We start from the raw sequence: 123228 nt of genomic DNA on the forward strand, positions 1-123228 counted from the left end.
TTACTAGCTGTGTGACCCTGGGCAAGTCATTTAACCCTCATTTGCCCTGCCAAAAAAAGTCTAATTCTTTTTCACAGGATTGATAATGGGTCAGAGGCAATGTCATAAAAAGATATGTTTGAAGAAACTGCCTGGTGCTATTTAACCTGGAGAAAAGATGAACTGATATGATACCTATAATACCTCTCTCAAGTATCTCAGAAAAACATCACATGGAAGAGGGATTTAGATCCATAAATGTCATCAGTAGGTAGGTGGAACACTGGAGGGAGTGCCAGGCTTAGAATCAGGAAGACTCATCTTTGTGAGTTCAAATCTGGCTCAGACACCTACTAGACTCTGGGCAAGTCACTTCATCCTATTTGCTTCTGTTTTAATCATCTGTAAAATGTAATTGCTACAGCCCTCTACCCATTTTTATTATTTTTATCATGCATGACAAAGTAACCTGCATTCAGCCTCTATATCCCAATGGGAGGTGAGCTCTTTGAGAGGATGAACTGGTCCGCTTTTATTTGTACAAGGGCCAGACACCTACTTGGAGATGACTAAGTGTCTGTTGCATGTATGAATGAGTCCCAAACAATTCTCATTTTCTCAGAATTCTCAACTTCCTCATCTCTAAAATAAGGATGAAGAACCTGAATTAGTGCCCACCTAAGCAGGGTCCTCTGGCACTTCAAGAGATTTGTCAAGCTTCTGGCTCTATTGTAAACATCAGCCATTGTTATTCTCAAAAGCACCTTTTTTGTTTCTCAAATTCATTCTGTTGTTAACTTTGTATCAGATTATGTCAAAGGTCTGAGATCATAGACTATGATCCCACCTACAGGCCCCCCTATGAGAGGTAGAAGAAGACCTGGGTTCCAGACCCTACACTGATGCACATGCTATTGCCTCTGTGACTTTGTGAGTGAACAACATCATCTCTCAAAAGCTTGGCTCATAGTAGGCACTACAAAGCTTGTTGACTCAATACAGTGTTGATCTACATTGATAGAAGTTTTTCTCATCAACAGTTTCCTTTATCCAGTGGTATGATGGTAAAATGGTTTATAACTCAGTGGCGAATGACACAATTTAAAATTTAGTTCGGGATTATTAACATTTTCTCTACATTCTCTTCAAACCAGAAAGTCAACGAAACAATAAATCAAACCCTTATTTGTAGCTTCAGCCTCTAAGCTGGTTTGCTTCCAGCTGGCTCTGGCAGAATTCTGCCTATATCAATGAAATCACAGGTGGAGGTTAAAAACAAAGATGAAGAAATGGAAAGCAGCACTGGGTGTTGGGAAAGATGAAGCTCAAAGGGGAAATGGCAAGTTTGGCAGCTGGAGGGAAAGGGCAGATGGAGGGCTCACCTTGGCCAGTAGTTGTCGGATGATTTGGGAGGTAGAGGAAGATGCGGATTGTGCATTCTGGAGAGTCGGGTGTGAAGTGACCTGAACAGGAAGGGAGACTCTCGGTTTTCAGTCATCTCAGGACTGACAACGAATTTGAGAGGGCGGATTCTCCACATTTTTAGGGCAGGAGAGATCCATTGGACTCTCAAGCTCAAATTTCACTTGAATTTCCCTCTGGCCCACTGGGTAAATGGCTCTGTGCCTCAGTGAGTCCACCCCAGAAGTACTCTGCATTCCCTCTCTCATCTCAAGCCTGCTAATCAAGTCAGATTTCAGGAGGATGGACCCAGGAAATCAAAACCCGATCCTCCCTCCACTCGGATTTTTTCTTGCCCCTCGTCTCAGGCTGTCTCCATCAGAATAGAAGCTCTTGGTGAAGAGAGATTGTTGGATTCTTGCATTTCTTTGAACCTTAGTTCTTCACCCCACTGCAGAGTTCTGAGAGAAGCAGGGAGTTGGCCAAAGCCAGAAGTGATGAAGACAAGCAAAGTGCTCAGCTGCTGAAATCCCCACATGGGCTTAGAGCACTCCCAGTCTATTCACCATGTTGCAAAGAAATGGACTTTCAGCAGACTGCTGAGTCAGAACTGGGACAACATTGGAAAAGCATTGACTAGCATTTGCTCTTTTCTGTCTGGTTGGGTTCGAGGGGCCAGGAAAGGAATGCTGCAGATGAGAGATGCCATAAGCCTCCTGGTAAGGGGAGAAGTCTTGAGCCCTTCTCTTTCTCACCAGGCCCCTCCAATAGCTCTAGAGTGCACGAACAGCCTCTAGCTTCTTGCTGGCTTATGCCTGGTCTTTGCTGTTCTCAGATTGGGGAGGATCAAATTAGCCTTTGGCTCTGTGAGGGTCACCAGTGAGCCACTGGAGGTCTGGGAGCTGGAGGCCATGCTGAATTTGGGGGACTGCCAAATGTAGTGAGGATAGAGGTCCTGAGTCACCAGATTGGCACAGTCTAGAAGGAAGATCAAAGGCGACCAAGAGGGAGCAAGCAAGAGGAACTCATTCAGAAGTGACTTGGGGGTGAATGCAATGTAGAAGCTGAGATAAGTGAGAGGCCATAGTCCCCAAGCTCTGAAGCATGTGCAAGATGAGTGTGCCCCTAGGCACTGGGAAGGAAATGGCTAGACTTCTATCCTCCCTATATCTTTTTCTTCTTTTATTTTAGAGAGGCAATTGGGGTTAAGTGACTTGCCCATGGTCACACAGCTAAGTAAGTGTCAAGTGTCTGAGGCCGGATTTGAACTTAGGTCCTCCTGAATCCAAGGCCAGTGCACTATCCATTGTGCCACCTAGCTGCCCCTCCCTATATCTTCTTAATAAGTATCCCTTTGTAAAAGTGAGTCTATGTGAGTTGGTTAAATGAAGCTGGGACACTAATCTCTGGCAATAGATATTGGGGACCAGACTGGAGGCTTGAGCTATTCAATAGTGTAGAGAAACATCACCCCAGGTCTTCAGGAGCTCCCACTAGAAGCCTGAAGGAGTGTTAGAGTCCATTCAGGAACCCAATTCATCTGTGAAACGAGAGGATTTTCAGAATCTATAAAGGTCACATTAATAAAAGCTCATTGATTGATTCTGTGGACAATTTGCTTGAGAGGTGCTGCTCTATCATGGAATCAGAAGTAGACTTAGAGTTCCCTGTGAGGTCCTGGCCACCCAAAGAATCTCAGAGCCAAACAGGCCTTAAGAAAATCTGGTACAAGGGGCCAGCTAGGTGGCACAGTGGATAGAGCACCGGCCCTGGATTCAGGAGGACCTGAGTTCAAATCTGGCCTCAGAAACTTGACACTTACTAGCCGTGTGACCTTGGGCAAGTCACTTAACCTCCATGGCCCCGCAAAAAAAAAAAAAGTGACCAAGAATGGCAGTGTGAGATCAGCCTCTTCCTGAAGAGCCCCAGTGCTGGGGAGCTCATCCTCCCTCAGGGAGGCCCACTTCCCCCTCCCTCTTAGGAAGGTTTCCTTGATTTGCTGTTGTGGTTGTTTACTTGTTTCGCTCATGCCCAACTCTCCAGGACCCCATTTGGTGTTTTCTTGGCAGAGATACTGGAGAGGTTTGATATTTCCTCCTCCAGCTCATTTTTTTTTTTTTTACAGATGAGGAGACTGAGCAGAGTGAAGTGACTTGTCCAGGGCCACCCAGCTAGTAAGTGTCTGAGGCTGGATTTGAATTCAGGTCTTCTGGACTCCAGGCTTGGAGTCCATGGTACCACCCAGCTTCCCTAATCTCACCCCAATCCCTCCAACCAATCCTCTTGCTTCCTAATAAGGCATACCCTGGGTGCCCTCCTCTTGATCTTCTTTGCCTTCTGAAAAATATTCCTAAAATGCAATGCCCCAAAATAAGTTAAGCACACAACTCCCACTGGGCTCTGACCAGGACAATGCCTGGCAGCATTACCACCTCTTTCTTCCTAGAAGCTGGTTTTCTCTTCATGTAACATCAGATCAAATTGTGTTTTCTGGCCGCCATATTACATAGAGGACTCCTATGGAACCTAGGGTCCACTCAGAACCCCCAATCTTTTTTTTTTTTTTTTTTGAGATATTTTATTTTTTCCGTTACATGTAAAGATAGTTCTCAACTTTTGTTTATACATGCTTTACACTTTCAGATTTTTCTCCCTCCCTCCCTCCCCTCCCTCCCCCCCTCCCCTAGACAGCAGGTAATCTGATATAGGTTATATCTATATATATCTATACATATACATATAGATATATATATACACACACATATATATACACATAATAACATTAATCCTATTTCTGCATTAATCCTGTTACAAGAGAAAGAATCAGATCAGTGATGCAAAACCTCAAAATAGAAAAAAAAAACAACAGCACCCAAAACAAAAGAAATAATATGGTTCAATCAGCATCTATACTCCACAGTTCTTTCTTTCTTTTTTTTTCTTGGATTTGGAGATCCTCTTCTATCATGAGTTCCCTGGAACTCTTCTGTACCATTGCATTGGTGAGAAGAATATAGTCCATCACAGTAGGTCAACCACTCAATGTTGATGATACTGTGTACAATGTTCTTCTGGTTCTGCTCATCTCACGCATCATCAGCTCACGTAAGACCCTCCAGGTTCTCTGACTCTTCCTGCTCATCATTTCTTACAGCACAATAGTATTCCATTGTATTCATATACCACAAAACTTGTCCAGCCATTCCCCAATTGATGGGCACCCCCTCAACTTCCAATTCCTTGCTACCACGTAAAGAGCAGCTATAAATATTTTTGTACATGTGGGTCCCTTTCCCCCTTCCATGATTTCTTTGGGCAAAAGACCTAAAAGTGGGATTGCTGGGTCAAAGGGTATGCACAGCTTTATCGCCCTTTGGGCATAATTCCAAATTGCTCTCCAGAATGGTTGGATCAGCTCACAGCTCCACCAACAATGCATTAGTGTTCCAATTTTCCCACAGCCTCTCCAACATTTATTATCTTCCTTTTTTGTCATTTTAGCCAATCTGATAGGTGTCAGGTGGTACCTCAGAGTTGTTTTAATTTGCATCTCTCTAATCATTAGAGATTTAGAGCATTTTTTCATATGGGAATAGATAGCTTTGGTTTCTTCATCAGAAAACTGCCTGTTCATATCCTTTGACCATTTCTCAATTGGGGAATGACTTGGATTCTTATAAATTTGATTTAATTCCCTATATATTTTAGAGATGAGGCCTTTATCAGAAGCACTGGCCTCAAAAATTGTTTCCCAGCTTTCTGCCTCCCTTCTAATTTTGGATGCATTGCTTCTGTTTGTACAAAAATTTTTTAATTTAATATAATCAAAATCATCCACTTTGCATTTTATAATATACTCTATCTCATGTTTGGTCAAAAACTGTTCTCCTTTCCAAAGATCTGATAGGTACACTATTCCTTTCTCTCCTAATTTACCTATGGTATCACCTCTTATGTCTAAATCATGTATCCATTTTGACCTTATTTTAGTATAAGGTGGAACCCCCAATCTTTTACATGTAGATTAAGGTCTAGCTATTTGGTACTCTTTATCATTTCCATGTTGCTTTACATAGTTTCAGGCCCCTGAGAAGAACAAATGTTCAGTAAATGTTTGCTCTACAAAGGTCAGTGACATGTGGTGGTCAAGGCACTGGATTTTGAATCTTAGGCCCTGGGTTGGGATCTTGGTTCTTGTACTTACTCCCTGGGAAACTCTCTTCTGTAAATGTCTTGCTATAGTCTATGTGGCATTCTCCCCCTTCCAGGTCTAGAACCACAAACCATGATTAAATTATCTTTGTCATTGTTCGTGGGTGGGTTGGGTCAATATACTCTCCTATGGCCCTATTTACTACCTGGTAACCTTCTGGACCAGACGCCTCTCCCTGGCCACCATTTCACTACATGTGTTGTTTCCCCATTATAACACAAGATTGATGAGTGTAGGAAATTTCTTTACTTTTGTATTTGTATCCCTGGAGTTTAATGTAATGCTCTGCGCATAGGAAATACTTAATAAGTACTTTTTTACTCCAGCAATTCTCACTTCCACGGCCCTCAGTTTCCTCTTCTCTAAAAAGGGAGAAATTGTTGGCCTCTATGTTCCTCAGTTCTCACTTCCCAAAGTGCTAACCTTCAAAGAAATGAAACAGCGCTCTCTCAGGATATGTACCAAATTTTATTTCATCTCACACCCAAAACTTTTGTACAAAAGGAGAAAGGGTACACCGGGAAGGACAATGATTTCTGCCAAGAGCAAATGTGAACCATGGCCCAGGTGTCACTGGCAAAGAACCCTCCGGTGGGTTTGGCTCTTAAAGAAAAAGGTCCTGGGTACATCACCATCCGATCCATTACAAATTCATCGTGGTCTAGGTCAAGCCATTTTCAAAAAGGAAGTCAGCCTAGAACGAGAATATTTGCTCCACCCCCACCCCCCAAGGAGGGGGAAGATGGTCCTTGCTCAAACATTTCTTTTTTTCCAGGCAGGGACAGGGGAGGGAAGGAGGATGAAATCATTTCTATTCCAATCTTAACCACAAATTCTTCCTTATGAGACTCTGCAAACTACAGATTGCTGTAACCTCGAGGTCATGGCAAAGTCGGCAGTGGATGATGAGGGTAGAGATAGAATATTGGATCAATGTAAATCCAAAAGTTCTTGCCTCAGGACCTGGAAATCCTGTTTCTTAATATCCCATCTCTCTGGTGGTACAGACCACTGGGGTTTGGTAGGGCTATGAGTCTGACTCCCGATCTATTCTTACCAGCTGTGTGATCTTGGGCAAGAACCTTCCCTTCTCTGGGAACTTGGTTTAATCCTCCAGAAAAGGAAGCATTCCATCCCACAGTGGCGATGCTGACAAGTTCTCAGGGTGGGCTTAGCATTTTTGCCCTAGAAAGCATGAGCGTGTCTGGGTCTCTTGACCATCCAAGGACCCGGAGCTGACTCAAGTAGCTTCAAAAACCATCAGGACACAGAGAATGACAAAGGACCCCCCACCACACTGGACATACTTCCCACATCACAGCGCTTGTGACCTTCAGGGATCACAGGGGCTTGTTTCATGTGTCCCACAGCTTCCGAGGTCACAGTTCATCACCCTTATTTTTCATGAATCCAATTGGTGTTCAGACTGTATTGGAGAAAAAGAAGGGCTCAGGTCCCTTCTGCTTCCAAGTACTTCTAGGGGTCATTTGTAAGATGCTTTGGAGTGTGCTCACCTGGACTGCTGTTGCTTTATGCCAATCACTTTTCCCCTATACTGTCTGGCACCTGAGTTCGGCAAAGATATTAGAACTGTTTCTGTTCAATTTGATCATCGTTGACTTTGGGGAAGGCACAGATGGTAGTGGGAAAAGCACGTGGATTTGTAGTCCTTGGGCCTCAGTTCCCTCATCTGTAAAATGGGGGAGGTGGCCTGACTGGACCCCAGATGTATGATGCTATGATCCCAGCCCATCTCCTTACAATCTGTGTAACTCTGGTCATTGATTGGTTTTCACTTATAAAATGATTCTGTGTTTGTAGTGGAGGGCAGAGGTGATGTTATAGTCCTCAAACAGCTCTGTCCCAGCTCTAGATTTGATAACACTTACCAGATTTTCAGATGTCATAAGGAAGGGGAAGCTAACACCCTGAACAAAAGAATCAGGCCCCCCCCCCCCCCCCCCGCTCCAATCTTGACAGGATGAATGATGGCTTGGAGTAAAAACAGAAATTTAATAGGGGACAACTTTAAGTCCTTTCCTTAGGGTTAAAAAACAACAACAAAAAGACTCCCTAGGGTAGAGGGTGGGCCAAGAATCTAGTAGGAACAAAAAGATGGGGGGTGGGAGGTATGGGAATCAATAGAGTCATAGCTCAGTATGACCCAGCCTGAAGGAAGGTCAGCTCAGACCCAGAGCTGAGGTGGCAGGGCCAGCCCAAGCAGTGGTACAGGCATCCAGACCCCAGCTGTCCTTTTGTGATCACTTTGAGCACTGCATTTCAGAAAGAACACTATTAGATAAAAAGTTTCTAGGGAGGGGCTCAACCAGGTTGGATCTCAGATCCAATTACGTCATAGATTTAGAGCTTGAAGGGACCTCCCAGAAAGTCTCACCATAACATCCCCTACGTGGAGCTGGATGGGTCCCCTGCCTCATGTTGTGGACTTGCCCAGGGTCACACCACTACTAGGAAGAATTCAAACTCAGGTCTTCCCCACTCCAGATCCAGTACTCTATCTACTGTGCCACCTAGTTGGCAGTTAAATAGGAGAGCAAAAGGGTTCAGCCCCTGCGGGATGAGGCCAGGGGAAAGAAGTAAGGACGTTGAGCCTGGAGAAGCCACTTCTTCTCTTCAGAGTGCAGGGGGTGGGGGCTGTCTTTGAGCATTGGAAAGGCTGGTCCACGGAGCTGATGTCAGGCTCGCTCAGCTTGGATCCACAGGGAAGCTGGAGCTTGGACAATTTGGAACAGAACGTCTTTCCTTGAGAGGAGCCTCAATGGTTCCCATTTTGGTGGGAACTGGACGAGATCTTGGGTTCCAGTGTGGCCCAGAGATGCCCCCACGGTGCAGCCACTAGGATGGCTGGCAAGCTTGTCTCTTGGGTGTGTTCCCTTCCCTTTGAGCAGGCAGGGCTGAAAGAGCTCATCACTCACACTTTGCCACCAAAGGCATGAATGTCCTGCTCATTCTGAGGACTCAGGCCAAAGAGAATTAACTGGAATTATCCCTTAGGAGAATCTGGCCAATGACCACCAAATAAGCCCGTATCAGGCTTCCGTTCGAGAATGGACCCGTGCGTCCCCCTCTATTTCCTACCATGGTGATGATCTGGAGTCATTTCAATGAAATAAATTACACTAGCTCACATTTCTATGGTGCTTGAAGGTTTGCTGAGTACTTGACAAATAATAGCTCCCTGCTCTTCACCATGACTCTGGGAGGTAGGTGCTCTTATTAGCCCCACTTTACATATGAAGAAAACGAGTCAGAAAGAGGTAAAGTGACTCCCCTGGCCACTATGTGTCTGAGGAGGGGGTGGAATCTGGCTTTTTCCTGCTCCAGACTCAGCACCATGAAACGTGGGCCCATCCCTCAGTGCCTCCAAGTCACATTGATGCCCCTGGGAGCAGTGGGTGGTGAGACACTGGATGGGGACCAGATACCCTCCATACATGCTCTGGTTTGCTGGGAATGACCTCTGTTTGTGCCTCAGTCTCCTGATCAGTAAAACGAGAAGTTGATGAGATGCCATGCGTGTGCCTCTGCTTCCTATAGTCCCTCCTGGATGATGCTCATAGGGCCCTGTGGGATCCTCCATCCTCCAGGAAACCTTGTTCATGAGGCAACAAGGAGGCCTCAGACACTGGGAGAAGAATTCTAGGAACCGATTCCAGAGGAATAGGCCTCTGACAAAACCAGAAAACAGCCTTCGGTTACCCAGAAGCCTTATCTCGCTGCTCCCCTACACCTGTTTTGATGGAGGGTTGTGTATTCCCTGGGGCTCCTCACTGAAGGGTGGTGGAAACCAGGGCCCCTCTCATTGCACAACGTGCTTGATGCCCAGAAGAAGGACCTGGCCCTGAAGAGGAACTTCCTGACTCTTGAGACCCTTCAAAGCAAGATGATCTGGAAGTCCGAGGGCTCAGCTGATGTGTCTGAGAGGGGGGGGAGGGGGGCAGAGGGGCTTGCTCTCCCCACGATCCCCAAGCGATTGTAACTCTGGGTTGCTGCTTGGCTCTGCTGGTGGAGAGAAAAAATCCATCCCGAAGAATGAGAGGAATGCTGATGCCCCGGGGCACCTCCCGAGTGCCAGCCAAGAGATGGACACCACAACGTAGTGTGTTGGGTGGCCTTCCGTGGAAGAAGGAGCCAGTCATAATACTTACCAGCTCCATTGTCTCCACACACAACCTCTTTTACTTTCATTTTTTAAACGTTTGGGGTAAACTGAGTTCCTGTCTCAGGGGAACATCTGCCTTGCTTGAAGCCCAACTGAGACAGGAATGGGCCCTCGCTTGGCTTCTTCCACTCTATTTCTTTCCCAAAGACAGGGCGACAGGGAAGGAAGGGCTACCACAGAGAGGGAGGGATTTCCGACAGCTGAAGGTCCAGTGACAGGATCTCCTGAACAGAAAGCACAAAGCCTCACTTCTCCCAGGCCTGTGGGGCCGTGGGGCTTGTCTGTCTGAAGGTCAAGGGGAGGGCTGGGGAGGAAATTTATGTCTCACTAAGGCCTGCTAGAATCAGTCAGGTTAGGACCGCAGGGCCATACATCTCAATGACAGGAAGGAAATGGTTATGTAAATACACAAGTATTAACATAAATCTGTATTAAATTATGTAAACATCTACATCTTCTGAGGTCAAGGCCCCGGTGGGATCCTCCGGGCAGTGAGGCCTCTACTGGAGCATGGCTCGGATCTGTTTGGAGGTCGACTCATCATTCAGGTGCTTTGTAGTGAACCTGGTGGGGGAAGCAAGCCCGAATTAGACTGAAGCCCAAAGGTCAGAGTCTGATGCTTTCAGACCCAGCTAGGACAGGATCCCAGCATCTCGGGGCTAGACAGGACTTCAGAGACACCTAGTCCAACCCCTTCATTGTACAGAGGAGGAAACTGAGGCTCAGGGAGGTCAAATGACTTGTCCAGGGTCACCTCAGGAGTTAGTATTTGAACCCAGGTCCTGTGACTCCTAGTAGTTCCCCAAGGCAGCACGTTCTACTTGGGACCAAAGCTTCATTTACTCAGCAATTTCACCTAACCCATTGACTTTAATCTGCCTCTTTGCCATTTGCCCCCATTGCTGCTTGTTCTACCCCAGCCTGGGGCTAAGCAGAAGGAAGATAATCCCTCTGCCACCCCTCTCCTGGGGTTCTCATCTTGGACTTGTGATTATATAAGTGTGGGAAGCTCCCCAGTATGGGACTTCATCAGCATTCATCTGCAATGGAGCAAGGGACGGTCCCGAAGAACTGCCTTGTACACTGACGGCTAAGTGACTTGCCCAGGGTCATACAGCCAACACATGTGGGGGGGGGGCTTGACCTTGGGACCCCCTGACTCCAAGGCTGGGTGTCTCTTCACTAGGCTTTGCTGCTTCTTTTCCATGTGAAAGCCCCTCCAAGAATGGGCCTGTATTCAGACCAAGGACTTGATTTCTATTCCAGCAACAGGCCTACGACAGGGCATCCCAGACTTGAGGTCAGAGCGTGACCTCTTGTATGTTAGTTTCCTTCTCTGTGCCTTGGTTTCCTCTTTTGTAAATCGGGGATAGTGAGACCTTTGTATAATGCTCGATTAGCCTTGAGGCCATTTCCAGATAGAAATCCCAGAGTCTTCTGAAGAATGTTCCAGACCTCCTGTCCCCACCACCCAACAAGGGCCTTTCAAGACAGGATCATTAATGCAAGAATTCCTTGGACAGGAAACTCCTACTGAATTATTTAAGAACCCAGGATGTTTTCCCTGTGGGTGCCCTTTCCACCGAGGAAGATGCTCCCCAGCCCCAACCCCCATTCATGAAGACCATGCCCCATTTGACCTCATAGCCAAAGGAAGACCATCCCTCACTGTGAAATGCTGTCTACAACAAGGTCCATCTCCCGGAGGGAGAAAGGGAATGTCTGGACTTGGAAGACAGGCCACGTGACCCCCAGTGTTAGATTGTAGCTGGAGAACAGGGTTCATGTCCCTCCTCTGCTCCCCATGTCATCTTGGATCATTGGCCGATGGGCATTTGTGGGAGGTGTTCTGGGTACGGGACACAGGAGATACAAGGGCAAAGAAAGAAACAATCCCTGCTTTCAGGGGGCTGATCTTCTAACTTGCCTTCCCAGGGTGGGCGTCATCCCTTCCCCTATGGAATGAGGGGTTGGCCTCCAGGGCCTCTGAAGTGCTTTCCAGCTCCGAGTCTGTGATTCTTTGCCTCCTCTCTGGGCCTCTGCTCCCTTCTCTGTACAGAGGGAGCCAGACTGGATGACCTCAGAGGCCCCAGCTCTCCATGGATGATTCTGTGACCTGTGATCTCAGTCACTGGGGTATTCCTTCAGTTGTGGTGAAGAGCCAGAAGACAGACTGGGAACCAGAAGGATCTAGGCCCAGCACCTTGAGGCCCTGCCTTCTGCCCTAGCCAGGGTGTGGTCCACACAAGCTGGTTGAGGTTCTGAGTGATTAGTGTGGCAGAGAGAGGCCCATAAAACCTGGTTCTTCTGCCCCTAGTTTAATGTATCACCTTGGCCAAGTCATTTGCTCCACCTAGGCCTCAAAATTCTGATTTTAGAAAAAGGGAATAGACTAGATTATCCCCAAGCACGTCAGGTCTTTTCCTGACTCCAGGCCTAGCACTTTATATTCTATGGTACCATCTTACTGGCCCTTTTATTATTTTCTACTCTTTGCTAATCAATCTTCACCTTGCTCCCTGGTCTATTGGATGCTTCCCTCTTCTACCCCTACAAATAAGTTTGGTCTCCCCAAATCTCAAACCCCCTGACATGATCCTTCCATCCCCATTGGCTATGACCCCACATCTTTCCTCCCTTTTCTTGTTACAATTCAAAGTGGCCAGCTCCGATTGATGCTTCCACATCCTCTCTTCTCACCTGCTTCTGAGCCCCGTATGATCCGGCTCCTGACCCGTCATTCTCCCATACCACTGTGACTGCTGATCCCCAATCCTCATCCGCCTTGACCTCTCTGCAGCCTTTGGCACTGCTGCCCCCCTGGCTTCTCCTTGATCCTCTCCGGGTCATTTAGAACATGCTCATGACTTCACAGACAAGGAGATGGAGGCCTCCACAAGCTGGCGGGTCCACGGGGCTGGAGGCTGAGCGGCTCTCCGTGTCTTCTGAGGCCGCAGAGGTGGGGCTCCATTCCCCTTTCTTTTCTTTCTTTTTTTTTTTTTTAGTAAGGCAATTGGGGTTAAGTGACTTGCCCAGGGTCACACAGCTAGTAAGTGTTAAGTGTCTGAGGCCGGATTTGAACTCAGGTACTCCTGAATCCAGGGCCGGTGCTCTATCCACTGCGCCATCTAGCTGCCCCAATTCCCCTTTATTTTCAAAGAGGACTCACTGTTGCCAAGGCCTGCTGATTCCGCATCTCTTGTCCCTTCCCAAGTCTGAGGCTATTCCTGCCCTGGCACAGTTGCCCGGCAGCCTGACGATCACCCCAGCCCGGGACTGGCTCCTCGCCTTCAGGTCTCTCCTCACTGAGTTCCCTTCCCCACTCAGTGTCAGGCTGATGCTCCCAATGTTCCCTCTCCAGTAAAGTCCATCGGCCTCCTGCCCCTGCAGGATCGAGCGCAAAATCTTCTCTGGCTTTTTTACAGCCCTTCGGACCTGGGCCCTCCCTCCCCCACCTTCTTACGCCTTACAAGACGTCTCTCTCATGGTCTTCAGTGCTGGTGTCTTTCCTCTGAAATTATCAAAGGCCAAGGTCTCCCCCTGCATCCGGGGCCAGCTCCAGTCACCCTGATCCATAGCTTGTCACTGGACCCAGATGGGTCTGGGGGAGAGAGGGAGGCTGGTGACTTTGCACAGCCTTCCCTCACTTACGTCCAATTCACTGCAAGTCACCAGATCTGTCATGGTCCTCTTCAAGAACGAAGGGCAAACAGCAACAAAGACATCTTCCATTCATCTTCTCTGCATTTTGTTTGTATAGAATTGTTTATCTGTTTTCTCCTCCGTTAGACTTTGAGCTCCCTGGGTTCAGGGACTGTTTTCTGCCTGTCTCTGAATCCCTAGCACTCAGCTGTGTGACCCTGGGCAGGTCCCTTAACCCCAATTGCCTTAAACATCCAGGGCCATCTCCCGTCGTCCTGATGTATGTATCTTGTTGCTGCACCCAGTTGGCTCTGGAGGAAAGAGTGAGGCTGGTGACTTTCACAGCTCTCCCTCACTTAAATCCAATTCACTGTAAGTCATGACATCACTCTGACGTCATGGTCTTTTTCGAGAACAAAGGACAAACAACAGCATTTGACACAATGCCCGGCACATAGTAGGTGCTTAATAAATGCTTGTTGACTTGATTTGAGATGAGCGACCTCCTCACTCTTCTATTTCCAGGGCTCAGCACTGTCTTTGGCACAGAGCAAGCCCTCAATAAATACTTTCATTCTTTCTGTTTTCTCTGACAAAGGTCCCTCCCAGTGCTGACATGCTATGTTCTACCTGCTGATTCTCCTTGGAGCCAGAACGTTGGGTGTCCTCAGTGCCCTTCAGGCTGAGGCATCCTCTCTTTCCTAAGATGCAAGGTTCCCTTCAGTTCTAATGTTCTGCATTCTCAAGTCTCTCCCAAAGTGGTTCTGAACCCCTTCCCAGCTCTGCCCCTTATCTCTGCTTACCTGAGGGCATTCAGGAGGCCTTCCACGCTGTCTGGGGGCTGTTCCTTCAGGACTTTAATGCAACCTTTCATCTGGGAGAAGAAATGCTGGTCAAGCACACTGGGGATTCGGAGGTCAGGAAGACAAACACCACAAGACAGGCCACAGCACAAAAGTCCCCAGGGGACACTGAATCTCATCTCGATGGATACAATCACCTCCTTTAGTTTACACGGAGGTGAAGGGAGCCAAGGAGGGGAAGGGCCTTGGCCAAAGTCACAGAGATGGCCGGGACTCTGGGTCACAGCATCAGAAGCCCAAAGTCTCAGAACCCAGAACTACAGAGGCCATCTGGGTCAGCCAGGACCTAACAAGAGTCCTCTTCATAACAAACCCAAGAGTTGGCCTCCAGCCTTTGCTTAAAGCCATGTAGCTGGAACCCACTGCCTCCTGGCTCAGCCTTCTAACTATGAATGCGGGGCTCCAACCATTATACTGCACTCCCTTTACCTCTGTGGGTTCATGGTGGAAAGAGAGCAGAGTCAGGAGGAAAAGGAGCAGCTGTGGGCAGGGTGGTGGAGAAGAGCTGGCTTCAGGGCCAGATTTCCCAACAAGACCACCCCAGCTTGACCCTCACCAGGCTTTGGACTGAAATCCCATGATTAGAGCGCCATCTGGTGGCAGTAAGCCTGCTTGTTTGAACAACCAATGCCCCATGATGGTTCCTGGACGTACAGTCAATCACACCTTAGAGTGAATTACTTTAATTAGCTTGCTTTCTTCCTAACACCCAGTTGAGACAGGCTATACTAAGGCATGGGATTTGTGGTTAGGGGGATAGAGGAGATAAGAAGGCTAATGGGTGGAAAAGTTTTAGAGGGGAAGAGAATGCTTGTATGCGGTCCCCCTGGGGCCAAGGGAAAAGGAAGGGGCAGGGGAGGGTTTGAAAAGGCAGGTGGGGGCTGATTGTTTGTCCCTTCTGGTGCTAATATTCATGTTGTTTTCTACTTTATGACTATGTGAATCCAGATGAGAAGAACTGAGAACACCTGCATAGTCTAAGTGCTTAATTTGTGAAACATTATCATCTCTTCTCTCTCTCTCTCTCTCTCTCTCTCTCTCTCTCTCTCTCTCTCTCTCTCTCTCTCTCTCTCTCTCTCTCTCTCTCTCTCTCTCTCTCTCGTCTTTCCACTGTCTCTATCACTGTCTGTCTCTATTTCTGTGTCTGTCTCTCCCCCACCTTCTGTCTGTCTGACTCTGTCTCCCTCTGTCTCCTTCTCACTCCTCATCTCTCTCTCCCTCTCTCTCCCACCCTCCATCTCTCCCCTGCTGGGCTAGGACCCCTGTCCATATAGAAGGGTCTTTCCTTGCTGGTCACCAAACATCAGCCATGCCAGCCCAGTGGACTGACCAGGCTCATCTCTAGATTCTCCAGCACTTCTGCTCCATAGGGACATGGCAAGCCTCAAAACCAGAGGTATCTTTCCCATAAAACATTTTGTTAGGTCCTCTCTTAGACTTCTAGAAGAGTGCCCTGACTACCCTGAGAGATCCATTGAAAGGCTGTTGGCTCACAAGGCTGGCCTCCCATGGGTCCTTACATCAATCTTGGACGTCTTGCAGAAAGCCCCCACTGGGTGCACGTGGTCATAGAGGATGATGACGCCGACCATAACTCGCATACAGAACAGTAGCGTTTCTTCACTGGTGAATCTGCTCCGGTACTCTCTGGCACACAGAGGAAATGCCCATGAGCCCAGCTCTGCTTCACCCCCAAGCCCAGTGATCAGAGCATCCCAGTCCTGGCTACCTGATGTCATTCTAGTTCTTGCTTTTGGACATGCCCAGACCCACAGTGAAGGTGATAAGCCACCAGCAAGTCTACCACTGATCACTGGCCAAGAACTGATCCTCTGGCCAGGCAGACCAAGACAGAGCAGATGGGAAATGAGGAGGGAGAGAAATATTCTCCATGCCACCCTGGACAGGGAATTACTGTCTTCCTGCTAATGCCCATTAACTGTAGTTATTTTATAGTGTGTCCCTCCTGCTGCCCAAGATTATTGAGAATAATGACTCTGGGATGGAGGCAAAAGAATCTGGCTTCTGCCAACAGAAGGTCCTCAGCAGGACCTTATCTCCTGGAAACAGGGAGCATGGATCAGGGTGGGGCCAGAGGAAAAGGCAACCAAGCAGCAGCCAGATAGCCTGAGGACACTGCCTGCATTCTGCGTGCTCACTAGGGGTAAGCTGGTGGTCTCCATGCCCCAAGTCAAACAGAGATTGGAGAAAAATCCAGATAATGTTGTTTGGGGTTGGGAAGTAACCACAAAGCAAAACAAACAACTTTTGTATGAAGAGAAAGTTGCAGTGTAAATGGTATTGGGCTGCGTTACCACAGGCAAGTCACTCCTCCTCTTTAGGACTCAGTTTCCCCTTCTGTAAAATGGGTCACTGCCCAACCTCACAGTTTGGTTGTAAGGAAGGCACTTTGCACATCCAGAAGCAGCAAACACTGGCTCTGGAGTCAGGAGACCTGGGTTTGAATCCCTTCTCAGACACTACTGCCCTTCTGGTCTATACAAAGATGCAGTTGACCTCAGTGACTTCCAAGGTCACGTCTGACTTTAGATCCAGGATCTCCTGACCTTTTACATGCTAAAGAAAAAGGAGTTCTTTTTATTAGCATTCTCATAGCTCTCTGTGCCAGAGTTCAAATAAAATGCCTACCCTGTGCTTGGATTTACTTGTCTGCCACACAGTAGCTTGCAATAGGAATGCTAGGAGAAATCCAGAAATCCAGTGAAAAATCCCTTTTCTGGATACAGAGGCAGGCTTGAAATCCTGATTATTTGCACAACTACTGGTAACCAGGAAGTCAAAAGAATGCATAGAAAACCACCCTGTAAGGAAGATACTCTTATTTTACAGATGGGGAAACTGAGGCTCACAGGTCAAGTGGCTAGGCATGACCACATAGCCAGAACCCAGATCCTCCGGACTCCAGGTTCAGGGCTCCTTTTACTATCCCTCAGGGACCCTCATCACCAGTGGGAATCTCCTAGATGAGAGCTCCAAGCTCAGATGGGCCATGGGAAGATGATCCAAGCACCCAACGTCACCTTCCAATAGTGCCCTGGTCCTTTGAGGGGCTTTCTATCCACCTCCCCCACACTCAGTGACAAATGATCCAGCAGACACTCAGCACAGGCCACGAGGCCACTGCCACCCTCCTCTCTCACTTACGGGGTTTCCAGCATGACTTTACACACACTTATCATGGTGCTCAGGCAGTCTGTTGTGTTTTCAATGGGCAGGGTTTTGTTCTAAAATGGAGACACAAGACACAAGAAGAATCCCATGAGTCCTGTCATCTAAGTCCCACCCCCCAACCTCCCTGATCAAGGAGACTCACCTCGGAGACAAAGTATGTTGTGGCATTGCTAAGGGTCTTCAACATCGGTGTGGCCTCTGCATAGAAGAGGGACATTCGGTTGGCCATCTCATTGTTGACTTCATTTTCAATGTCTAGCTGATGGACGGAAGGGGAGAAGAGTGGATTTATAAAAAGGGGCTCCCGGCTGCTGGGCAGTGGGTTGTAGTGGCCTGAGTTCTGTACCTGAGTGCGAGGACCTGATTTTGAGTCTCTTTTGCTGGCTCTAGAGCCCTGACCCTTCATCATCACACCCTCTTTATGTTATAGTGATTTCATCCTGTAAACGTGGAATAGGAGTGACCCTAGGGAAACCCTTTCATTTCACAGATGAGCAAAGTCATGATGCAGTGACTTACCCAAGGCCACACAGGGAGGTACAGCCAGGTGTCTAACCGAGCTCCTAACTCCAAATCCAGACCCCTTCTGATTCATGATGTCATTCTGCCCCAGTTAGACTCTAAGCCAAAACAAGGATTGCGTTGTATCTTTGGATGCATTTATTTATTTTTTACGGATTCACAGAATTAGACCTGGAGGGGACCTCAGAGATCAAGATCATTTTACAGAAAAGGCAGCTGAGGTCAAGAGATGAAAAGTGACTTGCCCAAGGTAACAAAAGCAATAAGGAGGGGAAATAGAATTTGAACTCAGGATCCCTGATTATTGATCCAGCGATTCTCCCACTGCACCACATAGCCTTGTCATTTATCATAATGCCATGCATAGAGCAGGTGCCTAATAAATGTTGGCTGAATTCTATGTCTACCTCACATCAGTGTCTGTTTGTCTATCTACCTCTCCCTCCCCACCCCCATAGCTTCTATACAGATGACTTCCAGATCCAGGGGTCCAGCCCATCCTTCACCCCCAGAAGTCATGTTCCCATCACCAGCTACCTGCACAATATCTCCACCAGGATGTCCCATCACCATTTCAAATTTAACATGGTCAAAACAGACCTGGGAGACCTGTCTCCCTCCTTTGATAAAAGCCTATTTCTGTTGAGGGCACCTTCACAGGGATGGAATCTCATTAAAAATGCATTACATCTTAGAGCTGGAAGATTCTCCAGGCTCCCCCAGTTCCAATTTCAGCTGATTAATTCTTTCTTCTACAACATCCTCAACATCGGATCCTCCAGCCTTGCTTTCAAGGCCTCCTAAGGGAGAACCCACCACCCTTGAGGTGGTTTATTTCACTTGAAAACAATTCTCATTGCTGGTAAGTTCTTCCTGGCATCTAGCCTAAATCTGTCTCTTTGAAGCTTCCCCCAATTGCTTCTGGTTCGGTCCTGGAGGCCAAGCAGAACAAGGCTCATCCCTCTCTCAATGGCCAGCCCTTCAAATACTTGATGACAGCTAATATATCCTCCCCAATTCCCATCACATTCCAAGTCTTTCTACCTGGTTCATGGTAATTCTTGACTCTTTGCTCTATTTCACACAATAACTCAACAAGTCTTGTCAAGTCTTACTCCACAACATCTTCTCCACCCATTCCTTTTCTCCACTTACCTGACTGCCATCTTAATTTAGCCTCATAATTTCTCAATAGACTATTATAATGGACTCCCAACTTATAGTCTCTTCTCTAGCCAGTCCATCCTTTCAAGGATGCCCAAATAATCTTTCTATAATAGAAGTCCAACCATAACACACTTCTGTATAAAAATCGTCAGTAGTTCCCTAGTGCCTATTGGTTAAAAGACAAAATTCTAAGGCTAGTATTTAAGCTATCCCTTCCATACCCACACTACCCCCCAACCTGCATTTGTAGATTTATTTCATACTAGCCCCTTATAAAGCCGGCATTCCAGTCTTACGGGAACCTAATTATTCCATGAGCTTCACCTGCTTTCTCCCACTTGTATATCCATGGATGCCATGTCCAATGACTAAAATGTTCTCCCTCCTCTCATCAGCCTGCTGAAATCCTTCTTGAAGACCAAATTCAGTTTCCACCTTCTCCATGAAGTCTTCTTTATTCTACTCAGCGAGTAGGAATTAATCTTTCCTCACATCTACATGGATCTTTGTCTACACCTCTTTCCCCCCATACCTTGTATGGTAGTTATATATACATACATACATACACACACACACACATATATATATATATATATATATATATATATATATATATATATATATATATATATGTCACATGCCCCCTTCACCAAGAAGAGTGTAAACTCCATGAGGGTAGGAACTATATTCCTCTTACCCCTAACATAGACTCAGATGGGTTGTTGTACACATTAAATCTTTAATAAATATTTTTCAAGGATAACTAATACATTGTTCATGGAATTGTGAATTAACCCATTCTGGAAAGTAATCTAGAATTATGCTGAGAGTTAACAAAATGCCCATACCCTTTGACCTATAGATTCTATTGGTAAGTATAATTCATTGGAAAGAAGTGAAAAAGAAAAGCCTAATATATGCCAAAATATTTACACCAGCACATTTTGTGATAGCAAAGAACTAGAAACAACATAGATGTCCACTGATTAGGGGAAGGTTAAACCAGTTGTGGTACATGAAAATAATGGAATATTACTGTGCTGTAAGAAAAGATATATATGATGGATACCAAGAAGAATGAAAAGAGCTATATGAGCTGATACAAAGTGAAGGAAGTAGGAACAATAATACTAATTCACATAGACCACTGCCAAGTCAATGGAAAGAACAACCACAAAGCAACCTAAGGTCAGTGTTGTGAGATGATTCATTCCAGGGAAGAGAAATGAGAAAGCATTCCCTGGGTGGATAGGTGGGATGTATGGGTGTGATATACAACATAGGATATTGGTTTTTTTTTACAACATTTGTTAGTTTTGCTGAATCTTTTTTTTCTTTCTCACTTTATAATTATGATAAGGGCTAGGTGATTTTTTTCAGGGGTGTATGTAGGTGATGCAAAGATAAAAGACATCCACAACAATTTATTTAAGAAATAGTTTTTAAGTAGGGTGACCACCATTTTTCTTTCTATATCTTTCTCTCAAACCTCTCCCCCAAAGTAGAAAAATGGAAAAAAATAGACTCATGTCATTCCACCACCAAAACCTGCATGCTTACGTGCATATTGTTGATCCGATTGCGGCTTATCGTCCTCCTGTAGTAGCTGAAATCATTTTGTATCGCGGGGTTTCTCATCTGGAAGGAGACAGAGAAGACAAGCATTGGCCGGGCCAGATGGGAAGGGCATGGTGCAGCTGGAGCCCAACCCCTTCATCTTTTGTGTGCTCCTGGAGCCCTTCGGCCACCTGGTGAAGCCAAAGTCTACTGCAGCTTGTTACCAAAGTTCATAATTCAAGGAAATGATGGGTTTCAGTTAAAGGTTAGAACTGAATTCCCATCCACATTTATGAACTTCCTGATACCTATCTCCTGTTGAGACCCTCTGCACCAGAGTGGCTACAAAGATGCCCCGGGGAGCACCAAGGACAGCAGCCCTTGCCTCACCTTCAGTTCATCAAAGCGTAGGGTAAAGTGGAGGATCTCAGCAAATTCCTTGGCCAGAGCCTGTTCTCGCTCTAGGTGCTGGGTGGGGGTGTAGGGTGGGCACGTCAGGCATTCCAGTAGATTCTGCAGAGCTTTCTCTGAAAGGCAAAGCCATGAACACACAACAGGCTCCTTTCCTGAAGGTCAGCCCCGACTCAGGGGAAAGAGAAGTGGGTTTGAAGGTAGAGGGGATGGGCTCCAACATCAAGCCTTGCACCTTCTGCTGTGGAACCTGGAAAAATCTCTGCCCCTCTCTGTGTCCTTCTTTTCAAATGAAGTGATTGGAGCCAGGGGCCTCTAAAGTCCTTCTGAGCTCTCATGCTATGAGCTTCTGTCTCAGAAGTAGCCTGGTTTCTCTTTCTCCCTGTGAGCTTGTGGAAGTAGGGTGAAGGCAGGAAGATTGTGTGTTGGGCTAGGAGGGGGCTAGGAGTTGAGCACTCTCTGTGCCTTGGTTTCCTCCTTTCCAAAAAGGGAACAATAATCATTGTACCATTGACCTTCCAAGGAAGTTTGGCTCCCAAAGAACAATTTCTACAAGTGGGTGGTGCTCCATACATGGGAGTCACCTTCAGAAGAGTATCAAAGCATCAAATTTGAGATTAAATAATAAATAAATAAAATGAAGTCAAAATGAGAACTCACCAAGACGGATAGAAAATTCATAGAACCTCTTCAGCCGGACAACAAGGGGACAGACTGCATTCCAAGCCTTTTCTTGCAGCTGGATGTCATTGGGATTTTGGATTGCCTATAAGGGAGAGGCCATGGAATGTTGTGGATAGAGAAGCAGCCTCTGAGCCAAGAAGGCCTGAGTTCAAGTACTGTCTCTGAAACATAGTGGCTGTGTGACCCTGGGTGAATAACACAATATCTCTGGGCACCTGGACAATGCTCTAAGGTTCAAACCATGGAAAAGATGCCAACATGCTTTGGTAGAGGGATTTTCTTTATGGGGGAGGAGCTCCCTTTGATTTGAAATCTCAGGTTGAGCATCTGTCTCTACCCCTCCAAGACATGAAATTATTAGTGTTATTCATATGATGGAAAAACTTAAATGTGCAGAGAATACTTTCTTACTCTCATATTCTGTGTTCTAAAGTTCTAGGTTCTAAGGAATCTTCAAGTTCTAATATTCTACAAGCTAAGGCTCCTTTTATTTTTTTAGCTTTTAGGATGATTAGATTCCATGTTCTAAGGTCTCTTTAGTTTCTAACTTTGCATATTCCAGACATCTAGGTCCTAAAGTACATCCCAGTTCTAATACTGTATGTTCTAAAGTTAACATTTTATGTTCTAAGGTCACTTCCATTTTAATATTCTATGTTTTAAAGGTCTAAGTCCTAAAATTATTTCATTTCCAATTCTAACATTATTTAGTTGCTAGCCCTAAGACTTTTGGAATACCTTGTATATATTTCAAGATTGTTGTCATCTTTCACATTCTATGTCCCAAGATAATTTCTTGCACAAACACCCTATATCCTGAAGTTCTGTGTTCTCATTCTAACATTCTCTGTTCTAAGTTTCACATTCTAGGTTATAGTTTTGGGGCAAGATAGTAAAATAACAACTCTAGAATTCAATTCTTTTGCCTACAAACACTTCTTAGGATCTGCTATGTGCAAGGCACCAAGATAGAGCCTACATGGCCAATGTCATATTCTGTGACAAGGCGACTGCCTGCGTGATGGTTCATTAGCTCCCCTTGAAGAACCAGACCAGAAATGGACATTCTGAAAACTTCCTCCCTTCCTCCTCCCCTCCACCAGTCTGCTACTAACATGAGCCTGAAGGAGTCTTTCACACCTTTCCTTGCAGGGTTTCAGGGGGAGGTATTCTGAAAGAGCAAATGTAGACCTCCTTCTGGTACAAAGAACACCATGAGTCTTTTGCTCTTGAAAATAATTTCCTTTGAGTGTTGGAAGTGGGGAATTCTGATGGATGGAAGCACCCCGATGGAATGTAAGGTGCTTGATGGCAGAGGCCATTTGACCTCTATACCTGTATGCTGTGCACCCTGCAGTGCCTGGTACCCAACAGATGCAAACTCAGTCCATTTAGCAAGTGCTTACTGTGGGCCAGGCACTGTACTATAAATACTTGTTCAATGAATGAATAAATGAATGAATATTGTGCCAGGCACTGTCCTAGGTATCAAGGATTCAAAGCCAAAACCAAGAAGGCCCTGCCCTCAGTGAACTTTCTAGGAGGCTACAGCATATATACATCAAATAACTCCAATGCTATTTCAGGAGGGAGGAACCACTCACAAATGAGGAAATCAAAGGAACTTCCTGGAGGAGGCAACACCTAAAGACAGCCATCTCTGAAGGCACAGAATGATTCTGAGATACAGGGAGAAGGAAGGGTGCCCTCTCAGAACAGGGGGCAGTCATGCCAATGGCACATTCTGAGAATGGATGGCAGCCTGTGCCAGTGGTACGCTCTCAGAAGTGGGGGGGGAGCCACGTCAATGTAGAGTCTGAAGATGGAAGGCTGAGTTTGGGGAATAGCAAGTAAGGTCACTTTGGCTGGAATACAGAACGTGTGAAGGGAAGTGATCAGGAACAAGGCTGCCAAGGAGGCTGGGCCAGGTTACCGAGGGCCCTGAAGGCCAACCTGAGAAAACTCCCTTTATTTTATACCCACAAAACACTACCATGATAGGAGGGGAATGGGCTGGAGGCGGGGTGGAGGGGTGGGGGCTGGGCAGTCAACAGGAATGGTGGATTTGTATTTAGAAGACCTTGATTGGGATTCAGGCCCTGCCACTTGGTGCCGGGGTAATCTCTGGCCTCACTTTGATCATCCGTAAAACAGGGAGATTGGACGAACTGACACCGACAGTCTCTTTTAGCTCTACATTTGTGGTCCTGGGATGACCTGAAGGGGAAACACCTGGACAGACAGCAGCAGCACCACCTGTGATGTGGGGTTGGCAGTACCAGCCACACTGCCTAGAATGGGAAGGAGTTGCTAGAAACTAGACTTATCATCACGTTTGTTTTCCTTAAAGAGTCGACTGGTTAATGACTCTGGCAAGCCAAGGCTGGAACACTAAATCGTTATGCGAATGGTGGATATTGAACCCGAGTGTGCATGTCGGGATGTGGGGGTAAGGGGTGGATACGACGTCTGGTGGGATGAATTTCCTAAAATAAAAGGGGCCATTCATCCATTGGCTTAAATGCACATTACATCCCCTGTTCTTTCCAGGATTCTAGGAAATACTGCAGCGATGACTTCATTCCCTCCCTCCCTCCCCGCTCCCCGTCCCCCCTTTACCGTTGTCAGGACAATATTATCGTTGGCTTGACCTACTCACATCCCGGATCTCCTGGCCGGCGCCTTTGTAAGCCTGCAGGTCTGTGAGAATGCTCTCTGAATCCTGGAGGACGGCACTGACCTGGTTCCAGATTTCCCTCTCACCCTCCGTGGGCTGAGCATCTAAGCAACATGGAAAACAGGACAGACACACAGACACACAGACATACACAGCGTCAGCTTCCCACAACCTTGCCAGGGAAAGGCCTTTCAAGCCTCCTTAGGGCGATATCCTCAGAGTGAGAACAATGTCTTCTCATGCTTCGGGATCTCGCCTTTTCAAGACTAGACTAAACCACGAGGACCAAAAGTCGGCTGAGAAAATAGGAATTTTCAAGTCTACAAACCTTCTTTAAGTGAGCACTGACTGTGTGCATGGCCCTCTGTTTGGCCCTTTGGGACACAGATGTGAAAACCACCACATGTCCATTTCTATGAGTATACAGTTTAATGGGGTAGACTCAATTAAATTCCAGATGCATGGGCTGAGTGTCTCCCAAGTGTGAGACTTCGATTGAGACAAACTTTCTGCCTAGGATATATACCAACTTTGTGATCATGGCCAAGTCACTGACCCCCTCTCCCAACCCAGGCAACTTTCTGATTAACCAATAAGATTTGCCAAGAGTCTGGAATGCTCCAGGCACTCTGCTGGGATCTGGGGATAGAGACACAAACACAAGAGTGTACAGTTATAGATGATAAATTACAGGAGTTCTGAATTGCACAAATGGATGGGGTTTCCATTTGTAAAATGCCCAACCTGGACACAGACCCTATCTCCTTCAGCTACCAAAAATGGTCACTTGATAAGTGTTTTAAAGCACCTACTACATGCCAGGAACTGTTTTAGCCAATGGAGGTAAAAAGAAAGGCAAACATTAGTTAGTAAATAAACATTGTTAGGTGCCTACTACAAGCCAGGCACTGAACTAGACCCAAGGGCAGTGCCCACTCTCAGTCTGTCTAAAGAGAGAAAAATGAAAATATACATAAATAAGCTATAGACAGGACCAATTGGTGATAATCGCCAGAAGGAAGGCACTAGCAGTAAGGGGGATTGGGAAAGGCTTCCTGTAGAAGGTGGAAGTTTATTTGGAACTTGAAGAAAACCAATGAAGCCAGAAGGTGGCGATAGGGAAGGAAAGAATTCCAGGCCTGGGGGACAGCCAGGGAGAATACCTGGTGTCTGAGCAATAGCAAGGAGGCAGGCCTGTGGCATTGGATGGTAGAGTTGGGGGGACGGGAGTCTAATGTGTAAGAAGACTAGAAAGATTGGGGGAGTGGAAGGTTAATGAAAGGGTTAATGACAGGCTCTGAGTGCAAAACAGGATTTCATATTTGATTCTGGAAGGGATTGGGATGCACTAGAGTTTATTTAACAGGGAAGTGATATTGGTCAGACTCATGTTTTAGGAAGATCACTTTGACAGCTGAGAAGAGGATAGATTGAACTTGGGAGACTCTTGGGGCAGGAAGACACCCCAGCATCTATTGCAATAGTCCAGATATGAGGGGCTAAGGGGCTGCATTAGGGTGGGTGAAGGGGCAGAGGAGAGAAGGGGACATGGGATGTGATGAAGGCAGAAATGATAGGACTTGGTAACTAATTGGTTATGAGGGGAGAGAGTAAGGAGTTGAGAATGACTTCTAGATTGTGCATCTGCGTAACTGGGAAGATGGCAGTGCCTGCAACAGTATCAGGGAGCTAGGGAGAGGAGGTTTTGGGGGGAAGATAATGAGCTCCCTTTTTGACATGTTGAGCTTAAGATGATAGAAGAAAAAGGATGAGGACTGAAAAAGGTCATTAGATTTGGCAATTAAATATGATTGGTAACTTATTTTATTAAAAGGAGTTTGTTATAAGTACATCAAGGTAGCAGTCAGTAACTGGATGAGTCACGGACTTTCAATTAAGAGACTACACGTAACTTTGGAAGCTGCAGTTCCAGCTGAATGGTGAAGTCAGACTGGAGAGAGTTAAGACAATGAGAGACAAAGAAGTGGAAGCTCCTAGTGTAGATGGCCTTCTCAAGTTTAGCCACAAAAGGGAAGAGAGATACAAGGCAACAGCCATTGGAGATGGATGGGAGAGAGATGTTCTTTGAGAGTAGGGAACAACCCAGTAGACAGGGAGAGACTGAAAATAAGTGAGAGAATGGAGATGAGAGGGGGGCAATCTGTTGGAAAAGACAGGATTTGTGGGATTATTGATGTATGCAAGGTTTTGCTTTGGCAAAGAGAAGGGTCACCTCTTCACATGAGACAAGGATGAAGGAAGAACTAGTGTCAAAAGGCATCCTACTAACGTAAGACATGGAGAAGAAGATAAGGCAGAGCTTTCAGTGAATGGTTGCAATGTTCTCAGTGAAATATGAGGCAAGGTTATTAAGTGAGAGGATAGCAGGAGGGGAAGGGCAGATTATGGGAGGTTTGAAGAGGCATGAAAAGGGTTGGAAAAGTCTGTGTTGTGAATGAGGCAGTGACTCACTTAGGGAGATGTAAACGGATTGCTTGGCAATAGTGAGGGCCTAGTTGCAATGGTGTGCCACAAATTTGTGGTGGGCCCAATCACCAGGCTTTGTGATCTTCCCCAGCTGCATTCAGGAGCAAGTAAGCAGGACCATGTAAGGGAGTGTGCAGAATGCTAGAGATACAAAGAAGAGAACAGACTCAGTCCCCAAAACCACCTGAAGATTATGATCTAATTGGAAGTAGGCGAATAATTGGAAGATTTGATTGCAGGGCCATTTTCAGTGATATTTGAAAGAACAGGAAAATTGGGATGGATGCCACAAGATTGAAAAGGGGGCAAACGTTGTTCTTATTTTTAAAAAATGAAGAATAACGTCTGCAAACTTTGGACTAGCATGCTTGACGTCATTGGTGGGGAAATTCTAGAATGGGCCATGGAAGAGATGGTTGGCCAACATTCTGAAAGGGGAGAGATGGTTACAAAGATGATTTTGTTCTTGCCAATCTCTTCTTTATCGATGGCGCTACTAACCCAGTAGGTGAGGGGATGCTGTGGGTGGAGCTGACCCAAATTTTTGGCAAAGTTTTCATTATAATTCCAAAGCTTTTCTTGGGGATAGAAGGAAAGATAAGGATTCACAGCAATGCCATCAGATGAATGGAAAACTTATCAGAGAATTTGGAGGCACTGTCAGTGGTTAGAGTCACTAGCGGAGTGGCCCTGGAATCTAGGTTTGCTCATGGGCTGTTTAACCTTCTTCTTAGTGACTTGTGAAAAGAATGGATGCTGCAAGGAATGCTAACATGGTGGATGACCAAGCGTGGATCCCACAGTATCTGGTGGGCTAGAGTATTGGGGGGTGAATCTGAGGTGAAGTTCACCAAGGATAAACATAAAGTCTTGTAGTCATGTAAAAACCATCTGCATCACTACCCGACATGGGAGGCATCTGTTAGAAAGCAGCAGTTTCGAGAAAGAGAGCTGAGAATTTTAGTAGATGGCAGCAAAAAAGCGAACACAATTTGAGGTTGTATTACCGTGGGCATGGCTTTTGAGAATAGGGAGGTGATAGGCTCACTATTAGCTGACCTCCTCAGACCTCATCTGGAATAAAGTAAAGCAAAGCTCTGGGTGCCATTGTTTAATCGGGGCATTGACAAACTGGGACCAGTCCAGAGGAAGTCAATCAGGGCTTTGAAGGGCCTTGAGCACATGCAAGATGGTGACCAATGAAAAGAGCTGGGGGCATTTCGCTCGAAAAGAAAAGGCTGGGATAGGGATGTGATGGCTGTCATCAAATGTTTGAAAGGCCAGCAGGTGGAGGAGAGAGTCGACTTTTCTGTTTGGCAGAACCCAGAGCAATGGCTACAAGGTGACCTTTCTGCAGCCTGGCAAGCTCACTCAGATCCACTCAGCCCCAGCTCGTATAGAGCAGCAATAGAGAGAACCAGAAGGAGGGTAGAGCTTTGGTGACCACTCTGGTGGTGTTGCCCTGTATTTCTTCTGGTAATGGCCTCTTTCCAGATTCTACCTAATGACGGCCTTCTACAATTCCAGTGATTTCCCATAATTTCAGTGTTGTCCTCAAAGATGGATATGCAAGCCAGGAAACCCTGCTCTCTTAGCAAGGAAGTGCTTAAAGTCCCTATGATTTATACAAGCAATTTCAGAAACCAATACTTTGCACAGGCTGAGGAAGCAGCCCTGCAGTCCCTGCCATGGGGGATGATTTACACACCAGTTCTGCACCCATCAAAGCTGAGTGTGTTACAGCAGCCTCTGCCCTCTGCCCTTCCTGACATACATCTGTTGCTGGATTCAAAGTGCCCAGTGTTTGGAATCCAACATATGCAGGATTTGAGAAGGAAGGAGACTCGGGCCAGATCGATGGAGGTTTTCATCAAAAGGACTTAGCCTCACGGGGAGAATTTTGCCCCCAAGTGATGGGGAATATTGACTGTCAACATGTAGATAAGAGTCCAGCTTCATCTTCCAGCTGGCCCCTGTCATTGGAGAGCAGAGCCCCATCATCCCAGGTGGAATGATGAGCAATCCCCTTGTTGACAGAGCCCAGAAAAGGTGCCACCAGGCCTGGCCAACCAGGAATGCTTTTGTTGGAGAGATCAGTTGCCTGCCTACAAACAGGGGCCTCCAGCAGGGTGGTCATTGCCAAAGAGTGCATCCTTACCATTCCAGACCAGCCATATTTAGCCTCTAAATCAACCATGAGAACAGAGAATTTGTTCCTGGAAATTTGCGGAACCAGCTACGCAGTGTGAGAGGATTTTTTTAAATGCCAAAGATCACAGGTGGCATGCAAGGCACCATTTATTCTGAGGTGTCTCCGGCCCTCTGGGAAGGGTTGCCTTTGGCACCAGAGTCTATGACTCACTCAGGACCCTGAGGGCCACTGCATAAACAGTACTGGGGCAAATGAAGGAAGAGACACACAGCACAGCCTTCCTGGCTCCATCAATCACAGTGGAGCCTTTTTGGTTCTTCTCCAGGATAAACCGAAGGACATGAATTATGATCTATTATTAACATTGGAAGATGTGAAGTGGTAACGATTTATAGGAAGGCATTAACAGCTCAGAAAGGGGTGGGGCATCAGAATGTCCAGATAGGTTTGAAAGCACACGGTTGACTTAACTGTCACAATCATTTCCTCAGGGAAATCCATCAGCCTTCCCCATAGAGCCTCAACCTTCCATAAAGAGAGTCCAGAATACGCTTTCCAAGGTCTGGGAGGCTCACCCTCCAGCCTTTCCCACCTTCCCACGTTCAGACCAGTAACAGTGTGTGAGACAGAAATGGGGAACAGCCCCCTGCCCCCCCATTTGTCTCTCTCTCCCAGTGCCTACCCCACCCAGCTCACTGGCTATTAAAAACAAGGCACCATTGCTACAAATACCAAAAAAAAAGAACCACCTCTGACCTCAGGGAACTTCCATTCTGTGGGCAGGAGACCTGATCTGCCCCTGAGATCTTTGGGATTCAGCTCCGCCCTGCTTTTCAGACCTAATTCCCCTTCACATGTTCTCTCTTAGCCAAGTCCGCTGACCTGCTCTTTCCCAGATTCTCATTTCATGCCCCACCCCTTGCACAGATCCCTTCACACTTTTATCTCTTAAAGCACCTGCCTTCTTTCATGGGATCAGAGATTTAGAGACAGAAGCAGACTAAGAGGTGGTCAGGTTCCATTCTTTTATCTAATATAGGAGAAAACTGAGGCAGACAAAAGTGAAGTGATTCCCTGGAGTCACAAGATTTAAGGTCTGAGGCAGGAATTGAACCTAAGTCTTCCTGATTCCAAGTCCTTTGTTCTGGCCACTTCACCATGCAGACTGGCTTTAAAGGTCCAGCTTAGGTGCCTCCACCTCCAGTCTTTCCCCTTCCCCCATTGGTTAGTGTCCCCCCCCCAAAGTATCTTACATCCCCCGACCCCTACTTTATGCCTCCCAAGTACGATAGACAAAAGTTCTTTGAGAGGCAGGACTTTGTATCAGCACCCCCGAGCCTGGTGCCTTGCATTGGGTAGTTAGCCTCAATTCTCCAACATTCCTGCCCATTTTTTGGCCCCTCATAACCCTGCCCTGGTTCAGACTTCCATCACCTCTTTTCTGGTCTGGCATGAGGGTCTCCTCATTGGTCCCCCAGCCTCTCTCCCTTGGATCCAGCCTCTACTCAGCACCATGGGGGAAGCAACCTCTGTGTCTCCCTATGGCCCCAGGTTCAAACAGAGGCTCTTGAGTCTTCCTCCTTGCACACTCCCTGTGCCCCCACACCACTGGGCTCCCTGTCCCTGGTCCACTGACTGTTGGCCTTGCCTGGCATTCTGTGCCTCTTCACCTCTGCCTCTTGGCATGGCTGGCTTCCTTCAGTTGTGGCTGAAGCATCACAGCTCATGCGGGACCTTGTGTGGTCCTTTGGCCACTGGGGGCGCCCCCACCTGGGCTGAAATGCTTGGTATGTATTTTGTCTTCACTTTTCTGTGTCTGTGCCAGTGGAATAAAACCTCCTTAAGGCCAGGCACTGGCTGCTGCCCCTTTTTGCTCTTTATCATGGCCCCATCACCCAGAGCTCACTGGGTTGGCATGGGAGGCCCTGCCTGGACTTACACTCCCCTGGAGAGCCAGTGATCACCTCCACCCCATAATGGGAGAGTGGAGAGAAGTATTGATGCTAGGCTCTCCCAGTCTGCTCACAGAAGTCTCTGAGATGCCAGCTGGCTGAGGAGTACACACACACAAACCAAAATGGCAGCATATAATGGGTCATTAGCAGAAAGTGGAGCCTTCCTCTTCAAGGTCAAATGACAAGAGCGGGGGAGGGGAGCTCCTTCCCTACAGTTGGAAACTCTTGGCCAACACAGGGAACCTCACTCTAAATGCTTTTACCCAGCTCAATTATACTCCTTCCACTCGGCTCAATTACATTTCACCATTTACTTCAAAAGGAATGTGTGACATTCATGATGTATTTGCGCTTTGAAAAACAAAAGTCCAAGGTGCCAAATCCATGGAAGTGTTCCCTCTACCCTTGGCCCTTCCAGAAACACTGACGGGGCCCAATGAGTGGGAGTCTGGGGGGGGGTCTTCTGTGAATTCTTCCAGCTTTTCTTTCCTCTTAGTTTCCAACATCCCTCAGGGAAAAGCAATTTCCACTGCCAGAAAGCTGAAGTTGGGGCTTTTTCTCAGCTCCCCGACTTCCCCCTTCTTGCTTAAGTACTGGCTCAAACAAGTCTTTTAGCTTGGGGGAGGGGCAATGATTCAACCTGACAGTCCAGATCAGTGACAAACCAGTAGGGCACCAGAGCTGAAGCTTAACAAGTTAGTTTGGCAGAATCCACGTTGGGTGTCAGGTTCATTAGCTCATCAGTCATGGAACCAGAGCTAAAAAGGGCCTCAGAGGCAGCTGCCTGAAGCAGATGAGGAAATTGAGACGCAGGGACTTGCCCTTGGTCACACAGGTAGGAAACGTCAGAGATGGGATTTGAACCTATGTCTTCTCACTCCAGACCTTTCACTACCATTGTCTAAAAGACTTAGAACTGAATGGGATCATGTAGCTCCCACAGTATTTTCATGACCTCTTTTTTCTAGATAAGTAAACTGAGGCTCAGGGAAGTTATATACTCAATGTCATATAGCTACTGTGTGTCTAAGTTGGGATATGAACCCAAGTCTTCTCGATTCCTGGTATTTACTGTCTGTATGAACTTGAGAAAGTCCCTTTATCAATCTGGGGGCCATTTCCCTCCTTTTTAAATAGAGGGGAATAGATAGGATGACCTCCCAAAGTTCTTCTGAAGCCAAGTTCTCTTGCATTCAGAAGTCAAACTTACAAGGAAATAAAGTCTAGATGCCTTTGCATTAAGCACATTATGGTTACATTCAAATGGACTTTGTTTTTATGTTTTTTTTAGTAAAATAAAAGCCAAGCTAGTGTGGAGGAAAGAACTCTATGTTTAGGGTCAAAAGGTTTGAATGCAAGACTTAGGTCTGTTAGTCGTGTGGTCTTGGGCAAGTCACTTCCCTTCCTCTTCCTTTTCATTTCCTTCTCTATAAAATGGGGATAATTATATTCATACTATGGCCTTGCAGGGTGGTTGTGAGGGATGAGATTTATAAATATAAAATTGTGCTAGCAACAGTAGTCATTTTTACTTACTGCCTACTCATTGCCCACAAAACAGAAAAAAACCCACATTACAATACCAATGAAACAACTTTCATATTTAAAAGCCCAAAAGCTGTTGTGTCCTTGTCCCTTAAAAGATTTTGTTTTGTTTTGCATCTATTTTGTGCAGACACAGCACTGTGTAGTGGACAAGGAGCTGGCTTCACAGTCTGGAAGACACGAATTCAAGCTCTGCTTTAGACAGATACTGGCTTTAGGACCCTGGGCAACTCTTTGTAGGACAGGGAGTGGGAGAAAAAATGCTGGCCTCCTCTGGTGAGAGGGAGTTCTTTCACAAGGGGAACGCCTGATCATAGGTCTGGTAAAATAATAACTATCTACCTACCTATTAACACCACCACCACACCATTACTATAACAACAACTACCACTACCACTACAGCTACTACCATCACTACTACTACCACCACAAGTACTACTAAGATTACCACTACCACCACTGCCACTACGTGAGCTAAGTACCATTTATATAGTACTTTACAGTTTACAAAGGGCTTTATTCCCCCTCCTTCCCTCCCTCTCTCTCCCTCCCTCCCCCCCCTCTCTCTATATATATATATGTATATATATATATATATATATATTTGTGGGGCAATGAGGATTAAGTGACTTGCCTAGGGTCACACAGTTAGTAAGTGCCAAGTGTCTGAGGTAGGATTTAAACTCAATTCCTCCTGAATCCAGGGCTGGTGCTCTAACCACTGTGCCACCTAGCTGCCCCTCTTCATCTATATTATTAAATCAGTGGATGAAGATCCCCACCAGTTGTGTTCCCTTTATTTGTTGGGGGGGACGCAGTGACTAGCACTTCAGTTCCATTTACTTAAAAAACATAAAAACATTTTCCTCATTAAAGCCAGGGTAGACTATATTGTCTCTATACCAACTCAGTCTCTGGGGAAGTATACTTCACACTTAGTTCAGTTTCTACATAGTCCTGATCTCACCAAGTTCATGTCCAAAGCTGGTATCTCTGCTGGATCCATCCTCTTTTCAGCTTTTGCTGGTATGAGTCCAGAAGATGACTCCTTGTGGAATCAATGCTGGGACAATCTGACTCCCAGATACCTGTGGCTAGTTCTCCTGACCTTTTGACATGCTCAAGGTCAGCAACTCTACTTCCTTCACCAGCCACCATGAATGAACAGACATCAGAATCCCTCAGAAGCAAATGATACAAAGAGATGACCATAACTGAAGCTGGCAGGTCTCTTTGGGCGCCTCTGCATCCAACTGACATTGTGGCTAGAGGAGCAGAAATAGTTACAAAATGTCCAAGGTTACAGTTTGTATCCAAACCACTTCTCTTACATGTCATTGTGTTTTTCTCAGAAGCAGGCTTCCTAGGATTTCCACATGGAGAGATACCATCCCAAGTGCTCTGCATGTGTTCCAGACCCTTGTGTGTGTGTGTGTGTGTGTGTGTGTGTGTGTGTGTGTCTTTGGCACATCTAAGATATTCCATCAAAAAGGATTGCTTGGGCATACCCTGAGGACCATTACGAATAAGCCAGAGCTGTGTAACATCATGGTAAAGGGGAAGAGAACCCAGCCTAGGGCATCATTTTGCTGTTTTTTAGACTGTTTCAATATCCATGTTTAAAAAGACAGACATGAAGCTATTTTTATTTCAGAATGAAATAAACTATGACTAGAGACCATGGTTACTTAGAAATTGGCAAAGGAGTCAGTAATGACAGGAAGAAACACAGGACAGTTCCTAAAACTAAAAACAAAACAAACAAATCATCTTTATAAGGTATATATTTTCCATAATTTGGAAGTGAAAGAGAATAAAATGAATAAGGACAGGGGAACCAGCTTAATTGGAGAGGCAAAAATGCCATATAAGTGATCTGCTAACAAATAAAGAATAAAGCAAGAATCCAGTATTGGTCCATTGGATGTTGCATCAACCAATAATCTACCATCTTACATAAAATAGAAAAAATATTTTGGAGGAAAGGAATTTATCCTGACAACTGAAATGGAAACATCTACTAGGAACAATATTATCAATAATAATAGTCATAACAGCATACTTGTGTTTTAAGTATTATTATTTATAATGTGTATATAGTTTTTTAAAATTTGAAAAGTACTGAGTGTGTGTATGTGTGTGATCCCATTTGTGATAATATTCAATAAGGCTCTTGGAATGGAAGAGAAATCCAACCATCATCGAAATATGAATCTTTCTATTTCTCTCTTTCCCCCAAATCTTGAAATTGACATTTTGCCAATGAAGGCAGTGTTCCCTGACTGAGGGCTGGCTTTCACTGAACACAGATATGGAGAGGATCCATGACCCTGAGAGAAGGTTGGCAGTCCCTCTCATCTCTGATAGTCTGTGTTTTATGTTCTAAAGAGCCTCCAAGCTCTGATGTTCTAGGTTCAAAGTTCTAAAGCCCCTGTTTTATGTTCTAAATAAGTCAGTGGGCTTATACTGAATTCTTGATTTACTTCCTGAATATGTTTGCAGACCACTCACATGACATTTTTTGTCCAATTAAACTAATTTCCCTTGTCCTTATTCTTTTTATTGCCTTACATTTTTTTTTGCAGGGCAATGAGGGTTAAGTGACTTGCCCAGGGTCACACAGCTAGTAAGTGTCAAGCGTCTGAGGCTGGATTTGAACTCAGGTCCTCCTGAATCCAGGACTGGTGCTTTATCTACTGCACCACCTAGCTGCCCCTTGCCTTGCATTTTCAAGGAAATTTAAACTATATGCATGTTAAAGTATTTTCAACCAGTCTTAGTTCAGTTTCAGTTTATTCTTACTGAAGATTAGATCATTTCTAGCACCACAGACCCCTGGTCTGACCGCAGGTTAGAAAGCAGATGGGGAAGAATCACCCTCATTCTTGTGGAAGACTCAGGGCTAGGCTGGCAGTATGTCTGGAATGCGGAGCTGAAACCTTCTTCTCAGCTGGTTGCAGGGCAAGCAGGGGAAAGGGTCTGTTAGTGTCTAGTCAGTTGTTGAACTTACTTTCAAAATCCAGGAAAAAATGTGGGTAGTTTTCAATTTCCCTGGTTAGGACCTTAAGAAGATTGCCCATTCCAGGAACCCTGGGGGATGCAATAAGAAAAAACAGCAAATGGTTACAAAGGCAAAACTGTACTCACTAACAAAAACTCCCTGATCTTTCTACAGGGCTTCATGGTGAGCAAAGCACGTCGTAGTTTCTCTCATTTGAGCTTCATCAGGACTCTCTGAGGATCCTAATGAGGTAAGGGCTACAGGTATTCTCATACCCTTTGAACAAAGGACAAGCCTCATCACGTGAACACTTAGATGGGTCCCAAGTGTCAGAAAAGGGATCTGAAGTTAAGCCTTCCCGATTCGCAGCCCAGCCCTTAGTTCTCTGGGTTTCCACAGCCTAGGAATCATCATTCAATAGTGAGCTCTTTAGGGTTTGTAAAGCACTTTATTCAAGGTACGGCTTTGTGGTTCAGTCATGTCCAACTCTTCATGGCCCCTTTGCGGTTTTCTTGGCAAAGATAGTGGGTTCCCATTTCCTTCTCCAGATCCTTTTACAGATAAGGAAACTAAGGCTAACAGGGTTAAGTGACTCAACCAGGGTCACACAGATAGTGTCTGAGGTAAAATTTGAACTCAGGGCTTCCTGATTCCAGGCCTGGCACTCTATCTACTGAGCCACCTAGCTGTACTTAACTTCTACTACTCTCCATGAAGCACTTGAGGCTCCAGACAAACAAGACAACTTGGCTTTGCCCATAAGCATCCTATGTGGTTTTCCTTCTGTCCCTTTGCCCCTGTTGGTCCCTATGCCTGGTACTCCCTGCACTTCATCTCTGTCTGTTCATATCCTACCCATCCTCAAAGCCTGTGACAAATGGTATTTCTTTCAGGAAGCCTTTTTTTCTGATATTCTCATGTGAAATTCCCTCCTCCATCTTCTCACCTTCCACAAACATCCCCATCTTATTTGTTATTGAACAAGGTCATATATTATAGGGTGCTTTACAAGCCTCAATGTCTTTATTATTAGAAGTATTAATTTTAATAATAATGATAACTACCAGCACCACTACTCATAAGTCTTATGGTGTGGAGGTGACCCTGGGATCTCAAAGGCTGTGCCAGGGATGTATAAGCCTGAAAGACTTGGAGTATTGTTCCAGCCAGAGACTGAGTCTGCTCACGATCTGAAGCCGAGTGAATTTCAAAGAGGATCAGCATCAGCATCACCAGTAAGCTGGCCACTCAATGAAGAATTCTTTGGCTAGGGACACCCACGAAGGAAAGAAATAGAATGATCAAGTGACCCCCAGTCCTTTGCTGCCCTCTTCTGCTTCTTCAGGGATGGTGGATTAAGGGCGGGAAAGAAGGCTGGGAGTGCTAAGAGTCACAGTGTCTTCAGACTAGCCATAAACTTTGTTTTGTCTATTGGTATTCTAAACGTGAGGTCCCTGGCCAATGGCCAATGAGCGGACATATTACTTTGGAAACTGCAGCCTGTCAAAGGCTTCTGATTTGATGTTTTCCCTTCCCATAGGAAATGGCAAACTCCTAAAAGGTAGGGGCCCCCCATGGCATGAGAGCCAGTTATCATTATTGTTGTTATTATTTAAAAACAATCAGCAGCCTTCCTAATAAGGAAGTGAACAAGCATTTTTCACCTCTATTATTTATTTATATTTATTATTCTATTAATTATTATATTTTTAAAGACCTATTAGGTTCTGTGCCAAAAGCCTCCCCAATATTATCCTAGTTGGTCCTCACAACAAGCTGTGAGATAGGTGCTATTAGTCTCTTTTATAGTTGAGGAAACTTAGACAGACATGCATAAGTGTTTGAGATAGACCTTCCTTACTTCAAATCTTATGCTCTATCTATCCACTTGTGCCCCTTACCTGCTGACTAGCTGGTCTACATTTTGTACTGGTACCTACAGAATCTCAAGAGAGCCAGAGGAAGGACCTCAGGATGATGGGTAAGGCCCTCTGGAAGACTTCCTTGAGGATGAGGTAGGTCAGAGCATAATCATTTTTTTTTGCAGGGCAATGGGGGTTAAGTGACTTGCCCAGGGTCACACAGCTAGTAAGTATCAAGTGTCTGAGGCCAGATTTGAACTCAGGTCCTCCTGAATCCAGGGCCAGTGCTTTATCCACTGCACTATCTAGTTGCCCCAGGGCATAAACATTTTTATGCTGTCCAATATGTGCCAGGCAATGTGCTTGGCACTTTACAAATATTATCTGATATGATCCTCACAGTCTTATGAAGGAGGTGCTATCATAATCCTCCCTTTAGAGTTGAGCAAACTGAGACAGGGAGAGTTAAAGTCACTTGTCCAGGGTCATGGAGCTAGTAAGTGTCTAAGGCCAAAGTTAAACTTAACTCTTCCAGACTGCAGGCTCAGTGCTCTAACCACTGCACCACATAGACTTTTTCTGTGCTAGGGGATTAAAAAATGAGTAACGACAGCCCCTGTCCTAGAGAGGTTTACAGTCTAACTGTTGGGTGAATGGCTTAATGGCAATCCTAATGATAATCTCTTAGGCTTTACAAACAATCTCCCTGCATAGTGTGCAGTGAAAGTATTCTCATTTTTATTCTATATGAAGACACTAAGGTCCAGCCCAGGACCTTGGGCTACTTGTTCCTCGTCCCCCTCAGCTGCTTCATCTATTAAGGGAAGGGATCGGATAAGGCGCTGTCCAAGGTTCTGTCTCTCTTCCCATCAGCATGCCTGGAATGCACTGCCTCCTCACCTCCACTTTGTAAAATCACAGATTTCCTTTAAGCCCTCTTTTCTAGGTAATGTTTTTGCTGTTCCCTCTCCTCTTAATGCCCTTCCTCCCAAAGGACCTTGTATTTAACCATTCTGTATTTCTATTTATTCTCCTTATTCTGTCCTGGATATAATTGAATACAGAGTATCCTTGTCTCCACTGTTAAAATGTAATCTTGGGGCAGCTAGATGGTGCTGTGGATAAAGCACTAGCCCTGGATTCAGGAGGACCTGAGTTCAAATCCGGCCCAGACACTTGACACTTACTAGCTGTGTGACCCTGGGCAAGTCACTTAACCCCCATCGCCCTGCAAAAAGCAAAAAAAAAAAAAATGTAATCTTGCAATTGTTTTACTCTTTGTATTTGTGACCCCAGTGCCTAGTGGAGTGCCTGTCCCATAGAAGGTGGTTAACAAATGCTTGTTAATTGATTGACTGTCCCTCTGCCTCACCAAGAGTCACATGTTCAGAGGCAGCATGGGTTAGTGTTTGGGGTGCTGGCTTTGGAGCATTCTTATCCCACTACATCTATTGTGTGACTATAGTCAAGCCCTGTCAACTTCTCAGGGCCTCAGTGATCCACTCTGTAAAATGGCCACAGTCACAGCCATAGTCCCTACCTCCTATGGTCAGGCTCAAGCAAGGTCATATAGGTAGAGCTGGGCACATGGTACATAACAGCCCATTAGAAATGTCAGTTAATGTTATGAACTACTTTACTTGGTTGTTGTGAGGCTTAAATGAGATCATGAATGTAAAACACTTGGGGACACACAACTATATGAAGAGTTGGAATAACTGGCAGAACAAGTCCTAGAAGGTGGCCTCAGCCCCCTGCATGCCCTCTCCTTGAAGCAGACACCAGGTGCATCTCTGAGAGGGTGGCTTGCAAAGTCTCTGACTCAATAAATCTGCAGCAGGCTGGAATCATCAGAGAACAGGATTCAGAGGGCTTGGGCTAGGGCAGATCTCAGGCATCACCTAGCACGATGCCCTCAATTTCCCAGTAAGGAAAATGAGGTCCAGATGGGGTGGGACTTTTCTACAGTCACAGAAGTTTTGAATATGGGTCTTCTGTTTCCAAATTGAGAGCTCTTGGTACTAGGCTCTCCTGTCTGCTGGTGTGGAATGGCTCTTTGCAAACCTTAAAGTGTGTGTGTGTGTGTGTGTGTGTGTGTGTGTGTGTGTGTGTGTGTGAGGCGTGAGTGTGCTCCAGCATATGCTTGAGAGAGTACTAGTCACTCTCACCATTAGCACCTTCATCATTACGAGCACTGCCCTAACCACTAGTACTACAGCCCTTATTACTATAAATAGTACTATAATACATAATCACTAGCCCTCCTCCCCCCTGAGGCTCCATACCCTTCACATGGGCACTGTGGTATAACAGGTCCCTGCTGAACATTCATGTACCTGTGCCTTGGCTCAGTCGTTAAAGAAATTGAAATCCGGTGGTGGTCTTAGGAAAATGAAAGGCTATCTGAAAGAATTGTCTGTGAAATGGAGGAAGGGGGAAGGAGAGAATAAATAATTATTAAGCACCTACTATGTGTGAGGTTCCGTGCTAAGCACTTCATAAATATTCTCTCATCAGGGCTGGGAAGAGTTTTGTTTTTGAAAGATGGGGAGCTGTTTGGGGAGACTGGTCTTTGGGTTTGGGCCTGTTTTGGAAAAGAAATTTGAGGCAAGAAGTCAATCTGTATTCTCAGAGTCTAAAGTAGCAACAAAATCAGTGAGGAATTGCTTGAAAGCCTTGGCCCTGGAATTTACCTATGGATAAAAAATACTTATTAAAATCGAAGGAAAGGCCAAAGGCGGCACACTGTTGACATATGTGGTACAATTTAGGCCTCCTCCTCTGCAGCTCCCATCCGGACAAAATCATGCAGCCACTAAAACCAACAGAAGTCACAGGGCCTGAAAAGTTCCTTCTCCCTTTGCCTCATGCTATGGACGTCAAGGGATTCATTAGGATGTTGACCAGCCTACAAGTGTGATCATGGTTAGAAGGCTGTGTGGCTTGCCCAGAGGCCAGAAGACCCCTGATTCCTGTCTCTGCTATATAATACCCATGTGACCTTGGAAGGAGCAGCTGGGCAGCCCAGTGGATAGAGCCTAGCGTGGCTGCAGTCATGAAGACCAAAGTGAAAATGAGACGGAGAAGGAAATGACAAACCAACTCCATTATCTTTGTTAATAAAATCTCAAATAGGATCACGAAGAGTCAGACATAACTAAAATGACTGAACAACAAAGGCCTAGAAAATACCCCTATCCTTTCTAGGTCTCAACTGCTTCATCTGTAAAATGGGATGTCTCCAAAGGCAGGTCACTTTCTGTTCCAAATCCATGATCTTAGAGCACCAGCTCATATCTCCAGAGTGAACTACAAAATGTTTTCTTTACTAAAGCTTTGGGAGGCATCATCATCCCCGTTTTCAGAAGAGGAACCTGAGGCTGATGGGATGAGTCTCAGCAATGATCATGTAGCCAATGAGGGTCAGGGGATGGGCACTGACTTTGATCTGGGTTTTCCTGATCCCAGACCTCATGCTCTAACCATTATACCACTCTATCTCGAGATTGAATTTTAATCCATGTTACATTTAAGGCCACGGCTACTCATAGAAATGGAATAATAGTGATAATAAAAGTCATCAATAAATCACTTTGCATGCATCATCTCATGTGAATTTCATTACAATCTGTTAACGCTTTTGTTCTCCCCATTTCACAGATGAGTAAGCAATCTGAGAGAAATACAGTGAATTATACAAAGTCACCTAGTAAGTGTCTGCAGCAGGATTTGAATGCAAGTCTTTCAGACTCTAAGTCCAGGATTGCTTCTCAGATCAGCTCTGAAGGTCTGATGAGGCTTCAGACTCTGTTGAAGGAGGGAGCCCTAACTTGAACAAAGTAGGAATGTTGGGAAGATGAAATCTTGGGAATTCTCTAGGATAACCCTGGCTCTGGCTGCATTCTGCTTTCTGTACTCTCCCCATAAAGCTTAAGGATATGCAGATTACCAGACAGTGGGAGCCGGGCCCATCTCTACTTGGCATCTCCATTGTCTGGGTCCACAGCTGCCTAAAGGGCCGGGGGTGGGGAGATCCAGAGGCATCGCATGGCAGAGTTGGGGGGAAGGAGAGGTTAGAACACAGCACAAATTGGCAGATCTGGGAGGGACCTCAAAGATAATTTAATCTAACTCCATTGTTTTGAGAAGGGAGAAAAATGATCCCAGGCTGAAGGGAATTGAGCTCCCAGTTTCAGAGAAATGGGCTTTAACCTTATTCCTTGGGCATATACCCTTAAAAAGGGGGCAGGTGGAGGGGGGCATTGGGGCAGTAGTGGAACGAGCCACGTGATTGCAGACTACAAGAAGAGAGGAGGGAGGAGGTATCCAACAAGGCCGACTGGTGAGGGTAGAGAGTGCCCTGAAAGAGCGTTGGGAACGACTGAATTCAAAACCAGCCTCAGACACTTACTTGCTGTGTGACCCTGGACAAGTCATTTAGCTTCTGACTGCCTCAGTTTCCTTATCTATAAAATGGGATAATAATAGCACCTACCTCCCAGGGTTGTTGTGAGAATCAACTGAGATAATGTATTCACTGTGCTTTATATACCTGATAGATAAATATATATGTATATATATATACATGTGTATACATGTATATATTTATAGGCATGCATGTTACAAATATGTGTATATGCATATGTATTATATACAAAGACGTTTTGTTGTTAAGGTATATCTGTTTATATACAAATACATATATGTGCAATACACACGCACACATAGATAAATGCATATGTACATATACAAACACACACATGCATGCACAGAAGCAAATGTATTTATATGTATGCATATGTACATGTATACACATGTGTGTGTATATCACTACTGCAATGTAACCAGTATTTCCCCTTGGCTGTGCCCAGGTACTGTTCCACAGCCCTCCACAGATTCATCACAAGGGGAAACCAACCTATCTTCAGTGTGCACCTCATGGCTCACCATGACTTAGACCCATAGGGGTCCTGGGGGAGGAGCCACTCATTCCCACTCCCATTATTCATATCCAGCCCCTTCAGGATGAGCATGGGTCACTTCCTATCCATGACAAGATGCCCAGGGTCCCTCAAGTGCCAGAGCTAGTCTCCAAAGAACCTTACATCCTTCAAGGCCAGAAGGCAGGCCACACCCCTGTCCCCCACCCCCCAGGCACACACACAAGCAGACATTGTCTGCTTGTTTGGACACCCCTCCCCTGCTCCACATTGGATTTCCTGTGCCAGAGACATTTAAAACTCCCAGATCAGCTGGGAGACATTTGTTCATTCAACATGGCTTCACCTAGAAAGGGATTTGCCTGGGAGGACTGAACAGAGAGGCCTCACTGCTGCCAGGTATGACCCTGGGCTACAGCTCCAGCCAGATTCTAAGCATCCTTAACTTGGGACGTGTCCACACTGCTCATGGGAAGGGATGGGGGCAGGGAGGAATGATACCTGCAACATTTCCAAAGGGCAAAGGGTCCCCTAAGCTTCTTTCCACAGCGGCTTCAAGGGGTCTGGAGCTAGATGAGACCATGGGGTTCCAAACTCCTCATTTAGAGAGGGAGAAAATGAGACTCAGATTGGAGAAGGGGCTTGCCCAGGATCCCACCCAAGTACTAAAGGACAGAGACTGGATAAGCAACACAGCCTGCAAGCCTTGAGCTGGGGCAGGAATCATGGGGAAAATAGACTGTCCTTCTATTCAGAGAGTCTGTGGAGGAACTGATCCCAGAGTGGCTCCCACTCTCCTTTGCCCAGGGGCCTAGAAGGGGCTTTGCTCATTAGTCAAGCAGAAAAGTTTCTCTCTTGCCCCTCCCTACCCCATTTCAGATCTGGGAGAAGTCATATAGCCACCAACCCTGGCTGGGTGGGAGGGAGCCTCATTCTGCCAGAGGCTGACCTCTGTGGCACTGGCTGGGCAATCTTGGCTAAATCAGGTCCCCTCTCTGCGACTCAGTGGTTCCATTTGCACAAAGAGGAAGGCTTGACCCCATGAACTCCGAGGTCCAGCTCTGACATGCTTAGGTTCCTGCTAGTACTGATATTCTGCATTCAGAGACTTGCCTGCCCTCTCTCCCAACTCAATCTTGACATTCTGTGGTCTCTAGTCTCTGGTCTTACATAGTTTATGTCCCTCAGAGACATCTCTCCCTATCTGTACTGTGAAATTGCTGACAACAATTAGCTCTATGATACAAAAAGGAATTCCGTTTAAAGTAACTGAAACAATACAAAATGCTTGGGGGTCTAACTGTCAGGACAGGGGGCAGCTAGATGGCACAGTGGATAGAGCACTGGCCCTGGAGTCAGGAGTACCTGAGTTCAAATCCAGCCTCAGACACTTAACACTTACTAGCTGTGTGACCCTGGGCAAGTCACTTAACCCCCATTGCCTCACTAAAAAAATAAAGAAAGAAAATAAAGAAATAACTGTCAGGACAAACCCAGGAACTATATGAACACAATTATAAAACAGTTTTCATACAAATAAAGGCAGATCTAAACAATTGGAAAAATATCAATTGCTCATGGGTAGGACAAGCCAATATAATAAAAATGATAATTCTGCCTAATTTACTTATCCAGTGACATACCAATCAAATTACCAAAAAAGTATTTCCTAGAGCTAGAAAAAATAACAACAAAATTCATCTGGAAGAACAAAAAGTCAAGAATATCAAGGGAATTAATGGAAAAAGGAAGGTGGCCTAGCAATACCAGATCTCAAAGTATATTATAAAGAAGTAATGGTCAAAACAATCTGGTACTGGCTAAGAAATAGAGTTGACGGGTGAGTGGAATAGGTTGGATATACAATGCACAGTAGTAAATGACCATAGTAACCTAGTGTTTGATAAACCCTAAGACCCGAGCATGACAAAGACTGCTGGGAAAACTGGAAAACAATGGGACGTAAACTAGGTATAGACCAACACCTCATACCATATGCCAAGATAAGGTCAAAATGGAGAAATGATTGAGACCTAAAGGGTGACACCATAAGCAAATTAAGAGAAGGAATCATCTACATGTCGGATCTATGGGGAAAGGAAGAATTCATGACCAAACAAGAGACAGAGAGCATTACAAAATGTAAAATAGGTAATTTTGATTATATTAAAATAAAATAAAAATATTTTTCACAAACAAAACTAAAGCAACCAAGATTAGAAGGAAAGCAGAAAATTGGGAAATAGTTTTTACAGCAAGTGTCTCTGATAAAACCTCATTTCTCAAATATATAGAGAACTGAGTCAACTTGATAAAAATACAAGCAATTCCCCAATTGATAAATGGTCAAAGGATACGAACAGGCAACTTTCTGATGAAGAAATCAAAGCTATCTATACAGGCATATGAAACAATGCTCTAAATCACTTTTTTTTGTTTTTTTGTTTTTTGCAGGCAATGGGGGTTAAGTGACTTGCCCAGGGTCACACAGCTAGTAAGTGTCAAGTGTCTGAGGCCGGATTTGAACTCAGGTACTCCTGAATCCAGGGCCGGTGCTTTAACCACTGAGCCATCTAGCTGCCCCTCTAAATCACTTTTGATAAACTAAAACAACTTCGCACCTACCAGATTGGGTAATATGACAGAAAAGGAAAATGATAAATATTGGAGAGGATGTGCGAAAAGTGGGGCATTAATGCACTGTCAGTGGAGTTGTGAACTCATCCAACCATTCTGTAGAACAATTTGGAGCCATGCCCAGAGGGTAACCAAACTTTTTATACCCTTTGATCCAGCAACACCACTACTAGGTCTTAATTCCAAAGAGATCATAAAAAAAGGAAAAAAGGATCCACATGTACAAAAATATTTATAGCAGTTCTCTTTGTGCTGTCAAAGAACTGGAAATTGAGGTGAGGCCCATCAATTGGAGAATGGCTGAACAAGCTGTGGAATGAAGGATGGAAGGAAGGAGGGAAGGGAGTGAGCACACATCATGTGGCGCCAGCCAATAGGGTCCTGAGAAGGGTTAGGGATGGAGATGGCAGAATCTGCGTTGCTTATAGGGAAGAGGTCCATTGTCCCTCCCTCTCCTGAAATGTTGCCCACCTGGGCCAAAGCCCCGTATTCCTCATCCTGGTTACAGCTCAGCTGTCTCCTAGGGATGGGGTCCTACTCAACATCTGGGTTTGGGCAGTCCTGAACGCCGTAACCCTCCAAGTGAATAACCAAAGCTCTGGTTCTCAGGACAAATGCCAGCCAGAGGGAATTGAAGGCAGAGGGGAATTCAAGGGGATTCCCCATGCCTCAGGAAGAAACATTGGCCTGCTGCTCAACAGATGCTGGGTTGGGGGCAGATTTACAGGCTATTCAGTTTAGGCTAGCAGCGTCTGCCCTGGTTCATCTCATCAGCCTCAAAGCAGATGAGACAGAGATGGAAAACTTGTCAGCAGCCACTCAGGAGGAGGGGGCCTAGTGAGGAGAAAAGGGAGCCTGGGCTTAGGGTCAGGAGGCCCTGGGTTCCAAATCCCAGGCAACTATGGGCAGATAATTCACTTCTTCATGTCTCAGGTTCCTCATCTGTAAGATGGGGACAATAATTGCTGTGTTCCTGACCTTGATGCCAGAGAGAATAGATCTGCAGAAGGGTTTGCACCCTCAGAGCCCTATTGGAAGTCGAGCTGCTGCAATTATTCTTTTGAGAAAACAAATTAACTTCTCTCCGCGAATAATGTCCCCACGTCTCTCCATTAGACACTGTGAGTGGCAGGCGGTGGAGGCCTGACCCTGCAGGGAAGACCTGGGAAACCTTGGTCCTCTCTTCAGCGAGGGGAACTCTCCTCTGGGGGTTGTATTTAATACTGAGAAAGGGCCAAGACTCCACTGGGCTGATCTGGGAAATGGGGAGAGGTGGCCTGGACTCCCAGGAAGTTCTTTCTTCCAAAGCAGGGTGGGTGATCACAGAAAGTCCCCACCCTCTGGGCTCTCCTTTCTGCCTATCCGGTGTTCTTCCACCTCAATCACTCTGACCAACTGCCACGTGGAGCCACTGGCCTTCATGCTGCTTCTGCACAGACACTCCAGCTCCTGCCTCCGAGACTTTGCCCTTGGCTGTGACCCCTGCCTGGAAGGCTTTCCTTCCTCAGCACTGCCTCCTGCTTCCCTCCAGTCCCAGCTAAAACCCCACCTTGGACAGGGAAGCCTTCCTTCATCACCTTAATTCTGAGGCCTTTTCCCTCCATTATATCTGGTTTTATTCCATCCCTGGCTTGTTTGAACACAGCTGTCTACATGTTTCCACCCTTTTCATTCTATTGTAAGCTGTCCCTCTGCCTCTTTTTTTTTTGAGGGGCAATGAGGGTTAAGTGACTTGTCCAGGGTCATACAGCTAGTATCAAGTGTCTGAGGCTGGATTTTGAACTCAGGGCCTCCTGAATCCAGGGCCAGTGTTTTATCCACTGTGCCACCTAGCTGGCCCCCCTGCCTCTTTTTCTATCCCTTGCCCTTAGCTCAGTGCCTGGCACATAGTAGGGCTTAATAAATGTTTAATGACATGACCATGCACAGAGCCCAGGTCCTGGGAGAACAGGGCTGAGTTCCAGCTCTGTCGTATGCCAGCCACAGGGTCACTTCTTCTGGTTTTCCTCTGGTCCCTTCCAGTGCAGACAATGCACTGGATGTCCCTCCCCATACTGGGCTAGGTGGGCAGGACACAGACAGAGGAGATGACCCCTGGACCTGGTTTTATAAATGAGCAGAAAGGAATCGGATATTGAGGGGATACCCATCAATTGGGGAATGGCTGAAGAAAGTTGTGGTGTATGAATGTAATGAAATTCTATTGTCTGTAAGAAACGATGAGCAGGCAGATTTCACTGATCGGGCACCCACATCCCGGCTTTACCCATGAATTGGTGGCCAGACCCTCACTTCTACCTCCTTGAGGCTGGTGTCAGGGCAAACTTCTCAGGTTTCAGTGGCTGCAGTTGTGGGGCAGTGTCACGAGGGTCCTCAGTGACCAACATGCCGCAAAGACTGTTCAACAGCTGCAGAGAAAATGGCTCCCTCACCAAGGACCCCCTGGGCTGGATAGAAAGGACTGCTCTCAAAGGCTATCCTGGCCATCTGGACTGCAGATCTTGGGGCCTCCATCCCGCCCGGGGCTCAGGAGGGAGGGTCACCAATTTCCTATGCTAAGTTGATGGATGAAAAGTCGTACTGGAGTCACTGTGCTACCCTCCTCCCCGTTACTCTTATTTCCCCCTTCCTGAGTCTTCGATTTCCCTCTGTGCAAAATGAGGGGGTTGAAGGAGATGCCTCTATGGTCCCTTCAAGCCCTAAATCCTACCGAGCCTAAGAAACTGGGTGACTGGGCAGAAATGCCAAACTGCAGCTGTTTGGAGAATAACCCTAACTATTGTCCTAACAATCTATGTTTCCATAATGCTTTATCAGAAGGCACTTTATACACATTGTCTCATTTGATCCTCACCACAGTCTGATGAGGTGGATGCTGCTATTATGCCCATTAAACAAATACAGACACTGAGGCTGAGAAAGGTTAAGTGACTTGCCCAACCAGTCTTTCAGACTCCCAGTACTCAAGTGACTTCCCCACTCTGGCGTGCAGTCTCTCTCTCTGTAAAAGTGGGGAGTGGGACAGGATGATGTCCAAAGTCAGTCCCAGCTTGGCTTTGTGAGTTCGTTACTGAAACCCCACCTGCCACTTTTCCCAGGGACTTCTGAGAGCCCGTGTCTCAGGCATTCCTGGTAAGTCTCCGTGTCACTAAAGTAAACCAAGATTCTAGATTTCTCCAGAGCCCTGGATCTTACTCCATGGATGGTCAGCATTTCCACAAACAAGCGGAAAGGCAGGCGTGTACAGAGAGCAGACACGTGAGCCGCCCAAGAATTTCTCGGCTCGAGCGATAAGCCAGGCTCACAGTCAGACCAAGCAAACAAAGTGACAAAGTTTATCTAGGCAATTTGGCCAGAGAAAAGCTGTGCTCTCTGAGGACAGGTTCTTGGGCTACACTCCCGGACCCTTCGATTTTCACGCTGCCCTACAGGTGGCCCCCCAGTCCTGAGCCCCCATTATCCTTCCAGAGGTCGAATCTGAGAGTCCCCATAATTCTAGGATTCAATTGGGGATGAATCATCATTCTTTGGGTCTGTCCTTGGAGGAACTAGTCTTGGGAACATTGGGAAAACCCCCCTTGTTCCTTGCTATTTAAAAAAGACATCTATATGTCACACTTACACTTCCTCAGCATTGCTGAGAATTGGGAAACTAGGGGAGATTTCTGCCTAGACCTCAGATCCATGACGTCAGTAGCATGGGGCCATGACTCTATCAACAATAACCTTGGCTACTCTGTAGCTCAGTGCGTAGTCTTGAATCACTGGGGGCGGGGCAAGGGAGAATCCCTCTTGGGTGGGTAACTTCCTAGCTTAGCCGGGATGGTCATTAAACAAGAGGAACCATAGCCCTTGGCTAGCCTATACACAAGCCCTTCTAGCTCAGCAGGCCCCCCACTAGTTTTCACTCCATGGGCAGGGCCTCCAGGGGCCCCCTTACTCCCCAGACTCCTCCCTCAGACCAGTTTCTCGTCTTCCAAATGATGCCAGTGGGCTGCCCTCCTCCAGTCTCTGGAGTGGGCCATAGCTTGGATTCCCCCCTCTGCCTCAACCACTGCATCTGGCTTCTCTACACCAGCCTCCCACAGGCCCCAGAGTCTGTCTTCTCTAATCCATCCCACACACACACTGTCAGCCCCCTTCCTAGTGAAAACTGTGGCTGTGACCTTCCCCTGCTCAGGATCATTCAATGTTCGCAGTCTTCATGGAAACACTTCCATTGCTGCTTGACACACACGGCATTCCAGCCAACCTGCTCTGCTCGCCACTCCCCATATGGTCTTCCATCTTCCCCAGGCTCTTCCCCGTGCCTAGAACGCATCCTCTCGCCACCCTTGCTCATGATTCAGACAAGCCATGATTTTTATTGTTGAGTCTTTTTAGTCAGTCTGACTCTGTGATGGTTTTTTATTGGCAAAGTTACTGGAGTGTTTTGTCATCTCCTTCTCCAGTTTATTTTACAGATGAAGAAAGTGAGGCAAATGGGGGTGAAGTGATTTGCCCAGGAACATGCAGCTAATAAGTGTCTGAGGCTGGATCTGAACTCAGGTTTTCCTGACCCTGGCTCAGCACTCCATCCACAGCTAGCGAATCTATACCTTCTTTCACATCTCAGCTTGGGTGCCACCTCCTGGAGCAGATATTCTTAACCTCCTTTGTCACACAGTCATTGATGTCAATGAGCCCCTTCTCAGAAGAAGGTTTTAAGAAGCACAAAACAGAATAAGGGTCACAGAGGAACCCACTGTTATTAAATATGCTAGAAAATGATTTTTAATTTAAAAAACATTCATGGGCCTCAAGTTAATCATCTCGGTCCCAAAGGAAGACTGTCCTGCTCCTTCTAGATGCTTGGGCTTTCCTTCTAAAAATCACTTTTTCTATATTTTCTTTCATATGGACCTACTGCCCTTGATGGTTTCTCTCTCCCTTCCCCCATTGACTATAAGCCTCCTGAGGGTGAGGGCTATCTGTCTTTATGGCCTAGCACACTCCCTGGCACATAGTAGGTACTTAATAAATGTTGATTGAATTTGAATTAAACTGAAGACCTCCAGTGTGGGATAGCCCTGCACTACTTGAGATAGCCCATTTTCCTTAAGATAGCCCATTCCTCTTTGGGTCAGCTCTAATTGTGGGACAACCCCCCCACTTCTTGAGCTAGCCCATTCTACCTTGGGACAGTTCTAATTTGTAGGAATTAGACATCAAGTCTAAATTTACTTCTTTGAAACCTCTCATCACTGTTCCTGGGCCTGCCCTAGAATCATCTCTGTGCCACCATTTTCCAAAACTTTAAAGCTGAATGAAGAGGACCAACCCTGCACACTGAGCAAGGAGGAAGTCACAAGCAGATGAGCCTGGGCACTGAATAGACTCTGACATTTAAGGCACCTCAGAGTCCAAGCTCCTGGCCATGACACAGAGGACAGCACCATGGACAAGACTCTCCTTAGAGATAGGAGACACTTGACTTTGATCCCACCTCTGACCCTAGTTTTCTGCCTAACTGTTGTGACACTTTTGCTTCCGTCTTTGTAGCCACAGCCCTCAGCATACTGTGTATTGACAGATTAGCTCTGGGCCCCCAGTTTCGATACCCGTAAAATGTGGACACCCATCCTTGTAGCATCGGCCTTTAGGCCTTGCATTTCCTTGGTAAGCCCACGAGTACTATTTAAATATCAATTTCAGTGCCAATTATTATGAGCTTAAGGTACTGAATATGGAGAGCATCTGATATTCGATGGCTTGCTAGTTGTCATCCCAGGTTGCTTGGGGAGATGAGGAGGGGCTGGTCATACCTCACTTGGTCACTTCTTACCTGGAAGTATAATTTCCTATAAGTTACAGTCACCAATCCAGGCTGATGAGAAGCTTCCAGCAGAGTCCCCCAGGCCCAGGACAGGCCCCAGGAGAGCTTGAGCGATGGGCAGAGCCGTCTCTTCTGCCTTTCTTGGGGATCTCTCTGCCTGAAGAAGAAGTATGAGCCTCATGATTCCAAGAATAGAAGGACACCCCCTCTCCTCCTGCCTCCTTCGATTGCCACCCCCAGACAAATGGGAACCGAAAGGCCGATGAAAAAAACTTGGAACAACAAAAAGACTCTTCATCCTGTTAGCAGATGGCAAACACCCTGAAGACAAGGTTAGGGATTTCATAACTATATCCATCAGCATACAGGGCACTGGTCTAGCTGCTGACAAGGGGAGCACACAACTTAGGTTTGCCCGGTGCCATCCTTCATGCCAATGGAGGCCCAAGGGCAGGGCTCTGAACCCCAAGTCCGCCACATGCTGTTCCCCATGACAGGGTGGGAGGTCACTGAGGCCAGGGGCTTTATATTTCTGACTCTGCATCCTCAGAACCTAGCCCAGTGCCTGGCACATAGGAGGTACACAATAAGTCCATGGTGATTGAGGGTGACCATGGGCGAGTCCCTTTCCCTCTTGAGCATCATCAGTGTCCTTCTCTGTAAAATGAGGGGGTGGGCTTGATGACTTCTGGAGCCCACCCAGCTCTCAGTCTGAGATCCTAGGGCCTTGACCTCATGACCCTCAAGTCTAGGAGGGGAACCAGACCTAGGTAGCTACACGACACATGGTTGCACCATTGTACACAGAAGTGGGAGGTGGGAACAAAGTGCTTTGGGGAAGCGGCATCTTGAGGGTCAGGGGCCTTCAGAGGTGGCCTGACAGCAGACCTTTGTCAAAGCTGGGCTTGGGCACAAAGGGCACTGACCAAGGTCACTCAGAGTCAGCAAGGGGGTCAGCATGGGGCTGGTGTTAGCATCCTAGAGGCCGATTGGTCACTGCTCCAGAAGCCCAACAGGACGGGGGCACCTAACTGTGCACAGACTGATAGAGAAGTCAGGAAGGGCAACTATGGAACCCATTTAGAGAGCATCACAAAGAGTGGGGCTTGAAAGAAAGGTGGCAAACAGAGCGAGATTATGGAGCCTGTCACACAATACATGGTAAGGCAGGAGACTAAAGTAGGGCTGCCAGGGTAAGGGATGGAAAGGCATTTTCCTGGCAAATCCAGACCTTGGAGAAAACTCCTGTCCTGCCACAGAACACCCCCAGAATTCACACTATACTTTTTTGCTCCAAAAGGGGGTTTTATGGGCATTATTTCATTGCTTTTGTTGAAAATACTCTGGCTACTTTTATCAACAATGTTGTTGAGTATAGCAAGAATAACATTTCCCTGAATAACAAAAGAAATATAATTATTATATATAACAATTATTGTTTTTAGGGGAGGTAGTATGGCATGGTACGTAGAGAGCTGTTTTGGAGCCAGGAAGACCTGGGTTCAAGTCTGGCCTTTGACAAATATTGGCTGTGTGATCCTGGATAAGTCTAGCTAGTCAGACTAGCAGGAACAGAGAAGGTGCTGCCTTGAATTAGAGTAAAGGGAACTTCCTCACTAGGAGTTCCTTATATCAATGAAACCACAGGCTAAGTCGCTATATTATCCGTAATATCATCATTTTTCTCTGTGAACTAGAATAAATGCCCCCAAAGAAGAGGCTTGAGAAAGTGCCTCGTCTGCTTCTTTGCAGAGGTGGAGAACTATGAGTACAGAATGCGGCATATGATGCCAAGCTTTTTGCTGTATTATGTTGTTATTCTTATTATTTTTTTCTTGTGTTACAGGGGGTAGCGCCTAAGGAACACATTGGGGAAGACGGGTGAAATAAAAACAAATTACATCAGTACAACTGTTTTTGTTGTCACACAGCTAATAAGTGTCAAGTGTCTGAGGCCAGATTTGAACTCAGGTACTCCTGAATCCAGGGCCGGTACTTTAAGCACTGCGCCATCTAGCTGCCCCAGTACAACTTTTTAAAAGAAATACCATAGTAACGGTGAGGAAGAAGAGGAACAAGAAGGTGAAGAGGAGCGTGGAGTGCTGGACAGTAGCTGGTGGGATAACTGGGATAAAGCCTTGCCTCTGCCACTTACTAACCATGTGACCTTGGGCAAGTCATGAAGCCTCCTGGGACCTGGCCAGCTCCCAGAGCCCAGATGTTACCAATGGGCCATCCACCTACATATGTAGAAGGCCTTTCCACACTGGGACCACCTAGAGTCGGCGCTTCAGCTTCTCCTTCTCCCTTCTCTCTCTCGGCAGTCTGGTTTCCAACCTCATCCTCCCTTCGAAATTGTTCTCTCATAGGTCCCAAATGGTCTCTTAATTGACCGATCTCATGCCTCTTCTCAATCCCCACCTTCCCGAGCTTTCTGAAGCCTCGGACACTGTTGATCACCCTCTGCTCCACCATGGTCTCCTCTCTCTAGGTTTCTGGGACACCTCCTCTCCTGGGTCTCCTCCTGCCTTTGTGGCCACTCCTCTGTCTCCTTGGCTGGATTTGGGGCTGTGTGACAGCCAGTAATGGTGGCTATAACCAAGCGCCCTCCGAGGCCCTCCTCTCTCCTCTCTCTCCTCTCTCAGAGTAACCTCATTCTCTCCCGTGGGTATAGTTATCTCTACGATGACTCTCAGACCTACATTCTGAGCCCCATCTCTCTCCCGGGTCCCATTCCCATATCCTCCACTACATATTGGCTATTCCCAAGCAGATGCCCCATAGGACTTCCTTCTTCCCTCTTCTTTTCATCCCTAGCACTTGGCACAGTGCCTGGCACACAATAGGTGCTAAGTAAGTGCTTGTTGATATGATATGACTGGACTGGGCATCTCAAGGTGAGCATGTCCAAGGTAAAGCTCATCTCTCCCACCCCACTCAAAACCTTCTGAACTTTGCTGTTACTGTTGAGGGTGGAGGCTCTTCCTGGTCTCCCAAGTTTGGGACCTCAGAAGAAGCACCGACTCCTCACCCTCACCTATGCTGGAAGGCCATGTGCTTACCACATGTGATGGTGTTTTCCTCTACAACATCTCTTGCATGTATCCCTCTGTGTCCACTCACTCAGGCACCTGGTGTGGACTCACCGCTTGTCTGTCCTGTCATAACAGATACCTGACAGGTCTCCCTGCCGCCTATCCTATTCTTTCTTCCTCTCAGCTGTCAAACCAATATTCTGAAAACATGGCTCTGACCACATTGCCCCCTGCTCAACAAACTGTGGTGGCTCCCTATGGCCTCCAGGAGCAAATGTTCATGCCCATGTGGCATCCAGGGTCCTTCCTGAGCTGGTCCCTGCTGCCTTGCCAGCCTTCTTACCCCTGAGCTCAGGACACCAGCCTCCTGGCTGTTCTGTGCACACCACATCCCTCTTCCCACTTTGGAGCATTTCCCAGCCTCCCCACTACCTACAGCTCATTCCATCTCCGGGCTGCCTCCCCCCTCCACAAGAAGTCTTTCCTAGTCCTCCTTAGTGCTGGTGCCCTCCTTCTGAGACAACTCCAGCTTTAGCCTTTCCATTTCTCTCCCATGAGACTGAGAGACTTGAGAGCAGAGATTATTATTTTTAACCTTTTGTTGTATTCCTAGGGCTGAGCACAGTTCCTGGCACATTTGTTATTGTCGTCGGTGGTGGTGGTGGTGGTGACAATGATGACTCCATTTGGGGATATTTTTTTTCGGGGCAATGAGGGTTAAGTGACTTGCCCAGGGTCACAAAGCTAGTGTGAAGTATCTTAGGCTGAATTTGAACTCAGGTCCTGAATCCAAGGCCAGTGCTTTATTCACTGTGCCACCTAGCTGCCCCCTATTTGGGGATTTCTTAGCAAAGATACTGGAGTGGTTGCCATTCATTCTCCAGCTCATTTTACAGATGAGGAAACTGAAGCAAACAGGGTGAAGTGACTTGCCCAGTGAGTAGGTGTCTGAGGCTTGAACTCATTATGATAAGTTTTTCTGATTCCAAGGCTACCACTCTACCCACTGTGCCATCTAGCTTCCCTTCCTGGAAAATAGTAAGTGCTTAAAAAATGCAGGTTGACTCACCACAGTCGATTCAGTAGATTCGGTCATGGTAGGGTGGTCAAACTTTAAACAGAAGCCATTTTTGTCTTGACATCACTTAGAAGATGTCCAGAGGAGTGAGTGCCCCTAACTAAGGATCTGAGTTTGATCTTGTGGCACGTAGCACTGTTAGCAACGATCTGCACCAAGGCATTGCTAGCATCCCTCTCCAATAGGATCATGCCACTACGCTGAGAAGGTTGTAGGTGACAAGTTTAGAAAGGACATTGATAACATGGAGAGTGCCCATTGTAGCAGAATCAGAAGGGGAAGGCATTTGAGTCCAAGTCATAAGCAGATCAGTTAAAGGAACTGGGGTGTTTAGGCTGAGGAAGCAGGAGGAAAGGAGAGATTGGAGACGATCATTATCTCCACGTACCTGAAGGACTGCAGTGTGTTAGAACAACTAGGCCAGTCAGAAGCACAGAACTTGAGAGCTGAAAGGAACCTTAAAGACCATCTCTAGTCTAACTCACCCACATTTTGTTTGGTTCCAAAGGGCAGGGCCAGGGACAATAGGCTGAAGTTGTAAAGAGACAGATTGAAACTGCATTGAAAGGGAAAATAACTTCCTCATAGAACTCTTCAGAGAGAGGAATGGACTGACTGCCTTGGGAGGCTGTGGGTTCCCCCTCATCAGAGTCTTCTTGCACAGGGGGGATGAACACTTGCTTGTTGGTCATAGAATACTGGGGATTCCTTTTCAAATGGTCTGGACTGGATGGTTGCTGAGATCCCTCCCAACTCGGATATCTAGGGTTTTGTAGTGTTTCTCCACAGTATCTAGAAAAGGATTACAAAGGAGGGTGAAGTCTTGAGCAAGGAAAATGAAGACCTTAGATGTGCAGGTGGCATTTTCATCCTTATTCCAGAACAAAAGAAATGGCTTTGGATGAGTAAGGCAGCTTGTGGAAGCAAGCAGTTGGCTAGAAAGATGGTGTCTGACCATGGGATTTGGATTTCTGGACAGTGTCTTGAAATGTAGGGATGACAGGTTGTTGGCAAGAGGCAGAGCACACAAGACAGGAGCCCGTAAGAATGTGCTGGCTGGTCTTGTGAAAATCCAATCAAAAGGGATTTAAGCTGAAAAAGATGGGGGAGGGAGACAACTGCCTTGGTCCATCCACTAAGCCAAATTTCACAGAGAGGAGCCACACTATAAGGAGAAGAAGAGGAGGAACACTGCTCAGAAATTCCCAAGAAGCAAAATCCAAAAAAAGGAGCAATAAAAACCAGGTCTCAAAATGTCCATAAACAAATGCCTTAAATATGGGTCAGGAACAAGATAAAAGGAAGATGATAATGTAAGGAGACACATCTTTCCTCGGCAGCCTCACTGATTTAAGGTGTGATGAGACACATGACCAGAATAAGGCTTTAGAAGGGATGCCTCACACGAGGACAGGGTAAGTAACATGGGGCAAGCAGAGAATGGAAGCATGCTGGGGGATATTTCAGTGTAGAGAAACAAAGGTAGGAAGAAGAGCGATATTGTTATCAGAATTTCTATAGCCCACCCAGGAAGAGAAGGGAAATAGATGCATCATTTGGGAAATTGATCCCAAAGCCAGGGTGTTAGTATAGTCATGAGGGGAGGCTTAATGTAGCTTGACATCTCCCCCAGCTCTCTCCTCAAAGCCAAGCAGCTAGCTGCTGCTTCTTCTTCTTCTTCTTTTTATTAAACTTGCCCTAATGAGGAACAGACAAGGGGAACTGCTATTTTTGATCTGGTTCTCACCAACAAGAAGAAACCATTTGCCATAGTGGAAATGATGGGAACCTTGAGGGGGAAGTAAGTCCTCCCTCCGAGAGTCTGTGGCAGAGCAACACTGAGCATAATCTGACATTCACTCTAAATTTGAGGAGAGATTTCAAAGGGTGCAAGGAAAAAAGAATTGTCAGCTCTCAAAAAGGAAATGTCAAACAATTAGAAGTCTCCTGAAGAAGAATGGGATGCCTTAAGAGATAGTGGGTTTCCTTCCTAGCCTTGGAGGTCTTCAAGCAGAAGTTGAAGGGCCACCCATCTCATGTGCTATGGTGTGGAATGCTTTAGGTGTGGCTTTCCATGGCATGATCAATGAGATCCCTTCCAACCATGAAATCAAACCCAGTGATTGGGTACAAAGAGGGGACACTGGTGATTCAATTTCTACTTGTTGGGAAGTTGAGGCATCTAGGTAGTAGAGCTTATGTTAGATTCTGAACTTTCTGAAGGGCAGAAAAAAAACAATCTACCTGGAGCACTGGGCTGGAGTCAGGATGATCTGAGGTAACATCTGATTTCAGACACTAGCTGTATGACCCTGAAGAACTCACTCACCCTTTATTTGCCTCAGTTTCCTAACTGTGAAATATGGATAATAATAGCGCCTCCCTCCAGAGTCATTGTGGAGATCCAATGTGACAATATTTGTGTAGTCTCTGGCACGTAATAGATACTATGTTAATGTACCTAGTCTTGTCATTATCAGTGATAACGCTGCTAATCAATCTTCAGTCTCCGACCCCAGGAATCTCTCCCCATCCCTTCCCTTTACTTGACAACAATTTTATCAACACTTGAACAAAGGCACATTTGACACAGTGATCAAATTATCAGCTGACCCCAAACTGAAAGGAAGTTAAAAAACACATTAAAAGACAAGGGGGTCAAGATCTCAGAAATTCTTGACAGGCTGGATCATCACAGCAAATCTAATAAGATAAAATCGAATAGTGACCCCTATAGCATTCTATACTTGCTCAAAAAATCAACTTCACTCCACTCTCTGGGGGAAGACACAGATAGGGGTCAATTCATCTGAAAGGGATCTGGAGATGTTAGTGGACCACAAGCTTCATTTTAGGCAATTGTATCATTGTTGCATGGCCCACAGAGTTACATCAAAGAGTCTGCTAGATTCTGCCTTAGCCCTAAAGGGCAGAGAAACAAAAACAAATAAACCTAGACAAACCAAAATCTATTTTTTTTTTGGCCCCAGTTCTCCACCCAGAGAATTTACTGTGCCATGGGAAGGCTCAACAAGGACATGAGTGTTGACACATTTTCTGTTCTCCTCAAGCCTTCAGATAACAACAGGGGGAACCTGTCAGGAGGAAGAGAAAGTGAAATAGGAGGAGGAAGAAGGAAGAAGGAAGATAACGGGGGGGGGGGGAGGGGGGAGAGGAACGAAATGGAGAAAGGAAGACAGAATCAAAAGCAGCCTTTGTGCAGCTCAGTTGGAAGAGAGATAATGGGAGTATTTCTTCATTTCTCTGGCCTCAGTTTGCACTACACAGAAGGAGGCATCCGGACTATGGGGTTGCAGGGGTTTCTTCTGCCATCTCCGAAACTCTTGAGTTCTGGGTTCCAGGAGTCATAGATGGCCACTTCTCACTCCAGGATTTTAGTCTTCTCTGACGTCTGGTTCTGCATTTGCTACTGATCCCACACAGAAATGGACGCTGTGTACCCTAGGATGCCACGTGACCTTGGGACACGATAGGCAGAGAATTGACTTTGGAGTGGGCAAGGGCCTGATTCATTTCTAGCCTCAGACAATTATTAGCCACCGGCCCACAGACAGACTCTCAACCTCAGTTCCTTCAATTGTAAAACACATGTAATAATGGCCCCTAGACCATTATGAGTACCCTAGGGTACTTGTGAGGATCAACTGAAACATTATATACAAAGTGTATTGGCCCAGTGGAAAGTGGTGGATCCAGAGGCAAAGGTCCTGGGTTAGAATCACACATCTAGCACTTTGTGGTGTTGTGACCTTGCTGGATGGACCTCAGTTTCCTCTTCTGTGCAATGGGGCCAACCTCCTGGAGGGGGTTGAACTACAGAGCCTCTGAGGCCCCTTCCAGCAGATCTAGGATCCTACATACTCTGCATATGAGCTGCTATTATTCCAGAGATCAGAAGCCATGGATCTGAAAGGGGAAGAGAAGAAGCTTAGATTCATGTCATGGCTTCAAGCTGAAAGCACACTAGAATACAGGATCCAGAATGTAGGAGCTGGGAGGGACCTTAGAACCTAGAACTGAGAATATCAGAGCTGAATGAAACATTAGAATGAAGAACATTAGAGCTGGAAGGGACCTTAGAGCATAGAATGTTATAGGTGAGGGAGCTTAGAACATAGAACATGGAATGTCAAAGCTGGAAAGTACCTTAAGATTCAAGGATCTCTGGAAGGGGCCTTAGACCCCACATTTATCCCCTACACAGTAAAGGAAATATCACTGGCCCTGGAGGCCAGAGAGCCCTGGGCTTGGGGAAGCCTCAGTCTTCTCCCCATCACACAGGCATCCTGATGAGCAGGGGAGTTAAGCCACAAGGTGGCTCTGAGCCCCCAGAGTGAATGCTTTGTAATCTATGAAGTGTTTTCATTAATGGTGGCCATTCATATGATTGTCACAGTGTAGATCAGATGGAAGGGATTCCCGAGACCACCCAGGACCACCCTGGCATCGTACTGGAGACCAAGGCTCATTGATCTGCCCAAGACGGCCCCACTGAATTGGGTTTCTGCTTTGGAGCCTACCTTGAGTCTACTCATGATCCTGCCTGCCCTGCCCCAGCAGCATCCTCTCCTTGAGAAAATACACATCGCCAGTTCTTTACTTACGTCTGCAGGGCTGGAGAAGGCTGGGCCTGCCCGAGAGGAAGAGGTTAGATGCTCAACGTGGAGGGTTTCCAACGCAGCACCCAGGTTCCAAAGGACAGCTCACCCCTGAACAGCTGCTTGAGGACCAGTGAGTAGAACAGGAGAACTTGGTTCTGTCAACCAAAGAGAGAACATGACAGGTGAGGTCTTTTTATGTTTTATTTTGTCGGTGGCTGTTTTTAGATATCGCATTCATTGCCTTTTTACTAGACCCTTAAAACAAAGAACAGCGGCTGACATTGCAATTGTACCTGACTGTGTAGGAAACGTTAACTATTCAGAACCCTCCACCTTTCCAAGGCACAAGGAGATGCATTTCCTCTGTCAGATGTGATGAGGATCAGGAACCCCTCCCATCTCCTTCTTATAAAGTCCATTCTCAGATATGAAGAGGAGCTGGGTCTGACCTTCAGCCTTCATTTCCCATCTGTTAAATGGGTGCTTTATGTTCTCTGAGACCCTTTCAGGTTCAGCTGTCTGTGGTTTGGGGATTCCCGTGGAGCAGGACCTTCGGGCTCATAGAGGCAGGGGGCATTGCCAAGCAGGGGCTTGACTAACTATCACTAAGTGCTAGATAGGGTTTTCTCCCCAGAGCTCGAAGGCCAGTCTGTAGCCTCCATCCTCCCCACCCCAGACTTCTCAAAGGAAACTGCTGCTCAGACACACCATGTTTTGCAAAGTTGCCATGACAAACACTTTCCAGATGTGCCATTGCTCATCACCAGGCTCCGCTGGCCCATCCCCTGCTCAGGGAGGTATTACACAGTCAATTGGCCCCCATAATTCATGAGGCCTGATTTATCTTTGTCCTACCACCAATGCCCTGAGCACTGTAGGTATGTCTTATTTGATAAATGAACACAGAGATCTCACCAACATCAAAACCTATCCCAGAAAACAGAGTGTGGAGAGGAGAAGGGGAATGGAAGAGAGATGATGAGAGATGGGATGGACCTTAGAACATGGAATGTCAGAGTTGGGGGGGACCTAGAACAAAGAATATAGAATGTCGGAATTAGGAGGGGACTTGGAGATACCAAATCCAACCTGGTCATTTAGCACGTGGGGGCAGGGGGCTCAGAAAGAGGCGATTGGTTGCATCACCCACCATTGAAGGATCCCACAAGGCCATGACCCGGCAGCTACAACCGCTCCTCCCCTCCCGTCCTTTTCCCTGGCTCTCACACCACCCACCCACCCACCCCAACCATTCTCCCGTGAGTGGCATCCAGCTGTTATGAAAAAACTTCTCATGGTGCACATTGATGAGTCATGCTGAGGCCACACGTTCATTAAGCAGAAAAGCGGCCAAATGGGGAAGAAAGTGGAAAAGTCCCATTCTGGGGGCGGGGGGAGGGGGAAGTCCAACCACAGAAATCCTCACTGCTCTCATGTCCTCAAACTCAGCAGCTGTGGCCACAGTCACTTGTCACCTGGTGATGGTAATGGGCTGGCTGGACTTCCTCAGACCATAGAGTTAACATGCCAGGACTACAGATTCCAAAGCTGACTGGTTGTCAATCAGTCACCAGTGTTATTAAGCACCCATGTGTCAGGCCCTGTGCTGCGTACTAGGGGATAGGAAAAGATGGAATGAACCAAATGTGGGGGTGTGTAGGGGGAGGGGCAGAGGCAGCCAGCCACAGTCTGGGGAACACAGCTCCCCACGCTGCTTTGGATGGGGCTGAGGGAAGAGGAAGGGAAGGGGAGGCTCCTCTGTGCCACAGACAGTCCCAGCTGCCTGCCCGGACCCAGGCAAGGGACATCGAAGAGCTCACTCTGGATAAACATCTCCAGTGGCTGTTTACTGCCACTGGACTGTGTTTACACAGCACCTTTCCGGGGAAGGCCAGGGCAGGCAGGGACATGGGGACGGCAGGACCAGGGCAAGCGGAGGCCTGGGAACTAGCTTCCTGGTCTGCCCACAGAAACCACACTGTTTGGTCCAGAGCTCTGCACAAAAATATGAGCTCACATAGAGAAGAGGGAGAGGGAAAGGGAGGGAGGGAGATGGAGACAGAGCGAGAGACAGAGACAAAGACAGAGACCTCTACATAGATACAGATAGAGACAGAGACAGACAGACAAGAGAGAAAGATAGAGAGACAGAGAGAAAGAGAGAACGAATGGAAACATCTGGAAACAGCGGCTACCCTCCCTGGGCACAAAGTGATGTGAATCCAGGGACAATCTGGGATTTTTCCAGGTCACTGGAGGGGACTCCCAATGTGGGAATTCCCTCTACCATGACTGATGACCCGGCATCTATGAAGACAAGTCTCTAGTTGGGTGTCTGACATACCAGGAGATTCAGGGACTTGCCTGAGGTCAGGCAGACACCGAATGAACTGTCAGAGGCAGGATCTGAACCAGTCTCCCTATGCCATTTAGAATACTCCCCATAATCTCTGCCTCTTAGCCACTGGGGTCAGGTGGGAGATTGAATGGCCTTTCAGAATATCAACAGGAGCGGCATTCCACAACCCGTAAGGTGCATTTATACATCACTGTTTAATAAAAAATGTCCCAGTTGCTGCTTAAACAGAATTACATAATCTCTGACTTGGAAGGTATTTCAGACCCACTCCCACAGAAGCAAGAATCCCCTCTGTAACAGCCCTAACAAGAGGTCAGCCTACCTCTGCCTGTCCACCTCTAGTGACGGGGAGCTCCATACCTCCTAAGGCAGCCCATTCGACCCTGCTGCAACTCTGTCCTTTGGGGCCAAGAAGAAAATGTTGAATCTCTCCTCCATGGGACAGCCATCCCCTCAAATCCTTTAGGACAAAGATCCTGTGAAGCTGGAGTCTTCTCCAGGCTAACCTTAGGGTCTCCTCTTGTCTCAATCCTGCTCCCCTTCCCCTGGACGTTGGCTAGTTTTTCAGTGGCCCCTGGATTTGGAATTAATAAGACCTGATTTCAAATCCAGCCTCAGACACTTACTAGCTGTGTGACCCTGGGCAAGTCATTTAACCTTTACCTACTCAGTTTCCTCATTTGTAAAGTGAGGATAATCACAGTACCTCCCTCTCAGGACTGTTGTGAAAGCCAAATGGGATAGTCTTTGTAAAGTGCTGTATAAATGTTAGTTATTGTTATTCTTATGTAAAGACAAACTCAGATTACTCTGAGACATGACTCTTTGGTCCCAGGCTGGTTGTGGCCAGTCACCTGTGGCTCTCCTGATAGATGAGCAGGGACTCTCAATGTCCCACAAGACCCAGAAATCCACACGATGGGACCCTGGGCTCCTGGGGATCCAGCACGGGGCCTGACCTATTTCTGCTTGGTCCCAGGGGATAGAACCAAGAACTGTGGGGTGAGAAGCTGCCGAGAGGCAGATTGAGGCTCGCTGCAGGGGGCAGGGGAGTGCAGAACAGGGCTTTGGATCCTAGTGCTTCTCTGCTGCTCACCTAGGCCTGCATGGGCTCATCTTTAAATAGCTCTTGCTTGAAAAGCCACCAAATAACTCAGCAGGAACAAATTTCTAAAGCAGCTGGAGTCTCTGGTTTCCTTGACACATTTTCTTCAAAGGAATCGACCTGCTGCTGCCTGGTTGAATCCATCACTGTGGGGGAAAGAATCATCCTGGATGTACAGACTCTAGTTCTGAAGGCAGCAGATATCCAGCCTCTGGCCCTCACAAGTCACAGGGACCAAAGAAAGTCCCTTGCTCTTCCAAGCTGAGCCTTAGTTTCCCCATCTTTCAAATATGGCTGACAGCATCTGCCAGAACTGTCTCATGTGCCTACTGGGGAAACTACACAAACTCCTTCATTCTGCTTTGAAAAAAATCATGACAGGGCAGCTAGGTGGTGCAGTGGATAGAGCACCGGCCCTAGATTCAGGAGGACCTGAGTTCAAATCTGGACTCAGACACTGGACATTTAATGAGCTGTGTGACCCTGGGTTATTCACTTAACCCTCATTTCCCCACAAAAAAACATTAAAAACATCATGAAAATTCCAGGAGCCCCAAGGGGCAATGGAGAAGCCCTTTGCTGAGTGTACAAATAGGCTGGAGTGCCTCATCGTGATCACGTACATACAGAAAGGGGTGTCAAGGCAGCCCCTGGAAAATGTAGGAGGTTGGCCAATTACAGAGTGAGAGGGAGGACTGAGGAGTGTATAGTCAGGGAACCTGGAAAGTCAGGTGCCAGCCATTGTCCTCAAGGCAGGCGTGCAGAGATGGGCTCGAGGGCAAGAAATCCTGGGGGGTGTGTGTGATATGATCACCATGGCAACCTACTGCCTATGTGGAGGGAGAAAGAGTGAGGGACTGGGGATAAGGTTGAGGTCAGCACCACTGGAGGGCTCGTCTACACCTGGGAGATCCCTGATCAGAAACAGCTCCCGTTGTAGTGACTGAGAAAACAATCACGACACAATTCTGTGACAGAGGAGAAGCTGCTTGTGCCTCAGGTTGGGGAAGCCTGACCCTCTCCATGCCCTTCTTCCTCCTATTCCTGTCTCCCCATCCACCATCTTCATCTTGACGTCCCAAGCTTGATACCTCAAACCCAACATTTGGGAAGCAACATGGAAGAGTGGAAGGGGGGTGCTGGACATTCCGTCAGAGGACCTGGGTTCAAATCATGGCTCTGAAGCTTGCTACTGTGACCTTGGGTGGATCACTTAACATCTCTGGGGCTCAGTTTCCTCATTTTTAAAGTGAAGAAGTTGAACTAGATCACCTCTGAGGGTCTTCTATGCTCTAGATCCATGAGCCTATGGAGTGAGTGTCTGAGACAGGATTTGAATCCAGGTCTTTCTGACTCCAAATCCAGGATCTGTCCACTATACCACACTGAGAGTCTAGGATGAGCTTCTGCCCTGTCCTCCATTACCATTCACCTAAACTATCAGTGACCTTCTGTTTGATCATCAATCTATATTTGATGCTAAGAGTCAGGATGCCCCAATTCACATTACTTCCTTGCTCAACATGCATTTTAAAGTGCCTACTATGTGTCAGGCATTGTGACAAGTGCCGAAGATACAAGGAAAGGCAAGAACAGAATCCTGGCCCTCCATGAACTCATGGTTCAAAGAGGGAGACAACAAGAAAAATCTGTGTACAAAGTACGTCTGTACAGTATAGATGGAGGTAACGAATAGAAGAGAGGCCTTAGCATTAAGTGGGACAAGAAAGGCTTCTTGTGGAAGATGGGGCTTTGGGGCTTGATGGAAACCTGGGTTGAAATGAAGACAGAGAGTCCTTCATGCAAGGGAGAGAGTCAACAAAAATCCTCCAAGCCCTCTGCAGAGATGGGTGTCACTAAAGACCTTCGGTAGCTTACAATGGGCTTTGAAGGTCAATGCAAGCTTCTTATCATGCCATTCAAAGCCTCTTATCACCTGGGTCCACAAAGGCATTGGATTAGATCATCACTAAAATTACTCCTCAATGTGTTTTCTATGTTCTAGCTGACCATCCCTAAAAATTGATACCGTCCTCTCACTGTCTCACTCCCCTCCTCCCAGCCCCTATCCTCATTGTCCCGCCACATCTCCAAGTGTTGAAATCTTCCCTTTCCTTCAAGGTTCAGTTCATGTACCATCTTCCTCAGGAAGTCTTGGCTCAGCCCAGCTCATGTGATCCCTTCCAACTTTCCTTAAGTAATCCCTAACCTCTTTGCCCAAAGACACTTGGTTAAAACTCTCTCATTCTGTTCCAGCTGACTTCATGATGATGTTAATGGCATTTCCCCTTGACTCCTCTCACCACATCACTTGACTGTACGCTTCTTGAGAACAGCAACTCAATCATTTTTTTCAGGCATGAACACTATGAGCAACATTATGAAAAATGAAACTAATTCGACTTCATATTTGCTTTATTTACTCTTTATAGTTATTCCACTTATCGATATAGTCTTCCCCAGTAAGATGTAAGCTCCTTGAAGGCAGATAATGGTTTCATTCTGATTTTATGTCCTAAGTACAGTGTATAGCACATAGTAGGCACTTAATGAATACTTGTCGATTGACTGATCTCAACAGATTAGAAACAATTGGTTATTGGCATGAGAAGCAAAGCGTGTTCCCAGCTTCATGGATAGTGAGTACAGGTCTGGGGTGGGGGCAGAAGAGGAAGTACAATGTAATTCAGAAATGGTAATAGGCTAAAAATATGTTAATGTGACAACACTACCCAAATTAATTTATTTATTCAGTGCCATACTATTGAAACTACCAGAGGATTAATTGTTAGAGCTTGAAAAATAATGAAATTCATCCAGAGGGATATAAGATCAAGAATATCAAGGGAGATAATTTTTTTTAAAAAAGGAAGGAAGAGTACCTGCCTAGCTGTAACAGATCTCAAACTATACTGCAAAGCAGAAATCATCAAAATGATTTTTTACTGGTCAAGAAATAGAGAGGTCAACTATTGATACAAATTAGGTCAAATATTGGAAGAGATTAGATATAATATAGAGAAGTGAATGAAGATAATCATTTAGTATTTGATAAATTCAAAGACCCCCCTCCCCAAGTTACTAACTTGCTATTTGACAAAAACTTCTGGGAAAAGAAATCTGGAAAAAACTGGGTATAGACCAACATCGTTCACCCTCGTATACTAAGTTCCAAATAGATACACAACTTCGTCATAGAGGGTGACATCATAAACTAGTTATGAGAATAAAAAATAAATTATGAGTCAAATTTACGAGTAGCCAAAGAGTTCACGACCAAAGAAAATATAATAAAGGGTTATTTTGCACAAACAAAACCACTGCAGCTAAAATTAGAAGAGAAGCAAGTAAATAAGAAAAAAGAACAAGTTTGCATCAACTTTCACTGATCAAGTCTAATCTCTAAGATATGTAGGAAACTCATTTCACTTCATAAGAATAAGAGCCCTTTTCTAATGGATAAATGGTCAAAAGTTTTGAACAGGCAATTTTCAAGGGATGAAATCTAAGTTATAAATAACTATATGAAAAATTGCTCTAAATCACAGATAAATAGACAAATACAAATTAGAACAATTCTGAGGTCCTATCTTATACCCATCAGATGGGCAAAGTTGACATTAAAGGAATATGGCATGGGAGCAGCTAGGTGGTACAGGGGATAAGGCACTGGTCCTGGGTTCAAATCCAGCCTCAGACACTTGACATTTACTAGCTGTGTGACCCTGGGCAAGTCACTTAACCGTCATTGCCCTGCCAAAAAAAAAAAAAAAGGAATATGACAAAAGCTGGAGTTTCTGTGGCAAAATAGATAGGTTAATAACGTTCTGTTGGTGGAGCTGTGAACTAGACTGGTCATTGTGGAAGAAATTTGAAATAATGTCTCCAAATTACTAAACTGTACATACCCTTTGATCTATAATACCCCAAAATGTAGTATGTATCCCCTACCACACCCCCATTAAAGAGAGAAAAAGGAACCATATATACAAATATATTTCTAGGAGCTCTTTTGGTGAAGGCAAAGAATTGAAATTTGAGGGTATTCCTCTTAATTGGGGAATGGCTGAACAAGTTGTGGCAATACTATTGTGCAGTAAGAAATGGCTAAGGGCATGGTTTCAGAGAAACCTGAGAAGACTTATATGGACCAATGTAGAATGAAATGAGCAGATTCAGGAGAATATATACAGTAAAAAATGTGAAGACAACTTAGAAAGATTTCAGAATTCTGATCAATTCGATGACCAACCACAAATCCAGAGGAATTATAACCGAATGTGTGATGGATTGGGGGTTCAGATCTTTCAAACACAGCCAATGTGGAAATTTGTTCTGCTTGGCTGTACACATTTATTACAAGAATTGTTCTTTCTTTTTGAATGGAGGAGGTGGGAGGTGAGAGGAAGAGGGGGTGACTTTGTGTTCATTGAAAGAAATGAACTTTTACAAAAGTACAAATTTAGTCAGCCTGTGGATTTGGGGGAAACTCTGGAGGTGGAACAAGGAGCTGGTCCCTGCATGGAAGACAATGAGTTGGCTTAATTGAATTTGGGAGATAGCTCAGGGCTCCCAGGGAGCCCAAGATGGTCACAGAAACAAAATAACTCCACTGTTCTCCTAGTCAAGAATCGAGTGAAACTAAAATAGGAGTTTTAAGTGGTTGTAAGGCTTTGGCTCCTAAGCCCATGCCCTCCAATGCCATTCAGCTTAGCCTTCCACCGAACGGCAATGTGGGACAGTGGGAAGGGCATCGGACCTGGAACCAGAGGGCCCAGGTTCTAATCCCAGCTCTGCCAATTTCTCTTTGGGGGGTGAATTACTCAGCTCCTCTGGAACTTGATTTAATGTTTGTTGAGAGAGGTGGTGAACAACAGGTACAGAATGCTAAATATGCCATCAGAGGGGGCCAGTATCACAAAACTCCTTTTTCTGGCTGAGAATAATCAAGGGGGTTGTGAATTCTACTGACATCAGTAAAACTTCGCAAAAATAAAATGTCTCTTGGATTCACTTCAAAGAAGGAAACCTCAGACTGGTGGTCATGAGCTGACCTTCCCATAGCTATGTGGCAGGAGAGGGAGGGAGGGAACAGGGGAGGGAACAAGCATTTATTAAGTACCTGCTGTGTGCCTGGAACCGTGCTAAGTGCTTTTCAAACACTATCTCATCTGATCCTCACAACAACCAGTGAGGGAGGTGCTATTATTATCTTCATTTTACTGTAGAGGAAACAGAGGCAAACAGATTAAGTGATCTGTCCAGGGTCACACAACTAGTGACTCAGGTTGGATTTGAATTCAGGTCTCCATGGTGCCTCCTAGCTGCTTCTCTCTGACATCTTCTGATTCCAAGTCTCTCCACACCTTGATGAGCCCTTTCTGAGTGAGTTGGGGTTGTGGCCAATGGCCGCCCAAACAGATTCCCTTCCTCAGGCAACAAAAGAGGTTCCCTCCTGACGGTCTGGACCTTGCTGCCTACACTCCAGCCGTTCTTCTCCTTCTGGAAGATGGACACTGCCCCTGGGCCCTGGGGGCTGAGCCTTTGCTGTCTTTTGCCTGGAATCAAGCCACACTCCCCCCAGGCCATTTCCAAGCCAAGCTGCCGTCCATAGACTCACTGCCCATCTCCTTGCCAGGGAGGGCTCCACGTGACAGCCTGGATCACACACCTAGCACCTGCACCATCTCCTTCCTTCCTCAGCAGGTGGCTGTGAGGGCTGCCAAGCACCACGAAGAGCTAGAGAGAGAAGCTGCTGAGCTCACCCCTGGGCTGCCTCGGGTCACAGTTCCGATCTAGGAGGATTATCCAGTTCAACCTCCTCACCTTACAAAAGGGGAAACTGAGTCCCATGGAGAGGAAGGCACTTGGCTGTTAGGTGGACAACAGGTAGCAAAGCCAACCCTTGAACCCAGGGCCTCTGACTCCAATTGTCCTGCATGTTTCACAGAACCACATGTACTCTGGGGTTCTGGATAGGGGAGGGATTCATCTCCAGAGACCGACCTCTCTGTGGGATTTTCACATGGAATGCCATCCCTCATAATTCCCAGCCACCTGTAGAGAAGCCCTCAAAGCAGGTGGATGATGGAGAGAGAGGAAGAGAGGGAGAAAAGGAGTGAGGCACAGTCCCTGCACGAATGAGGACTTGGTTTGCTCGATGCCTCAGACAACAGGCCCTTCCTGCAGGGTAACGTAAGGTGAGACCATCCAAGGCTGCATTTCAAGTCCTTCTCTGTGAGTGGGATAAGTCAGCTGCCTACAGCCCTGAGCTCTCTGTCCAAGGTGAAGGTGCCTCCCCCAGAGCCAGCCGCAGGAAAAGGGGACCCCCCCCCCAAAATGATGGAGTGGGGCCTTCTCACCTGGCACCTCATGACGCACCTCAGTGGACGATCGAAGCTGAGAAAAGTCTCTGAGACATTCAATTTGAAAACTCACTGATGGGATGGAAGCTCAGCTCCTTGACCGGCTAGCACCGGCTTACAAGAGCAGATGCGGTTCTCCACATAGGACCCACTGGGCATGTGCACACCAACCTCCCCGAACCCATCATCCCCCAGGCTAGAACACCTCCCCTCCCCCGTGGGCTGGAAGAACTCTCCCCCTCTTGGCTCCAAGGTCATGATCCGAGGCCCGCTCTGAGTTGGTCAAATCAAAGCTCATTACCCAAACCAAGATTCAGGAGACTTCTATACACACCCAGGACCCTGTGATCTCTCCCTCCTCCAGACTCCCTTAGGTACCACTCAACTGAGTTAGCATCACACATGGCTCGGCAGAACTACCTTTTCCATTTAGGTTTCATCTGTGGGCGTCAACGCCCCAGTTACACTGACTCAGAGTCTTTAAGACTCTTAGAATAACAGAATGCCAGAGCTGGGAGGGCCTCAGACCAGAGAAACTAGAAATGTCAGCGCCGAGAAGGGACCGAGGAAAAAGGATGTCAGCACGGGAAGGGCCTTCAACCAGAGAATGTGGTGGGTCAGAGATCAGTGGAAACCGAGAACAGAGAAAGTCCGAGCTGGGAGGCCCCTAGAACATAAAATAGATAAGAAAAGCTCTTTGTCGATCACGTTCCCTGTAAATGTTCATGGGGGGGGAGGAGAAGGGAACAAGCCTTTTCATAGCGCCGACCAAGTACTGGCCACTGAGCCAAAGGCTTTACAACATCATCTCCTTTGGGCTTCACCACAACTGGGAGATTGGTGCTATCATTATTCTCATTTTATAGCTGAGGAAACTGAGGCAAGTGGCGTGACTTGCCCAGGGCCTCACAGTTTGCGTCTGAGACCGGATTTGAACTCAGGTCTTGCTGAGTCCAGGCCCAGTGCTCCATGCACTGAAACAGCAGCAGAGTAGAACTGGAGCCAGTTACTCCCACCAATGGACCAAGGCACCCTCTCCATCTTCAGACCCCTTCCCTTAGGTCAGTGACCAGACCGTGTACTCACATACCCTTCTGCATGACAGCCCCTCTTTAGATGATTTACACACATGCACACACACACTTGTACACACCCTCCCCATGTACTTCATAACTGAGACCAACCATTTCCCACCAACTTTTCCCTGTGTTCTCCCACCTCTATACCTCTGTACCGGTCGTGGTGTTGGCCACACCCTACACCCCATGGCCCCTCATTCAGGGGCTTGTATTCACCTCCAAGCCTAGATTCAACAAGCCCTCCTCCAGGAAGCCTCCCCTGATTTGTCCCCCCTCCACCTCCATCTCCCAGAATCCTTTGGAGATGACCCCTCCTTCATGTGCACCCCCACATCCAGCACTTCTTTCCCACGAGAACCCCATTCTAATTTGTCAGTGATTTGTGGGCATCTCTTCACCCTGTACTAGATGGGGAGCTACTTCAGGACAGGGAGTTATTTCTGTCTCTCCAGAGGGCCTAGCCCCAGACCTCAGATGCTTTGGACGTGACCACAGGTTTGTGTGGTGAATAAACTAGGACCTGCCCATGAAGTTCCCTTTTAAGAGGCCTGATGACCAAGGACCTCCCTTTGAACTCATGAGCCAGCTGAGGAGACTGAGGCTGGAGAAGAGGAGTGGCTCTAAGATGCTTCACACCTGGATCCTGAGGCCCCTGACTTCCAAATGCCCTCTTCACTAGGACAAAAACAAACCCCAGCAAGCAGGCCCAGACAGGAGAGTCCTTAGGAAATCAGCGCTTGCTGTACAAAGGATGAAAACGAGGTTGGCTTTGGGGCGAGAGGGAGGTGAGAGAAGGAGCCCATCCTCAGCACCATCCGGGCCTCGAATGCCAAAGTCAGGGGATGTCAGTACCGGCACCCAGAGCCATCTCCTCCTCTCCTCACTGGTTGCTCTGCCCAGACCCACTGGCAGGATAGGCATCTCCCTTGGGTGCGCCTGGATAGCAACCTCTGCCCACAGGGCAACGTCTGAAAGATCCCCCCTGACTGTGGCTTCCCTGAGGCTGAGGGCGTTCCTCAAGGGACATGGCCCTCACCCTGCACTAGATGGGTGAGGACAGAGGGAGGGAGCCGGCCAAGAGCTCTCCAGCCCTTTGGGACTCAAAAGGCTACCCCGCCCCTGCATTTCTGCCTCTGGCTACCGCGGTGCAGGAGACCAGGCACTGCCACTGATCCCTGGATGAACCTCGGCATTATGAGTGCAGTGGGGTCCTCAGGCCAGTCATTGCAGGGGGACAGGCTGTCCGGTAGGAGAGGGATGGTAGGTCACAAGCCCCCGAGGGGGCCAGTCTATGGCTCTTACTGCCATAGCATGAGTCCTGTCTCTTAGACCAGCAGCGGTCAGGGGACTCCACGTAAACTGGCATGGCTCTCTCTGACACGTGTAGCAGAGACTTAAAACTGAGTGGGACCAGAAAGGCCAATCAGTGGCTGTGATTTTTATCCCAGCTCATTGATCTGGTTTCTTCAAAGGCTTTTCAATTTCTTATAATTAGTTATCTATTTCATCTACCCCTTGTTTGGTTACAGATATTCCCCCTCATCATCACTGGGAAAAGAACCTGATCTCTTTTGGTCCTGGGATGCTGTAGCTGCCGCTGCCACTCCTCTTCCTCTTCCTCTTCCTCTTCCCCCTCCTCCCTCCTCCTTCTCCTCTTCCTCCTCCTCCTCTTCTTCCTCCCTCCTCCTCCTTAAAGTTCACTCCATCCTGTCCAGATCCTTATTGTTGTTACCTGTGAGCCTCCTGATCCCTTGCCTGCCTCTCCCAAGAGCTCTGTACGTTCCTTAAAGTTGTCTTCTTTACCCCAACCCTTGACCCTTTCAAACCCTCTGGCCCTTCCAGGCTGAGTCCCAGCCCTGCTATGGCTCCATCCCTCCTCTCGGTGTCCAGTGATGGGAGGCCTCAGGTACCTCATTGGGATCTTTATCTGCCCCTCGAGCAGTCATCTGGGGGTCTTTGTTTCTACTCCTGGAAATGATGAGTCTCATTGTGCTAGTCTCAGATCTGAAGGCAATTTCCATTTGGGGCTTACTGCAGAGGCCGGGGCTGATCTCTGTCTCTCTGTCTCTTTGTCTGTCTCTGTCTCTGTCTCTTTGCCTGTCTCTGTCTCTGTCTCTCTGTCTCTGTCTCACACACACACACACACACACACACACACACACACACATCACAGTCAATTTTGTGCCACCGTTCTTTCCAAGTCATCCTGCTGTAAGGCAGCATCAACGTCCAATTAGTTATTCTGGGTGCAAAGTCTTGTCTAGATTCTCTCCTTGGCCAATGTTCACTTACTGACTGGACCTTTCTTCTCTCTAGATGCTTGTGGGCCCAGTGCAGAACAGATGGCCCTGGAGGAAAAGCAGGCTCCTTCTGCTCCCCGGGAGGCTGCCCTGCCCATCCCTCCATTCACATCCTGAGAAGCCATCTCCTAATGCCTGGTGGAGTTGTTCGGAAAAGCCATTCCGGATGCCCACTGGGTGACAGAGCACAGACTCTCAGAGCAGGAAGTAGCCCCAAAACCTTCTCAGCATCCCAAGGATGTCTCAGTAGGCCTGCTTTAGCCTCCCTTCATCTCCTCGGCTCACATTCTCCTGGCTCCAACCCTTATGTGATGCTCTCCTTGTGTCCACCTCTTCTGTTAGCCCCTGACCTCCACGTTACATTGCGTAGCAGCTTAATCACCATCCTTTGAGCTGAACTAAATTGGGCCGGCTCCGCACTGTCTACAAGGCCTTCTCTGGATGACTGCTCCCATTTGACAAGCAAGGGAATAGGGAAGTGATTTGTCTGTCCTTGAGGGAAAGGGCAGAAAAAGCGGCACTTGGCATCTTGGCCCTAGACTGTGACAGCTTAGGGAACAGGGGGTGTCCCCAGTCTGATATCAGACTCCTAAATTAACATGGGTAGAAACGGCAGGATTAGCGCCAGTGAAGTAAGTGCCCCCTCTCCAGTGGGCCTTGACAGCTGAACTCCCTCCATTCTTATTAAAACCAGTCAGGACTATCTCTGTCCTACCTGGGGCTGGGAAAGAGGTATCCATGGATAAAGGACCTCTCACAGCAGGGACCAGGCTCCATCTGACCATTACCTGCCTTAGCCCAGTGCCCAGTGATCTGGGGCATGAAAATGAGAGACGGAGAAATGCCAGGCTATTGTTGCCCCTGGAAACATGGAGCTGAGAAACCAGAGAGGGGCCTTTGCTCCCAAAGCTGTGACTGAGGCTCCCAATTAAGTAGATCCTATCCTGATTCAGGTGTTGTCCTGGGTCTGGGTGGGGCAGGAGGGGAAGAGATCAGACCATACCTTTCTGGTAGTTTCGGGTTTTGTGGGTCTTGCTAAGGACTGAGGAAACAAAGGAAGACAGACCTGGGGAGGGGGCGGTGGGGGATTCTTAGAACGTGGAACTCCTGGTGTCAGGGCAGGGGGAGGGGGGAATCTTTGAGACTGCTCAAGCTCCAGAGCCTCAGGGATTCTCTGAGCATGGTGTGATGGTGGCTGCAATGGAAACGGCGCAGCATTGCTCTGGGTGTCAGGGACCTCATTCCAAGGGATGGCTCAGACACTTGCTGACATGACCTCTGCTACCATGGTAGGGGTGGGGGAAGGGATGAGCATTTATTAAGCACCTACTGTGTGCCAAGCTCCGTGCTGAGCGCTTTACAAATATCACCTCCTTTGAGATGGGCAGGTGTTGATGCTTTCTGAGCCCCACAGAACTTCCTAAAGCCTAGCCTCTCAGCTACGGGCAGAACTGCCACCTACCGCAATAGCCCAGCTTCCCACACTGATGAAATCACAGATCTTTGATGTACACAGGCACACCTGGAACTTCATCTAGCGAGGGAGGGTCAAATGCAGGGCTTGATCTGGGGTAATTAATGCAATTTCACTCATTCCTGACTTCTGAGAGAGGATCTGTGAGATATCCCCAAATTATCAGATCGATCTAAGTAGATTTATGTAGATTATTATGTAGATTACTAAGTAGATTATGGGCTGTGCCCATAAAATGAGGTATCTGACAAAGGGAGGGGGTGATGAATGGAATAAACTGAAGACAGGGGCCGATAAGAGACCACACAGAAACGTTGCATTTGCCCAGCTTGGGAGAGGAAAGGGAAGAGGAAGGAAGAGAAGAGAATCAGAAACAGACTGCTCTGCATCGAGGCCAGTCCCAACCTGGAGTCTATGTGGGGCTAAGGAGAAATCCAGACTGATATCCCAGCTCCATCACTTAAAAGCAGAGGGACCTTGGGGAAGTCACTTCCCTCTAGGAGGGAGGTTCAGCCTCATGCCATGGAGCAGGAAGGGGTCTCTTCTGCACAATGAATGAGCTTCTTTGCCCCGGGTTTCTGATGCTAGCCTCTGGCTGCTCCGTCCCCAGGCCCGAGGCTGCCTGCCTCACCCCTTTGGTCTTCTCAGTGAAGGTGAGGCATCGAAGCGTACTTTCTGCACCGCAGAGCATCACATGGCAGTTTTCTCCTGAGACAGAAGATAAGACGTGAAGCCAAGACTCATGAAACTGGGCAAGCTGGGGAGAACGTGCCCAGCCGGTGCCAGGGAAGATTCACACTTTCTAATGAGCCCGAGGATCCGCAAAGTCTGCCCAGCCAGGAGCGGCTCTCCTCTCCTTCCTGGGCAGAAGGAGGATCATGGGAGGGTGTGGCCTGAGGTCCCCTCAGCCATGGAAGGAGCAGCCTCCCCCAGAGATAGGCACGGTCCTAGGACAGAGCTGGGAGGGGGTCCAGAGGTCCCCATGTCAGAGAGCTTGTGCAGATTAGGGAGAGGGTAGCACCACACTGGGGGACACATACAGTGAGGCATGAGCTGTGTCCCAAGGCAAGTTCTCCTTCTGCTGTCACATGGTGGATCCAAAGTCAGACAATGGGGCCCCAAATCCCCACCTCTCTAGGCCTCAGTTGGCTTACTGAACAAAGGAGGGGGCCGGATGAGCTCTGACCCTTCTCAGGTTAGGGCTGGGACGGGGCTCAGAGGACACGCAGGTGAGGAGAGAATCCTTTCCCAAGGCCACACAACTCTAAATGGCAGAGCTGCGATTTGCATTCAGGACCTGGTTCCAGGATCAGCCCTCATTCCACAGCCCCACACTGAGAACTGTGGCCATTCCTTCCAGGGCTGAGCAGCTAAGAGCTTCATGTGAAAAAGGAAAGAGCGGAGAAGAGGTAGGTAGCGGCACAGCCATAGAAGTGGAATCCAGTCCGAGCAAGCCCCCTCCCTTCTCTGGGTCTTAGGACTGTCTGCTGCTATGTGAGGGGATACATGAACTACCTCCAAACTTCTTTCCACCTCTGAGAGGCTAAATCGGGAAACCAAGGCACAGAAAAGTGAGAAGCATGGCTCCTTGAGGGGGGGGTCAGCGATGGGAAGAAAACCTGGGTCCCAACGAGGCCCTGCTAGCTACAACCTCTGGGACACTGGGCCAGTGGCCTTCCCTCTCTGGCCCTCAGATTCTTCATTGGTACTGGTGAAGAAACTGAGGCACCCAATGAGGAAGGATCTGAGGAGGGACCTGGACACGGGCCTTCCTCCCTCTGATCCTCAACACCAGGCGCCTCGAGGTACCCTGTGTGCCTCTCTGACACCTGCAGCCAGACAGGGATTCTTAACCTTTTAGGCGTGTCCCGGCCTGCTTTTGGCTGCCGGGGAAGGCTGTGAACCCAGCCCAGAGGAGGGCTTTAAAGGCATAAAGGGAGCAGAGGCAGGAGGCCACAGGGCCAACATAAGACGACAAAAGAAATAATTATGTGGAAATGCAATCATCAAAACTTGTTTTTTAGAATTCCACTAAGTGGTAAGTAATCTCTTTTTTCTGCTTGCAATTCCCCTCCTAAGGCGTGATCGCAGACCCCTACCCTGCACTCAGAAACAGGAGCCAGACAGCTCAGGTTTGGTGGGGACATGGACTGGTGGTGGGAGGAGGCAGGCCATGGGCCCTCTGGGGCTCAGTTTTCCTCATCTGTACAATGGGGGGATAACCTGTGTTTTGTCTACCTCCCAGGGCTCTGGTCAGGATCATGGGAGAGATGGGAAACAAGCCACTTTGGCATCAAAAATGCCACATTGGCCGACGGCGTAGCTGCTGCCCTGGTGCAGGGCCCAGCTGGGAAACTGGAGATAACATGGGAAGGAATGAGCCAGAGCGGCCCCTCGGCATCCTGGGGGAGTCCTTCGAAGCCTAGGTCCTCATCTGTGAAAAGACCTAATCTTGCCCTGGTGCCGATCAGGGCGTGGTAGAGGAGGTGCCATGTCTGAGGAAGCTGTGAAGCTGCCCTGCTCTGGGCTCTGACTTGGGGTGACCATTCCTCCGTCTGGTCAGATAACTGGGTGCACCCCCAGGCCCTCCCAGCAGTCCTGCAGAGGTTTGCCAGAGCTTGGGACAAGTCCAGGACTGTGAGGGGGGCCTCGGAGGGAGGGGTCAAAGAGAGCCCCCTCCTCCCCTCCATCTGCCTGCATGCTAGATAAGCGTCTTCTTCACAGACTGGGGGGGAGGGGAGAATGGGAGCCATTGAGGCTTGCTCTGGGGCTCAGAGAGGAGAAGATAGAAGAGGGAGGCCAGTGCCCCAGAGTGGCACAGACAGGAAGGGGCAGGGACCAAATGGGAGCCCGGGGGCCTTCCGTATGCTCATTGCTCCCACCCCAAGAAGACGGGCTGGGTGGGGGTGGGGAATCGGGCTTTGGCCTTCTCTGTGGCCTGGCCTGGGCTCTCCCCAGACCCAGAGTGAGCTGGGGCAGGGCGAGGGCATTGAAGGGCTCATACAGGCCGGCTGATGCCTCCATCTGGGGCAGGGCTGGGAGCCTCCTCTTTGAGCCGGCTCCCTAGGGCTCCAGAGCAGGGGGGAAGGGATGCAAAAGCACTTCGTGGGCAGTGCTGTGTGCCCAGTTCTGTGCTTGGCACCGGGGAGACCGAGAGTTCCTACCCTCACGGACCTCAGTCTTACTCTACCTTGTTACATGGCCGTGGCCAAGGCAGCCCTTCTGAGCACAGATCAGGACCCAGAAGGCAACACCCACTTATTAAGCGCCAGCTGTATGCTTGGTGCTGGGCTTCCAAAGACAAAAGCAAAGCGGCTGCTCCCACCACGGCAGCTGACGGTGTCAGAGGCCGCCTGCCTCGCCGTGCTCGGGGAAGGCTGGGCTGGGGACAGGAATCCCCGGGCTCCAGTCCCATGGCTGACGTCTCCCTATGAGGTGGGCGCAGCTCACCTGTCAGAGCTGGAGAATGTTAGTCCCCTGAGTCCTGACCTCCTGTGGCTGCTGTGAGCGGCTGGTCATATGTGAATGGAGACTGGGACAGCTCCATTGTTATTACTGTTCTGAGATGTTAGCACTTGTCCCCTCCTCCCCAGACAGCAGGTATGTGGGGGAGGAAGGTCTTTGTTTACAAATCCAGCATTCTTTCTATTATTTGGGGGACCTCATGGAAGGGCCAGACCATGGCTAATGGAAACTGGAGGAGGGGGGGCAGTGGGGAAGGGCCACTACCCTGGATCCAGAACTGACAGGAAAACACGTAGGCCTGGCTTTAGGGGTCTGATCCCCCATTTCTGCATGGGCAAAGACTTTCATTCAGTTTAGTGGAGCGCTGGGCCTGGGCCTTCATTGTGGTTCTCATGCCATCCACTCCTCCTAGCACCTTCTACACCGACAAAGGGGTCTGAACCTGGAGTCACGCAGACCAGGGTCCCAATCTCCCCTCCGACACTTACTAGCTGTATGACCCTGGACAAGTACTTTACCCTTGGAGGCTCAGGCAACCCTCTAACTCCATAAGGGATGATGAGATGGGATCTGCCCCATACAGAAAACCGCAGCTCCTTGACATCTTGATCCTCTTCTCCCCAAATCCCCCCCACCCCAAAGGCAAGGGACGTCCGATGGCTGAGTCTGTGTCCTTGTGCTATAGTCCCAGCCACAGATTTAACATCACAGACTTCAAGGTGGCAACCATTGTGTTCCCTGGGCAGCAAGTTTGGGGACCTTTCTCTGCCTCCTACTTTTAAACCTCTAAGTCCAGATAGGTGGCACAGTGGACAGAGCACTGGAGTCAGGAGGACCTAAGTTCAAATGCAGTCTCAGACACTTGACACTTACTAGCTGTGTGGCCCTGGGCAACTCACTTAACCCCAATTGCCTCACCGAAAAACAAAACAAAACAAAACAAACAAACAAAGCTCTAAGTCCAGGGGGATCCTACTGGTCTATTTATACTTCACAAGGGAGGCACAGCCAAGGACTGTTTCCTGTGTGACCTTGGTCAAGGACCTGTCCCTCTCTGGGCCTTGGCATCATCCTCTAAAAAGAAGTAGGACTGCATGATTTCTGAGGCCCTGTGCAGCATCCAGGCTGAGGTTGACAAGGGTTACTGGGGCATCGCTGGGCTTCCAGATCTGAGAACACTGACAAACACAAGACAAAAATATTCCCCGGTGGGCGTGGATGGGAATGAGGACACCACAAAACTCTGGCCATTTTCAAAGGCTGCCACACAAAGAGTCCTTCCTTCAATATCAGCCACAATTCAGAAATTCTTAGGGGTGATCACCCCAACAACAGCTAACCCCTGCCTGCAGGCCAGCTTACAAAACTCTTTACACACCCGGTCGAAATGGAATTAGGCTTTGCAGGGATCTAGATCGAGAAGGGACCTGGGACGCCGCCTGGTCCAACCTTCTGGTTCGACAGCTGACGAAACCAAGGCCCAACGGGCTGCATGGTTAAAGGGGAAAGGATTTCTTTTTAGTGCTTACCATAGAGCTTGGCCCACAGTAAAGTGTATAAACTAGCCATCCATCCATCCTTCTGCCTACCTTTTTTTCTATGTATGTTTGTATGTATAAATGTAAGCATATATGTATGTATGTATCTCTATCTATCTATCTATCTATCATCCATCTATCAATATCTACCTATCCGTTTACTCATCTTTCTACCTACCTAGATCTTTTATATTGTGTTAGGGGGCCTCTCATGGTATTATGGCCCTAGGCAATAGGTAACCCATGGGTTATTAGCCCATTATGCATGAGAGGACTTTGAGGCTGAGAAAGAGCCCAGGACAAGGCCAACCAGCCAATAAGGGAAGGGCCAGGATTGGAGCCCCGGTGGCCAGGCCCCCACTCCTGCGTTCCTTTGGCTCCGCCTAAACGCTCCACAAGATTTTTTTGTTTCCTCTGACATTTAGGACAACGTCTCAGGTGTCTGGACAACAGGCATCCCCAAAGTCCAAACGAGCCCTGACCACAGACTAGAGCCCCTCTCTTCTCAGATGCTCTGCCCTGGCCTGGGCATCCCTGCACACTCCTATTACTAGGGGGATTCCTTTCTGTCCCCGCCCAGTATAAACACCCTTTGTACCATAAGGACACCTAGGGAGTGGCAGACCGAGTTAGAAACTTTCAAATATCAAGGTTGGCTGGGGCCTGAGAACAGAGTGAGCAGAATATCGGAGCTGAGACAGAACTTAGAATAGAGAAGATCAGAGTTTGGGGCCCGGGGTGGGGCGCTTGTTCCTCCATTTCCTGAAGGGGAGACCTGAAGCCCAGAGAGGGGAAGGACTTCGGGCTCCAGGGCACAGAGAGCCACAGTGAGCCTGCCGCAGGGCACCTGGGCCCGGCCCAGGGCACTCGACACTCCGCTGAGTCCCATAGCAGGTCAGGAAGCTCCACTGTGCTCTGTGATGCCCAACAGGAACGACCTTTTTTCAGGAAATTCAGATTCCAGGCAACCACTGGCCTAGTTCAAGTGGGGCCTGTGCCCAGGGGCCTCTTCCTCAAGAGAAGCTCCCTGACTTGAGCCTGGATATGCCACATAGAGTGGGACAATGGGGGTCATTTTGTCCCCAATAACCGCTGCTCAGGTTTCTCCTCCTCCAAAGTTTCTGTCCTAGCTTAGTGCTGTGTGTGTGTGTGTGTGTGTGTGGTATGTGTGTGCACAATATGTGTGCACATGTGTGTGTAGGGGTGGGTGCATGGTTTCTTTCTTATTTTTTATCCCTGCCTTTCACTTTCCTTTTAAAAACCGAAATGTTTTTTGGACTGGGGCTTGGTGAGTAAACTGAAACATGAACCCCAACAAGTAGCAGCTTTCCCCCCTTTTCCTGGGCTTCCTGGGGAATTCTGACAGCATCCCACGGCAGGCAGACTCCCCACAAATTCCTGAAGTTTCACAGTTGTCCTGGATGGGGCCTGGGATCTGGTGCTTGGTTGTGGAAAATTGCTTTGACAATCTGCCCTGGCGGCCAGAACCCCGGAGGCCTGGAACCCTGGAGGACTGGAACCCCGAGGTTTCAGCCCTGAAACACAGAGTGCCTGGCTGCCTTCCGGGCCCAAGTTCAGATAGGCCTCTCTCTCCACAGGCTCAAAGCTCTGGGGCTGCCCCAGAGGAGAACTGCCCCACAAGCGTCTGTGGGCTATCGTTTAGACTTCCTTTGAAATATCTTGGCCAGGAGGGAGGGGGTGGATGCTGTGAAAGCCCAGCTGCTGGGGACATGAAAGGCTTCTTGTTTGCTCGGGCGCTTGGTTTCTTAAGCACACACACATATATTAAGAGTGGTTTTTCAAAACTACTATTTTTGACTCCAAGTACCTCAGAGCTTGTCTAAAGCCCCAAAAATAAATGCCAAAAGATCGAATCCAAAGAGTGATGTCGTGCTTGCCAAGAGAAACAAAAGATGGTGGAATTTTAAAGCTGAAATGAAGCCTAGAACATGGATTGACTAGGCTGGGAGGGGCCTTAGAACATGGAATGTCAGGGTCAGGAAGGATGCTAGAGTCCCAAACAGAAACTGTCAGAACTGGAAGGGACCTTAGAACCTGGCAAGATTGGGACATATTCTAGGTTCTTTGTTAGAACATAGACTATCAGAAGTAGAAGAGACCTTGGCACCTAGGACAGAGAACATTGGAGCTAAGAGGGACTTTAGAACAGAGAATGTGAGATCTAGGAGCTGATTTAGAAAAGTAGAACCCAGAATGACTAGGGAGGAGCCTCATCGGCTTCAGCTCCTGCTTTTTATGTGGGTCAAAACTGAAAGACAGAGAGGGAGGGAAGGAGGGAGAGACAGGGGGAGGAGAGACAGAGAGAATGAGAGAGACGGGGGGAGGAGAGAGAATGAGAGAGACAGGGGAGGAGAGACAGAGAGAATGAGAGAGATGGGGGAGGAGAGACAGAGAATGAGAGAGACAGGGTTAGGAGAGACAGAGAGAATGAGAGAGACGGGGGAGGAGAGACAGAGAGAATGAGAGAGACAGGGTTAGGAGAGACAGAGAGAATGAGAGAGATGGGGGGAGGAGAGAGAATTAGAGAGACAGGGAAGGAGAGACAGAGAGAATGAGAGAGATGGGGGAGGAGAGACAGAGAATGAGAGACAGGGTTAGGAGAGACAGAGAGAATGAGAGAGACGGGGGAGGAGAGACAGAGAATGAGAGAAATGGGGGAAGAGAGTCAGAGAGAATGAAAAAGACAGGGGGAAGAGAGACAGAGAGAATGAGAGATAGAGAGAGAGAGGTTCACCTGTGTTAGAATTAAGCCCCACTTAGGGGAACTCACAGGGTGGCCCCGTGGGGGAGAGTATGGGGGGGGGAGAACACCCTGACCCTACCCCAGAGGGTCTGGATCTAAATCCCATCTCTGCCCCCCACTCCCCGGGGACCCCGGACAAATGACCTAATCTCTCTGATGCTCAGCTTCCTGACCCACCAAACCAAAGGGCTGAACTAGATTAGGGGCTTTTCATCTTCTCTGAGGCACAGACCATCCAGACTAGGGACCCCACAAAGGCTTTTAAATGCATAAAACACAGATTCCAAAGGAACCCGATTATCTAGGTGTAAAGATGTCATTTTCCTGCCTGGAGGTTCACGGACCCTTTGAAATTTATCCACAGACCCTTTGGGGGAATCTAGGAACCCCAGATTAAGAACCTCAGGTTTTGAAGGCCTCTGAGGGTCCACCCATGGCCACATCTCTAGGAATCAGTGAGCCTGTTTCATGGGCCGATGCCTTTAGGGACAACCAACACTCAGCCATAGCGGGCACAGGAAGCGATGAGGCTGGGAAGATGCGGCTGCCCAGGGAACCCCCCACTACCCCCCTGCTCAGAACAAGGATACAGTGGGATACAAGGGAGCCATTGATGGAGGCAGAGCTTCTGGAATAACGTCCTAGGCCCCACTCAGAGCACCAGCCTTTGCTACTCTGTACTGGGCCTGTCAGTTTAGAAAGAGTTCTGCTAAGTGAGCAGATGTCCAGAGGGTGCAAAGCAGGGTGGGGCAGGGGTCTCGAGTCCACAACCTGTGAACACTGATGGAAGGAGCTGGGCCTGATTAGCCCAGATAAGGGAAGGCTCAGGAGGGCATGAGAGCTGCCACTTGTCAGACTTTTCGGTCCAGGGGCCAAGCCAGGGGTGGAAGTTACAAAGATGAGGTCTCTTAAGGAGAGCCGCTCCTCAGGGGATGGGCCACCTGGTTTGGTGCTGGGCTCCCCCTCTAGCAGAGGCTAGGGGCAGGGGGCCCTGGGCAGGGTGGCCCCCTCTGGGAGCCCTGGGACAGTCTGTGATTCAGTGGCAGCCTGGGGCCAGCCTTTCATTCCCAGCTCTGCTGACTTGGAGCACTAAGAAGCGAGGGGCCCTCTGGGGCTGGCTTTGTCTTTGCGGACCTCTTCAGAGTGAGTGCAGCCTCTCCAGGGCAGAGGAACCACCGACCCCCTTAGCATCTGGAAGGCTCTGGCATCAGGATAGAAATAAATGACTGAGAGAGAGAGAGGAGGAGGAAAGAAGCGGGAGGGGAGAGACGAGGGGGAGGAGGGAGACCAGGAGGAGAGACCACCACACTCCAGCTGAGCTGACAGAGCGCAATGGAAAAGGGCCGTCAGGTGGCCTCCCAGGGGCTCAGAGGGCTCCAGCAGATGCCCCATTTAACAAGTCAAAGCACAGTTAAGTGTCAAAGCATTACAGTCAACCCCAGAAATACAAAGACAGTCAAAAACAGGCAATAGACATTCTGTCCCTCCACCATGTGCTTCCCCCTTAGGCCTTCCTCACCCCAAGCTTGTACAAAGGTGCACCTCATATGTCAGAGCCCTCCCTGGGTTCATAGCTTTATGCTAGTTTGGCTAGTCTGGTGGTGGTTCAGTGGATAGAGCACTGGCCTTGAAGTTGGGAGGACCTGAGTTCAAATCTGACCTGGACACTTACTAGCTGTGTGTCCCTGGGCAAGTCACTTAACCCTCAATGCCTAAAACATCCGGGGCCATCTCCAGGCATCCTGACCTCTATCTTGCCACTAGACCCAGATGGCTCTGGAGGAGAGAGTGAGGCTGGTGACCTTGCACAGCCCTCCCTCACTTAAACCCAATTCAGCGCAAGTCACGACATCACCTCCCGATGTCTTGGTCCTCTCCAAGAAGGAAGGACAAACAAGAAGGTTCATATCTCTCCAATGCACTCAGCATGGCTTGTCAGAGGTCCTGTGTTCAAATCTCGTCTCAGCTACCATAATACCTTGGAAAAGGCAGGACTCAGTTGCCTCATCTATAAAATGGGAGGGGGGGGGCGGGGCTGGATTTAATGACCTCCGAGGTTCCTCAGAACTTTAGATCTGGGATCGTGTTACCTCTTACACTTTCTCTCTGGGTGAGTCACCTCCCAGCTAGACTGTGAACCCCATGAAGCAGGGAAGTTGGCATTTTGTAAGCTTTGCCTCCCTACCCCAACCCAGTGCAGTCCTCTGCACCCAACAGGGAAGCATTTAATAGGCACCTACTGCATGCCAGGTATGGTGCTTAACACTGGGGCAGCAAAGAAAGGCAAGAGCAGTTCCTGCCCTGGAGGGGTTTACAATCCAATGGGGCTTGTAAACTTGTAGAGCTAATTGGGGAAGGAAGGCGTTCCCATTCAAGGGGTCAGGACAGGCTTCTTAGGGAAGGGAAGTTTTAGCCGGAACTCAAGAGAAGCCAGGAAGCAGAGATGAGGCTGGAGAGAATTCCAGGCACAGGTTCAGTCAGTGAAAATGGGGTAAAGGATGCCCTGGCCCGAGTGTGGCCCCAGCGGAGGTGACGCAAGTCCGGTTGGTGAGAGACAGTCAGCAGTTTCAGCCCCATGAGCAGCAGGTGTATAGGAAAGGAGACATCAGATGGTCAGGGTGACCCAAGGCTAGGCTTGGCAGATCAAGACTGATGATGTTACAGGGGCTCCAGGGACTGTGGAGAAAAGGATCGGGTAGCATCGAACTGGGCCCCCAGGGGTCGAGATGGGGAAATGAGGAAAATGGGAGCTAGAGCAGAGGGGGTGCCCCGGGAGAGAGCCGGGTGCAGAAGGACCAGAGGCCACGGGAAGGATTAGGGTTTGCCAAGTAGAAGGCAAGGTGGGATGACAAGAGACGGCTTTGAGGCGGTGTGCTGGGGGGTGTAGCCAGCTCAGTGGATACCTGAAGTGGGGTGTTGGGGTACATGGGGGGGTCGGCATCCATGTGGAAGTGCCTCAGAATGGTATCCAGGCATGGGTCTCACTGAGGAAGGCGAGCGAGTGTCCAGAGACAAAGGGTAATAACTATGGAGAGAATGAGCCAGGAGGAGCAGAGTGATGGAGGCATGGGGGAGCCCTGTAGCCACAATGGGGAGCACAGAGTATTCGAGCTCTCAGCACAACTAGGAACTTGGGAAAGCTGAGAGAAAGGGTGTCCAAGAAGGCGGCCAGCCATCGGGACGGGGCGAGCTCTCAGGGGATCTAAGGAGATGGAGGAAAGGATTAAGGATGAGGGGGAGCTCCTTACCTATGGAGAAGAATCCCAGAGAGGGGCATGACAAGAGTGGACGGAGCTGAGCATGGGGGCATGGTCAGAACCACTGGGATGGAGAGGATGTGATGGAGGGAGCAAGGGAGTCAGTCACTGAGGAAGGAGCTCAGGTGGGCTTTCACTGACTATGGGCGTCAGGCCTCCGGCTGAGCTGTCCCAGGTGTGGGGCAGCTGTGGATAATGGTTGGGGAGGGGGAAAATGATGATGGAGTCGGGAAGTGACTGTCGTAATGGAAGATTGGGTTAATAATGGACGAGATCAGAAAGGGAGGGAGGGAGGGCAGTGCCAGGCTCTGGAGGTCCCAGATGGCAGCCAATCCACTTCACCTGGATGAACTGTCAGGGGAGTCTGGAGGATCTGTGTGGGAATCTTGCTTTAGGCACAGCCCGGCTGTGGAAGCCTGGGCAATAGCCACACTCTTGGGGTGCCGGGCCGCTGGGAACGCATCTCTTGGGTGGAAGGAGCTTCCGAGCAAATTAGGGATTCTAGGATTCCCTGGAATAGCAGAGAGAGTGCTAGGCTTGCAGTCAGGTTCAAATCCTGCCTCTGACATGAAGTGCCTTAACCTTCTGGCCTCAGTTTCTTTATCTGGAAAATGAGGAAAACATCTGTAATCACAACCTCAGGGCCTTTGTTTGTGAGACACAGACAGAGAAATTATTTTGCCAGCTTTAAGGTGCCCTGTCAAGCCATCAGCATCTATGAAGAGCCTACTATGTGTCAGATATTGTGTTCAGGACTGGGGACACACAAGGAGGCAAGGGAGGGTCCTCGTCCTCACGGAGCTTGGATCTAATGAAAATGCAGATAATTCTCATCATTGTTACAGCCAACCTCTGAGGTCCCCCCAACCCCAGCTCTGTCTGTAACTTGATCCTCCCCAACAAACATGGGCAACAAACTGGTTGCTAGGTCTGGTCAAATTAATCAGAAGTGGGAAGAACCCCAGCTCTCAGCCAGTACCGGGGCTCTTAACCTGGAGTCCCTGGGCTGAAGAAAAAAAATACAACTCTATTTCAATCTATTTTGTTTTCTGTGAATTTTATCTTCTGCATTTTAAAGACATTCTCTGAGAAGGGGTCCACAGGCTTCACCAGCCTGCCACAAAAGGGGTCTGTAAAAGGCGAAGAGCCCCCCACCAGAATCACTAGGTTTTGAGGGATCTGCTCCAGGGACATCCAGCCCAACCAGATCATTTTACAGATGAGGAAAATGAGCCTTAGAGGCCAAAAAGGGACTTGCTCAAGCTAACACAGGTAGGATGACAGACTTGGCTACAGTCGTCTAGTCAAACCCTCTGTTTTTACAGTTGGGGAAACTGAGGACAGGGAGGTCCGGTGATTCACCCCAGGGGATAAAGGCAGCAAGTAGAAGAGCCCGACCTTGAACCCAAGCCCTTGGACCCTAAATCCAGAGGCCAGGCCAAGCTAGCCTCCAAGCTAGCTTGGAGCCCTCTGGCTCCAAGCGGGGGTTCCCTCCAGCGCACTGAGCAGCCTCACACACTTAGATCCCTCCATCCAGGAACAGAAAAGCCCATCCTTCTCAGCATGGCCAGGTTTGTGACCGACCTGTGGCTCCCAGCCCCTCCACCATGAGGGTGCAAGGAAGAGCCCAGCCCAGGGCCCGGCTCACTGGGAACCCATTGTGCCTCAGACAAGGGTTTCTGTCACATGCTCCTCAGCTCCCGTAGAAGCAAAGTGGAGCAATCTCCACCCCCAGCCCCAAAGGGGCACTTCCTCGGGCCCTTCAGCTTCCAAAACTGCCTTTGTTTCCATGGCGCTGCTGGTTCCCATTGAAGGAAAGCAGAGTCCACAGGGAAAGCGAAATGCTGGATTCAGTGTCAGTGCTTCGGCCCCACCAGCCCAGTGCATATGATTCTGACACACCAAACACCAGAAGGAGAGACTGAGCCAACTGCGGATGCCCGGTGGTAACTGGAGCTGCCCACTGGCCACCCAGCCACCCTCAGGGCCCAGCGGTGATGAGAGGGACCAGGGATCTCCCATCCCAAACCCTGCCCCAGGCCTGGATCTGACGGCCCCAGCGACTGCCCTTCTGCAGAGGGGACCACAGCTAGGCAGCCTTGCCTTCTCCAGGGCAGGGAAGGGGGAACCAGGCTGAGGACTCTGATCCCGGAATGAGGCCCGGACTCAGCCTGAGGCCCTGGATATGACATCATGGCTCGGAGCCCGTGACTGGGGCAATGTCCTTGCTCTAACAAAAGCAAGGATGGGCCCTGGACCAGCTAGCTGAACTCCTCTGAGTCTCAGTTTCCTCATCTATAAAAGAGGAATGATGACGGCCTCACACCCAGGGCTGGCCGGAGGGTCACGTGTAAACTATAAGGAAACTGAGGCCCAATGACATCACACAGTTTGGAAAGAGCCCAGGCAGAATTTGAACCCGAGGCTTTGGCCCCGCCCCACCCCCCAATCAGGATGCATCTGTAAAATGGAGAGAACACTTGCCCTGCTTCCCTGAAAGAGCAACTATAAGGTCCAAGTGAGAAAACCTGGGGCGGGCCTTTCTCCAGCGCACAGAAATGTGAACAGGCTTGGGATTAGGGAGATCCCCTCTTGTACGGAGAGAAGGCCTCACCACGGTCACTGTATCTCTAGCCTTAGCATAGAGTCGGGCATGCAGTAGGTGCTCAGTATGCATCCAGTAGGTGCTCTTGGTTGATCCATTCACGTTCCTATTCCCTCAATGGCCCCCACACCGTCCGTTGCAGCCCCTATAGATTAAATGTTCCCCAATGCCCGTCTGGAGCAGGGGAGTCAGTGCCAGGTCCCCAGGTTATGGAGGTGACTTAGAAGGGCCCTAAATTCTGATCCCTCTCAAAGCTCAGTTCAGTCATCTCTTCCTTCCTGAGGCCCTAGTTTTCATGTATGTAAACTGAGAGCAGTAGAATAGATGGAGGCCCCTTCCAATGATTCTGTCCTAGCTCTGCCACTGACTCACTGTAGACCTTGAGCTTGATTCATTTTCCATTTCTGAGCCTTGATTTTCTCATCCATAAAATGGGAGTCATTTCTCTGTCTCTGTCTCTGTCTGTCTCTCTTTCACACACACACACACGTGCGCACACACTCTCTTCCGAACTTGTGCACACGATCTCACAGAGTTTGGGGGTATAAAGCTCTTTATAAAGTCCCATCTTCAGACAATTCCAGGCCAGGCGAGGATGGATGGCCCTGGGCTACCCCCAACAAAGCCAAGCCTCAATAAAGCCAGTGAGTTATGGGAGCCGGGGCTGGGTGGGGCCCTGTCCCAGCTGGGGTCTGAGAGCAGACAGCTGAGGCTCATGAATCACCCTCTTTGGTTCCATCCTCTGATGTATGAGGAGGAAAAAAGAAACTCTGGGAGTGACCCTGCATGAGCCACTCACTCTTTTTAGCCACAGAACGCCCAGGAAAGCCTCTTCTCATGGGGCTGAGCAGCCTCTGGACCGGGCACTAGCTGACCTTGGAGGGGGAGGGGTCGTGCCCCGGGCTCCCCAGAGGTGCCCAAATGGGGTCACAGAGTTGGACACCACTGGAAAAAAATGGCTGAATCCAGGCAATTATAATAATAATTATTATGTAAACATTAGCTATTATTACAGAAGAGGGAACTGATGCCCAGAGAGGGGGCGACTTTTCTGGGGCCTCCCAGAATTTGAATCTGGGTCTTCCCGACTCCAGGTCCAGAGCACTATCCACTGAACCACTCTACCAGCTCCTATTTACACTGCGCTTTAGGGTTTAACTAAGCCTATCACAGAAACCTGATTTAATCCTTGGAGGCAGAAGTTATCTTTGTTTTACAGGTAGGGAAACTGAGGCAGGCAGAGGTGACACAATTTGCCCAGGGTCACCCAGCTAGGAAGGGCCTGAGGCAGAAACTAAACACAGATCTTCCTGACTCAAGGCCAACCCTCTACCCATGCTGACACTGAGTTGGCATCGCCCGCCTAGCTCACTCCCTTTGCCAATGCAGGTTTGGACCTACTCTGCAACTTGGGGTCTTGGAGAGGGGTCCAGGGCATTGAAAGGATAAGAGCCATGTCGGTGGTAGAACTTGAACCCAGGTCTTGCTGACAGCTCTCTGTGCAGTAGGCCTTATGGTGCCTTATGGGTCTTATGGATTCAAGGAGGGGCAGACACTGTATTCGGGATCAGTGTCCTCTTCCCTGCTGCGATGGAGATGGTCCTCTCTTTTCCCTCCTCTTCCTCCTCTTCCTCCTCCTCTTCCTCCTCCTCTTCTTCCTCCTCCTCCTCTTCCTCTTCCTCTTCCTCCTCCTCTTCCTCTTCCTCCTCCTCCTCTTCCTCTTCTTCTTCCTCCTCCTCCTCCTCCTCTTCCTCCTCCTCCTCTTCCTCCTCCTCTTCCTCTTCCTCTTCTTCCTCCTCCTCCTCCTCCTCTTCCTCCTCCTCCTCCTCCTCCTCTTCCTCCCCATCACCTTCGAAGCTGCCTGTTTGGGCCCAGCAGCAGGCAGACCTCCCCTTTGCTCTCCCAATGCTTCCCTTTGAAGGCCCTCACCATGACCTTGACCTTGACAGGCCTGTTTGGCTTCACTGAGTGCAGCGATCCTTTGTGTCTCACTCAAGCTGAGGCTGAGAGGGTAAGATTAGTTATGACCCTCTGCTCTCTTTGGAGTCTAAGGACAGGCCTGACTCAGTTTGGGAGAGGCCTTGGACCACAGCACGGAGAACCCACTGTGGCTGGGAAAGGCTCTAGAACACAGAAGCCTAGACCGTAGGTTCTGAAGTGCTGTCCCTTCCCACCCCACATGGCTCGGTTCAGTGGAGGTCGCATGTCCACAGAGGGTCACCGGTGTGTGCCTGGCAAGGTGTCAGGAGAACTGAGTCCTAGCCAGCGATACCCAGCTTGCATCACCTTGGCTGAGAAATCACCTCTCGGCTGGCCTGCTGTAGTCACTTCCTGTCACTGCCACAAGCAGTCATTGGCCCTGAAGCCAACTTAACCTGTCAATAAATCAAATCACTCCCCACATCTTAGCGAGTCCCAATTTCTGGTTAATGCTGCTAACGTGATATTCTCCAGAAATAAGTCTGGCCAGGTCATCTCCAGAAAGGTCATTTGACCAACACTTGAATTTCTCAAAGGGGGAAACTGAGACCCAAAGAGTGGAAGTACCTTGTCCAAGGTCATACAGTAAATAGGAGAAGCAGGATTGGAACCCAGCTACTCCAGTGAAAAATCTAGCATCATTCCAATCAAACCACTTTTCAGTCCATCCAGTGCAAAGAACAGTGATGCAAATACCGCCAGAGGCAATAAAAAGAACACATTCAGGTTTGTCAAGAAATCTATTCCCAAGCCAGAAAGGGGGGTGTTGTTCTTACATCCATTTACAGATGGGGACATCAGCTCTTGAGAGCACTCTCAGGTTTGTAAAGCACTGGACGTCTTCATAACCACCACCCTGGGAGGTAGGTCCTATTATTCCCATTTACAGATGGGGAAACTGAGGCAGGCAGCGATAGAGTGACTAGAAAATGTCTGACTCTAGATTTGAACTCAAGCCTTCCTGACTCCAAGGCCAACATCGTCTCCTTTCCCCTCCTTCTAGACACCTTTTTGTCTGCTTCGTCTCAGAGTCTCTGGGAGCGCCAAGAGGCTCCCCGACTAGCCCAGGGTCAGACAAGCAGGATGTCTCAGAGGCCGACCTTGAGCACAGGTGGGTCTTTCTGGCTTTTGAGGCTGACTCTCTATGAACGCCACCACTCTGGAGGAAACTGAGTCTCAGAGAGGTTTGGTGACTTGCTCGGGGGTTAATCCAGCTATTGTACGTTAGAAGGAAGGGCTTTATGACCCCGAAGCTGGATTTAACAATGTCCCCGTGGTTCCTCTCATTCCCATTTGACAGATTGGGAAGTGGAGGCAGTGAGAGCTCAAGGGATGTGCCCAGTGCTGACTGATCTGGCGTCTGAGATTCAGAACCAGATCTCCCAACTCCAAATCCACAGCTGGAGGCACCCAAAGAAAATGAGTCCAGTGCCGTCCTTTGTTCATTGGTTTAACACCAGCCTGAGAGAAATCCCAACAAAGGTGTGTGGGGGATGGGGGTGGGAAGCGGTCATCCATCTCCAAGCCCCTTTCTGCCCCTTCCCTCCCCAGCCATGCCAGGCTGCCTCAGCTTGGAGGATCAATCATAGGTTTCAGAGCCGTCCATAAAGTCCAGTCCCCTAGTTTTACAGAAGAAGAAACTGAGTCCCAGAGAGAAGCGACTTGTCTAGGGTCACAGAGGTGGCAAGGGGCTGTGCTGGCCCCCAGTTCTTTTGCTTCCAAGCCTTATTGTCTTTCCTCTAGACCTGATGCCTCTGTTTTGGGGGGCTGTGTAAAAGAGAAGGGCTTAGATTTCAGGGAAATGACCAAAGTCTCCCTTTGGTTCCAAATAGTGGTGGTTCAGACTGCTCTGTGACATAGCCCTCCATACTGTGCCATACTCTTCCTGTACCGGCCCCCCCCCCCCCCATGAAGAGAATGCTGTGATGCTTAAGCAGCCTCCTGCGTCCCCTGCTGGGAGGGAGCTTCCCTAATCAAGCTTCTCAATATTTACTCCTCATTCACATGCTAACTAACATCCCCTGGATGCAGTAAGCAATGGCAGCGAGCTAAGCTATTCTGGGTCAGAAGCAGCGTAGCCAGAGGAGCTGCTGACGTGGGCGGCAGCCCAGGGCTGGGATTTGAGGCAGGCACAGTTACCGTGCAGAAGACAGGAGGGAGGAATCCAATGATCGGGCTGGACGCAGGCAGAGCTTTATAAACACCCAGCAGTCTATTTATAGGGCAAGGCAAGCTGGAGGTGGGCTGGAGGTTTAGAGACTGCAGGGTTGTGGGCAGCATCATCCCAGCTGTGGCTCTGACTGTGGGTGGAGCAGAGTGTGTCCCCACAGGACTCGGACTCGAGACCCCTCCAGATCCTGGAGGGCCCCTCTGCACATTCCTCAGTTCATCAGTGTCCTTCCCAAACAAACTGTGGCACCCAGGACTGAGCAGAGCCCTGTGGAGGAGGGTCTTCGAGGACAGAGCCCAATGGGATTCTTGCCTCCCCTTCCCAGGAGCCGTGCTCTTCTTAGTGAGTCCCAAGATTGAATTAGATTTTTCTGACTCATATCAGACTTCTGACTCACACTGAGCTTGCAGTCCACTAAAACCACCAGCTCTTTTTCAGACAAAGAACTGTTTAAGCATGGGTGTCCTCCCACGTCTTGTCAGTTCTTGAACCCAAGGGGTTGGCTTCAAAAATGTACCCCTATTAACTTTCATCTGATTTGATCCCCCACAATGTTCTAGCCAGCTAAGGTCATAACATAGTCCAAGAATTTATTGACTTTTTTTGTCTCTCACCTCAAAAGGCACATTCTTTTTTGAGCTCAGAGTCCACTGGAATCACCAGCTCTTTTTCGGACAAACTACTGTTTTACTATGCCTCCCCCATCTTGTGCTAATGGAGTTGGATTTTTTTTTTAGCCCAGTGAAAGACCTCGCTTATGCCCGTTGAATTTCATCTTCTTACATTTTAGCCCAATGCCTGTCACTCAGTGGATCCATCTCTGTCAGTGGATACCCATAACTCCCACCTCTACCTCCATCAGAGTCATTGATGAAAGCGTTTTGCTACACGGTGGTAGGCACAGATACCAGGCATTCCACTGGTCCTGCTCTCTGATTCCATCGTCCACAAGAAGCAGATGAGATCCTTCCGTCTGGGAGGCCACCACTTTGGGATTCCTTTCAATACTTCCGGGTTCTGTGATTCCTGACAACACAGGTGCTCTGCTCCTCATGGGAAATCAGCCCATCTGCACTTTGGGACAAGGTTTTCCTGATCTACTGTGGCTGAAAAATTTACCAGCCTTGTGGCCAGCCCAGGAGTGGGTCAGACCAGAGCAAGGAACGGTGGAAAGGATACTGGCTGTAGAATCTGAAAACCTGGGTTCCAATCCTGCATCAGATATTTACTGGCTGTTTGGCTCCGGACGGCTCTGAAACCTTGCTGTGTGCCACGGTTTCTTAACCTTTCAGATGAGGGAGCTGGCCCTCTAAGCTCTAGGTGTGTTGCTGAGCTCTCCTATGGAAAAGGGGCACGTGCTGCCTGGGTACTCCCTGTAATTAGAAGCGATCGAGGTGACTGCCCCTCACCCAGGGGCAGTGGGCTGACAGGACCCACAACTTCCTAGAAAGCAGCTCTCCCAGGGCAGCATGCTTGCCCAGCCCCTCCCCCTCCTGCTCAGAGACGAATCCAGCCTTGGCCCAGCTCCAGACCACTGGGAGACACCACAGACTGTCTACCATGCAATCACATAACCAGGAGCATATGCAGTCCCCACCACTCTCCGGAGCACAGAGCGGAGAACTTCTTCACACGGCTATCCAGTGATCTCCTGGGCCAGAATTAGCCCAGGGGGCCTGTGGCTGCGGCTTGGGAGGGCACTGGGGCCAGGCAGCCAAACTGAGGGAGCTTCCCCCTAAGGTCAACATTTCTGGAGCTAGAAAGTGCCCCAGAAGAGGACCCGGCCACTCCCTAGTTCTCAACAGGGTGGGTTCTCCCTATGACAGACAGGGGAAGGGGGCTCTTTAAGTGCCCCATCCCTTTTTGCCTGGGCCTTATGGGGATGAAACAGAGCTGGACCTTAGAAGGAAGCAGAGAGTGCAGGCTGTGAAGGAGCTGAAGAACCAAGGAGCTAGGGCATGGACAGTGGGCACGTCCCAGGCAGGGAAGACCTGCCCCCTGCCACAGTCCTGGGCTCATCGCTGCCAGGGAAACATGCCACCTCCAGGGGGTCTAGCAGCCAGGCTTCAGCTGAGGGTGGAGGGAAGAGACAGATGCACCATCACCAGCAGAACTAGCCTACTGGCGGGCCATGGGGCTCAAGGGAGATGAAACATGGCTCCTATCAGTAACAGTAAAAGCAGCGCTCGTCCCCATAGTTTGCGAAGTTCTTTGAAGACCTTGTCGTATTTAAGCCTCATGCCTTCCCCATGAAGAGAGAACTCTTATTATCCCAATTAGAAAACTGAGGCAGGTGATTTCACTTGCAATAACTAATGCCTAACGTTTGGTTCTAGTCAATTAGCTCCTTGTCTCTGAAGGGGAAATTCAAACCCATTTCATCCTGACCCCAAGTCTAGCATATTGGCCACTTGCTACCAAGCACATTGTGAACTTCACAGCCCAGTGAGCTAGTGCTGTGAGTGGTGAGCTACTGCCATGAGGGGGTGAGCTAGTGCTGTGAGGGGTGAGCTAGTGATGTGAGGAGTGAGCTAGTGCTGTGAGGGGTGAGCTAGTGCTGTGAGGGGTGAGCTAGTGCTGTGAGGGGTAAGCTAGAGTGGAAGCTGGGTGGAGCAGGGCCAGAGAGCACCTTGGGCCTGGCCACCACCCAGCTTCCCATCCCCTGGCTGACACAGTATAGCTGGGGAACCCTGAGCACTCAGTACCAGGAGACCTCCTACGCTGACGCAGGAGAGCTGCAGATTGGACCAATCTCCTCACTGGGAACCAGCCTAGGTCACCACATATCTGGACCCCAAAGCACGCAACCCAGCAACACCACCATGACCCTCATTGGCTCGGATCTTTGATAAAGTTACTTCTCTGCAGTTTTCTCTTTTATAAAGTGGACAAGACTCGTCAATTCTGGGGTATTTTTTCTTCTGTTTTACTTTTTTTTTTTTTAGGTGAGGCGGCATGAGATCTCCATTGTGGGCGCACAATGCCCCAAAGTGCTGACTCCCTCTGAACCCTTCTCTGTCGTCCCTGGATAGCCTGGGGTCCTGTCCACATCTCTCCTGAAGCATCCGGTTGCATTGACTCCCTGAAGGGCATGTTCCAGCAAACTACTGGTGAGCAGCAAAAACAGGAAGTCACAGGCAGCTCCCGCTCTCACTCTTGACTTCTGTTCCCATCCGACTGACCGGCTGGCTGACTGTTGGCGTCCAGGGCTCACAAACTCGAGGATTGCACAAGTCTTCCTAGTTTTGCTGTCAGCTGCCACATTCTTGTAACTGCCAGCCCCGAGAGGGGCTCTGTTTGGGAAATCCTGGCTGAGAAACTTGAAGGACCCATGGCTTTGGGGTGTGTCCAGTGGGCGAATACTAGGAGAGGAAGCACCACCCCCTTCCACCCCACCCCCAGGACTAGGGGTACTGCTGTCTCCTCCCGTGGGCTCAGCCACAGGGCTCCCCATCTTCCCCAAACCAGGGGCAGCTGAGAGAGGCAGAGAAGACTCCCCGATGCCCATCCGGCCAGGCTGCCCCGGGGGGGGGGGGGCAGACCTGCTAAGCTATCAGTCTGAGGCTTTAAGTCCTCATCTTTCTGCTCAGTCTGGCCCAGCCCAGCTCCCTGTTTGTGACTGTTTATCTCCCAGGGAGGCAGAAAGGAGAAATTAGAGCCATAAAAGACAGGACAACAGACCAATAAAAACGGGCTCCCGGAAGAATCAGGAGAGCTGAACGAGCAAAGTGGTCGCTATAGCAACACCAGGCACTGAGAAACATGCGGGGAAAACAGCCCTGGCTGGCGGCTGCCCTCCCCTAATGACAAAACCTGCCAGCCACAGTGGGGACCAGAGGGCTCCAAGCCCCCAGATTCCACAAGCCCCTTGGGGGCTCCACCACGAGAGGCAGGCCCCGAGCCTGCCCTGGGATCCCTCCCAGCACTTTGGGGAAGGAGTCCCACACGCCTGAAGCCAGAAAGGGGAACTGTAAATAAAGGATGGAAAGTTTCCGGAAGGGAAATGAGAGGGTGAAATGGACTAAAGGGGGAGGGGGACTGCACATGCGACCTGGCCCAGATCCCTCAGAGCAGGGATATTAAGCCGGGCCCCTGAACCCCACAGGGGAGTCCAGAGGTGCAGTGACAGACCCATCCTAAGAAGAATAGATAACACTCTCCCCAAGGAGAGGCTGAACCGCCCCCCCCCCCCCAGCTTAGAATGGCAGCACGTGAAGGGACCATTCGGCCCAACCCTTTCATCTTACATTTGGGGAAACTGACCCCCAGAAAACGCGACTAGATCAAAGCCAGCGAATAAGGACTAGAAGAAGCCGGGTGTCCGGACCCGGGTTCAGTGTTTGTTCCAATGAATCAATCAACAAGCAATAGATAGGCTCCTACCAAGCCCTGGGCTCCGGGCTGAGGGCGGGGTATACAAAGAAAGGCACCGGGAGCCCTCCCCCAATCGGGCGGCAGCCCCCCGCCCACACAGGGCCAGCCGGCCTGGGGCATCTTTCATGGAGCTGTGGGCATGTCGGAGGCCGCGAAGGGCATCGAGCGGCGACTAGAGGGGCCGTGCCTCAGATTCCTCTTCTGTCAAACGAGGGAGAGGTTTGGCCCCAGAGATCTCTAAGCTCGCTTCCACAAGGAATCCTCCGATCTCAGGATCCGGGGCTAACAGTAAAGGGCGCAGGGGGTGGGATGGGGTAGGAGCTGATCCCCCAGAGCAGGGGAGGGCAGAAGTGGGCAGGTGGAGGGGGAGGGAAAGGACAGGTGGGGGTCGTCGGGTCCTGCCACCCATTTGTGGCTGGGCTGAGGCGCAGGAGATGCTCTGCAGGAGGAGAGGCTCACCTTGGGGCTGGGGGCCTCTGCTCTCTTTCTAGAGGGGGTGGGGCATCTTCGGGACCGGGGAGGGGGACCGGAGGCAGCGGCCCAGGGCTGGGCTGGGCAGGGCGCGGGGAACGAGGGGCTGCCGGGGCCTCGCTTTCGGAAGGGCTAGAGACGGGGAAAGGGAGAGAGGGTCAAGTTCGTCCAGCGCCCCGACCAGGTCGAGAGGAGGCTGGAGCCCGGGAAGCCTGGAGCCCCTGCGGCGGCGCTGCGCACTGAGCGCCCCGACCCCATCCCGAGCCCCTGGCACTGAGCCCCGACCTCCGAGCTCCTAGCCCCGAACCCCGAGCCCAGAGCGCCGAGCCCCGGGCCCCGAGCCCAGAGCCCCGAGCCCAGAGCGCCCGCCGTGCGCACTCACCGGGAGCTGGAGCTGAAGCCCGAGACGCCGCCGCTGTCGCTGCAGCCGCTCCCCACGCCTGCCCGCCCGCAGCTGTGGCTGCTCCGGCTGCTCTCGAGCGGCACCACCCCGGAGCTCCGCCTCCACCTCCGCCCAGTCCGCCTCCGTCCCGCCTCCCGCCCTCAGCCGAGGGCCGCCCACCCGGGCAGACCCGAGCAGGGCATGGGCTGGGCCTGAGCCCCTGGTACCAAACGTTTTGAGCCCCTGGGAGGCTGAAGGAAAGCTCATCCCTGAGCCCCTCCCCTCACTATATGAATGGGGAAACTGAGGGCGAAATTGCGGAAGGGAACCACGAGAGGGTGGAGGATTTGGGACTCGAACCCAAGGCCAGAAACTAGGGCCCCCGGAGGCGGAGACCAGCTTTACTAAGTTTTAGCCTGTGACTTTGGCCCAGGCCCTTTTCCTTTCAGACTGGGGAGGAGTTCTAGGGGTAGAGACTACTAGAAGGTCTCTGTGCCCATTCCAACTCCCTGCACTTTGCAGGGTCCAAACACCTCGCGCCTCCCAACCCCAGATCCTGCTGCCTTCTCCCTCCCGGTCAGACTCTGACTGTCTGTCTGTCCGTCTGGTGATCTCATCATTTCTCATAGAGTCGCAAGTCTATTTATCCTACCCTAACCTCTATCCTCACTTGTAATCTTGAATCTTCAACTCCCTATTGGGCATCTAGGAATCTAGGAGGCGTCTTAAACCAACACTCCCAACTGAACTCATCGTCTTTTCCACCAAACCCTCCTCCCTTCTATTACTGTCAAGAACAGCGCCCTCCCCCCAATCTCCTCTCTCCTGGAGACTTCATCTTCACAGCATCTCTTGAATTTGCCCCGTTCTCTCCTCTGAAACGGTTACACTCTGGTGCAGACCCTCATCACCTCATGCCTAGATAATTGCAATAGCGGCTGGGGGGTCTGTCTTTCGATTGAGTCTCTCTCCCATCCCTTCTTCACTAAGCTATCAGCGATCTTCCTAAAGCTCACGTCTAACCATCTCGCCCCCACCCAATAAATTCCTTTGGTTCCCTATCACCCCCAAGATCAAATATAAAATCCGGTTTGGCTTTTAAAGCCTGGTCATTGCTACCTTTCCAGTCTTCTTACCCCTTGTTGCCCCAGGATATTCTTCAATCCAGGGATACTGGTCTCGTGGCTGCTTCTTGCAGAAGACTTTCCATCTTCTGACTCCAGGCATTTTCTCTGGCTGTCCCCCAGATTTGGAATGCTGCCTTTCCCCATTTCCAACTCTTGGCTTCCCCTGTTTCCTTTAAGCCCCACCTAAAACCCCACATTTAAAAAAAAGTGTTTAACGGTATTTTTTCTGATTACATGTAAAGACAATTTTAGATTTTCATTTTTATGACTCCCCTCCCCCCTTCCTAAGCAAACTGACATAGGTTTTGCATGGGCAATCATGTAAAATATATTTCCACATTAGTCATGTTGTGAAAGAAGAAACAGAACAAAAAGGAAAACCCACAAAAAGAAAGTGAAAATAGTATGTTTCGATCTGCATTCAGACTCCATAAGTTTTTTTTTGTTTGTTTGTTTGTTTTTTCTGAATGTGGACAACATTTTCCATCATGAGTCTTTTGGAATTGTCTTGGATCATTGCACTGCTGAGAAGAGCCAAGTCTATCACAGTTGATCATCACACAATGTTGCTGTTACTTTGTATAATGCTCTCCTGGTTCTGCTCACTTCATTCAGCATCAGTTCATATAAGTCTTTCCTGATTTTTCTGAAATCCACCTGCTCATCATTTCTTATAGCACAATAGTATTCCATTACATTCACATATGATAACTTGTTCAGCCATCCCCCAATTGATGGGTATCCCCTCAATGTCCAATTCTTAGCCACCACAAAAAGAGCTGCTATAAATATTTTTGTACAAATAGGTCCTTTTCCCTTTTTTGGGCTGTCTTTGGGATACAGACCTAGAAATGGTATTTCTGGACCAAAGGGTATGAAATTCTGTAGCCTTTTGGACATAGTTCCAAATTACTCTCCAGAATGGTTGGATCAGTTTTCAACTCCACCAACAGTACATTAGTGTACCAATTTTCCCATATCCACTCCCACATGTATCATAAAACCCCACCTTTTACTGGAAACCTTTCCTTATCCCCCTCAATTCTTCTGCCTTCCCTTTGTTGTTCATCTTCAATCTATCCTGCCTATAGCTTGTTTGTACATTGTTGTTTGCATGTCCCCTCCCCCAATAGACTGGGAGCTCCTTTAGAGCAGGGCTATTGGATTTTTGTTTGTTTTAGCCTTCTTTAATCCCTACTGGTTGAAACAGTACCTGTATGGGCTTATTGACTGTTTCTGTCATTTGTACTTGCATGTCTGTCTTGTCTTCCATCCCCCTCCATCATGTGTTTTCTCCTGCAGTTTGGGGCCTCATCTCCCAGCCTTCAGGAACCCAAAGCAGAGCTGGTGGGAGGACAGGATCCCCTCCCAAGGCAGCATGCTGCCCAACCTCAGTGGGAACCAGCCTGACTAGATCATCCATGCAGTCTTCCTTCCCAAGCCCAGGCTCCTGAGGAAATCAACCATCCTGCTGGCCTCTCATCATCCCTGAGACTGCAGACATTGAGCCAAGATACTGTACAGAGAGAACCTGCCCCATCCATTCAGGAAGGATTGTCTCAGTCATCTTTCTTACTGGCCTCAAAGGTCCCCAAAGGCAATCCTGGAGAGAGATAGTGTCTTATTTCTAATGCTACCCGGGCTCTGCTTGTGTGGAACTCACACTCTAGTCAAGGTCGAAGCCTTGAACCACAAGCAGATCCACCACCAGAAAAACAGAGCTGGGGCACATTTCCAGGCTTCCCAGTCCAGACCGTTCATTTGATAGAGAAAGAAGCTGAGGCCCCGGCAGGGCCTCACCAGTCCCAGGTCACCCAGGTAGGAAGGGGCAGGGGTAAGACGTCAGCTCATGTTGTCCCACTCTAGAGCTTTCTTCTTCTGCCTCCCCATCACAAGTGCATTGGAAAGGGGGCAGAGTCAGGGCTCTGGGAGAGCCAAGGAGCAAGGACAAAAGCTGGTGTGGCTCAGGGAGGACATCTTGGAGAAGGTAGCCTTTGACTTGGTCTTGGCAACACGTTATAAGAAGAATTCAGGAAAGGGAGCAGCATGAGCCAAGATTGGCCAAGTTGGGCGGCCCTAGGTTTGGAAGGGTCTCGAGAGCCAGGTGGAGCAATAGAGAGCTACTGAAGATCATACAGCAGAGGAGTCATCTGGATTATGGAAGATTCGTGTGGCTACGAGATGAAATATGGATTGAAGGGTGAAGGCAGGAAGACCAATGAGGAGGACATTAGAAATGGGCTCCCCTCCCAACTTTCCTGCCTTGGAAGCCATTTTCCCAGTCAGACAGGCTTGGCAAGGAGGCCACTAACAAAAGATATAGCCAAGTGAATCTGGGCCCACACTTGCCATTCTTGGCCCCATACCCCACCCTGTGCATCCATTCCTTTGTCCACTGTGCCCACGCTTCTTTTAAGACAAAGCTCAGATCCCATCTTTTGCTGGAGGCCTGTCCTGGTGCCCGAGCTGCTCATGTCTTCACTCTGGGCTCCCCTTCCATCTGCTCAGTATCCATCCTGTCGATGCTTCCTTCTGGACAAGGTATAGCCCACCCTATGCTTCTGCCTTGGTTTGGATTCCCAGAACTTAGCAGAGTTGCTGGCCCATGGTAGGGACTTAATGACTGTGGTGCCGACTTGATTTGGAGAAGATACTGTACTCGAGGGACCAGAGGTTCCCCATCACCCACAGAAGCAACTCCAGCCTCCTCAGCCCTGCTCGGGGCCCTCCACACTTGGCTCCGTCCAAACTTTCCTGATTCCATTGTTCCCCTTCATCCATCTAGACTGCAGCCAGACTGCACTATTAGCTGTTTCCTGAACCCTGCAGTCTCCCCTCTCCTCGCCTTTGTCCAGGCCGCCTGTCATATCCAGAATGGCCTAAGCAGCCTCTCTCCTGAGAATGCCTGGCCTCCTTCCAAGTCCAGTCCAGGTTAGTCCACTGCCAGCCCTCTAGATGGGCGGAGTCCCCATAACTGGGAGTGTTGACTCCCTCCTGAACTTAAGCTGCATCTCCTCACTTGGGTGAGAGTTCCACGCCCTCCAGAAAAGATCCAGCCCTCAAAGAAAGGGCCTGTACTGCTGGCACTGAGAGGTTGTTCTACTTCTGGACAAGACTTCAGCACGGCGGCTTGGGGGATGGGGACTGGGCCCGTCTGAGCTCCAACCACCCATAAGTTTCTGCGGGGCAGGGACCATCCCTGGGACTGCTTTGGAAATGGTGCCTGACAGCATCAGTCTCAGCAACAGGGTGGTACCCGGATCTCTCTGTCCAGAGTAAAAGCATCTCTCCATAGGCCCATGTATGTATGGATGTGTATGTACACACATGTCCATCAGCTTTGCTCAGAATTCTGAGGAAACAACCCTTCCCAATCATCAGGACTGCTGCAGGGCTACAGCTGTGGAGATCAATAATGCCAATGACAGGAGGATTTAGCCTTTAATTTCTTCATCCTGTTCATTGAGATTGGATTTTTAATTGATTTTCACCCTTAAAATAATTTGTTTGCTCAAATAGGCTCTAAAGCCTTAATTAAATGTAGACTGATTTGCTTTCCTAATTAGGGCACTGGGGCAGAGAGGAAGCATGGACTGGGAGCTGGGAGGCCTGGCTTGTAATCCCAGCCCGGCCACTGACAAATCCTGTGACCTTAGGAGGCTCTCTGACCTTCTAAGCTTCCTCATGGCTGGTGAACCAAGTGTTGGAATCAGAGACAAGGGAGACCAGAGTGCGGCTGGAGTCCAGCTTCAGACATTTACTCAATGGAGAAGTCATCCTCTCTGAGTCTCAGTTTTGTCACCTGTGAAGTGGGGATAATAATGCTTTGTAGCTTCCACACCGGGCTGCTCCCATGAGATAAGTAGGGGATAATGCCAAGGCTGTAGGGCTCAGGAGTGATGCAGAGTGGAACTCAGAGACTGGCAGGGGCCTAATACACTTATGCAGAGAGGGCAAGACCAGTCGGGTGTGTGACAGGTGCACACCCAAGGTCACAGGACCATGGTAAAGGAGACAACCCTCTAAACCCCGATGGGGTCAGAGACCCAGATTATTACAACTCCTACCTTTTACAGTTAAGGGAGCTGAAGCCTAGAAAAGCTTAATGACTTACCTGGCATCCTCACACAAGGAACAATTGGCCAGGTCAGGATTTGAACTCAGGTCCTCAGACCTGCATTGAAGGGCAGCTAGGTGGTACAGTGGGTAAAGAACTGGGCCTGGAGTCAGAAAACCTGAGTGAAAATCTGGCCTCAGACACTTCCTGGCTGCGTGACCCTGGACAGGTGGCTTCACCTCTGCTTGCCTCAGCTTCGTCATCTGTAAAATGAGCTGGAGAAGGACACGGCCAATCACTGCAGTGATGGGGCCACAGAGAATTAGATAGGACTGAACCACAACCAGCTCGGACCTGCATTCATTCCACTAATAGCACCACGCTGCTCTTCATCCCAGGCAAACCCAGCCTTCTGCCAGAAGCCTTGCCCAGCCCTGCCTTTGCTCTATGGATTATGTCTACTTTATCCGGTCAGTACCATCCAAGTCCATAGTTCTTTGCAAGTTTCAGACTTGAGGAGTCTGTGGGCTGCCTTTTGTCCTTCTTTGTATCCACAGGGCTTAGCACAGTGCCTGACACATAGTAAGCCCTTAATACCTGCTAGTTGGCTGACTGACTCTGTGATTCCACAAACACGACTTTGGGTGAAACAACATTACTCGGGGAGCTTTGTTTCCCAGGTACTGAACTCAGCTGAACAGAACAGACACAGAGATGCTCTGGCCTGGAGGAACCGGAGAGAGCCTTCGACACCGAGACAAATAATGCTACTGCGGCTGTTGTTCCAGGAATGGTATGCTCACAGGTACAGAAACAGAGGAGATGTGATTCAAAGAGGAGCCAGCAGAAGGGTCACAGAAAGTCCTAAGGGGATGCTGGTCACTTCCTGGGGGAGGCGACATTTGAACCAAATTCAAATGGGGAGGATTCCAAAAGGTGAAGAAGGGGGAGTAGAATTCTAGGCATGGGGAGTGGGGGGTGTCCATAGGACATAGGAAACAGAACCATTTTCCTGGAGTAGAGACTATGTGGAGGGAAGTATTCTGAAGTACGTCTGGAAAGGTGGCTTAGCAATAGGGAGAAGGCAGAGCTGCCCACTGGTGCTTCTGTTTACCCTGCCAGGGAGAATCATGCCTGCAGTAACACATCAGAGTAAATATGGTTGGCTGGGAGCTGATGCCCAAGAATGGTTAGGAGTCAGGAAAGAGACCCTTGAGCCCTCAGGGAATCCAGTTCCTGTGACCCAAATGAATGACATCCTCAGTCTGAACGAATGGGCAGATGTGATGGCTGAGTCCCAACCGAAATATCCAAAAGATCATGGAAAATGGGGGAGGAACCCCAGGCTTCTCCATGATTGGAGGGTGTGTCCCAAAGAGAGAGAAGCCAAAGTCTGCAAACTCAGGCCAGTGAGCTTGACTGAAATTCCTGGGGAGATCCTAGGCTCAATCATTAAAGAGACAGTTGGTAAAGTCAGGATTACAAAAGGCTGGCATGGCTCCAGCAAGGATAGGGCACGTCAAAATACTTATTTCCTTTGTTTACAGCATTACTAGACTGGTAGATGAGGGAAAGCCTATGGATATGGTTGACCTAGATTTCAATATCTCATATTATTCTCATGAGTGAGGAGAGTGAGAGAGTGAGAGAGAGAGAGAGAGAGAGAGAGAGAGAGAGAGAGAGAGAGGAAAAAAGGGAGATAGATAAAGAGGGAGACAGAGAAGAGAGAGAGGAGAGAGAGGTAAAGGGGGGAAGAGATAGGCAGAGACAGTGATAGACAGAGAGATAGGGGAGAGAGAGAGGAGGAAGAAGAGAAGGAGGAGGAGGAGGAGGAGGAGAAGGAGGAGGAGGAGGACTGGGAAATACTACATTGGTTGAATTCAGAAATGAGTAAATGGTCAGACTCAAAGAGGATTTGTTAGTGGTTCAATATCAAACAGGTAAGAGTTTGCAAATGGAGTGTCTCTGGAATCTGTACTCAGTTATACACACATGTGTGTATATATGTGCGTGTGTTTTAATATTTTTTATCAGTGACTTAGATAATAGCATGCATAGAATGCTTGTCACATTTACAGATGGTGTCAAGCTAGGAGGCATGGTTACCTCCAGTGGATGACACTTGACCAGCTGAGGCATTGGAATGAATCTAGTAAGATGGAATCCAATAGGGGACAGACATAAAATTATATTCTTGGGTTCTAGGAATCAGCTTTATAAGTACAAGTTGGGAGAGGCATAATGGGATAGTTGTCCAAAAGAAGACAAAAGGAAAGGGAAATAATAGAGGAGAAGAGAAGAGAAGAGAAGAGAAGAGAAGAGAAGAGAAGAGAAGAGAAGAGAAGAGAAGAGAATGGGAGAAAGGAAACATGGTCAGTTTAGAAAGCAATAAGCTCCATTGGAGTCTACAATGTGGTTCGGAAGGAACCTCAGAAGGCCAGTGCAGTGGAGAGGGGTGGAGCTTTCAGGATAGAGGGGTGATGGTCCCAGCAGCTTCTGCCTGGGTCTGACTCCATTTGAAGGATTTCAGTTCTGGGCAGCACAATGTAGGAAGTCCATTGTTTATCTCCAGTGGCCAGAGGAAGACAACTAAGATGGTGGAAAATTCTGAGTCTAAGTCATCTAAGGAGAACAAGAACTGAAGATATTTGGCCTGGGAGTGGAAAGAAGGCTGGGCTGGGGAGTGGCAATGATCTGAGGGGGAGTATAGATCAGTCACTACACTGGAATCCCAAAGACCCGAATTCAGATCCCACCTGAAACACATATGGCTGAATGACCCTGGACAAGTGAATTACTCTTTCTGGGCTTCAGTTTCTTCAACCATAAAATGTTGGGGTTGGACTGTTGTCCTCCAAGGTTCCTTTCATCTCTAAACTCCTCTTCTAGTGTTTGCAGGGCTGCCCCGTGGTGTAAGGATTGGACCTGCTCTGTCTGGCTCCAAATGGCAGAATGAGAGCAAAAGGAGGGAGTTATCAAGAGGCCAAATTAGACTCGATGTCAAGAAAACCTTCCTCGAATGGAGAACTGTCCCAGAGTGCAATGGAGCTTCCTTGGGAATGAACCAGGAAGACCTGGGTTCAAATCTTGCCACAGATATTTGCTAGCTACGTCATCTTGGGCAGCTCAGTGGCACAGTGGGTAGAGCACTGATCTTGGTGTCAGGAAGGCCTGAGTTCAAATAAAACCTCAAACATGTGCTCGCTGTGGGACCCAAGCCAGGTTATTAGTTCTCTCTGTTTGCCTTAGATTTCTCATTTGCAAAACTGCGATAACAACACCTACTTCCTGGGGTTCTTGTGAAGATCAACTGAGATAATAATCATAAAGAGCATAGCACAGTGCCTGGTACATAGTAAGCACTAGATAAATATTGGCTATCATTATTCTTGTTTTTTTAATCCTCTATATTTGCCTCAGTTTCCTCATCTGTAAAATGAGCTGGAGAAGGCAAACAGCTTCAGTCTCTTTGCCAAGAAAGCCCTGAATGGGGTTGGGAAGAGTGGGACATGACCAAAAGGACTGCACAGCAAACATTTATGAAACCGGACACTGTGCTAAGCTCTGGGGATGCCAAAGAGAAGCCCTGCCCTCAAAGAGTTTACAATCCACTGGAGATGAAAGTGAAAGAGTGCCTGCTTTCATGGAGAGTGTAGTGGATCACAGATGTATCAGAATATGGAGGTGAGGAAGGATTAGTGGCTGGGGGAGGGGCATCAGAAAAAGCCCTTGTCAAAGGTGGAACTTTACCTCATGCTGTGAAAGAAACTAGGGATTCCAAGAGGCAGAAGTGAAGAGGGAGGGCATATCAGGCACAGGGTACGGCCTGTGCAAATGTGTGGGGATGGGAGTTGGGGTGTTGTGAGACGGAGAGGGCAATAAGGCTCATCTGGTGGGATTAGGGAACGATGTATAACAGTATTGGAAAGGTAGGTTGGGACTGGCTTGGACAGGGTTCCCAATAGCAAACCAAGAACTTTTATTTGATCCTGGAGGTGATATGGGAACTCCTTGGACTTTACTGAGCAGGGAGGGCTGTGAGGAGTTCTGTTCTTTAGGAAAATCATTCAAACAAATATGTGCAGAATGATGTGGAATGAGAAGAGACTGGAGGCAGGGAGACCAATTGGGAGGCTATTGTAAGAGTCCAAGTGAGAAGTGATGAGGCATGAGCTAGAGGTGGCTGTGTGAGTGAGGAAGAGAGGACGAATGAAAGAACTATGAAAGAATAAACACTATTTGGTAGGAGATTGAATATGGAGGCTGACGGAAAGAGAGGAATTAAGGATGATTCTGGAATTAGGGACCTGAGTGGTTGGTCAGAAGGATGTTGGTGCCCATGATAGAATGGGGAGGTTCAAAAGAGGGGTGGATTTGGGGGAAGGATAGTGAGTTATGTTTTGGACTGGCTGAGTGAGAGATAGATGTGTGTGGGACTTTCAGTCTGAAGTGACCGTTGGGAGAAAGAGAAAAACAAATAACCAAGAAAGATTGCTGTTGCTATCAAGGGTCTGGGATCTTACAAACTGAAAACAAAGAAAAGGCAGGACTGCCCAAGTCCAGGAGATTCTTCTTTTTCCTAGAAAGGTCAGAAGAAAATGTCTGACATAGAGTGAAAGCCCAGCCTAAGGAGGTTGAGAGTCAGGGGGCTCAGACACTTCCATTTCAAGTCTCCTGGCCTAAGTGAACTACATCTCAGGGTCCTGGTAGAGTTGACAGATGTGATTGAGGAGCCACTGTCATGGGCCATGAACAGATTCCGAGAATGGATGAGATTCTGTAGGGCTGGAAAAAGCCAACGCCTTAACCGTGAAAAAATGGTAGCAGGTAAAGCCTTAGAGGGATGGATCTTGCGAATTCCCTGAAGACAACTTTGGAGGAGCTATCCAGGGCCCAGAAGACTTCCCACCAGATATTTTTAAAAACTCATTTTATGTGCTTTGTTTCCATAGATGTTTCCCCTCACTATTCCGTGTTAATGGACATTTATTAGCTACGTGACCAGCTCAGTTCACCTCTGTCTGCCTCAGTTTCCTCATGCCCAAAATGAGGATACAGCACTTAAACCTGAGAGTTATTGTGAGGGTCACAATATGTTTTGTGGACATTTTTGCAGGCCTTAAAATGTGGTATGAGTGCTAGCATCTATTGCTATTACTATCATTATAATAACGAACAAAGGAGGAGACATGCAGTTTGACCAAAGCAGTCAGCATAGTGAACAATTCTGTTGGTGTTTGCCTTTCCTCACACCCACAGTCCCCACTTTGCAAAGAAATGGAGGCAGTTCCTTCTTGTGTCTCTTCTTTGGGGCCAAGCTGGATCATTATATTTCACAGCATCCAGGTTTAACCTTCCAGGTCTTCTGAATATTTCATTAAATACAACACGCAAGCGAACCATCTGTTCTTTGATCTGGCTGCGTGACTAGCCAGTCTCCTTCCCTGAGCGTATTCAGCTTTACAATGTGCTTGATACTCTTCTTGCATAGAAGACTTCGTGAGGAATGTGCTGTGCACCACTCACCCCCACCGTGAGGGTTGTTGGTTTTCTTTTTAATTGCTCTTGTGATTACCTGAAACTAGAAATCTTCAGAAACGGTGGATTTCATGATTCATAGCCATATGTCTTCACTGGGAGGGAATCGGTGTCCAAAAGATGGGCAGGCAGCACTGTGAGGTCTTTGTAATTTCCTTAGTGCATATAATTTCCACTTTGTAATTTCCTTATTGCAATCCAGCCCATTCTTTTACCTCCAACCAATTCTGAGTCTAGCTCGTTTTCCATTGGCAGGATATGTGCAAGAAAGAAGTAGTGATGGCCCGGGTCAAGGGGCTGCGCATCCCATTCCTTGTCATCATTTGGGCCATGTGAATTTTTCAACCATTTAGTTTTTCAAGTATGGATGGCTAGACCTAGAACTTTGCGTGGCTCCTGGTTAACTTACTGAGGGGCAGGCCCCTTTAATGTGCTGTGGCTTGATATAACCAGAACAAAGTCCTATGGAAAATGTCACCATTTAGAGAGGACACTTTTCTCTTTGTATTCTTCAGGATCTGCCCTTACATTCATGGTGGATGCCCAGAGCAAGGGGAAATGATAGAGGTGAGTATAATGGCTAATAGAAACAGTCTAAGGGGGAGACAGCCTGAAAACAATGATGTACAAACTGGAGCCAGAGAAGGTAAGTTGGGGTTAGTCTCTGAAGGGGGAAGGAGAAGGGCTTCCTGAAGAAGCTGAGACTTGAAGGGAGCCAGGAAAGCTTAGAGAAGGAGATGAGAAAGGGAGAGTTCCAGGCATGAGGTATAGCGAGTGAACATGATCAGAGAAAGGAGACTGGGGTGGGGGGTGTTGTGGGAGGAACAACAGGGAGGCCAGGGGCATGGGATGACAGAACACATGTGGAGGGAGGGTAAGGTGTAAGGAGGCTGGGAAGGGGGGAGGAGGATGCCTGGCTATGAAGGGCTTTGAGGAGTCAAAGATAGGAGTTTACATTGCTAAGAAGTCAAAGTGCAGTGGGAAGCTAGTTGGCATAATGGACAGAGTGCTGGGCCTGGGGTCAGGAAGACTTGAGTTCAAATCTTGCCTCAGATACTTCTAGGTCACTGTGTGACCTTGGATAAATCACTTAGCTTCTGTCTGTCTCAGTTTCCTCAGCTGTAAAATGGAGTTAAGAATAGCACCTACTGAAAAGGACCTACATGTACAAACATTTATAGTAGTTCTTTGTGGTGACAAAGAATTGGAAATTGAGGGAATGCCCATCAATAGGGGAATGGCTGAACAAGCTGTGGTATATGAATGTCATGGAATACTATTGTGCTGTAAGAAATGATGAGCAGGAGGAGTTCAGAGAAACCTGAAAGGACTTACATGAACTGATGCTGACTGAGAGGAGCAGAACCAGGAAAACATTGTACACAATAACAGCAAGATTGTGTGATGATCAACTGTGATAGACTTGGCTCTTCTCAGCAGTGCAATGATCCAAAACGATTCCAAAGAACTTATGCTAGAAAATGTTCTCCACACCCAGAAAAAAAGAACTGTGGATTCTGAATGCAGATTGAACCATACTCTTTCTACTTTTTGGTTGTTTTTTTTCTTTTTTGATATTTTCCCCTTGGGTTCTGATTCTTCTTTCACAATATGACTAATGCAGAAATATGTTTAATGTGATTGTATATATATAATCTATATCAGATTGCTTGTTGTCTTGAGGAGGGGGAGGGAGGGAGAAAATTTTTGAAATAAAAATCTTATGAAAATAAATGTTGAAAACTATCTTTACATGAACTGGAAAATAATAAAATACTTTTATGATTAATAATAAAAAGAATAGTACCTATCCCTTGGGTTGTTGTGAGTATCATTGAAAAGATCTTTGTGTAGTGCCTATAGAATTTCTAGCTGTTATTAGTATTATTGGAATGGTCCACTTCGGGATGGAGGAGCTAGCTGCTCTTTCTCTGGAGATTTTCAACATGGATTGTGTTGTTACCTCTCCACTGGTGTCATAGGGTGTCGGGGTCAGGTTTTGAGGTGAAAGGGTCTTTGGAGATCATGGAATTCCACCTTTTATATCAGGGAGACATAAAAAAGAGAGGAGCCAAATGAAAATTTTGGCATGGTTTTATCCATTACCCATGGCTAAGAAATGCCTAAGTATGACAAGAAACAGTAGCCCTTGCCATGATCTGGGGCTTCTGCTGGGCCTGCTGCCAGGTTCCCACAGGTCCCGTGCTGGCAAGGCTGAGCTACTGCAGGTGAAACTCAGTCAGCCTTGGTGGACAGTGACTGGGGTCCTGGCTTCAGCCCAGGTGGAGGGTGGGGGAGGGAAGGGATGGGCAGACCAGGCCTTTGATTACTATCAGAAGCTCCTCCTGCGCCAGAGGAGATACAAGAAATGTGGCCCTTTACCTTGACCAAGACCTGAACTTTGCTTGTGGAAGTGGATGTAGGAAGCTTGCAGCTTGTGAATTATCCTGGAGTGGGGCAGTTTTCTGCATTCAATCACTATTTTTCCTGGTCAAACTCCCTCATAAACAAACACCAAACTCCTAACGTATCAATTGTGTTGGAACAAATTTAAGTTTTCAAAACAACTCTTGTAGCAGAATCAGCTATATTACTCCAGAGGCAGAGAACTTGATTTCAAATGCCGGTTTTGATAGTTAAAAAAATATGCCTTTCATTTTTTTTTTACTACTTAGTCTCTTAAGGGCATAGCTACCCTTCCCTGTCCCCCCACCCCTTCCTCCACCTAGGGAAACTTTCATCATAACAAAGAAAATGATTGAGTGAAGGCTTCTGACACTGGACAACTCTCCCTAACCACAGTCCACCACTTCTCCAATGAAGGAGGTTGGGGGGGGATGCATTCATTCTCTTATCTTCTCTCTAGGGTCAAGAAGGGTCAATGAAATTGCATCGAATTTGGCTGTGTTTGCATTCTTTGACTTTAAATGGAAATGACACACAGGGTGTTTACTCTTCGGATTCTGCTTACTTCCACAAAGGATTTTAGACCTTTTATAGCTCTGAATAATTTGTACTGTGATTTGGTCTAATTTTATAATGTAACTGCTTGGGAGTTTGATTGGTACAGAGCTAAATCTATAAATTAAGACATGCAGGTGGTATGATCATTTTTATAATATTGCTAAGTCCGGTTGTGATCAATAAATATCCTTTCCAATTGTCTGACTTTGTTTTTAGAATATCTATAAAACAATGTTTTGTGCTTGTATTCATGCATTTTGACAGCCACATATTTTATACATCATCTCCACATTTACATTGGGAATTCTCTGCCCTTAGTCTTGGGCTTGATCTCTTTGAGTCTCAGTTTCTCCATCTCAAAAATTAGGAGGGAAAATCTTAAACTGGATGCTCTCAGGCTGCAAAACTCCTGAGCCGGTCCAGGATCGAGAAGTAATTGGGAAATGTTTAACAAAAGAAAAAAATGCAATGCAACTTAGATAATGTGAAATTGTGGTTTTCTAAGTCTGTATGTTCCCACAGGGATCTGTTTCTATTTAATTTTGATACCATTGGACCAGATGATCTCCAAACCCCACTCCAGGTCTCAATCTCATCATCTTGGGGTCTCACTACTTGGGGTCTGACTACTCTTTTAATAATAATTAACATTTACATGACACTATAAATTTACAAACACTTTACCATTCTCGAAAACACTTTGGAATTATGATACCAAAAAAATGACTAAAATATCTGTACCCTTTGACCCAGGGAGCCCACTTCTCAGTCATTTAACTTCAGCCCCACAACAATCCTGTGAGGTAGATAGTGTTCATTTCCCCAATTTAAAGAGAAGGAAACTGAGGCTCAGAGAGTTTGAGTGACTTTCCCAGGGTCACGTGTTTGGTGTCAGAGACAGTGTTTACCTCTAGGTCTTCCTGACTCCAAGTGCTCCATTCTTGGCCTCATGCCACGTTGATGTCATTGATACTCATCTGCTTTGCCAGGGAGGCACAGGAATCGTCGACTCCATCAGTCTTTTCTATACCTGAGACAAGAATGAGTCAGCGCCTCCAGGGGAATTACCCAGACCTGGAGCTTGTGAAGTTCAGGGTGGCTCCGGGAGAGTCCAAAGCCTAGTAATAACAGCTTTCTTTTCCAGGTCTCTTGTTTGACGAGTTCCTAGTGATTTATGGGCTCTGTCCCATTCCTCACCAGCCCATCGCCAGCTGAGCGGCCAGGGTCACATCTGGCCAGTCCTGTTTCACAGTGTGGAAGCCTAGGGCTCGTCAGCACCTCTTCAGGACCACCCCCAGAGTCACTGCGATGCCCTAAGGGAAAACCCAGGCGTCCAGAGTTTCAGGGTTAGGGGCCAAACAGCCTGAAATATGTCCTTTAGTCATAGGTGTCCCTAAGCCTTCTGTCCTGGATCCTCTTCTCCTCTCCCTCTAGTCTACCCCATCTGGGATCTCTCATGGATTTAATGACCATCTCTATGCTGATAATTCTCAAAACAACCTTTCCTGCCTCAAATTCTCTGCTGACCTCCAATCTTCCATCTCATTACCTTCCCCCCAAAACACAGCCTCTCTTCCTACCTACCCTATTACTGTCTCTCAGTGCCTCAGCCTCTCCACCTAGGAATCATCCCAGACTCCTCCCTCTCTCTCCTTCCCCAGAACCAATATGGCACCAAGACCTGTTGATTTCACCCTTGCACCCACTCTTGTCCATTTTACCTCTGTTGCATCTCTCAATTATGCCCCTTTTTCTCCTCTGACACTGCTCCCAGCCTGGTACGGAGTCTTCATCCTCCTACATTTGGACTATTGCTATAGCTGCTGAGTGGTCTGCTTGCCCCAGATTCCTCTCCACTGTCAGCTATCCTCCACTTAGCCATCAAAGTGATTTTCCTAAAGGACAGGTACTATCATGTCACCCCCCCATTCAGTAAACTCTAGTGACTCCCTAGTGCCTCCAGGATCAAATGCAAGCTGCTCTAGTTGACAAAGTCCTTCATAATCTGCCTCCTTCCCACCTTTCCAGTATTCTTACATCTCACTATCCCTACACTTTTCATCCAGGGACACTGGCCTCCTGACTCTTCAACCAAGACACTCCATCTCCCAACTCTAGGCATTTTCTCTGTCTGTCCCATCTTGACTGGAACTCTCTCCCTCCTCATTACTGAGTACTGGCTTCCCTGGCTTCCTTGAAGTCCCAACTAACCCCCCCCCCACTTTTATGGAGGGACTTATTATTCTTTATTTTATTATTATTTTTATTTAGTATTTTATTTTCCCCCAATTTCATGTAAAAACAATTTTCAAGACTCGTTTTTTAAAACTGAGTCGCAAATTCTCTTACTTCCTCCCCAATCCACTCATTGAGAGGTTATGGAATTTGATATAGGTTATACATGTGTGGTCACACGAAACATTTCCATATTAGTCATGTTATAAAAGAAAACAGACCAAAATCAACCCCCAAGAAAAAAAAGTTTTAAAAAGTATGCTTTGATCTATATTCAAACCCTCTATTTCTTTTCTTCTTTTCCTTTTTTTTTTTTTTTTTTTGGAGACAATTGGGGTTAAGTGACTTCCCAGGGTCACACAGCTACTTAGGTTCAAGTTTCTGAGGCCAGAATTGAACTCAGGTCCTCCTGACTCCAGGGCCAGTGCTCTATCCACTGCACTACCTAGCTGCCCCCCTTCCAACTCTTTAATTTTTTTTATTCTTTCTCTGGGGATGGGTAGCATTTTAAAATAAGTCCTTCTAAGTTGTCTTGATTCATTTTATTGCTGAGAATAGTTAAGTCATTTACAAATGATTATTGTACAATATTGCTGTTACTGGATACAATGTTTTCCTGGTTCTAACTCATTTAATTTTGTATCAATTCATGTAAGTCACATCAATCCTACTCATATTAGCAGGATGGCTTCTAAAATTGTCTTGTCTATATCTCCCCTCAGGGTTGTAGTGATAGTACTGAGAGGTTATGTTTTCTAATACAGTCGCTTACACAAGCCCCCATCCATTGTGTTCCCCAGTATCTATCAGTCAGCTGCCATCAATTCACTTTCATACAAAGAGAAGGGGATAAATATTTAAATAGCATCTGCTATGTGTTGGGTACTATGTTAAGTACTTTATAAATACTATTTCATTTGATTCTCAAAACAACTCTATAAGGTAGGTGAGAAGGTTTTTACTAGTAATATAAATACAGTAAATAAGAAGGCATTTATTGAGAAGTTATAGCAAGGAGAGGAGTTACAAAATAATATCCCCAAACTAGAAGGCACACTCACCCCTTACACACACACACACACACACACACACACACACACACACACACACACACACACACACACACACACACACACAGATCTTCAGGAGAGGGATCTGATTGATATAAGGGTAGAGAAGCACACATGATGAGAATACATTGGGGTGGAGAAGTACTGCGAGACTTCTAGTCCTGGGAATCCTTTTCTCCCTTTGCAGAGTTCCCACCAACTTTGCCCATTAGGGTGCCTCCTATTAGGGTCTTGGCTGATGTTTCAGTCCACTGCTGGGCTATCAGCCTGGGTCTATTATTGGTAGAGTTTTTTCTGAACTTAAAAAAAAGTGTTTTACTCTTTAAAATTTTTTGTTATAAGGGAAGAGTCACTGCCAGGGGAGTGGAAAGATGATGAATATAAAAACTCTGATATATAAATAAAACATAAAAAAGAGAATTTTTCCAAGAAGAGGCAGCATAATAAAGTAGAGGCCATGGGAATGGGCATCAGAAGACTACAAGCTCAAGAAAGGTATGGCATCTTTAGCCTTGGGTGAAAGCCAATGAGGTCTGCCAGCTAATTATTGTTAATTGGAAGCACATTGGTAAAGCTGGAGTGTGAGAAGTGTTAGAAGTAGCACCCCACAGGGCTTTTCCCAAAATGTGAAAGTGGTTGTCCCTCTCGGATCCAAACCCATGAAGATGTCGGAGGAGTGACTCAGAGGGATTGTAATATTATGATTCAATAATTCAGCTATTTCCATCCATTCCTAGAGCCACTCTTCCACCTTGGAAGGTAGTAGGTTGGACTCAACACAGTGAATTTCTATAAAGAATCAAATCTTCAGGTCTTGGGGAGAAAAGGGGTCAAGGTTGGAGGGATAAAGGAATCTTTGGCAAGTCTAGCACTAGGCTCTGGCTGGCAGTTAGGAGCAGAGAGGGTTAAATGGAAGAGCATCTATATGCATGAGACCTGTGTAAACCTGACTGCATTTACCTGAGTCCTTTTGTTGGAGTTCTGTTTGTTTTTACCTAGGCTGGGCCCCACTAGGATCAAGGAAGAAGGGTTTTTACCCACATTCTGGCCTGGAGATCTGGGGAATGCCAGGACTATGGTGGTTGGGGGAGACTCTAGACAACAGAAGTCCAGTACCTGAAGGGTGGTGCACACCTCCTTCCTGTTGAAGGGACCCCAGTCTTTCCAGTGAATTCATTCCTAACCTTGGCCTCATCTTCAATGCCCCCTTCTCTCTAACAGCCCCTCCCCTATGACACACGCACACAAGCACACACAGACATACAGAGATACACATACACGCACACATTCAAAAGAGGCCAAATCTTGTCAATTCTGTTTGTTTAATCTCCCTCTTCTTTTCCTGATTCTAACTCCGTGGTAGTGAGGTGGATTTTATGCAGGAAGTGCTGGACACGGAGTCAAGAAGAACTGAGTTCAAAACCAGCTTCAAATACTTCTAGATGTATGACCCTAGGCCAGTCACCTACACTCTGCCTCAGTTTCCTCATCTGTAAAATGGGGATTGATAGCCATGGTCAAAGAGCTCATGTTTGTAAAGTTCTGTGTCAATGCCATTGTTGTTTTTTCAAGCTGTCTTTCTCATTTCTTTGAACAACTTAGCTTCCTGGTTGTACTCTTTTCTTCATGTCTTTCCCAGCTCCACGTCATCCTGCCTGTGAATGCTAAAATCATGCCTGACCATCCTCTGTGGTCTAGTGTCTCATGAATATGGAGCAGTGGGAAGAAGCCTGGGTTTGCAGCCAGAAGGTCTGCCCTCAAAGCCCACTTCCTTGTGACCTGTGTGACTGCAGGTCAGCCCTCAATCTCCCCTCCTGTAAGATAAGAAGGTGGCAGAAGGAAGGAAGGAAGGCAGGAAGGCAGGCCTGGTGTGTGCCAAGTACTGTGCTGGGGACTGAGGACACAAGCACACCGGAGGGAAAGCAGGGCCTGCCTTCAGGGAGCTTCCATTCCACGGCTACCCCAGGGCCGAGGTTCTGCGATTCTGGGAGGGAAGATGGACAGTGTCGCAGACACTTTATTTCTCTGGTAGGGTTTGGCTGGTGTGAGGATGGTCAGGATGGCAGTACCATCGGTGGCGCCAGTACTGCCAGCTGCTTCCCTCGATAGACCTTCACTGAGGTGGATCTGGGGCAGAATTTCCGCTCTGCCCCTGGAGTCACACAGTTACTTTTAATTAAGTCTTTAAAAAGGCATCGGGAGGAGGTCTCAAGAGTAGTTCGTTCTGGGCCTGGGCTCTCTCGGGAGGGGATTAAAGCCTGAAAATTGCAGAGGGAGCAGGGAGGGCGAGGATGCCTTTGTCAGCGAGAGATCCCGACTGGGGAATTACAGCGACGATGAGCGGTCCATGGAGCCCATCACCACACCTGGCTCCGGAGAGGTGGCACAGCAGGGGGCAGGAAGCGGGTGTCGGAGCGGGCTCAGATCGAGGAACTGGCGCTTTGGGTTGTTTCAGTCTTTCCGTAGCTACATTCAATGGGGATCAGATAGAAATGTTCCTGGGCCAAGTGGCTATCCTGCTAGTCTTCTTCCAGGGTTAGTATTTAGTGAGTTATTGGGGAGGAAGGAAAGAAAAAAAAGGAGGAGGGAGGGAGGGAGAAAGGAAGGAAGGAAGGAAGGAAGGAAGGAAGGAAGGAAGGAAGGAAGGAAGGAAGGAAGGAAGGAAGGAAGGAAGGAAGGAAGGAAGGAAGGAAGGAAGGAAGGAAGGAAGGAAGGAAGGGAGGGAGGGAGGGAGGGAGGGAGGAAGGAAGGAAGGAAGGAAGGAAGGGAGGGAAGGAGGGAAGGACATGAAGGAGGGAAGAAAGGAGGGAAGGGAAGAAGGAAGGAAGGAAGGGAAGTGGGAAAGAAGGAGGGAAGGAATGAGGGAAGGAAGGAAAGAGACTGATTTATGGCACCTATGAGATGTCAGATAGTGTGCTAAGTGCTTAACAAATATTAATCTCATTTGATCCTCGCAACAACCCTAGGGGGCAAGTGCTATGATTATCCCCCATTTTAAAGCTGAAGATCAGGTGCACTGAGTCAAGTCAGGAAGACTTATCTTTCTGAGTTCAAATATGGCCTCAGACATTTACTATCTCTATTACTCTGGGCAAGTTCCTTAACCCTGGTTGCCCCAATTGTAAAATGAGCTGGAGAAGGGGGTGGCTAGGTGGTGCAGTGGATAAAGCACCGGCCCTGGATTCAGGAGTACCTGGGTTCAAATCTGGCCTCAGACACTTGACACTTACTAGCTGTGTGACCCTGGGCAAGTCACTTAACCCCCATTGCCCCGCAAAAAAAAAAAAAATGAGCTGGAGAAGAAAATGGCAAACCACTCCAGGATCTCTGCCAAGAAACCCCCAAGTGGGGTCATGAGGAGTTGGACACAACTGAAAATGACTAAATAAACACTGAGGAAACTGAGGAAAAACAGAAATTAAGGGACTTGGCCACAGTCATACAAGTAGTTAGTGTATAAGGTTATATTTGAACTCAGGTTTTCTTGAGTCCCTGTCCAACTCTCTATTACACCAATTATCTGCCTTTAGAAGGTAGATAAAATGATTCGTTTTTGTAACTAAATTAGTGTTTTGGACACAGTGACTATAAGAATATAAGTGGAAGGGCAGCTAGATGGCACAGTGGATAAAGCACTGACCCTGGCTTCAGGAGGACCTGAGTTCAAATCCAGCCTCGGACACTTGACACTTACTAGCTGTGTGACCCTCGGCAAGTCACTTAACCCTCATTGCCCTGCCAAAAAAAAAAAAAGAAAAAAAAGAAAAAGAAAAAAAAGAACATAAGTGGAAAGAATCATGACAAAACACTGAAACTCTAACTTCTGGATGTCTCAAGACTAACCTTGTCCTCAAAAAAGAAATATGAGAAGAGCCTTACCCTGCTTCTTTACAGAGGTGTGTGTATGTGTGTGTGTGTGTGTGTGTGTGTGTGTGTGTGTGTGTGTGTGTGTGTGTGTGTAAAACACTGCCTATGATGACAGAGGTTGGTTGGCTAAACTGTTTCCCCCCCTCCTCTTTTTACTTGTTAGAAGAGATTGCTTGTTGGGGGCAAGAGAGGAGAGGCAAGATACCTTACATTTCTGTAGGTTAAACAGTCCTGGGAGGTGAGCTTAGCTCCTTCAGACTCCCTGCAGACAAAGCTCTTGGGGACATCTCCTGTAGGGAAAGGCTCACAGGGATGACATGCACCTCATCCTGTTCCCACATAATCGTGCTTTCCTCCACTGGTTTTCTATAATTTGAAATCTTTTCCTTCCTTGGAGCTTGGAGATGCTGAATGTTTGAGATGGGTGGTGGTTGTTTTTGTTCAGTCATTTTTCAGTCATGTCAACATATTCGTGACCCCATTTGGGATTTTCTTGGCAGAGATGCTGGAATGGTTTACCATTTCCTTCTCCAGCTCATTTTACAGATGAAGAAACTGAGGCAAACAGGTTTAAGTGACTTGGCCAGGGTGATCCAGCTAGTAAGTGTCTGAGGTCTAATTTGAATTTAGGTTCCCCTAACTCCAGGGTCAGTACTCTATCCACTAAGAGACCTAGTTGTCCTATGAGATGGAGGCATCTGCTCAAAATGTTCTTAAGTTTTTATGGAGTAATGTGTCCAGGTGACACTGGGTAGTAATTTAGTCTGGGAAAATGGTGCTCTTTTAGTGTGGTTTATTGACAAAGCTCTCCAAAACATTTAGAGATATTTGTATTTAGAATATGCGGTATGCCATATCCTACCCATTCTCATGACACTTGTGAGAAAATAATGGGTTTTGGGACACCAAGTAGCCCAGCTCTAGAGGATAATTTTGGCATTGATTGAACTGAATTTGCTGATTAACTCACTTAAAGTCGACTTGATCAAAACCATACTTCCCTGAGAGCCTGGCCCGAGGGGGGGGGGTGTTTTCTGAACTCTGACCTTGGGAACATTCTTCTCATGGACCACCCTCAAGTCTAGTGAACCAATGGATTTGGGTGATGCTGGTCATTAAGCTGAAGCAGTGTGGAAGGACTGCCTCTTATTGGGACCTGCAGGAAGCTTCTGGTCCCACAGGGAGAGAGACTTCCTTTTTTGGCTTAAGACTCGTTGGTGAAGGAGTCTGGTTCTCTCTTCTGCCCTAGATCCCAGTAAGGCTTTCCTAACTTTCAGGACAATATGCTCTATCTTTACTAATACTTAATATGCTTTAATAGATGCTCAATGCCCCCAGATTGGTACTAAAGCTTCTAATTTATAAGTAGCAATAGATTAGAAACCCCAGCTAATTTTCCCTACACTTGAGACAGAAATAGGGCAACCACGTATAGTTTTACTCTCTATACACTGAACCCCTAGCCACCATTGTTCAGACCCTGTTTTGTGCCTCCCATGACCTGTTCCCTTATTCCTTCCATCTCAAACCACCCCCACCCTGCAATGTCCCACTAGAAAGTTCCCCAGCCTTCCCACAGTGCTCCATGGGCAACCATCTGCATTTAATTTTAAGTCTTCTTGCTCACTCCTTTTTCTGATGCTCCCTAATTCCAGTAGTCTGCACATTCTCTAATATCTCTCCCCCAAAGGGAATTTGCATCAATGGTGTGCACAGATGCACCCTGTTCATGGACTGGTCCCCATTACACACATGTCCTCCTCACCTGCATTTCCTGGACAGAGACACCCCCCAGTGATTACACAATGATCCTTTGGTTACCTGTATGGAAGCATAAGGCACACCATCTGACCAATAATTATGTCTTCCATTATCATGGAAGCTGTTCTAAGCAAGAGCCTAATGCTGAATGCTCTTTTTTTTGGATCAATGAGTCTTCACTTTCCTTCCATCATGGGCTCCATGGGCAGTCACCGGGAGAAGCCAGTGGACCCTCCTTGAATAATGTGCTTAAGTGTATACAACAAACAACTGTGAAATTTAAAATTGGATATTAGATCATAAATCTCCCCTACTTAACTTTTCCCTTAATTTATCTCCCAGACTAGTAAATGGAAGCTTCTGGTTTTCTAGATAGAGCCTTTATTGTATATAAGGTGTTGTTGATTAGAAGGATAGGAAAGTAGAAATACAGTAGAAATCGTCTTAAATCTAGGCTTAGTCTATATTTCTTATAAAAACTCACCAAACCAAAAAAGGCCACCTTTGGAGTGAGGGAGACCGTCTGTGCTGCGCCGCCAGGAGTCCCGCCAAGCAGGCAAAAAGGCCTCTCCCGTTCTCTCCACCCCGGAAGTCAAAAAAAAAACCCCGGCAGGCAGTCTGACATGCGCAGCAGGCGGACTGCACCCGGCAGGCAGTCTGACATGCGCAGCAGGCGGACTGTTCATCTCCTCCCCAAAAGGGTGGTCCTTGAAAAACTGGCGTCCTTCAGTTATCCTAACCGACTGTTAAAAACTTTCATATTTTACTACATTTCCCCCCTTTGCTTCCTCAAGAAATGGAATGTTTCCTTGATGGAACAGTAAAAAGAATATAATAACCTTTGCTGACTAATAATATGCGAACAACAATACAGAAAAGGAAGAGAGGAAAGTTTTGTCCAGAGGGGCGATTTTTTTTTTTCCTCATGAACCGACGCTTTGACATTAGTCTTGCAAAGGGAGAGCCTCTGCAGAGAGTACATGTTACAGATAGTATATAACAGAAAGGAGATAGTAAAAGCTAATAAAGCAAAACAGTTCATATAAAGTCTCTGAGTTCTCTTGTCTTCTTGAAGTGGTAAGATGTCATCAGGAGGAAACTGGATTCTGGTCTGGAAAACTGGATTCTGGACTCTGGTCTGGAAAGCTGGATTATCTTCTTTAACTGTTTGAATTGCTGTATTTTTAAAACCTTAGCATAGCATTGTCAATGATCAAATTAATAAATTCCATTACATTCCCTCCTTTATATGGTTAGACTTGTAATAGAGGGTTGAGGTAGTTATGCAATGTGTAACACTTTTTACCACCATGTGTCTGGATCAAAGCCAAATTTAGTATGTGTTCATGACACCTGAAAATGTTATGGAAAGGTTATCATACCATATCTCATGGTTCTGAGACAGCCAGTGATTGTGCTAGGCCACAGGTGAATTCAACTGAGTGAGATAAAAAGATAAATAAGTTCAGTTAAATTAGGTTAAATTAGGAGGGAGAGAGGATGAATACTGGACTGTGCCTAGTAATTGTGCTCTACATAGTCACCATCATAAGCAAACCATGGACTTACGTATACCTGTCTCTCCTTTTGTTGCACATATATTCTCTCCAGGGCCTGCGTCAGAGTTCACAGCAAGTTAGTCTCTGAAATGATAAGTTTCCATATTTCTGAAATCTCATTAATTTCACCAAAGACAATATGATGGTAAAAATGTGTGCTATGCTGCATAACTGAGAATATATTAGTGATATATACAATAATTCCAAACCATACCCAGAGTATAATGACATATAAATAATAAATGAATGTAAATAGCTGATTATATTAGACATTGTTACATAATCTTCTTTTAGACATTATTACATAATCTTCTTTTAGCAAGTAGACCACATCATCTTATACATGAATTCTCTAGTATAACAGTAGCAGATACTTAAAGTGGTGATTAATTCATCAAAAAGAAATAAGACTTCAATTAGCAAGATTCGATATTCAATAGCATATACTTAAAATGTCTTTGAAAAGTCACTTAGTTTACAAAATCGGGTTTTTAAAGAAAAGCAAAAGAAACAAAAGTAAAAAAAAAAAAAAAAAAGCAAAACCAAAAACCAAAAATAAAAGGCAAAAGATTCGCTAAGCACCCTTTTGTGCTCTTAAAGAATTTAAAGGTGTGGTGAATTCCAGGTCTTTTCAGTGCCTTTCAAAAGTCAAAACAAAACAAAAAGCAAAAAGGATTAAAAAAAAAATAGGTATAGGGTAGGGAAAAGGGTGGGAGAAATTGAGGTGGGCCAGAAAACTAGGCCATGTGCTTCAGTGCTTTTGCCTGTGGAAGGAAATGCTTGTTAAATTTTAAGGTATTTAAGCTGCTAGAGTTTGGGGTATGCCACATTGTTTTAACTGGTTCCCCAATTCTCTGCATGCCAAAGTGGCAGGGGTTTCTGAATTGTCATTGATCTTTCTAATGCTGTCATAATGTTCTTTATGGTAGAAAATGTGGAGTTCTCTAGCATCAGTTTTGTCTGTGCCACTGATTCTCAATAAAGGCTGATTTAATTGATGAACCACAACATTCAGCTGATGCTGCTTAGCAAATGCTACAATTGTATCATTTCCTCCCCACTTTCCAAATTTCTTTAATTCATCAACATATTCTTCAAAAGGGGAGTCATTTACTATAAAAGACTCAAACTCTTGTCTATGGTTAATCATATAAGAAGCAGCTTCTTGTCTGTGTCTGAGATGATTTCTACAGTGACCTTCTAGCTGGTCTGCTAAAGCCCTAAAAAGGCAATTTCCGTCTCCTGATACTTTACGAAGACTGAGTCCCAAAGCATTTAACTGATCAGTGGGATTCTTAAATGGGAACTGCCTGTTTCCTCTGAACTTTCTTTGCTCTTTAACAGTTGCTATCGTTAGGGTTTTTACCTCTTTAGCGTCTACCTCAGGTCTATCTGAAATGTCTTCACCTATGAATGGTGCAGGCTTTATATGAGAGCAATGAATCCATGAGTCTTTTTCACCAATTTTAATGGCGGTAGGAGTTGTCAATAATACCTGAAAAGGTCCTTCCCAGGCAGGTTGAGTTCCACTGGTTCTCTGAAAATTCTTTACATATATTTTATCTCCTGGGTTGAAGTTATGCAATGAAAAGTCTAATGGTCCTGCCTGGACCACAGCTCCTGCCTCATGGAGTTCACGTAGCCTGGTTTGTAATTCCTGTATATAGGAAGCAACAGAAGTATCACCTCCCACCAGTGATGTATAAACTGGGGAAAAAGTTTTAGCTTGGATAGGAGGGTGA

The 123228-nt window shown here is 47.7% G+C and overlaps 1 protein-coding gene across 3 annotated transcripts; it reads right to left on the reverse strand.

Annotated features, from left to right (window-relative positions):
- Positions 1 to 9547: 9547 nt before the first annotated feature.
- On the reverse strand, positions 9548 to 97455 carry CYRIA (CYFIP related Rac1 interactor A). Of its 3 annotated transcripts, none has more exons than XM_043989618.1 (13): positions 97309 to 97448; positions 59624 to 59775; positions 50895 to 51038; positions 35641 to 35720; positions 24474 to 24595; positions 21791 to 21896; positions 21110 to 21246; positions 20723 to 20800; positions 17616 to 17732; positions 17447 to 17526; positions 15802 to 15928; positions 14222 to 14292; positions 9548 to 10340 (listed from the first exon to the last, which is right to left on the reverse strand). In XM_043989618.1, exons 4-13 carry the CDS (start codon positions 35708 to 35710, stop codon positions 10277 to 10279), a joined length of 972 nt encoding a protein of 323 aa, XP_043845553.1. In that variant the 5' UTR covers positions 35711 to 35720; positions 50895 to 51038; positions 59624 to 59775; positions 97309 to 97448; the 3' UTR covers positions 9548 to 10276. The 3 variants fall into 3 exon arrangements, with proteins under 3 accessions (XP_043845553.1, XP_043845552.1, XP_043845554.1); XM_043989617.1 differs by having other exon boundaries at positions 50895 to 51042; XM_043989619.1 differs by lacking the exon at positions 50895 to 51038 and having other exon boundaries at positions 97309 to 97455.
- Between the last annotated feature and the right edge of the window lie 25773 nt (positions 97456 to 123228).

Source organism: Dromiciops gliroides, chromosome 2, assembly GCF_019393635.1.
Source record: "Dromiciops gliroides isolate mDroGli1 chromosome 2, mDroGli1.pri, whole genome shotgun sequence".
Taxonomy (NCBI): Eukaryota; Metazoa; Chordata; class Mammalia; order Microbiotheria; family Microbiotheriidae; genus Dromiciops; species Dromiciops gliroides.

Bases quoted from the DNA above. Each gene is read 5' to 3' on its own strand.
- CYRIA (XM_043989619.1), bottom strand. From the start codon at position 35,710: ATGGGCAATCTTCTTAAGGTCCTAACCAGGGAAATTGAAAACTACCCA. The intron at 17,733-20,722 runs GTAAGCATGCAG...TCCGTCCATCAG, and splicing joins ATCGGATCAACAATATGCAC to CTAGACATTGAAAATGAAGT. The intron at 17,527-17,615 runs GTGAGTCTCCTT...TCTCCATTTTAG, and splicing joins CAACATACTTTGTCTCCGAG to AACAAAACCCTGCCCATTGA.